Consider the following 140,553-nt stretch of genomic DNA (forward strand, 5'->3'; position numbering starts at 1 on the left):
TCCAAGGAGGACTGGCTCCGCAGGCCCCAGGATTTGTTTGCCAGCCGGCCAGTTCCCTGTCTCCCCAGTTCAGAGTGAGTAATTCTGTCCCTCCCAGGCCCATTTAAGGGAGTGAATAATTAGTTACATTCAATTAGGCCTCTCGCTGCCGCTGTGGCTCCTGCCTGCCTCACTTGGGGGGACAGGCTTACTAATGAGATGGCACATGTCTGACACAGGGGACCGGGTGTTAAACACCCGCGACCCCCCACTCCTCCACAGGGGGCCCCCCAAGGCTTGGAGGGAATGGGGAGGGCAGGAGGCTGGGGATGAAGGCCAGAGAGGAGAGGAAAAATGAAAGAGGAAGTGGAGAGGGGGATGCCATAGAAGCAGGAAGAGATTCAAGAGGGGAAGAGAGAAGCCACCTACATGTCCATTAATATGGAGCCCTTACCTGAATCGGGCTCCAGCCAGACAATGGAATCCTATGCGGCAATTAAAAAGCTTGTTGTCGATCTATATTTATTGGCATGGAGAGATGTCTGCTGTACACAGTTAAGCAAAGAAGGCTGCTTACAAAATACTGCATGCAATAATAGCCCGAGTTGAAAAAATATTTTTGGTACAGAAAACAAGTCTGGAAGGACCTGTAACTTGTGGTTGGCGGGGGTTTGGAAGCGGGGGCGGGAAAGGGGGGGAGCTCTCACAGGTGGGCTGGTTTCCCTGTGCATTGCTTGGACAGGGGTGGGGGTGGTGAGACGCACAGGTCGGAGTTTGGTGATTTGCCAAAACAAGAATACTTGTTCAAAAGAGAACAAGGGTGAGATGGGAGGGTTGGGAGGCGGGGAAGGAGGTGATCGGTCAGGGAGACAGGCAGAAGGTGGGGAGGGGGAGACGCAGAGACTGCAGAGGGTGGGAGGAGATCCTAGAGGGAGGAGCAGGCAGCGAACTAGCTGGGTGCCAGGGCCCAGCGGGAGGCAGGCGAGAGAGGCAGAGAGCCCCCAGGGACTGGAAGAGGGGATTGGAACGGAGAAGCAGGAGGCCCCTCTACCCCCAATCCCTCCACCGCCGCCCACTTTCTGTCTGGGCAAAAGCTGCACACTGATTTTACTGATCATCAACCTCCCCCCACACCGTGGCAATGCTGCACATCCCAGAGGACCCCACCCCCAGTGAGCTTCCCCCACCCCCAGACTCCAGGACCACAGCATGGGTTTTTTTTTTTTTCTTTTTTTTTTTTAAACAAATTAAAACTGTATCTCCCCACCCCTGCAGGTGGGTTGGTAATTTTCTGAGCTAGAATCACTCTCGGGGAGAGAAATCCTTCGGGGCAGACTCTTTAATAACCTTTGCTGCCCAAGGAATCAACTGCGGGGCCCTGAAGCCTTAAGGGGAGAGTGTGTGAGCGCGTGCCTGGGGGCCGAGATGGGGGTGGGGGCTGTCATCAAATTAAGAGGGCATTACAGCCAGCTCAGCCCTGGCCCCCAGTCCTAGAATTTCAGTGTTTTAGATCCAGTTAACCAGGGTCGCAGGGTGGAGCCTAAGGCCCCAGAAACTCTCCAGCCTCCCAGCTGGGGTGCAGAGAAAAGAGACAACTTGCCTGGCACATGTGGCCTGACTTGACCCTGGACCCTCCCAGGGCCTCAGTCTCCCCTCATAGAAAACAAAAGTAGCTCTTCCCTGGAGGTCCAATGCTTAAGACTCCACGCTTCCACGGCATGGGTTCAATCCCTGGGCAGAGAACTGTGCCACGCAAGGTGGCCGAAAATTTTTTTTCATTACAAAAGAAAAGTGCCCGATACAATGAAATTCCCAGTCGCTTTTAATTTCAACCCTCTGTGATATGCTGTCTTGAGCTCTCACAGTTTTGTTTTAATTTGGGGGATTGGTAGCATTTAAACATTGGGAGATTTAATATAGAAATCTGGATGCCCAGCAATATATAACTCTCATTCTTAGAGGGCAACCACTGGATGGAATCTATAGATGCCACCTCCCCCTGCCCCCACAAGATGGACAGAGCCTTGCTGCTGCTTTGCCCAGAGGCTCTGCCACCCTGACTCCCCCAACCTGCCTGTCTCACTCTCCAGCTCCCGTGTAACCCAAGCCCTAAAGGTTACCTGCTGCTGCGGGGCCTTTTCTTCTGCCCTGGGCGGTCACCAGGCCTTTTAACAGCCTAATGACATGTGCCTGGTTTTTCACTCTCCAGAGGTCTTGGATCAATCAGTTAGGCCTAAATCCCAGCTCTAATTCTTCAGACCTTAGCAAGTCATTTAGCCTCTGAGCCTCCATCTATACAATGGGCGTTCGAAGAGACTGTGCCTTATTCGGGGTTGTCCTAGGGACTTTAGACAAGCGTGTGAAGTTCTTGGCCCTGTGCCTAGCACAGAGCGCTCCGGCCCTGCGCATTCTTAGCGCTATCCTGCACAACCCTACAGGACTGAAGTGACTGAGCACGCACGCACAACCCCAGCTGGGGGAGAGGCCACAGGAGGAATGCTTGTTAAATGGAGGAAGCAGTGGACAGAGAGACCCGAGAAATGGATGAAGTTGGAGAGTAGAAGTCGCAGGAGGCTCTGGCGGATGGATGACGGGAGGATGAGGGCGGGCAAAAGCCAGCCGCCAGGGTCTTCGGACATTACTTTGGCGCCACCTTCTGGCTGCTGCGAGCTTCACGCCCACCCATTCATCCACAGGTCAGAGTGGACCCTACAGTGTGGGCTGATCCTCTTTATTTTTAGAATTGGCAAGCTCCTTAGAACTCATAATGGGCTTCCCAGGTGGCTCAGTGGGTAAAGAAACTGCCTACAATGCAGGAGACGCCAGAGATATGGGTTCGATTACTGGATTGGGAAGATCCCCTGGAGGAGGGCATGGCGACCCTCTCCAGTATTCTCGCCTGGGGAATCCCCAAGGACAGAGGAGCCTGGTGGGCTACAGAGTTGGACACGACTGAAGAGACTGAGCACTAGAACTCATCGAACCCCAGTCCTTCATCACATCTGAGCAGGGGAAACCTCAGAACCAGAGAGTAACTTTCCCAAGGTCACCTAAAAAGTTCCTGGCTGAGGTCCATTTAGAACCCAGAACTTGCTACAGCTGCCAAGAATAACAACCCCTTCTCTTTGTCAGGGATGCAAGATATACAAAATTATACCTTCTCATGCTTGGCCAATGCTGACTCTTGGAGAGGACTTCTCCAAAAGCAGAGTCTGCAACGAGGAAAGCATGCAGGTAGTTTTTTGGAGAGTTGAACCCAAGAGGCACCAGTGGGGCTGTGGGACATGAGACAGAAAAGAAAAAGAAGCCCATGCAGAGGGCATCTGTGGATCAAGCCCTCTAGGGAACCCAGGAGACAGCACAGAACACACCTCAGATTTGTCCCTCCCAAGGGCAAGGAGGCTGGGGCATTTATCCTCCAATATTCACTTCTATTTGTTTGAGAGTATTCAGGGCATTATGTAAGACATGCAGGTTAAATCCCTGGGTCGGGTTTTAAAGATCTCCTAGAGGAGGGCCACAGCAACCCACTGTAGTATTCTTGCCTGGAGGGTCCCATGAACAGAGGAGCCTGGCAGGCTACAGTCCACGGGGTCACCAAGAGTCAGACACGACTGGCGTGACTGAGCACGCATGCACACATTCAGGGCATTTGCTCACCCAGCTGCATCTTACCTGCCCTACACCTGCACCAAGCCTGTTTTGAAAACCAGGGAAAGCCCCAAGTGCTTGCAAGAGGAAATCGACTGCTCAGCAAGAAATGTGAATGCCGAGGGTGTTCCTTCTCAAAGTGTGATCCCGGGACCTGCAGCATCACCTGGGAAACCTGTAGAAACGCACAGTCTTGGACCGCATCCCAAAGATACTGAATCAGAAACACGGGCGGCGGAGCCCAGCAATCTGTCTTTTATTAATGACAGGTCTTATAGGTGGTTCTGATACATGCTCAAGACTGAGAACCAGTGACTAGGAGACATGGAAGGAGGCATGCGTAGCATCTGCCCATTGTATTGCCTCCGTTTGCCAGATGAGCAAACTGAGACCCTAAAAAGTGAGCATGACCTACTCGAGGTCACACAGATAATAAGTGGCAGACTTGGGTCTTTAGTCTCTTTCTGCCTTACCGTCCTGTACAGAAGTAGCATTAGCATTTAGACTCTGTTGTTTTAGCCCCAGTTCTTTTGCAACCCCATGGACTGTAACCCTCCAGGGTCCTCTGTCCACAAGATTTCCTGGGCAAGAATACATTTCCTTCTCCAGCAGATCTTCCTGACCCAGGGATCAAACCTTCGTCTCCTGCTTGGCAGGCAGATTCTTTACCACTGAGTCACCAGGGCTTCCCTGGACTCTCGGCAGGGGATAAAGGTGAGGGCCAAGGGCTCCCCTCCCCCCACCCCCACCTCCACCGCTTTGCCCTGCTTTCTGAACCAGACGGCTCCCCCTGGTGCCTCCAAATGGTTCTTTCCTGGGAATGTTGCCAAGCCAGGTGCCCCTCTCCTGGCTCCCAGCTGCCCTCACAGCCTCCAATGGGGACAAGCCCTCTCCACCCCCACCCTCCAGGCAGCAGGACAGGTTGGGAAATCCAAAGCAGCTTCTCCCAGTGGGAGGGGTAGGGGGGTGGATCCCTGGGTTAAACCAGCCCAGCCCCATCTTCAGCAGGAGTCTTTGTGCTGGGGCTTTGCAATCCCCTTCCTTCTCCTTCTTGCCCTACAACCTCCCCCCTCCCCTCCCCTCTGCTCCGACTCCATCTGCTGCTCCTCCTGGCTAGGCTCCCCCTCAGTTGGCACAGCAGGAAAAGAGAACAGGACGGTTTATTTTTATCCCCAGATACTGCTTAGGGGGAAGCGGGCACCATCTGACCGAGAAGCCGTCAGAGGATCCTATGGCATTTGGGATGTCAAAGGAGGTGGGGAGCCCAGGAGCTCCCTGGGAAGGGGCCACAGATGTAGGCTCCAAAGAGCAAGCAGGGCTGGAAAAAGCAGCCCAGGACCAGGAAGGGGCGCTCTGAGGGGGACCACTCTGAACTGCTGTGTGACTATAAATTACCTCTCTGGGCCTCCATTTCCACCTCCGATAAAGATGTAGGGGGATGCTGGCCCTGCCTGCCCCAAAGGCTATTGTCGAGAATGTGAATCACACGGGGAAACCCCTTTGCAAACAGGGTGCCAAATGTGAGGGCACGTAGAACCCACCCTGGAGAGGCCGTGGCCTGGGGACTTTTCTTATTTACGCTCAGAAAACACTCTAATTCTGAGAGCCTGACAGCATGTGAGGCAGCTCATGTCACCCAGCGTGTCCACCCCCGCTTTTCTTTTTACATGTTTGATGACTTTTTAATTACATAAGCAGTGTGTGAATTCACTCTTCTTTGGGGGGTAAAAAAAAATGAAGCATTATGGGAAAGTCAAATCTTTCTTTAACCAACCCTCCCCCGGACCCTTCTTCCCTAACTGTGTGTCCTTCCAGGACCCCCATTTATACCCACATATATAACACTCTGTGTTTATACATGTATCTGTAGGTGATATGTCATATTGTTTTGGGTTGTGTGTGCATGCTCAGTCACGTCCCACTCTTTGCAACCCCATGGACTGTAGCCCACCGAGCTCCTCTGTCCATGGACTTCTCCAGGCAAGAACACTGGAGTGAGCGGGTTGCCATTTCCTCCTTCAGGGGATCTTCCCAGGGATTGAACCCGCATCTCGTGCATCTCCTGCATTGGAAGGCAGATGCTTTAGCACTGAGCCTCCTGATTTGGGTTACATGCTTTAAAAAAAAAGTTTCTGTGCCCACCATTCTGCAAACTACTTTTCCCCCCATGACACTGTTTTTAAGATCTGTTGCATAAATATATTACAGTTTTATTTAACCAGTCCCCTGGTGATGGACAGTTAAGCAGTTTCCAGTTGCTCGCTGTCACAAACAATACTGCACTGCATATCCATGTATATGCCTCCTGGGCTCAGAGCAGCCACCGAATGACATCTGTCAGCAATGAACCGCTCGCTGGGGTGGAAGGTCTGGTGGATATTATTGTATGTCCTCCCCAAAGTTTTGTTACCATCGTTAAAAGCAGGTTGGGAGACTGAGCGGGCTCCAGGGCTGGGGTGAAAGGTGCCCCAAGGTGAACTGTTTCTGGGCTGCAGGGGTGCAGGCAGAGGGCGGCTGTCGCCCTGCCCCCGCAGCAGCAGCCCCAGGTTCGTGTCCATGGGCCCGGGCTGCCACGCCCCTGGGCGCCCGCGGCCTCATTCTCGCTCCTGCACGGAGATGCGGCTCTCTTTGCCGTCCTCCTGGGCGACCGGCTGACACCAGCATAAGGTCTCTTGCACCGGAGGAGGCGGGTGGGGGCCGGGAAAATCCTCCGGATCAATCGTCTCCACGGGATCCTGCCTTTCAGCCATAGGGTGCAGGGCCTGGGGAGACAAGGCTTGGAGTTGCCCCTAGCAACACTTCCGAGCGCTTCCCTGGAAGCCATCCCACCCCTCGCCCCTTTTCCCTTTCCCAAACCAAGGGTCAGTGCTGATTCCATGGGTGCGTCCTGCCCCCTGCTGGCCACAGCGAGGGTGTCACGAAGCTTCCGTAAGGGGAGCCCGCGGGTTAAGGAAATGTTCCTCTATCACCCACTCCTAGACCCCACACCAAGGCTCGGAAGATGCGGCTCTCCCAGGAAAGAAGAGTAAATGTCAGACTTTGCCAGTGGTGCTGGGGAAGCTCTGGGGGAAGGTGAGCTTGGGAGAAAAGGACAAAAGGGGAGAAGCCCCAAGCCCAGAGGAGGGGGAGGGGACTGGCCCTGCCTCAATTTTGTTGCCATATAGGCAACAGGATGAATCAGTCTTTCTTTCCTGTCTTAAACCCTTTCCTTGGGTGACTTACCTTAGCCTGCCGCTTCTTGGTTATGTTCCCTAGAGAGAAAAAAAAAGGATGGGGAGTCAGCAAGGCCAGATCAGGAAACAGGTGACCCATCAACTGTCCCTCCTGCCCCATCACCTCCCCACCTGGGGACTCACTGATACAGGCAGATACCAACAGGACAGCAAACAAGACTCCCATCGTGACGGGGATCACCACCAGGGTCCTCATCCGACTCTGGAAACCTGGAGAGAGCAAGAATTCAGCCATGGCTCCCCAACCTTTTGCCCAAAGCTGCTGTGCTTTGCTGGACTTTCAAATCCTTCTGTGTCAAAGCTCATCTATATCAGAAATTTCAAACACATGTCCCCTAGTAGAAATGTGACCAACAGATGTCTTTAGTGTGACTGGCATGTGTGTGTGTGTGTGTGTGTGTGTTTAATTTATAATATTTGCCAACATTTTAAAATTAGGAGATTGCACATTTAAAATTTAGGTATCTGATTTCTTTTACAAATTTGGAAGATCCAGCCCCAGTGGGCCAGCAACCCACCTGCCACTCATTGGCCAGAACTGAGTGGTGAAAGTTGCCGATACCAGCTCGCCACACTCCCCACCCCTCCCTACCCTTTGTCCAATACCGAGGCCCAGCCTCATTTACATCTTCACCCTTGTCTTTCTTATAGAAGAATGGAGAGGAAGGGAAACTGTTTCTTGTGCCTAAGTCTCTATTCTACATGGGAAACTGGAACAAAAGACCAGAGGTGTGGTAAGGACTAAAGTAAGACCAATGAAGCACTGCCTCAGGACAAGACTGAAGAGGACACCCAAAAGCTCAGTAATCAAGATAAGTCGTATTTTTTTGGCCATGCCACACAGCATATGGGATCTTAGTTCCCTGGCCAGGGATCGAACCCATGTCTGCTGCATAGGAAGTGCAGAGTCTTAACCACTGGGCTGCCAGGGAAGTCCCAAATAAGTCATATTTTAATGTCATGTTTTGAAAAATTATATCAGCAAACTCTGGCCCACCGGCCAGCTACCTGTTTTTAAATAAAGTTTTACTGGAACTGGAGTCGGGACTACAGTGAGGCAAGTGAGGCTGGGTTGTGCAAATACAGGGTTGGAGCCTGTCTTTATTTAAACTGGTGCTATTCCATTTGTTATGGAGTTTTCACAGTAATTTTTTTTTAAGTATTGCCTCAAATATCTATCTTGATGACAGCATTTTTCTGGTGCCCCCTTAAATATTGTGCCCAAGGCAAGTGCCTTCCTCACCTCACCCCAGTCCCAACCCTGCCAAGAGGAAAGCGAATTTTAAGGAAAAGCAGAGTACCTTTTTCTTACCCCTCATCTTTTTCACTCATTAACTGGATCCTGCCTAATCTCTGTAGTTATTTGAGTCTGTGATCTGGGCTGTAAGTCACCTCCTCATTCTAAAATCAAAACTGAGGTCCCTGGTGGCCTAGAGGTTAGGATTCCGGGCTTTCAGTGCTATGGCCGGGATTCAATCCTTGGTCAGGGAACTGAGATTCTGCAAGCCATGTGGCGTGGCCAAAAAAAAAACAAAACTGAGAGCCTGAGAGGAAACAATGTCACACACGCTGGTCCTCAATGTGCAGGGCGGCAGAACAGCACTGACGGGGCGCCTCCAAAATGCCTGCGCCCATGCCAGGGATTCACACTGCCCTAGTAGGGGAGGTGGTATTGTCCCATTTTACAGATGAAGAAACTGAGGCTCAGAGAGAGGGAGTGACTTGCCCAGGCTCCACAGATAAGCAGCAGAGCTAGATTGCCACAGTTCCAAACTGCCTCCCCCTCTTGCTTTAGCCTCCCCTCCCTCTTTCCCTACCTGTGCTTCCAGGTACCCCAGTCTCCCCTCAGCTCTCCACCTTCTTAGCCGGCCGCTGGGGCCCACTCTCCAGGACTTACCGCAGACAACATCTGTCTTGTTCGTCCCCACGTGTTGTTCCACCAGGCCTTTTCTCTCGCAGCTGTGTACAGACATGCGTGCACATGCAGACACACAGAGACAAAGAGACACTAAGTTTCCCCACTTGTGAGATTTCCAACCCCAGAGGGAGACGGCCAACAAGCAACAGCACAGGTTCACGGAGCATGTGTTATGTGCGCTCTCCTTGCTGGTTGTTATGGGAATGACACGGACTGTTCATACAGAACTCGCAAGTGCAGAGGAAAGACAACGGTAAACCGTGAAGGAGTGAGGGTAGGAAAGCCTCTGACGAGTGCCAAGTGCATGTGAACGGGGCATGGTTCAGGGTAAGGAGGCAGAATCCACAGTGACCGGAATGCGAGGACGAGGGGGCTGCTCAAATTTGGCACCACTGATGTCTGGGGGCCACATAATTTTTCTTCTGTGGTGGGGACTGTCCTGAATACTGTAGGATGTTTAGCAGCGTCCCTGGCCTCTAGAGGCCAGTAGCATCCTCCTCCTCAGTTGTGAGAACCAAAATATCTCCAGATATTGTCACATGTCCCCTGGGGGAGAAAACTGCTCAGTTGAGAATCTCTGGTTTGAGAGTCATCCAGAAAGACTTCCCTGGGGAAGTTAGATCTCAGTGGGCCCTTGAGGGATGTAAAATTTAGAACATCAGTATATGTAGGGCGTGCCAGGTGGCTCAGTGGTAAAGAATCCACCTGCAATTCAAGAGACACGGGTTCAGTCCCTGGATGGAGAAGATCCTCTGGAGAAGAAAATGGCAACCCACTCCAATATTCTTGTCTGGGAAATCCCATGGACAGAGGAGCCTGGTGGGCTACAGGCTGTGGGGCTGCAGAGGAGTCGGACACAACTTAGCAACTGAACAACAATAACAACATATTCTCTTTAAGCAGGACAACATGATACGAAGGATTAGGTGGGTGATGAGCCAGATGGTATAAGGAAACTCTGGAAAATTGGGTCTTTAGAACCAGATCACTAATCAGCCATGAAGTTTTCAGCTGGATTCAGCTGGTGGGTCGCGTCAGCATCCAACCACATGACTAAAGCTGCTAGAGGATTTAATGGCCAAAGATCTCCCAGGCGGAGAAATGACAGAAAAATGGCTTTCCAGGAGGCCACTGCCAAAGCAGTGGCCAAACATGAGATGATGAAGACTTGGACCAAGGTGGTTCCCCGGAGGAATGGAAAGGGACGGACAGAGAAGGACATCGCAAAGGACAAAACATCTAACGCAGGAAAAAGAGAAGCTTCAAAGAAAGCACATATATGAGAAGAGTGCTTAAGAGTTTTTGAAACACATTTACATGTCTTTTCCTCGACCCTTGTGAAATGAAGGTCATTCTCATTTTCCAAATGAGGACACCAAGGCTCAGATGAGGGTCACAGTCCCACACGGTCATACACTTTCTAAGCTGAGTGAGTCTGGAACCCAGTGCTCTGGCTCTACCAAACCAAGGTGCCTCCCTTTCTCAGTCAACATTTATCAGTAAAGATTTATTGAGCACCTACTATGCAGCAGATGCTGTTTGGAGCATAAGGGATATATCCATGGAAGAAAAATAGAGCGCCTCTACAGTTCAGGAGTTTGCCACCTACTGGAGACAGGCAGACAGTCAACAGTATATACGGGATGCCACTATCCGTGTGAAAGATCCGTTTGCATGTGTGTGCCTTTGTTTGTTTTCGCAGAGAACCTCCAGAAGGACACGCGTGGTCCAGTGGCTGCAGGATGGCTGAGGGCGGCAAGGGACGTATCACTATTGGCCCTTTTATGCCTTCTGTCCTCACGCCTGTCTTACTCATTTTTTCAAATTAAACGTAAAAAAAAACTTAATCAGGCATGTGCTTACGCGTATTCCAGGCAGAAGACTTTAATGCAAGAGAACAAACAGTGTGTTGAGGGAATTGCAAGCAACATGATGTCACGAAGAGATCACGAGATGGAGCTGGGAGGTTGGAGGCTGTGCAGAGGAGTCAGGGTTTCATCCCAAAGGCGCAGAGAGCCGCGGAGCATTTTAAACAGGGAGTGCCATGCTCCAGAGAGAACGGTGGAAAGCTTACTTTGGCAAAGGGATGGAGAGCCAGCTGAAAGGGAGAGGATTGAGGCAGGGAGGCCAGTGAGGAGGCTACAGCATCGGCCAGACCACTGTGGTGAGGTCCAAACTAAGGTGGTGACAAGGGAGATCAGAGAGAAGGAGGAAGAGTCCCCAAACATTTGGAAGGTTAGACAGACAGGACTTAGTGACTGATTGGGGGAGACGGAGGGGGACCCTGCAACAGGTGCCCAGAGGCACGTTTGCGCCCATCACAGCGGGTAAAGGGAGCAAGCAGGTGCCCGTGGCTCATCTCCGAGGAGGTGTACCCTCGGCAGGTAGATACGACAGTCTGGGACCTAGGAGACAAATCTATACAGATGGTGATGGGGAACGATCCGTAGCCAAAGCCACGGATGTGGAAAAGATGGTCCAGGGGAGGTGGGCAAAGTGAGCAGAGACTAGAGCCTAGAACAAAGGCCTAGAAAACCCGTTTAGGAGGAGGAAGGAGGGGCTGAGAGGGGTACAAGGAAAGGAAGAGCGGTGTCACTGTACCCCCCACGGAGGGAGAATTTCACCAAAGATCAGAGAGCAGCGGTGTCTACTACCACCCAGAGAGAGCAGGCAGAAAATGCCCAAAGTGTCTGGTTGGCCATGGGGGTCCCTCGAGACATTCTAGAGGTGTGTGAGTGTGTGGACATGGGGAGCGGGGACCGAAGGACTGGTGGCCAGAGAGAAGGGAAGCGGGTCCCATGCCCCTCTTGGGGCAGGAAACACAAGGGCTGAGTCCTTATACCTTGTCCAACGGTGACACTTTTCAAAAGCAGATGACACGTTGGAGAAGAAGCCGAGCGGGCAGGGTTCACAGACGGTATCCAAAAGCCCTGTAGCTGAGGGGAGAGGAGGCATTAATCGTTACAGTGGACCCCCTGTCTGGCTGTCAGGGGGACCGGTGGGCAGGGAGGACCAGACGAGCATCCTGCTTCAAAGCACTTCTTCCCGCAGCACACACCTTCCCTTGCTGCAGGCAGCCCCTAGGGAGGCTTCCCCCACGGCCCTCCCGAGCCCAATGCCCACAGTGGGCCGAGGCTGATGCCCACAGTGGGAGGCAGAGGCAAAGGTTCCATTTCCAACCCACTATGGTGGAGATATCAAGGTAGGCCGGTCTCTCAGCCTCTGGGGCGGAGTGCCCGCTGCCCAGCCCCTCTCCTTGGGCCCTTGCCTCCTCTCTCCTGCCTCTAGAACTGATTCCCAGACAGGCCACTTACCGATCTGCTTGACCCCGAAGCCAGGGAGACACAAGCTGTGGGGCGTGCAACTTTCGCAGGTGTGACTGGTACAGTGTTGGCCTTCGACACATACACAAATGGTGTCTGTATTCAAGGTGCCCTCGCTCTGGATCCGGAGCCCTAGGTCTGTGCAGAGACAGGAAAGAAGGATGGGAACCCCTTACCGGCCGTGATCCAGGGGCCCCTGATCTTCATATTTCCTGTTCTTTTCTTTTAGACCCTCTTCCTAGCAGGAACGGCAATCAAATTAGGTAACAACCAAGACAACCCAGACTCTAACCAATCAGAACAGACACTGGCTATTAAAAAAAAAAAAGTCAGGATGGCTGTACTGTCAGGAATGAGCTGGAATATCAGCCTGACTCCCAAGGGCCCCTTCCCCCGCAGCCCACGCACTGGGGTTGCAGTATCTGTGCTCGTGACAGTATTTCTCTCTGTTCCAGGTGGACAAGAATTCGCCTTTACCGCAGGACTGGCATTCTGTTTTGCTGACCTCTGTGCAGTCGTTCACCAGTTTCTGTCCTGGAAAACATCCGGAAATGAGGGCACTCCAGGCAACCCAATGAGTCAGACACTTAATTGAAAAGTGGTAAAGCTGGGCTTTAGGGAGGGGGGTTCAAAGAGGGCAGTCCCAGACCCTTCCAGCCTTCATACTCTGGTATAGGACGCAGAAGAGATAGGAACCCTAGTTCTGGGTCAGCAGAGAGGAAACTCAGAACATCCTGGGGCAGGGACAGGGAATCCCAGGGGTCATTTAAGACACAAGCTTATAGTTGACACATGAGATCTGCATGTGCCAGCAGACCAAGACAGGTCCCACGTGGGGCTAGAGCGTCTCACCCGGCGGGCACAAATCACAGCAAAGACTGTTCACTGGGTATTGCTTCTCTCCACAAGCAGTGGCTGGTTCTGAGTGGACCTAAAAAAGGAATTGGGTGATTTGAAGGGATCTTGAAATCTCAGATGTAGCCTCCTTGGCACACAGGTGCAAATCAGGCAGGACAGAGGGTAGAACCGAAGTTTAAGTACAAAGCAGAAAAACGGGGCCTGTGTGTTATATGTTGCATTTGTTTTTAACTAAACCCCCAACTAGTATGATGACAAAGGTACCCAGAGAATCATTCTGATATTTTACAAAGTAATTGCACTGTTAACTCACAGTATTCATTGAACTAAACAGATCTTCCTTTTGGCTTGAGGGCTGAGTCTTTCCTCTCCCCAGCAACCCAAGAGCACATGAGGACTCCAGCATCTACCCTGGAGTCCTGAAGCTGGCTGACTCCAGCTGGTCCTAGTCCAAATGGGGGCTATATTTAGCATGTGGCCTCTTCCTTCTATTCTTTTGCTCCCCACCCTCTTCCCCTTTCCGAGCCTCATCATGTTTTCTCCCTCCAACCTCTCATCATCTGATCATCCAACCTCTCCCTCACGAAATACAGGATGGAGCAGCTGGAAGCATAAAATCCAATTCTTTCACTTCACACGTGGTGAGACTGGGGACCAGAAAGGCTGATTCACTTGCCCAAGGTCACGCAGTGATAGAATCCGAATGAGAACTCAGGTCTCAATATTTCCTCTCTCCATCAATGTGGGTCTCACCTGCATCATTGTCACCACATCCAGGTACCACCCATGCTATTCATGACTTCTTGTTCATTTAAATACATTTATTTTCAAGGTAAACCTCATAGCATTGCCATGAGAACAAAACTAGTATCACTTCTCATAAATAAAAGGCAACCCTAAAAATAAATTCAGCAGAAACAAAACAATGTCATTAAACCATAGCTGATTGCTTTGCTTACTGACAGCCCTCTACCCCAGGCCTGCTCCTGATTTTTGTTTTAAAAGGAGGATTAGCAAGGCATTTGAGAGGTATTAACTATATTCTAGCTCCAGCAACTTCCTTCTTGAAAAAATGAAAAGGATTTTAACTAGAACTGCAAAGTGAATTTGTGTTGTTAATTCTACATCCGCATGGGGTTGCAGAAGAGTTGACATGACTTAGCAACTGAACAACAGCGACCGCGGCATGCTGTCTAAAATCATCTCACACCCTGGGAACAGCCAGTGAAAAGAACAGTTTTAAGGGTCAAACAGCGTAAAGCTCCAGTCTTGACTTTGTAACACTTAACTAGTTATTTTGCTTCTCTTATCCTCAGTTTCTACAACTCTAAAATGGGAGAAATAATGCCTGCCCCACAGATTAGGACTTCCTAGGTGGCCCTGGTGGTTAAGAACCCGCCTCCCAATACAGGAGACATAAGAGACATGGGTTTGATCCCTGGGTCAGGAAGACCCTCTGGAGGAGGATATGGCAATTCACTCCAGTTTTCTTGCCTGGAGAATCCCATGGACAGAGGAGCCTGGCGGGCTACAATCCATGGTGTCACAAAGAGTCAACTGAAGCAATTTAGAATGCACGCATGCACAGATTAGGTTGTGAAGATGAGAAAGAATGGATGAATATGGCCTGGTACAGTGTCCAGAACATAGGAGGTGCTCATTAAATGGCACTTTTAATTATCATACATACATAAGTATCTGCTGGGTTGCCCAGCACCCTGGCTACCAGGAACCTACCTAATTGGTGCTTCTCATTCAACTCAGGGCCGGTAGGGGTGGGGGGAGGGTGGTGAATTACTTACAGAAGTGTATCTTATCCCAAGCAGGGAAGGAAACAGCAAAGGTCACTGCTCCCGCCATCACATCACAACACACCATCCCGTGAACGTTCTCCCCGCAAGCCCATGGACCTTCCCCCCACACTCCCAGAGCAATAAAAGTCCTCTATGCCATTTTCAAACATATGAGAAATATAGCCCCTCCTCTGAAAATGTGTCGAATCCCCAGTTCCCACGTCATAGTTTCAAGCCTTCTGACATGCGGTAGCTCAGGACCAAGGCTTGGAAACTCTCACCATCTGAGAGGCTGGCTCAGAAATCAGGCAGATGTACATTTATCAGCAGGTTCCATCTAGCTAAGTGGATTGCGGCAAGCCATTTTCTCTCTCTGAGACTCAGTTTGCTCATCTGTATAATGGGGGAGTTGGAAGAAATCAGACCAAGAATGCATGTAAAGTATTTGGCTCAGAGCCTGACACACAGGAAACTCTCAGTAAATAACCTCAGATATTGTTGTCACAGCCTAGTCTCCACCTGGAGCTAAAACTGGGACTTTGCTCTTGAGAAGCTCAGACCACCTTTCACCCTATCCCCACTGGCTTTTCCTCCACTTCTCCTCCAAGAGCCCCCTTCCTGCCTCCTTACTCCCTAAGAGCCATTGCTTACAGTGAAAATGAAAGTGCTGGGGCCAGAGCAGCTTCCCCACAGCATCTCTCCCCTTGCTGCCGACCCCCTACTTCATGGGTCATTCCTGCCCTGCCTTCATGCCAGAAAGTACAGCCCTTGAAATTTAGGGGGAGACCAGAGGGGTGGGGATGACAGTGTCAGGTACTTGGGGGATTCCCAGCCTCCAGAATGAGGAACTACAAAAATACATTTAAACTAGAAGCGAGTCAAGTGTGGAACTCTGAAAATCCCGGAGATATGCTTGGTTGGGCATATCTGAGCCCTTCTGGGGTACCTGGAGAAACCCCTGCTGGTCTCCCAGCCCTTTCATGGTCCCATGAACTGTTCAGTTCCCCCGAGAGTCCCCTATGTCATCTTAAATTCAGGAGGCAGGGACACAGCCTTGGGTATTCCTCCTATGTTGGGGGTTGGGGAGGATCACCAGGATTTGGTTCTGGAGTGGGAACGTTAAAAGCTCCTTGCCTTCTCAGAGAAGCACCTGGGCCACTGCCCTCATCCCTTGCTCCCGCAAGATGTCCTGGAAGAAGGCCACCCCAGCTGGCAAGGAGGTGATAACCACTCACAGAGGCTGGCATCTATCCACATTGGGAAAGAGACAGGAAACCGGCTAGACCCGCCCCTTCCCTTGGCTGGCCTCCCTTCTCACTTCTGAAACCCCTCACCGTCTCTTTGGGGCCAGCCTTCGAGGCAGACCCAGACTCTACAGTTTTTTGACCAGATAAAGGCTTAAGGCTGCCGAAACCCCCAACCTCATCTGCGCTGCCTAGGCGTTTCCTGCGGCGACCCCACTAGGCGCCCTCTGTGGGCCACCTGGACCCCCACCCCTGCCCGGGAGGAGAGAGAAACAGTCCATCTCATTCAGCCATGACCCCGGGTACCCTACCCAGCTTCCCAAAATCAGCTCAGAAGGTTCCCTGCCCGAAGTATCGCTTCTTTTCCCATTCCCTACTCTCTAATCTCAAATTCCCGCCTCTGGTCGGAACGGAATTTCAACTTACGGCGGTCAGAAAGAAGCCCCAGAAGAGACACTGCAGTGGCAAACGAACCATGGCGAGGTGAGAACCCGGCGGCCGGAGGAGAGCGCGCCGGGACTTGGCCGCTTCCAGTTCCCCTGTCCTGGCCCGGGAGCCCGCCCAGGAAAGAAGCGGGGTCTTCGGGGACCAATCGCAGCCAGCCTCGCTAGCGGAGGGGCGGAGCTCCCGGAGACACACCTCCCTGGGATTTCCCCCAGGACATTCCCGGGGAGTCTAATTCCCCAAGGAGTTTAGGGACGCGCTTTGGGGAAGGAAGCGGGGAGAAGAGGGGAAAGCGTGGTTCCAAGGAGAGCTCTTCATGGGACCCCCCCACCCCCCGCGCACCCTAGGACTACAAAGGCCGAGCAGGAGGGAGGCAGCCGCTTTCTGGGGATGGGGATGAGGAGTTGGGAGAGAGGCGAAGGGAGTGGAAAGAGATCCCTATGGGTGTTGAGAAGACTCCCCCACCCTGCCCCGTTCTTCCCCGCCGCCTCCGGCAATCCCGGCGGAACCGAAAGTGTCGAACGCCGCGGATGGAGAGGCCTAAGGAAGTTCCCAGAAAACGGGAAGGCCACGGCTGGGTAGTGGAAGGAGGGTTGGGGGAGGGGGGCCTTTCAAGGAAAAGAGTTTCCCAACGTACAGTTTCGCTCTCTTTCAAAGGAAATTCCCTCGCGTGGGCGCTGCGTCCCAGCGCGCCCCCTCCCCCATCCCATCCATCCATCCATGCGTGCAGTCCCCACCAGACTCTATTCCATTCCAGTTCCTTTCCGCTACGTGAAAACAGGCACTTAGACTAGACCAGTCTTTCGTGGGCTCGCAGGACCCCTTGAGAATCTTAGGAGACTGGAGACCCCCTAGTTCTGCAGAAGCACACGTCCTTGTAGCGATTATTTCCCCAGTTCAGACCCTCCAAGCCTTTCCTGAACCAGTATTAACACTCTGCTCTGCAGCAGGGAACACCTGGGTTCTGGCCTAGGCTCTGCTTCTGATGGGCTGGGTGTCCTTGAGCCTCGGTGTGCTTCAGTGAAACCTAAGGAGCTTGAACTAGAGGGTGTTTGGGGTGATGACTCTCCAAGCTCTGAGTTTCTGGGCAGGGTCAAAAGGCCAAACTGCACAGAGCAGAGAGGACGGGAGAGAGCTGCTAACCCCATTCTCCTGGCTTCTGCTGCAAAGGGCACATTTGCAGACCTGTAGATTCTACCTTCAGGATCCATTCCCTCTCTTCTATCCCCTCTGCCACAACTTTAATTCAGAGGCTCGGCATCTTTCACCTGGACTGTCACAACAGCCTCACTCATACAGTTAAGTATTTGTTGAGTCTCTGCTATGTTCCAGGTAATTCTGAGCCCTATCTCTCTCTCACTGTGCACATTGTTGCAATTCTGTTTGTAGGATCTGGTCTGATGGGGGCACTTCACTGCTTAAAAACCTTTTTGCGCTGCTCTGTACCCTTGGAGAAGACTCTTGAGAGTCCCTTGGACTGCAAGGAGATCCAACCAGTCCATTCTGAAGGAGATCAGCCCTGGGATTTCTTTGGAAGGAATGTTGCTGAAGCTGAAACTCCAGTACTTTGGCCACCTCATGCGAAGAGTTGACTTACTGGAAAAGACTCTGATGCTGGAAGGGATTGGGGGCAGGAGGAGAAGGGGACGACAGAGGATGAGATGGCTGGATGGCATCACTGACTCGATGGACGTGAGTCTGAGTGAACTCCGGGAGTTGGTGATGGACAGGGAGGCCTGGCGTGCTGCGATTCATGGGGTCAAAAAGAGTCGGACACGACTGAGCGACTGAACTGAACTGAGACCCTGTTGTTGTTGTTCAGTCACTGAGTCTTGTCCAACTCTCTGCAACCCCATGGACTGTAGCACACCAGGTTCCTCTGTCCTCCACTATCTTCCAGAGTTTGCTCAAATTCATGTCCATTAAGTCGGTGATACTATCTGATCATCTCATCCTCTGTCACCCCTTCTCCTTTGCCTCCTTTGTCTTTTCCAGCATCGGCTTTTCACATCAAGTGGCCAAAGTATTGGAGCTTCAGCTTCAGCATCAATCCTTCCAATATATGTTCAGGGTTGATTTCATTTAGTATTGACTGGTTTGATCTCCTTCCTGAACAAGGGACTCTCATCTGAGGATGGTCCAAACTCCTTCTCCTGGTGCAGCTGAGTCTCCACTCAGCCCCACCCTCTTTTCCCACGTTCACACCCTGCCGTGTCCTACCATGCATGCTGGCTTCAAGCATCCTCGCCTTTTCCTCACTTTCCAAAGGCACAGTCGTTTTTTTCTTCTGTCTTGCTGTTTTCCTCCTTCCTTCTCCTTCCTCGAATGAGTTTAAATTTTACCTTCTCTTTAGATAAACCTCCTCTTAACTCCCTGAGACAGAAGTAGATACTGCACCCCACCTTCGCCCCTGCTCCCATGTTCCCACAGCATTAATATGCTGAATTCTCAACCCATATGCCTGGCCCCATTTGATGGTGAGCTCTTTGAGGGCAGGACTGAATCTGTCCCAGTCCTGGGCACCAACACATTTGCTGAATGAATAAATAAGTGAGTAGGTTCAATAACTTCTTATTCTAAGCACAGTCTCCGTCAGAAAGGAGGTACTAAGCTGGTAGTTTCAACACAGACCTCAAGTTGATACCCGTAGTCCCAGAACACTTGAAATCAGAGACCAAGGAATTTCATGAAAGTCACACAAGCATGCCTGGGATAGAGACAACATTAAAATATCTTTTCCCTTTTTAACCCACTTTGAAAAACACAAGCACCATTTTCATTCCTAGGGGGGCGGTGGAGGGGGGCGTTACTATAATAACTTAAGCCATTACTTATTCTTTATTTGCTTGATTCTAAAATTGGGCCCTTCACAAAACTGCCTTGGGAAGCAAGTACACAGGATTAAACATTAATTATATTATATAAAACATATCATAGCAGCAATTAAAGCAGCTTAAATTAATGTGTGAAAGAATAAATAGTAGCCTCCGGGTGGCCCCATGGGGCGAAGACCAGATGAGATAAAGAGAAGATATTTTAGTATATGCATATCCCGAGGAGACATGGGCTGGCAGGCATGGGCCCAGAGAAGGCATCGAATCTTCTTGGGCTGAGAAGAGTGTGCTGGCGGAGGAAAGAGAAAAGATGACTTCTGGGGAGGGTGACAATATTTCAGAGTCCCACTGAAGGGTGAAACCGTGAAGCATTCAGTGGAGGGAATAGGGCAAAAGACATTCCAAAGAGCAGGAACCCAGGATTTTGAAATCACAGAAGAAATGGCCTTTGTAGGGAGGTGGGGGCGGTGGGGGAAGTCCCAGGGCCAGATAAATGGATGAGAAGCGGGCCTGAAGGTCAAGTCTGCAGCACTGCTGGAATCTGGCTGCTAGGTGGTTCTAAAATACAAACCCGATTGTGTGCCTCCCAGACGTGAAGCAACCCCACAGATCTCTCACTCCCACAAGCCCACAGGGCCTCAAGGCCTGCATCTCTGTCCTCCCTGCCTTCAACTTTCCGCTCCAGACTGTGCTGTCATCGCTGCAGGGAAAGCCCTTTCCCACTGTCCTTTCATTGAACCAACTCTTTCTGTTTTTAAAAAGTATTTATTTGACTGCGTGGGGTCTTAGTTGTGGCATGCAGGATCTTCGTTGCATCATGCAGATTCTTTCGTTGCAGCACACAGACTCTAGTTGTGACCCTCGGGCCCTGGAGCTTGCAAGTTTCAGCAGTTGTGGCTCCTCTGTCCATGGGATTGTCCAGGGAAGAACACTGGAGTGGGTTGCCATTTCTTCTCCTTGAGTCTCCTTAAAGAACGTAGGATTTTTAAAACTTATATATACATATATATATATATATAATTTTACTTTATTTTTCATATTTTTTGGCCTCGCTGGGTCTTCACTGCAGTGTGCAGGCTTTCTCTAGTTGTAGCATGCAGACTTAGTTGCTTCATGGCACATGGGATCTTAGTTCCCTGAGCAGGGATCAAACTCGCATCCCCTGCATTGCAAGGTGGATTCTTAACCACTGGGCCACCAGGGAAGTCTCCCAACCAGCTCTTTCTTATCCTTCAAGGCTCAACTCAGGTGCCTCTTCTCTGGAAAGCCCTCTCCATCAGCCAACCTGGGATGTGCACCCCTAGCTCCCCATGCCTGCTCAGAACCCTGGAGCTGCTTGCCTAGGTAAGACTCCAGCTCTACCACACCGTATTTCAATTATTCTGTTTACTCACAGAACCAGTGTATTGAGGTGACTCAACTCAGTGGGATATAATAATGAAGCTTTTTTCCCCCTAATCTCTGCCTTCAGTCCTGCTGTGTTGAATCTCCATTTTCCATTCCTTAACGACATCTTGGGCAGATTGCATTACTTTAGGATCACTTTCTGTTGTTAAGCTTCCATCCTTGAAAGCTTTATTCTCAAACTCAATTTAAATCTCATTTGATCTTCTCCCTTACTTATCCAAGGATTGACTTGAGCCAGGACCCCACTTGTTTGGATAAAAACTGGAAGTGGGTGTGTGGCCTGATTGGGAGACATACCCTGCTACCATCCCCTTATTGAAATTGGGAGGAGGGAGCGGGAACAACCTTCTGTAACATGGCCCTCTGTCTGTTGCTTGACCCTGCTTCCCTGGCTAACCCAGGGAGGCAAGTTTTCATCCATGGAGCATATAACCTTCTTAGGGTCTTCCTCACTGCCAGGTTCTCTGACAAGGGGCATCTTGCTCAGACTTGAGCTCTCCTAACTTGTCCCACCACCAGCAGGGCCCCTGCCACTGGTGGGACCCTCTGCTCAGCAGTCAGTCTGCTTGAGCGGGGTACCAGAAAGCCTAACTACTGGAGCATCCACCTGACCCAGAGAAAACTCACACCTCCTGGTCAGCGACTCTACTTCCTCCCCTGTCCACCCTTCTTCTCTCCTGCTCAGATAAGCACAGGAGGACATCAGCAGATCTGTTGCCAAGTAACCCCCGCCACCACCACTTGGGAACAGTATCCCAGCATCCTCTTCTTGAACTCACTCTTCAGTATGCAGGAAGGACTACCAGAGAAAGGTGTGGGGGTGGGAACTATCTTCTGCCATAGATACTACATTCCTCAATAAAACCAGAGAACTCCTCCCTCCCCAGGATTATTATATGGCAAGGAAAAGGAAAGCAAGGGATTGGCTAAGGGATATGGGACCATTTCTGCCCCACTAGTAAACCTTGGAGAGAAAGTACTGCCTCCCGTTTGGAATGCAGGTTACAAAGGGTGGGCCTGTGGCTTTTACCAGCTCCTAAGTAACGGGGAACTCTCACTCAACGACCTTTGGATTGGGCCCTCACCCATACCTGAATTGATTCCTGGAGAAGATGATTTTTCTAGCCCGAGGCCCACAAGGAGCCCAGGCACATGCTGATGCTAAACAACATGAATGTGAATGTGGGGTGGATGTGGGACCATGAAATGAGACTGAAAGGATGCACTGGAATCCACCTGCTCATCCCCACACTGTCCAAAGTTTAACTGCCCGTCTCTTCCAGATGACCGGACTCTCCAGCTGGGATTCCCAGGCCCAGGAGTGGACAAAAATCTTTCCCCCTCAGCTCAGCAGAGCTGGCTGGGAATTTATCAAAGAGAACTAAGAAACTCAGGAAAGAACCCAATCAGAAATTAAGGAAACATAAGAGCTAGCAAGTGAAAGTGAAGTTCTTCAGTCGTGTCGGACGCTTTGCGACCCCGTGGACTGTAGCCTACCAGGCTCCTCCGTCCATGGGATTCTCCAGGAAAGAATGCTGGAGTGGGTTGCCACTTCCTTCCCGACCCAGGGATTGAACCAGGGTCTCCTGCATTGGAGGCAGACACCTTAACCTCTGAGCCACCAGGGAAGCCTGGTAATGGAAAGAAGAAGGAAATGGCAACCCACTCCAGTACCCTTGCCTGGAAAATTCCATGGACTGAGGAGCCTGATAGGCTCCTCAGTCCATGGGGTTGCAAAGAGTCGGACACAACTGAGTGACTTCACTTTCACTTTCAAGAGCTAGCAAAAGTAACAGGTGAGCTGACAAACAAGTTCTTTTTTATTATTATTATTTTTAATTGGAGGATGATTGCTTTACAATGTTGTGTTGCTTTCTGCCAATCAACGACATGAATCAGCCATAAGTATATGTATGTCTCCTCCCTCCCACCCACAGAAAAGCTCTTTATCATGATCTGGTTAAAGCCCCTCACTGGCTTGGCTGCCCTAGACAAAGACGACTTCATGTCTGGCCCACAGCCTTCTCAGACTCTGAGATCTGGAATAAGAGATGGCTTTGGTTGAAGGAAGGGCTTCCCTTGTAGCTCAGTCAGTAAAGAATCTGCCTGCAGTGCAGGAGACCCGGGTTCTATCCCTGGGTTGGGAAGATCCCCTGGAGAAGGAAATGGCAACCCACTCCAGTATCCTTGCCTGGAAAATCTCATGGAGAGAGGAGCCTGATGGGTTGCAGTCCATGGGGTCGCAGAGTCAGGCACGACTGAGCGACTAACACTTACTTACTTACTTAGGTTGGAGGAAGGGATCTGAATTCCGTACTGGGGCCTTGAGATCCTGCATTATCTGGCTTCCGCTGACCTCTCCCTCTTCTGGCCTGCTTGCTTGCTACACTGCAGCCTGTAAGGCCTCTCGGCTCCCCACTCAAGAGCCTTTGTGTTGCTCACTCTACCTCAAACGCTTATCCTTCACTCTTCCTCTGCTATCTCACTATTGGGCTTTCCCGGTAAATGGCATCTCCTCAGAGTGGCCTTCCCTGATTACCTTATCTAAAATGAGTTCCTCCACTACCAAAGGTATTAACTCTTTACTCTGTCATCCATGTTGAAAATCAGCTCAGATGTCTAACTGTACCTCCAGGCTTCCCCTGTGAAAATTTTCTGGCAGACTGTTAATCATTATGGTTTCAGATTTTATGATGTAAAAATACCTAATGCCAAGCTCAGCTATCCATTAGTTTCTTAGAGTAGAGAGAGCATTCAGTCCAATCTCCTACGTAGCATCTTGTTGGCACCTCACTCACATGCCCTCCATGTACATGTTCCTGTTCCCTACTTGAAGCACGTGTGGCCTCTGCCTGGGGGACCTTGGGTGGTTACAAGAGCTTGTTGAGGTGTTGAGGATGTCTGGACAGAAGTGCCAGAGTCAGTGGCCTTAGGAACAGCCATCTACAATGACAAGAATTTGATGGATGAATATCCTAACTCCCTTATCGTTTTCAGTCATTCAGTTATGCCAACTCTTTGCAACTCCATGGACTTGACTGCAGCACACCAAGCTTCCCTGTCCTTCATTATCAATCAGAGTTTGCTCAAACTCATGTTCATTGAGTCAATGATGCCATCCAACCATCTCATTCTCTGTTGCCCACTTCTCCTCCTGCCCTCAATCTTTCCCAGCATCAGGGTCTTTTCCAATGAGTTGGCTCTTCAGATCAGTTGGCCAAAGTATTAGAGCCTCAGCTTCAGTAGTCCTTCCAATGAATATTCAGGGTTGATTTCCTTCAGGCTTTACTGGTTTGATCTCTTTACAGTGCTCATCCTTTAGGTGGGATAACTCAGAAGCATGTGTTCCACACTCTCTCCCCATCAAGATTACGCTCCATTGCCCCTTAACCAACCCTGTAATGGCTTCCTTCCCCTCCCTGTTTCACTTCTCCCACACCCCTATCTGCACTTCCTGGGGCCGACTCCTAAATAAACTAGTTGCACTTAAGTCCTAGTCCCAGTTTCTGTTGTGGGGAGAATCCGACTGAGGCACTTTCATTTGTGTAGGAGGAACCGAGCAGCAGGAAGTGGGGTAGCTAGGTGGGCAGGAATGTGGCCTCTGAAGTCAGAGGCCTGAGTCCGAAGCCAGGTTCTGCTCCTGACCATGTGGCCCTGAGCACTTTCTTAACTTCTGGTTTCTCCTCTGTTAACATAGGCCTAACGTAAGAAGAAGGGGCTATATATATATGTATACACATATAGCTGATTCACTCCATTGTACAGCAGAAACTAACATGATATTATAAAGCACCTGTATCCCAATTAAAAAAAAAAACTGGCCTAACAGCTCATATGATTATCATAAGAATTAATTATGTGATTTTCCTCTAATATCCACTAAAATATTTATATTAATCATTAAATTAGAAAACTGAGTCCTAGAGAGTGTATGTGCTAGGTCACACAGAAGCCTGGCACTCTCATATCCCACTTCAGAAGATTGTGCTCTCGTCTTCCCTGGGCTGAGGACGATACAGTCACAGGGTTCCACTTGTCCTAGACTTTGAATTTTCCTAGGTGGAACTGGATGTTTATCTGTGCTGTCCAATAGCGCTTTCCAGAGAAACATTCTGTATCTACACCATCCAATAATGTAGCCACAAAGTACATGTGCCTGTTAAACCCTTGGGACATGGTAAGTGCAACCAAGGAAGCAGATTTTTTATTTACTCCTAATAAACATAAAGTGCTTGCCAAGTCACTTCAGTCGTGTCCAACTCCTTGCAACTCTCTGGACTGTAGCCTGCCAAGCTCTTCTGTCCATGGGATTCTCGTGTAGGAATACTGGAGTGGGTTGCCATTTCCTTCTCCAGGGGATCTTCGGGATCCAGGCATCAAACCCAGGTCTCCTGTATCTCCTGCATTGGCAGAAGGGTTCTTTACCACTAGCGCCACCTGGAAAGCCCATGTATTGCTAGTGGCTATGGTTAAATTAGACAGCTTGGGTCTAGAGGATAGGGGTTGGGTGATGGTGGGAAGAATCACTTCATTTTTTTCTTCTTTCCTTATTTCCTCTTCCCTCCTGTCACCTTTCCTAGCCGCAGTGATCCAGCCCCCTATTCACAGCACTCTCTGCCTTTCTCTCCTTTATGCTGTGTTCTTCGGAAGGAAGGGACTGTGACAGCCGTTGTATTTTCATACACCCTGCAAGGTGAAACAGACTCCTTTGTGATCCCCGTGTTGAAAGACAACACGAATACCTGCTATAAATATAGCTGAATAAAGATCCTTTTCTAGATGGCTTCCATTGTTCCCTGTTCGCTTACAGTATTCATGCTGAGATAATTTCCAGCTTCTGAGAAACTCAATAGTTATAAAACATACCATTACCTCATTTTCATTTTATTAGATTTACAGGTCACAAGACTACTTTGATCTTTACCAAGTTCATCATTAATGGTTTCAAAATAATGTTCTTTCTGTTTCAGCATGAGCCCAATACAGAACTTCCTACTTGTGTATTCTTTTATCTCCTGCTTCCTACTTTTACTGTCTAGACAATAGCAGCTAATGGAGTCTTTCAGATGCCAGTGTGTATTTCACACTCACGAAGAGGTTCCCCACAGAACTCTGTGACCCCATAGCAAAAGCAGGAAAAGTGATTTCTTTCCAAACCATCTAATCCCAATGCATGGCCTGAAAAGGTCTGCCTGAGTCATATATCTGATAAACCATCAGCTCTTCAAGGCTACACTTCCATGGTACCTTTCAGTAATTCTGCTGGACACAGTGGGACACACACGGGCTTGGGTGCCTGACAGATATGGGTTTGAATCCTGACTCTGTTGTTTAGCTGTGAGAAAAAATAACTTGTCTGCTTTGAGTCTCAGTTTCCTCATTGTAAAATGAAGGAATAGGATACTTATTAATACTTTACAGGGTACTAGAAAGACTAACGGAGAAGGCAATGGCACCCCACTCCAGTACTCTTGCCTGGAAAATCCCATGGACGGAGGAGCCTGGAAGGCTGCAGTCCATGGGGGTAGCTGAGGGTCGGACACTACTGAGCGACTTTACTTTTGCTTTTTACTTTCATGCATTGGAGAAGGAAATGGCAACCCACTCCAGTGTTCTTGCCTGGAGAATCCCAGGGACGGGGGAGGCTGGTGGGCTGCTGTCTATGGGGTCATATAGAGTCGGAGACGACTGAAGTGACTTAGCAGCAGCAGCAGCAGCAGCAGCAGCAAGACTAAGAGGATTTACATAGGAAGCAGGATATTGAAGTCACTAAAAGCACAGATTTCCTTTCTAGTATACTGTCCTATGACCTTGAGTAATTAACCTACCTCTTTGAGCCTCAATTTTCTCATCTATAAAATGGGACTAGTAATACCAGTGTTGCAAGGATTAAATAACAATATGTATAAAGTCCTCAGACATGACTGACTCACCTCTTAGTATACCCAGAGGGGAGCTTCTCATCTCATTCTTCCCAACCCAGGGATTGAACCCAGGTCTCTTGCATTGCAGGCACATTCTTCACCCTGAGCCACAAGGGAAGCTCAAGTCAGCGACCACATTTTTTTTAATGGAAATAAAGTTGATGTATATGTGACGGGTGTACAGCATAATGATTCACAATTTTAAAGGTTATACTTCATTTATACTTATAAAATATTGGCTGTATTCCCTGTGAAGTACAGTATGTCCTTGTAGTTTATTTTATGCGTTAATAGTTTATTAACCCCTTAACCTTATCTTGCCCCTTCCCATTGGTAACTACTTGTTTGTTCTCTATATCTGTGAATCTGCTTCTTTTGTTATATTCACTTGTTTGTTGTATCTTTTAGAGTCCACATATAAGTGATATCATAACATTTGTCTTTCTCTGACTTATTTCACCATGTTGTTGCAAATGGCAAAATTTCCTTCTTTTTAATGGTTGAGTACTATTCCATTGTATATATAAGCCGCATCTTCTTTATCCATTCATCTGATGAGCAATTAGGTTGCTTCCATATCTTGGCTGTTGTAAATAATGCTGCTATGAATACTGAGGTGTGTGTATCTTTTTAAATTAGTGGTGGGCTTTTTGCGGGGAGATATATATCCAGGAGTGGAAATGCTGAAACACACGGTAGTTCTATTTTTAGGGTTTTTGGTTTTTTTAATGCTGTACCCCTTGGTTTGTGTTCCCCAACCAGGGGTTAAACCCAGGCCCTCAGCAGTGAGAGGATGGAATCCTAACCACTGGACTGCCATGGAATTTCCAATTTTTAGTTTTTTGGGAAACCTGCCTACTCTTTTCTACAGTGGATGCGCCAATTTACATTCCCATCAACAGCATATGAGAGTTCTCTTTTCTCCATAGCCTTGCCAACATTTGTTGCTTGTGTTCTGATGACAGGCATTCGACAGGTGTGAGGTGATAGCTTCTGGTTCTGATTTGCATTTGCCTGGTGATTAGCGATGTTAAGCATCTTCTCATGTGTCTGTTGGCTATCGGCATTTCCTCTCTGGAAAAATGTCTATTCAGGTCTTCCACCCATTTTTTAATCAGGTTGTTTGGTCTTTTAATGCTGAGTTGTATGAGCTGTTTATATATATTGGATATTAACCCCTTATTGGTCATATGATTTGCAAATATTTTCTCACATTCAGTAGGTTGTCTTTTCATTTTGTTGATGATTTCCTTTGCTGTGCAAAAGCTTTCTAGTTTAATTAGGCCTCATTTATTTTTGCTTTTATTCCCTTTGCTTTAGGAGATATATCAAATATTACTACTATTTATGTCATAGAGTGATTGAATACTGTTTTTAGAACAGGATTCTTAAGTTTTTTTTTGTGTGTGACGTTATGGACTTCTCTGACCATCTGGAGAAGACTATGGACCCTTCTCAGGAAATGTTTTTAAATGCATAAAATATGATAGATAAGGTTACAAAGAAAACTAATTATATTGAAATACAGTCATCAAAATATTAGAAATACAAAGGTGTGATATAGCACTGAATATGCTTCTTAATTAATGGTTTAAATAATAAGATCTTGTGGCAAGCCTAAAATTTACATTAATTTCAAAATAATGATGAGCATAAACAATAATTCAAGACCTCCCTCACAACTGTAATGTGATTTGAAATATCTGTGCTCTCTGTTGGAGACAACATAGCAAGCTCTGCTAACATTATTGTTTGTTGACTACATTCCTAATTGAAAGAAAAGTTTAATTTCAGTAAGAGGTAAATGAAAATAAGGAAGTAGGTTTTTCCCAGTTTGTGAAAAACCTCACGTCAAGTGCCCCTGCTTTATATTTAGTACCCCTTTATCCTCAGCTGTGAGATTAGGCGGTAACTCCCAAATTTTCCTCATATTCCATTGCACAGCCTCTGATTGGAAAGGTAATTTTAAGAGAGAAAAGCACAGTTCTCTAAGAGTGCAGGGACCTCCCTGGTGGTACAGCGGCTAAGACTCCACGCTCCCAAAGCAGGAGCCCAGGTTCCATCCCTGGTCAGGGAGCCAGATTCCACAAGCCACAACGAAAAGATCCTGTGTGCCACAACTAAGACCCACTGTAGTCAAATAAGTAAATTAAAAAAAAAAATTTTTTTTAAAGAGTGTGCCTTAGGCTGGCAAGCTACTACCAGCTAATTAATGCTTATTGGCAGGCACTGTTCTAGAAGTTTTAGACATGCTAACTCAGCAACATTCACAATAATCTTTTGAGACAGGTCTTTTTACTATCTCTGTTTTACAAAGGAGGAAACTGAGGCACAGAGAGGTTAGGTATCATGCCCAGGGTCACACAGCTGGTAAATGGCAGAGCCAGGATTTGGAGCCAAGTAGTCAATGGCAGAAGGAAATGGCAACCCACTCCAGTGTTCTTGCCTGGAGAATCCCAGGGCGGGGGAGCCTGGTGGGCTGTCGTCTCAGGGGTCGCACAGAGTCGGACACAACTGAAGCGACTTAGCAGTAGCAGCAGTCAATGGCAACCCACTCTAGTATTCTTGCCTGGCAAATCCCAGGAACGGTGGAGCCTGGTGGGCTGCTGTCTATGGGGTCGCACTGAGTCGGACACGACTGAAATGACTTAGCAGCAGCAGTCTGAATCCATAGTCTGTTCTCCTATCAGTTCAGTTCAGGAGCTCAGTCATGTCTGGCTCTTTGCGACCCCATGGACTGCAGCACGCCAGGCTTCCCTGTCCATCACCAACTCCTGGACCTTACTCAAACTCATGTCCATTGAGTCGGTGATGCCATCCAACCATCTCATCCTCCATCGTTCCCTTCTCCTCCCGCCTTCAATCTTTCCCAGCATTAGGGTCTTTTCCAATGAGTCAGTTCTTCACATCAGGTGGCCAAAGTATTAGAGTTTCAGCTTCAGCATCAGTTCTTCCAATGAATATTCAGGACTTATTTCCTTTAGGGTTGACTGGTTGGATCTCCAAGCAGTACAAGGGACTCTAAAGAGTCTTCTCCAACACCACAGTTCAAAAGCATCAATTCTTCGGTGCTCAGCTTTCTTTATAGTCCAGCTCTCACAACCATACATGACGACTGGAAAAACCATAGCTTGATGAGATGGACCCTTGTTGGCAAAGTAATGTCTCTGCCTTTTAATATGCTGTCTCAGTTGGTCATAGCTTTACTTCCAAGGAGCAAGCGTCTTTTAATTTCATGGTTGCAGTCACCATCTGCAGTGATTTTGGAGCCCTCCAAAATAAAGTCTCTATTCTAAATGGGGAAGGGGAGTGAGATTTAAATTAAAGCCCTTAGGATGAGTAGCAGTTAAAGAGGTGGCAGAGAAGGGAGTGGGGCGGGGGGCAGGGGGATGAAGGTGTAGGAAATGGCCTGGGAGAGGGCATGGCCCAACTGTAAATGCCTCCCTCCCTGCCTCCCTCAGAGCATCTTATTGAGCAAGGATTCCCACCAAGACCAGCACAGAGGAATGAAGAACTTCTGGGCCTTTATTACATCATGTGGATTCTTTGAGATCTGGACATAAGAGATATTAATTCTTTTGCCCGGAAAAATGCATTTATTCACATAATATTGTAGAGGGTTCTAATCAAAAGAAAATTACTGGCTGAGAAGGACACAGCGTCACTTCTGCGTATTCCTGCCAAAAATGTTTGACCTGAGTCGAACAATGAAGAAACATCAGAAAGCCTGGATGAGGGATGGTCCTTAAAATAAACGGCCTGAACTCTTAAAAAATGTCAAGGTCAGGAAAGACAAAGGAAGACTGAAGAAATGTTGCAGATTAAAGCAGATGGAAGAGATTTGAAAACTAAAAGGCAACATAAAACCCTAGACTGGTTTCTAGACCAGAAAAAAAATCTTTTTTGTTTCTTTTGCTCTAACTGACATTAGTGGGACAGCTGGTGAAATTCAAATAATAGGTTTGATAACGCAAAGATAACATAGAGATACTAATAATTTAATCTAGCATAGTAGATTCAATAATACAGAGAAACAGTTACAAATTGAACAAGGTAAAATGCTCAACATTTGGGGAATCTGGGTGAAGAACATTCAGGAATTCTTTGTACTACTTTTGCAACTCTAATGTATAGCCAAAGTTATTTGAAGATTTTCAAAATATTTCTAAGTATTGTGAAGTCTAGAGCCAGAGGGGTTCATGATGCAGTAAATGACTGCACTTAATCTGCAGCTTGTCTGAGCTCTGCACATCCTCTTCATCTACAGGAAAAGGCTGAGAAGTGCTCTCATGAGATAATTAGCAGAACAGGGTGGCGAGAGATTCATCAGTTGTGGAGTACAGTGCAACCTGGGAGTCAAAAACCCAAGTCACTCACCTCCAATGCTCTATGACCTTAGGCAAGTCATATAAGCTCTTGCCCCAAATGATTTACCTGTAAAATTGACGTAATAATAGTATTTACCAAGGAGAATATCTACATGACATCATGAGAGGGAAGGAATCCTTAAACAAGACACCAAACACTACAAACCGTGAAGGGAAAGATCGAAACATATGACTACATTAAAAATTAAAACTTCTCAGTGATGGGATACCATCAACAAAGTAAATCAACAAACCACAGAAAGAAGACCTAACTAACACAAGATCAGTATCGAGCATATGTAAATAACTCCTATGGATCAATACGAAAAACATAAATAAACCCAGTGGAAAAATGGTCCAGAAATATCAACAGACAGAAACCTGGAGAGCCTGTAAGAAAAGATGCTCAATATCACTAAATTCAGGAAAATTAAAACTGAAAAAAACATATCATTTCACACATATAAGTGAAAATAAATGAATAAAGTCAGAAAATATCAAAAGTTGGCAAGTATATCTAAAAGTGGTGTTATATATTGCTTGCACAAGTATATACTAGTACTTCTTTGGAGAGCAATCTGGCTATTAACCTCCTAAAGTTCAAGATGTGGTATACTACAAAGTCATCAATTCCACTCCTAAGGTGTGTGTTCTAGAAAACTCTGACATGTATGGGCTTCCCTGACTACCATTGGCTCAGAGGTAAAGAATGCCAATGCAGGAGTCTCAGGTTCGATTCCTGGGTCGGAAAGATGCCCTGGAGAAGGGCATGGCAACCCACTCCAGTATTCTTGCCTGGAGAATCCCATGACAGAGGAGCCTGGCAGGCTACAGTCCATGGGGTCACAGTCAGACACAACTGAAGCAACTTAGTACAAAATATACCTGAAAATGTATGGAGAGTGAGTATTTATAGGAGAGAGGAAGAAAATGGAAGGAGAATCTTAGTTGTGAGTGAAAGGTATGCATTATATTATTTTATGTAGTTTAATGTATGTTTGAGATATTAAGGAATTTTTAAAGTTTAAATTATATAGCATCAGAACAGAGAGCCAGAAACAAAAATAAAAATTTTAAAGCATATAGTATCACATAGAGTTGTTGTGAAGAGTACGAGATAATGTAAAACTTCTCGGTGGGTAAAGTAACAAGACAAAGTTGAGTCACAGTATCTCTGTTCCTGTATATCTAACTAAAAAGTAATAATAAAAAGTTGAAGCATATCAGCCTAAATTAAGAGTATTCAACCAAACAATGAAAAGAGTACCACTATATGTCATAAGCACCAAAAAGCAGCAACTGAGTCAAGTGTCGTTTTTCACCTGACACAGAAAAGGATATCAGGAAAGCAGGTGAATCCACAAAACCCTGAGACTCCTCACCAAGAGTGGGTGAACAGCCTGGGATAAAGTAAAGGGGAAATTCCTGGGAGTAGAAGTCCCTATCTGCCTTCAGAACCTCTCGGCCAAGGCAGGAAAAAACCATACAGCTTCCATTTTCCCAGGTGCCATGATGAATTACGGGAAGGATCTGAAGGCCAAGCATACCTGCTGATAGGCATCAGACACACTCTGTACTATTCATAAGGAGAATAACTAGACAATAGAGTGCATCCCTATTTCTTTCCTTCAGTTATTTTTGTTTGTGCACAAGTGTGATTGTTTGCCTAATTTTATCTCTCCACTGCACTGAATCTCCAAGACAGCAGGGATGGGTCTGCATTTGCTCATGATAGCAAGTAGGTGTATAATAAACCATAAGGCCACCCTGTAGGTGTATAATAAACATTCAGTGAATAAATTAGTGGAGGGACCTTATGAACTGGTGTCAAAGAAATCTGATTTCTCATAGTATTCAAATCCCACTGCCACCATTTTTATTTTGCATGCACTATTCACAAGAATTTCCCTGGTGGTTCAGATGGTAAAGAATCTGCCTGCAATGCGGGAGATCCGGGTTCGATCCCTGGATTTGGAAGATCCCCTGGAGAAGAGAATGGCTACCCAACTCCAGTATTCTTGCCTGGAGAATTCCATGGACAGAGGAGCCTGGCAGGCTACAGTCTACGCAGTCGCAAATAGTTGGAAACGACTGAGCAACTAACACACACATTCACAAGGACAAAAACTTGACCCATGGGGTTTGCAGCACTTCCTAACTCACAAAAAGCCTACCTGATTCACATAGCCATCACTGTGATTAACAGAGTGCATTTACAACTGTGTGAGCAAATTCCATTTACTGTGACAAATATATTCTGCAGATTAAATGAGCAATACAATATTTTACATGCTTCATGATCAACAATTACTTTCTGGGAAATTTATTTTTGACACTGAGTGAATATTCCAGAAAAAAAGAAAGAAAGAACTCAAGATGAATCTGTGACTGTATCACCAGAATCCTTTGGCCTCTTGTCAGTAAAACTAAACAAGATACACAGCCGCTTTGCTGGTGCTCCTAAGTTGCTTCAGTCCTGTCCTACTCTGTGCGACCCCAACGGTAGCCCACCAGGCTCCTGTGTCCACAGGATTCTCTAGGCAAGAATACTGGAGTGGGTTGCCGTTTCCTCCTCCACACAGCCTCTTTAAACGTAAACAAAACACTTTCTCTACCTCTCTGCTTTGTTCCTTGTGATCCGGAGGTTACATGAATATATGTATTAGTCTCCAATACACACATCTATAGGTGTTGAGTCTTATACAGGGCGAAATCAAAGTATTCCAGGATTTAAATGATCTCTTTCCACAGTTACAGAGGAAAGAAGGCACTCTGAAAATCTGAAGAAAGGCGAAGCCCTTTAGGATGGTGGCGACCAGGCCTGGGACCCATCCTCACCCGAAGACGCCGTTGCTAGGCAACCCCTTGAGGTCTCAACCGCCAAGCGAGCCACTTCCCCGCCCTCATCGCTAAGGAGATCGACGCTCCAACTCAGTCCTGCCGCAAACACGCGCGCTGTTGCGACATTGCCGCGCCTGCCGCTGCGTGCGCGCCCTCTGCCCCTACTCCCCGCCCCGGCCGCCATTGCCTCGTGCCCGCGCCGGTCGGTTGGTGGCGCCTTTGTCCTACGGCGGGCAGGTGGGCTGAGGCGGAGGCGGCAGCGGCGGGCCTGAGGCGGAGAAGCGGCCAGCAGCCCGCTGCGCTGGTAGCGGTGAGTGCCGGGAGGCGGTGGCCGTTCGCCGAGGCGTGGGGCTGACGGTTGAGGGGGCCCAGGGCCGGATGGGAAGGCTGAGGCAGGAGGGCCCGCTCGACGCGCGGCCGCGACCGCGGCCCCCCTGCGTGTGCGCGCGGGGTTGCGCATGCCCGGTGCGGGGCGCGGCCTTCTCTTGACTACCGTCGAGCGCAGGCCCGGTCAGCCGGGGCGGCAGGAGGTGGGCTCGGGGCCGACGGCTCCGCACCGCCGCCTGCGGTCTGAGCACGACCCGCCGATAATAGCCCTTGTGGGGCTCCTCTGTAGGCTCGGGCCTCACATTCCACGTCTCCTTCTCGAAACGTGAAGTCGCTCGCCTTCGGGTCCTCAGCTAATCGGTGGCGCAGTCAGGATTCGAACCCGGGCCGAGGCGGCCTGCCTCACCGGGCTCTCTGCGCGGCGCGCGGCGCTGGGTGGCGAACCGAACGCGCTGTCCCGCGTCGCCGCCGCCTCGCGGCCTCTTGACAGCATCCTCGAGGAGTCTCGTTGTTATTTGACATTCCCCCTACACACACCCGTTTTAATAGCGCGGATCCGGGCCTAGGAAACGGGGAAAGCGACCGAGCCCGCGGTTACCCTGGCAACTAGCGACCGAGCCAGCGTCCCAACCGGCTGGTTCTCCGTCTATGGAACCTGGGCACCTTCTGCACCCCGACGGCTCGCCGGGAGGGTTTTTTTTAATGACGGCGTTTCCCCAGTTTCAGCCTTTCGCGTTGCACTTTTACATCCATGTACCCATCTGAACAGCTATTTATTTACCAAATGTTACTTTTTCTTCTTTAAACTGACTTTTCCCCCCTCTTTTAAAAATACATTTGTTTAAGGTGGAAGCGTAAATCACCGTTTAATGGAAAGCCAATTCTTTAATGCTCATAAAGAAATAAATACTTACGTATTAAAGTAAACAGTGCGTCCTGATTCCTCCTGAAATTATTCTGCGTTCCACGCTTTGGGAAACGCTGCCCTAGGAATGTGGGGTTAATTGTGGTCCTTCTTCCTTTTAGCGCTGTGCACAGAATTTCCCCCTGAGACTTAGCGGACTCCATGAAACACCCTAGGGTCTTCGGGGGTAATAACGTTAAAAGCTTTCTCGTTGTAAACCGTTCTCATCATTAACTTACGCGGGATAGTCTCAGAGAAACTTTGCGCTCAAGAGCACCCGGTGTGTCTCCTCGGTTTTCTTGTGGCATTGTGGTGTGGTACCTACCAGATAGTTCGACAAAAATGTTTTGCAAACGCCGGTGGATCTGCTTTGTGACAGCTCTAGATTTCATGTTTTGCGTATGAGTCAGTCTGGGTATGAAAACTAACTGGTGTTGACTTTTCCAAAACAGTAAAGCCCAAACTTTGCTTTGTGAATATTGGAAATCACTGCAGTATGTCGACATCAGTTTCTTCCTCCATTCTGGTTTCTTTGCCTTTGCTTTAACTTGTCTATCACCCTCCAGATACGTTTTTGAAACCTCCGACAGTCTTAACGTAAAACATAGAAACAGTGATTTTCCTTGTAGACTGTGCTGGAGAAGGCCCACAGGAAGAATTTTTCTAGGTGCAGGTTGTTGAATGGCCCAGGCCTCTGAACACCACGGGTTGAAGGAGGCATTGACAAATTAACTTACGCCTTAGTTAACATTGTGTTCTATTTGTAGTCTGTTCATAAGCTCTGTTTTTGTGTATGAGAGAGCAGATTTACTTTAACTCACTGAGAGAGAACTCAGAAAAGTCAGCATAGGCCTTTCAAGGGCTTTTTCCTCAAAAGGCTGTGTAAAAAATCCTTATTCCCTGGGAGTACTTTGTGCAGGGACAATGTAGAATTTTTGAAAGGCTAAGGTAATTTTTTCACATTTCAAAGCAGCAGTCCTGTGTGGAGAAGAAATGAGAATTTTATTTTATTCCAGTCAATTTCAGAACTTCAGTAAATGGAACCTCATCTACCAGTGTTCAAAAGCTAAGAATAAACATTTTTTGGAAAGGCTTTAGAAGTCTGATGAGAAAGAGCACCTGACAGTTTGAAACTTCCTTTTAAGTATCCATTGCAAGCATTCGTTCTCCATCGCCTGCAGATGGCAGTGCCTTTGTACAGCTTATTGCTGTTGAGCAAATTATTGGAATTCAGTTGTGCTTTTAAGAATGGAAAACCTTAGGGTGGGATGATTTGAGAGACTAGCATTGAAACATGTATATTATCATATGTGAAATAGATTGCCAGTCCAGGTTCGATGCGTAAGACAGGGTGCTCAAGGCTGGTGCACTGGGATGACCCTGAGGGATGGGATGGGGAGGGAGGTGGGAGGGGGGTTCAGGATGGGGACACATGTACACCCATGGCTAATTGATGCCAATGTATGGCAAAAACCACTACAATATTGTAAAGTAATTAGCCTCCAATTAAAATAAATTTATTTAAAAAAATAATGGAAAACCTTTGGAGGAACTATATTTAACATTCTGTTGGGTTCCATTTACATTGTTTCTTTGTTTTTGACGCTCCACAGGAGAAATTAACCATCTCTTCCTACACTCTCTGTTACTCTTGGTGGTGATGATAAAGTACAACAGGCAGTGCTTATGGTTCACAAAGCAGGTTTACAAATACCAACTCATTTTCTCCCTTCTGTCCTCTTGTGAGATAGGTAGACCAGTCTTATATCTTAAAGATTTTGTGGTCAAGTAAAATTGGGAAATGTTAAGGTAAAAAAGCAGCGTCCTTACTCCAGAACTTCTCAGAGGCTTTAACATACTAAACATATGCAGTGTGGATGTTCAAGAGAGGAAGGTATCCTGATGCCTTTCTCTTGCTCTCCTCCCACGAACAGCTTACGGTTGTAGTGTTCCCCCAAACCGACTACTCTTTGTGCTACTCTAGATTTGCTCTCTGTACCTTGCTGTTAACTAATACTGACCATATGTCTTTAAGACAAACACTTTAAAAGCTCCATCAGCCTTTTTGTGCCTAAAGGTTTGTCCTGTGAACAGCATAAACATTTGCCTAGACTATTCAGTAACTTGAAGTAAACTACTGAGAAGTTAAAAGGGCAGTAAGCAACAGAAAATTACCCTCTGTGATTCTCATTAGTGAGAGGCATTAAGGAAAGGATCAGTGTTAGGGCGCTGTCTGAGGCAGCAGCACATGAGGGAAATATGAACTATACTGACAGCTAAATATGTGATGCCAGCATGCCTGCTGCTTTTTAAATGGTGGTTTTATTACTGCCAAATATGAATATTTATAGGGATGGTCATTTTCATTCTTTATCTTATCACTAAAAAATGAAAGATAATAGGTCAACTGGACTAATTGCATTAATGTTAAGAAAATAATTCCACTCAAAAAATCAGAACTTTTCCAAACCATAAGACTCTTTTTCCTTTTATTTCATGTTCAAAACATTATTGTTGACCTATGCAAAGACCAACAACTTTAGGCAAAGAGCAGGAGAACTTAAGTTGCATTAATGAACAGTTATAAAGCAGAATGGCTTACAACTTTAGCTCTAAAAAATATTTTGAGTGGTCTCCTGGTTTGGATCTGGAATGATAGAATTACTGAAAGTTAGGTTGATTCTGCAGCTAGTGAGCAAGCTGTGAAGAACTTTGAATTACAAGTCATTTGGCTTTTAGGTTGCATACTTAATTATGCAGTTGGAGACTGAGATAGAGATGATACAAGAAGTTTGTTTTTAATCTCTCTTCAGAAATGACTTTTGATATCCAAAAGAAAAAATAGGAAAAAGATGATTTTCATTCAGTTTTAAAACTTAGAGTTTTAAATATATAGTTGAACTTTTTTTCAGCCTTTGGGAAGATTACATTAGGACAGCATCAGAGTCACTAGAAACAGCTCGTTGGAAATACATGTTCTTGGGTGCAGCTTCCCATCCCCACTCCCAGTTGACCAGTCTGCAGATTTTAGCCATTGTTGTGACATGTTCTTTGTAACAGTTTATGAACTATTCCCCCTTGAACACAGGAGTTTAGAGAGGTTTTTAAATGGAGGACTTAAGTATACGTTCTGTATAAACTACAGGAATAAATAGATAATAGAGTAGCACTGTAGTTCCCAAATACCTACCAATAAACTTGCTTAAGTGTGGATTGGATTCCTAGGCTCTATCCTCAGATACTGAAAGTTTGAGAAGGGGTCTGGAAATCCCATTTTTAAACATCTTCTCAGGTGGCACTTACGTATCTTCATTAAAGAAATGTGATGTTGAGAATGAAAAGAAAAAATATATATGGGCGGGGAGAAGATGGGTAGTTGTTTAATGGGTGTAAGAGAGTTAATTTTGTAAGATGAAAAAGTTTTGGAAACCTATTGCCCAGCTGTTTATATTTGTGAATATACATAACACTACTGAACTGTACACTTAAAGATGATAAATGTAAGATTTTAGAAAAAATAAGGTTTGTTGTCTATTTGTTCCTGATCAGTGGATGGTTAGCTAATTAAATAATGAGTCCTCTAGCCATCAGTTCATTTTATATCCCTTTTTTGAAGGTAAAAATCATAACTTTTAGATATTTTTCTCCCCTCTAGTCCCTTCAGTGTCAAACCAATGATCTTCAAGGAACATTATTTTAATGGGCAATATTTTGAATGTCATAGATTTAAATAATCCCCTATTATTTTGAATAATAAACATAGAGTAAACCTTCATTAATTTGACTTCACTGAAACTCTTGTTTATGGTAGTTCAGTTCATAGCCTCCTAACATGCCCTCCTGCCACCAGTTTCTTCCTTTCCCATAGCAGAGATTTTTTTGTTATTTAGTCTGCTCTGGCTTGCATCTGTAATTCCTCTCTTTTCCTGCTCCTATCATCCCATTTCCTACAGTAGACTTCCTACAGTATTACTTACTGTGCCCTTCAGACCATTCCTTTCCCTTTGCATGTGCTGCAGTGACTTCTCTATTTTCTGGTAAACTCATTCTTCAAGACTCAGTTTAAATGTTATTTTTAGGCCTTCCAACCTCTTCCACCCATCCCTCGTCCCCTATTCCTCCCAGTGTTCTCTCTGCCCTGACACACACATACGCATAGGTAGGCCTTCTTTATCTCTGCTGTAAGCCCATTTTAAATTATGTTGTGATTATCTGTATACATGTGCCTCTTTTCTTTATTAAACAGTGAACTCCTTTAAGGCAGAGACTTAAGCCTTGTTATTTCCATATGTCTTAAGACCTAGTACAGAGTGTGATGCGTGGTTATGTATAGAAGCATTTGATGTCCTAATTACAAACAGTACTTTTTAAGTTCATTAATTTAGTTTTCTAAGGATCTCTGGGCTTCCCTGGTGGTTCAGAAGGTCAAGAATCCACCTGCAGTGTGGGAGACCTGGGTTCAATCCCTGGGTTGGGAAGATCCTTTGGAGGAGGGCATGGCAACCCACTCTGGTGTTTCTTGCCTGGAGAATCCCCATGGACTGAGGAGCCTGGCAGGCTACAGTCCATGGGGTCGCAAAGAGTTGGACACGACTGAGTGGCTAAGGGACACGACTGAGAGACTAAGTGCAGCACAAGGATCTCTACTTGTACAGTTCAGTTGAAATTTTACTTTTTTAAATGAACCTATATTTTGAAATTTTGTTGCTCCAACTTTTTTAGTAGTTTAGATTAGCTCAACCTTTGTTGGTCCAAATTAGGGAGCTTTTTCTCTTAGTTAATATTCTTCTTGAATCAGTATAACAAATAAGGTAGAATATCCATTTTATCAGGTTTAGAGAAATCAAGTGACTTGACTAAATCCCTTCCCCCACATCCCAGAAAAGTAGGACTAGAACTCAGATTTGCTGATTCCAACCAAGGTTCTTTCCTCAAAAGAAGTAAAAAGGGCCAGAAATTAAATATTGATAGAGAATTTTTGTCTGAGGTGTTACAGTGAATAGAATGTCAGTAGTAAAAGCCACGAACATTGTTGTTTCAGGTGATAGAAATCAAAGTTGTAGTTGAATAAGCAGATCCTACCCTGTTGAGTGTCTGGGGCACTTAAACACCAGTGTGCCCAGCATAGACCGCCTTTTCCAGGCCCCATCAGCATCTGATCAGGGAGCTCTCACCAGTGTTCAGAATGGAAGTCAGGTCTTTCTACTCCCTGTTGGAGGCAGCATAACGTGTTTAAGCATGTTAGTGTCAGGCACACCTGGTTTTGAGTTCTAGCTCTGCCTTTTGATCATCTTGTGACCTCAGATAAGTCACCTAATTTCTCTAAACTTCAAATTTCCTCATTCTCAAAATAGAGATCATAATACAACTCCAAGAGTTGTAGAAAGGTTTGCTTGAGATAATGTACATAACGTTCTTAGTACAGGCTCTGGGGCAGAGTAAGTATTTTGTAAGTATAAGTTATATTGTTTCCACCATTTCTGTTCCTTGGAATAACATCCTAATACCATTAAGGATACAATAATTATTTCAATTAGAAATTGAAGGAGATAACCAAATATGAGGGATTGTGTAGTTTTCAGAGTGAGCTTAAAGCATCAATTTAGAAGCAGCAAGCCAAGCATTCTCTTATCCCTAACTTTACAGTATAACTCATAATATCCCTAATGGTACAATATATCATCAAAGTCATCTTCATAAATATGGTGTAAGTGAGAAGTCCTATCCTTTCCCCAATTTTGGGAGTTACTGTCTCATAGTCACTGTCTTGTCAGTATGGTTTCTCAAGTAGCATTATCTTTGTCATCATGTATTTCCAATTTAATAATTCCTAGTTGTTGGTTGCTTTTCAGCTAGACCTATTGGCAAGCTTTATTTCATTTGTAATCATTTCTTGAAATTGTAGGGAATCCCCTGGCAGTCCAGTGGTTAGGACTTATTTCAACAACCAGAGTTGGCACTGTCAGATGTTACAGTTCACACTGCACTTGTTGAGAATAGTCCTGTTTTCCATTGTGACCGTCTTTGAAGTATAAAAATTGGTTTTACGGTGAAAAGAATTGTTTTGTGGTGGTACAGTTGAAAAATAGAGCAAACCAGTTCGTGAAACTATGAATGAAACATGCATTTTTATTTATAGCATATCTGAGTACCATTGTGTGAACTCTGTCTGGCATATTAGTCTAAAATAAAATTGTAGATTAAGCATTGTGCCTTCCTTTGGGAGTTCTTTACCCCTGTTCTTTTGTGATTTAAAACAGCTCTGCTGCTTCCTGTATAACATTTTCCAGATTATTTTCCATTTTTTTTTCCCCTTTTATGTGAATTCCTTCGGTTGGTGCTGTTTTTCTTGTCTAAAAATTCTTACTAGAGAAGTGCTTTTAACTATTTTTACCCCATAGAAGTTATAGATATTCAGGTGAAGGTTAAGCACCTTGTGGTAATGGTGACTTTGAATGGTATTCACATTGCTAATAAATTGACAAAAGTGTAGAACTACCAACCAAGCTGAGGTGGAAGAGACACTGAGATTGAGCTGCCCCAGATAAAATAAAGCAGGAAGAAAAAGAAGCACTATTTCTTCCCTTTTTTAGGCAGAAGAGGCATTCCACCTCTCCTTGGAGATTCTTTTAAGTTACCACTGCCCTCCTGTTGATTAAATTCCCTCCAATTTTGATTCCCCTCTAACATCCAGAAAGATTCCCGAATTGTCTTTCTGTTTTCCCTTATCCTTTACATTCATATCATTTCTATTTGTTTGGTGTAAATTTTGTATCTCAGTAAGGGTTTAGAAAGAAAATAATCTGATTCAATTAATTAATACCAAAAAACCCTTTACTACTCCCAGTATTTGCATTTTCAAATTGAAACTTGTTCAAATGAACCTCTAGTTGATGGGTTTTCAAATTATGTGACAGAAAATTGGGATGGTACAAGGTTTTGGTTTGTTGGTTTGTTTTTTCTGCTGCTTCAAATCTTTGTTGTACCGTGATCAGCTCTCTGAAGTTATTTGTACTTTTGGTAGCTTCTCTGTTCTTTCTGTATTTCTGAATTCTTAGGTTTTCCAAAAGTTCTGTGTGCACATATGTTAGAACTGTTTGTGTATGTGAATTGGTGGTGATGATAGTTTTTCGTAACTCTTACTGAAAACGCCTCCACCTCTAGTGTAACCTGAGCAGTCCTCTTACATGGCAGTGAGACTAGCAAAATGTTTCAAGTTTCATTTTGTCCGTATCTTACTCAAGGTGGAGATTTAAGGATCTCTTTAATAGGAATGAATAAACAAACAGTTGCTATACCATACCAAAAGTTTGCTAACCCCTAAAATTAAGAAAATGGTCTAAGAGTTCTCTTTTCTGCAAAAGAAACTTAAGCCACACCATCCAAAAACAATTACTTTGGACTCCTCCATGAAAATGGATACTAGGAGGCAAATTACAGTCAGAATGGTTTAAAGATACAATCTTGAATTTTTAAAATAATCTTTCAAGTGATTGCAAAGAATTTCACGAACTTCAAAGGAAAATATTTACCTCCTTCATTCTAACTGCAACCAGTTTTGCCCCAAAGTTATATGGTACCATGAGTATTTTGATCTCCCCAGTCCTATATTTAGTGGCCCTCGCAGGGGGGCCACTAAATATACAGTGCAGTAGTCCTTTTCATATGATGAGGGCAAAATTATATAGTATTTATAGACACCAGTTATAGTAGTACCTTGTGTTCCATATTCTCACCTAAATGTTTGCTGAGTCAAGTCAGTGTTTAGATGAGTTTTATTTACATGACTCTTTAATAATACATGGAATCCTGCTGGGAAATATGGTCCTTATCTAAAAGAAATGTGCATGCCACTAACACCACTCCCCATGTATTCCAGAGATACTTTGAAAACTGCTTAAATAATCAAAGACTTTACATTTCTCTCTGAATCATAGTCACCCTGTGTTAGAAAGCAGTACAAAGTAAGTGGGCGGACTAGGTCAGTAGGCCCTTCTAAGCCTGAACCTGATACTCTTCACAATTACAAATAGAACTCCCTGTATGATCTGCCATTATATAACATGTGTTAATATTTTAGGACTTGAGACTTCCTTGGTGGTCCAGTGGCTAAGATTCTGCACTCCCAATGCAGGGGGCCTAGGTTCGATCCCAGTCAGGGAACTAGATCCTGCATGCTGCAACTAGACCCCAGTGCAGCCAAATAAATAAATATTAAAAAAAAAAAAAAGTCAGGCCTTAGTGAATTTTAAGGGTTGTAACTTGTAACATGCAATACCAAACCCATGGTCAGGTATTACTGGCCAATTTCTGTGTAGAACATGTTTTCTGATTCTTTATAAAGGTAGAGGGGTTGTGTCTGCTCAGTTAGAAACTTAAGAAGCAGTTTACATAGAATGTACTTCTGTGACTGTTTAGATGTGTAACCTTCAGTTTGGTCAAAAGCCATTCTCCTAAAGATAAGGGGCTTCTGACCTAAAATGGAACTGAAGATCATTCTTACTTGAACAGGAACACAATAGTTGACAACATAGCAGGGGAAAGACATATAAGACCTCTTTAAGTTTTGTCATTACTCTGGTCTTTCATGTGATAAGACACTGGTTAGAATTTTTCATACACATAATTACTATTTTCAAAGCTACTTAAAATCACTGTTTTAAATCCTAATTATATGATTGTTTAATACCATTTAATGTCATTATTAGATACACTGTTAATTGCTTAATATGGAACAAGGGGAATAAAATTACACTGCAGCAGAAAGCAGTTTTATTTCTCCATATACTAAAGTATGAAATTTTTAATATGCTTATTTTTTAAGGCATATAAAAATTATCAGGTGTTATCTTTGAGCATAGATTGGTACATTTCTTGAGATATTTCTTTTATTTCTTACTTACATATGGTGTTTTTATTACTTGCTTCAGTTTTTGCAAAGTAGGGTTTGTTTTGTTTTTAACCGAGAGGCTTTAACTGCACAGGTTGGCTTCTGTGAGTTTATGTTTTCACTGTTCTTTATCTAGTTGTATATGCCAGGCTTCTGTAGTGAAAACTTACAATGAGTGTTTTATTACTTAACCTTACTATACCAAATGCCAGTTCTTATTCTTAGGTACTTAGCTATGAGGGTTATAAATATTAACAGGTCATATGCCTTGTTTAGAAAAAAATTAATTTATTTCCTACATCTCATTCTGGAAGATTCTACCCATAGAATGCCACAAGGCAAACTAAAAGGAGCCCCTGCTTCATGGATTATTAGATGTTTTAAGACTGAATTCCAGCCATTACTTCCTTGTAATATAAAATGGAACTACTTGCCCTTGCTCTCTCTCTCTTTTTAAAATTCTCTTTCTTTCTTTCTCCTCCCCTCAAAAAAGAATCACACATCTGGCTCTCCAAGAGTTCAGAAGACAACCTTTTCCCCTTTTGGAGGGGGAAGTTTTTAGGTTTAGGCTTGGCAGTGTTAAAGCCTTGACATAATCAGTTTTACACAAATTATGTGTTAGCTAGAAAACTGAGGGACATTCTCTACCAAGCCATGACAACGTACTGCTGTAACTTAATAAAAATTGCCCAAGTGACTATGCGTCTGCTGAATGGATTTTCTTACACCATCTGGTTGTCATTGTAGTTTTTTTGTTGTTGCTTTCATTTGAAATGTGCTGATGATCTTGTTTTTATTCCGTAGCATTGAACAGATGGGTTGATTATTCTTTTCAGATATTAATAAGGCAGCGGAAAGAAGAAATATGAATACGGCTCCATCAAGACCCAGCCCCACACGAAGGTAAAGTACCCTGAAGCAGTGAGTTACCTTGGGAGAGTTGGGCTCTGGGGAGTTAAGCCCAACTTCGTACATCAAGGGTCTTTTCTTCCCCCCAAGAAATCAGAAACGCACAAGCAAACAATAAGAACGTGAACCTGTGTGAAGGGCCTTGCTGCTTTTTTAGAACATACATCAGGAGATGCAGAGGAAGCTTTGTTTTCCGTGGCAAACCCAGCAAGTTCAGCTTGCACCGTGAGTTGCAGGCGATTGGAAGAGGATAAACCTCTGTGTGTCCCCCGCTCACGTGTCAGTGGGAGCCTCCACAGCAGGAGTGCCCGAGGGTCGTTGGTGTGTGCTGCGCTGCCCTGCAGCAGGCTCGACTCTTCATTCCACATGGCTGCCGGTCCAGATGTTCACCCAGGTTTACAGAAAGTGCTGCTTGAGAGATTGCTACTGTGCCTGTGCTGCAGATCCCCTGTGCGCTCGCATGCTTGGGTTACCCATTGAGGGGAAATAAAAAGGGCAAAAACACCCTACCTCTAGAAGTCTCCCTTTTTCTTAGTTTTCCTGGAAATAAAAGGCATTTCCCCAAATAGTCTTCCACTATTTACAAGAGATAGTCCTGATGTGTACCCTCAAGATACGCATTAAATTCATCCCAAAGAAGAGCCTCATTAATGTTGCCATTACACCAAAGATGAGTATATTGTATTCAAACTGTCTGGCCTCATAAATAGCACACAAGTGGATGCAGTGTGTGCAGTTTTGTGTGGAATGCAGACATACATATCTCATATCTGGTGTCTCCTCATGGCCCAAGTGGATATTCAGTATGGATTTTGCCTTTGCCCCTAAGTAAAATGCCAGTTTCCCACAGTAAATTGTGTACCTAAACTATATACCACAGGAAACTACATTTCATATGATGACTGAACATGCTGAGTACAACAAATCCTAGTCTGTACTGGTAGCTCCACAGGTCACTTGGGGGTATACCCAACTACCTGGGCACTTACACGTAACATACAGCCGTCCTGCTTTGAAACAAAAACGCCTATAGTTTGTTACCTACTTATAGGAAGGATTGGTTGCTCTGTGTTTGTATATGTGCCCACTTGGACCTGATGGTATTTTCTAAGCTACCAGGATTAAATTACACGGGTATGTTCTGCAGAGTTCAAGCAGACCTTAGGGACAAAGTAATGCTGCTGATTTCAGTTAGGTTCTTTGAACACTCTGCCTGGAAGTTGAATCTAACACCACAGTTATAGCTGCACCACAGCTGTTAGCTGGATGCCCTGGTCATCCATTGGTTTCACTGCAGAAGTGAGCATACACATTGGTATTCTGTTTGTTTTCTCTGACACCATAAGGAATGCCTGCAGCTTGCAGGTAAATAGTATATTGATTGATTTTGTGTGTATGTGTGAGTGCCCTAAAGAACATAAATGAATGCTCTGGAACTTCAGCAGATCCATATAAGTCTGTTTCCGTTGTGCTGCATCTAACCACGCTGCAGATGTTGGGCAGTCCCTTCAGTGTTGCTCCTCGTTGCCCCAGTAAACATGAAATACAAGTGACTGAGAGTTTGCATCTAATGGTCAGACATATGGGCTCCACTGGAAGCTGTGGTTGCTAAATGACTTGAAAGGAGATGTGTATATCCAGTTTCCAAGGAGCTCAAATGTGTATGTTTCTGAAGTAGGTAGCTTACAGGAGTGTAGAACTGGTCACTATAAAGACACTCCCCTAGTGAAATCCTCCTGCTCTCTGTATCCTCATGATGTCTGTGATGTCTGGGTAATGTTTCCGCAGGCAAAAAGGAGGTGGGACTGCACATCACAGAATAAAAAGTAGTTCTCATTTGTGCTATGATAAGAATGTTTTATGTCATTCCACTAAAAGTATACCTAACCAGATGCTTTTAACATTTCCCATTATTGTAGGTATTCACTAAGCATTGGCAGTGTTGGGGAAATAGCTTACTCCCCTGCTTAAAATCCAATATTGCCATTGCCAGAGCATTAACTAATTTCATCCCAGCCTAAAATGCAACTCTATAATTTCATCTGTAATGGAAGAATGCTTTCTTTCTTTCTTTTTTATATCCCCACTCCCAAAGATAAACATACAAACAACATTGGAGGGGGCCTTTTAAAGTGTTCTCCTTACCAGATTTATAAACATACGTCACTTATATTTTCATTTTAATATATCGTCTTCCTCAAAAATAAATTCTAAGATGAGGTCATTTGGGACGTGGATTGGGCTGTGGCTTCCCGCTTTATTTATAGTCAATAGGAGGGACAGCTAGGCTAATTAAAGGTCCATTGAAGATCAGTCTTCTTGGTGATCCGTCCCTAACTGGGTTCCTCAAAGTGTTGTTTAGCATGATTAAGTTTCATATAGTCATACTCAGTAAGGTTTGGGGAAGAGGAATATTCACATTTAGTTTTAAAAAAAAAATCTATTCTGAGCCCCATCTAAAAGTCTAAGCAGAGTCCCAGTTTTGTTCCATTTAAAAATTAAAATTTTCAAACCCTAAAGTCAAATTGAATGTTGTATTCAAAATAGAACACTAACGTTTTGATCATTGTGCTTATCGTATGTTCTTCTTAAGACACTAGTCTGGAAGGGGCTAATCATTTCTCTGAGGGTGAACACTGGCTAGCGTGTGCTCTCCTCAGGTGCGTGCTTCCAGTCAAAACCTTGAGATAATTCCAGTGTATCAGTATGTTGACAGCAATCCACCTGACTTCATTCAGCAACCCTAAACATTTTATGTGCCCCCAGCCATGGAGGAATGCCTTGTTCACAGAAAGGAAAAAAAAAAAAAAAGCTACCTATAGCAAGCATTTCCCTTAAGTTGTAACTCTGTGTCTTCAGTGTTGCTACTTTTTAAGAAAATTGTTTCTAAGCATGCTGGCAAGACCTTTGTAACACCTTATTTTGCTGGACTTTAACCTTGAGTGTCAAAACACCTCAGTATCTTTGGGAATTTTCACAGGATTATCACCTCTTCAAATGTCTCTGTAAGCCACAGTTCTGCTGGTATTGCTCACCGTTCAGTAATATGCCTCACTAATGACTCCGGCTGTTGGGATGTGGTTCTGACGGTTCTGGCCCAGCCAAGCACAGAATTCTGCATCAGGGATCCCTGCTCTGGATCACATTTCAGCCTGAATTCTCGTCATTTAACCCTTGGAGCACTTCATTGAACTCCACTGTGCACATTGAGAGCATTGCATAGTTACCGTGCAAGTGGTCTAGCATTGGTGCTAGGCGTCAGTCCTTAACCACGCTCGGAGACTGGATCATGATTCTGGTCGTACCTCAGCTCTCAGTTTCCATCTTCAGCTCAGCACTTGAGCAGTCCAGGTTTTGGAACATAACCTTCTGCAGACATGGCCTCTAAGTGATACTCTACTTCCTAAACCTTCCTGCGTGACCTGAGGAAAAGCAAATAGAGTTAACTTGTCTACATCGAGACCTCTGCAGAGAATTTCTCTAGGTATTCGTGAAGAATGTTAGGCCTGGTGCCTCATTGGTGAAAGTCGTCAAGGATTGGTTCATCAGAAATAACCTGGCCATTGTCAGCTATGTTTCAGTTTTTTAAAAAAGAAAAGAAAAAGCCTAACTGCAGACAAGTTTCTTACGTGGCCTGAGGTGATTTTTGTGTATCCACAGTGTTAATTCCTTTAATAACTGCTTGCTTCTTGGGTGTGAGACTGCCCTAGCTCTAGGTGGGCTTCACAATTAAAGACTCCAGGCTGTGATTACCTGCGCACTAACACTTAAAGAAGATCCGTCAGTTCTCAGCAAGTGCCACCTCTCTACCAACAGAAGAGTCACATTTGTGTTTGAGAAAATTATCAGTGCGCTTTCTAGGGAGAAGCATGGGCACTTACAAAATTTGGATCTGTAAGGTGTGATTGCTTGTTGTACCCCGTTATCCTTCCTGCACCCAATGGCAAAATTCTGTACAAGTCTGTTGTCCCTGTTTCTGATGGCAGCATGGAGCTCCTGGTGGGGGATCAACATCACACAGCAGCCAGCCATTTAGAGAATGGTATTTGTGGACAGTATCTGTGACAGAACAGAAATACAAAGAGCTGATGGATTTTTTTTTTCAGGAGAAAAAAGGCTGGCTTTAGAAGGAAAATATTCCAGTGAACAGAAAGGAAAAAGGAGATGCTGACAAAGACAAGGACAGAGGCCTTCCTCCCTGACCTTCTGAACAGCCAAGGCCAAAGAACACCATCCTGGGCTTGAGGCTGTCTCTAGCCAAAGAGAAGCTCAGAGTCCATCAGTTGTCCAAGAGCTCTCAAATGCCTGGTGCTCCTCAGGACGAGAAGCACTTCTACCAGGAGCATATCACTTGCCATCTGAGCCATGGTCTTTTCCTTCATCCATCCCTCCTTACCTCTCAGATGTTTGCAAATGGTGTGACTACCGTGTCTCTCAAGGCAAGAGAGCATTTGGCTTTGCCCCCTCCTGCTGAATAGATGAGGAATTTGCAACAGGATTTTAGTGATGTTTATCAACTGCTTTCAGTTTGTGGACTCTGGTTCTGAAGTTCTAACTGTTGTTCAGTTTCTTTTTAGCTTCTGGTGACCTAGTACCTGAGGGTACAGTGCATTGGTCTCCAGTTAAACAACTTTGGTACCATGGGATGATCTAGTGAACTTCATTCTCCAGAAACTTGCCTCTAACCCACTTGTTATTTGAGGCCAAGCATCTTGTTCAGCAGGCTTCATCCTTGCGGCACTCTGAATCCTGCACACTGTACCACCTTTTTGTCATCTGGTTCTTATTTTGAGAAAGATGCTGGGGCCAACACCAGGATCCGTTTTTTCTGGGGAGGTCTTTGTTTGGCTCCTAAAGGGTTGTTTTGTTTTTGTCTCCAGAAGAAAAGCAGTCTGCCATGCTGCTTGTCTTTTGGAGAAAAGAAAGCTTTCCCTTTTCATTTTAGAGCCTTGCTATCCTCTCTGTCCCTGCTTCTGCTACTCCTTTGGTTCTTCTTTCCCTTGTGAATATCATCTCTTCTACATTTTTACCCCCAAGGTAATTAAGGGGGAATTTATAGTTTTGTTGCACATAGACTGCTTACCTTCTCAAACTAGAAGCATGAACCTGGACTTTGGGAATCTAGGGTATTGTGGTCAACCTCCAGGAATAAACTCTCGGCAGGTGAGTAAGGTATTTCAGTGGATTCAAAAGAATGAGAACCAGATGTGGCATTTGTAATCGTCCTAGGACTGTGAAAAGTGCCTGATGTGGTGGTATCCCTGTCCCCACCCCCCACCCCGTTTTCTCCAGCCTACGGCTTTGTGTGTGGTCTGTGGTCTGTCAGGTTCATGATCTCTTTCAGCCTTGATTGCCAAAGAGCACTTGAAATCTGATTCCACCTCTAATGACTTATTTCTGACTGCTCCCCAAGGCAGGTTTATCTGCTGATCATTAATCCAGAAATACTTGACAGTTGTCCCTTCCCATTGGATCCTAGATGTTTGCCCACAATATACAGTATATCAGATGTTACATATGTTAGAGGGATTATATGACATAATAAAAGTTGAAGTAAGAATCTCGGTTACTCTGCACTTTATTCTAGTAGGAAAAATCTTTAGCCATCCTCGTTTAAATCCTCTGTTCTCCCATATGTTTGCTCCCACCAATCAAGAGTACTTATGAGCCTTAAAACATATGACAAGGACTTTTCATAGAAACAAAGTTGGCATTTAAATTGTTTTTGTTGTGACCATGTGGATGAAGTGAAAATGAGGTTTTCTTCCAAGCTGAGGGCATCATGATGAATGTCTATATGTGTAATCATGGTAGGTGACAAAAATATGAGGAAGACATGATGCCTGCTCTTGAGAGGCTTACAGTTTAGTTGAATAATTCATTTTATTAAACATTTACTGAACTCTGTGCTGTGTCCTGTGGATACAAAGCATTCAAGTGAGCTTACTACTGTTTGGTAGGGAAGCCATTGCAAACAAATAACTACAGAACAGTGTGATAAGTGCAGCAATAGAAATATGTATGCAGAGCAAGACTTGTTTAACAGGTTCATGGAGCATCTGCTCTATGCCAGACAATATAAGCCTATGTAGTGGCTTTATCATGAAGTCAAGCTGACAGTCCTTGTCTTCATGGACTTGCAGTCTAGTAGGGCAGACAGGCATTAAGTAAATTGATATGTGACATCAAATTGTGATAAATAACATGAGTGAAAACAGTGCTATGAGAGAAGGTGGCCAGAATTTAGGGACCAAAGATAAAGTTTTAAACTAACAGAATCATGGAGTAAGGGATGCTTAAGCCTGAGACCTGGAAAAATGACTGTGGAGTAGTTCCTGCTGCACAATGAGAGGCATTGGGGAAAACCTTGACTAGTTACAGCTGAAAATTCAATATGGTAAGAAAGACGCAGACTAGGGAGGGGGCGGAATAAGGTTGGCGAAGACAAGAGCTGAGGCAGGGCAGAATCTTATTAGCCTCAGTAGAGACATTGGACTGAATTCTAAATACTGTGGGAAACCAGTGAAGGGTTTTACATATTTAAAAGATGGTTCTAGAGTAATCTAGAAGAAGATTAGGAAACAGGCAAGAGCAGAAATGGGGAGACTATAGAAGGCTCTGCTGTGGTTTTGGGGAAAGGTGGTTTGGGGTTGGGCTTCAGTGGTACCTATGGAGATAAAGAAACATGGGCAGAATGGATGTCAATTTCAGAGAGAGAACACATTTTGGAAATGTCATTGGAAGAGTGGATAGGGCTTTAAAGAAAGGATGACATCCAGTTTCCTGGCTTGAGCTACTGAGTAGGTAGATGTGCCATTTATTGAGATGGAAATGACTGGAGGAGGGGCCTATTTGCTGGAAAAGATCAAGAGTTCAGGGCTGGCTTTATGGAGGAGGTAATCCTTAAAACGGGTCTTAAAAGGAGACATTGTAAAAAGGTAAATCAGATCTAGATGAGTAATAGTAAGTGCTCTAAGAGTTTAGCAGGAGAGATCAGTAGTTACTCAAGAGATTAGAGAATATTTTGGGGAAGACATGGGACATGAACTTGCCTTTGAGCATTGGATGATACTTGAGTTAGTACAGGAAAATCATTCCACGTTGAAAAGCCATATGAACAGAAATACTGAAATAAGTCATGTGAGTTAAATCATAAGACCAGCTTAAGTAGAACTAAGGAAGTTGGATCAGGAAATGAGGGAGAAATAATAAATGGAAAGGGGCCAAATTTGTTAGGGAAGAGTGCCCAGAAGCGTGATAGCCAAGCTGCAGTTGGTAACAGGTGGAAATCGATGGTTTATCTGCTATTTGCTGAAAGAATTGAAATCTGAAAGATTGGATTTTGTTTTTATATCTTAAAAATTCTTGGTGATGGAGCATAGAATAAGGGTTTGGATTGAACTTAAAAGTCCAATGGGAATGAACAAGAAAAGCAAAGAGTATTCAAGTAACTTGATAGGGAAGAAAAGTCAAAGTTAACTCTCAAGAACTTAAACCTTGGTAATTGGGAAGATGATTTTTGGCATAAGTGAAAAGGTCTGACTGTGCCTGAGTGGGTTGAATAAGAAGTTTAATTTTAAACATGTTGAGAATGAGTTCCTAGTAGGGTAGTCTCATGAAGAGTATTGAATCAGATCAGGCTGAACACCTGTGACTTCAAACACTGTTTTGGTTTTAAACAAAGAACACCTTGACCAGAAGGAGCCAGGTTCTACTTAAACTTTAGACTAAGAGAGACCACTACTCGTATGTTAAGAAGATAGAGTGTTCCTCCTATACTTGACTGTGTGTCTCATATTGCACTTCCCTTTTTCCCCCTTTATTTGATTGATCCTGCTCGATGTTTTTTAAAGTAACGTTTTCTGTACTTTTAAGGATAACTCCTTGGATCACCGTTACTTTGTATGAAATTGTGCCAACCTTGTATGAAATTGTGTCATTTGCTCATTTTTTCTTCATGAGTCTTGCCCCTTATTATGACACACACACCCCCCGACCCCTGCAACTATTCTCCCCTTTTAAAATCTCTTTCAAATAAGTTTGGTGGGAGGAGATGAATGAGGGAAGACCCTTTCACTTTGAAAACCTGTTGAGATAGAGATGATAGTTTGACATGTATACAGAATATTGACTTACCTCACAAAGTCTCATAAACACTATGACCCCAGTCAAAACCCTTGGCTCTGGATCATACATTCTTCCTTGAATATCCTAATCTTTGGAGATTCTAAAACATGCTAGTCTTTATTTGCTGACCAGATGGGTGACTGTCTTTAAAATTTTAATCTTATTTCTCACTGACTGCTGTGTTTTAGAGAAAAATGCTTGGAGGGTGGGGGCTTTCTCCAGTAAAGAGCTCAAGGGTAGACTCCTTCAGTTCCTTTGTCTTAGCATCTTCTTGCCCCCTCCCACAGAGATCCATATGGCTTTGGAGATAGTCGAGATACAAGACGTGATCGATCGCCCATTCGAGGAAGTCCAAGAAGAGAGCCCAGGGACGGCAGGAATGGCCGGGATGCTCGAGATGGCAGAGACATGCGAGACCCCCGAGATTTGCGGGACCACAGAGATAGCAGAGACATTCGGGATCACCGAGACAGCAGAAGTATGCGTGATGCTCGGGACATGAGGGATCTTAGAGACTTTCGTGACCTAAGAGAAACTAGGAATTTTCGAGATCACCGAGATCCCATGTACGACAGATACAGAGAGATGAGAGACTCCCGAGATCCCATTCTCAGGTAACCTCTACAGTCGTTCTGCTTGCTGGGTTTTTGTTTGTTTGTTTATTTTTGGTAGCAGTCTTTTTATGTTTGTTCTGCTGAACTAATTGAAAACTCTGTACAGCAGTGCCTTTCTCAGGCCTATGTTTCCGGTGTTTATCACCATGAGAGATGTGCCGCTTAATAAATATTTGCTGAATGTGTGATTGAAGACGGATTTTGCTTAATGAATGAATCTGGGTCTCTTCCTGTGGGCTGTGAAAGGCACCATTGTGCAAATGGAAAAAAAGATGGGAGTGCAAATTGTTTTGGCCATGCAGGACCACAGGGTAGATGTACAAATGGCCAATAAATACGTGAAAAGATACTTGACATCCTTAGTTAGCAGAGAAATGCAAATCAAAACCACAATGAGCTAGCACTTCATACCTACTAGGATGGCTTTTAAGTGTTGGTGAAGTATAATGGAATTAGAATCCTCATACATTGCTGGTAGGAATGCAAAGTAGTATGACTGCTGTGAAAAAGTTTGGCGGTCCCTCAGAAAGTTAAATGTAGTAGAATTAATAATCCACCAGCTCCACTCTTGAATATATATCCAAAAGAATTGAAAAGAAGAACTTACATAGATGGGTGTGACTATACATAGCAACACTATTCACAGTAGCCGAAAGGTAGACACCACTCAAATGTCCATCAATAGATGGATTAAAAAGTATGGTATATCCATACAGTATATTATCCAGCCATTAAAAAGGTCATTTTTATACCTGCTAAGCCTTGATAGACCTTAAAAAATATGCTACATGAAATAAGTATTATGCTACATTGTCACAAAAGACAAATATGCTTTCACTTACATGAAATATTTAGAAAAGGCAAATTCATAGAGAGAAAATAGATTAGAAGTTACAGAGATAGGGGTTGAGTTTCTGTTCAGACTGTTCAGGATGATGAAAATTATTTTATATATGTATTTTTTTTTATTCTGTTTTTTAACCACAATTTTTAAAAAGCACAAGGAAGGAGGCTTGGGGTAGGGCCTAGAATGGTTCCTCAAAACTAGTATCAATAATTACTACCAGTTTTTTGTGTTTACTTTGGGCCAGGGAGCTTCCATTATGCTGAGAGCGTTCTGTACATCCTCCCAGTCCTTTTGGAAGGTAGGTTAACTCAGTCCCAGCCACAGAGCTGATAAGCAGTGAGTCCCAGATAATAATTTTGTTTGCCTAATCCCAAAGTTCTGTGCTATACTACGTCTTCCTCACAGATAGCTGGGTCTTGAAGAGTTCTCTGTATTTGATTTTTGCAGGATAAAACCTTTAACTTTGTGCACATTTCTTTACATTTTCAGGAGAGAAGGCTCTTATGACCGATACCTGCGAATGGATGACTACTGCAGGAGGAAAGATGATGCTTACTTTGACCGTTACAGAGATAGCTTTGATGGACGTGGCCCTCCAGGCCCAGAAAGTCAGTCTCGTGTGAAAGGTAAAGTAGAAAAAACAGTTTATTCTTATCACAAATAGAACACTTTATAGAAGAAAGAGGAAACTAATAACCAGATGGAAAGGAGCTAATGACTTGGCTAAGCAGTTCACAAAAAGAAGAAATACAAATGGCCTGTTCATTTGTAGAGAGCATTCAGCTTGAAAATCATTTTTAAAATGTAAAGTAGTACTGTCATCTGGTTTAGTCACCCAACAAGAAGAAATAAATATGAAATAACTATCAATAAGAAAAGAAATGAACTAAAAATTGGAGTTGAAGAGGTTAAATGTTTGTTTTTTGCTCATTGACAAAATAAATATAACTCTCTCTATTACCTATGTAGTATGTGGGGAGAGTTGTTTTATTTATAATTTTTACCTAAGAGCATCTATTTTTTAGGTAAAGACATGTTTTTTAAAGCCTTGATTGTCTCAATATATTTAATACATCTTTAAGATTTTTTAATTGTTTTATTCCTAGTCAAATTAAGAACCTCATTTTTAGTTTGTTACAGAACTTTACTGCCTGGTTTTGTTTAGGATTTTTTTGTTGGTTTTTTTTTTAATTGCCTGGTGTTTTGTTTTTTTTGTTTTTTTTTAGCAAATTGCAATTACCTGTCAACAAGAGTCTTAAATGGTTGTCCCAAAAATGAAAATTAGGATAATAATGATATACTATCTTTTGCCTATCAATTGGCAGGAGGGTTTTTTTTTCCTTTTAATGACAAAACTCAGTGTTGATTAAGATATGGAGAAATAGCACTAGGTGATCCACCCCAAAGAAAGGATGAATTAGCAACAGCTTTCCTAGAGGACATTCTGGTAGCATGTATCAGATTAAAGCAGCCATGCCTTGTAATCCATTCATTCCATTTTAATGAATTTATAATAGTAAAAAAATAATCTTTTTTCAGAGGTAGTCTAGATTACAGCCTTTGCCTACAAGTAGTTCAAGATTGAAAATAAGGCCTGTGACTTATTTTTATAGAAAGGCACAGTCCATGTTTCAATTTTCCCTGTGTCATCCTGCAGAGCGTCTGAAACGTGAGGAGCGTCGTAGAGAAGAGCTCTATCGTCAGTATTTTGAGGAAATCCAGAGACGCTTTGATGCCGAGAGGCCTGTTGATTGTTCTGTGATTGTGGTCAACAAGCAAACTAAGTAAGAAGCCTTTGGATTTTTCCTGAGTGAGGAGAAGAAGCAGAAGAGAAATTAGAAATTTAGTCTTCTTCTTGGCAGCTGTACACACTGCCAGGCTGTGTACTCTGGCATTGCTGTACTGTGTTAACCAGAGTTCTTTCAGTTGTAGATGACAGAAAACCCACTGCAAACTGGCTTGGGCCCAAAGGGAAATTTTTAGTTTGCTTGACTGGGACGTTCAGGCACGGCTGCATTCAGGGTCAGCCTCTCATAAAGGCTTGGTCTTTTGTGTTGTCTTCGCTCTCAGACAAGCTTTCTACTTGAAAAGACAGCACAGCGCTAGCTCTTGACATGTATCTCCTTAGCTTAGCAAACCCGTGGAAACAGAGCTGCTTTTTCCTGTTGCTTCCACCTGAAATCCTGGAATTGTTTCCCAACCCTGGACTATCACTTTGGCCAGCAGTGCTGGATGCCCTGATTGGCCAGGGCTAGGTCATGTGCCCACTCATAGTGCTAAAAGTGGGATTAATCCTGTGGAGCCGGAGTAGACTGAGTGGAAAAGGGGTGCCTTCCCAAAGGAAAATCCGAGGGAGTATATGTTGGTCAGGCAAAGCAGTAGATGTCCCCTTCGTGAGAGAACCCCGAGTCCCTAATACTTCGGAAGGCATGTCTGCATTCGTCAGCCAAGAAACCGGCTTTCTTTGTGAAGTGCCATGGCCTTGCAGAGCTGTTAGGTGACCGTGCTAGCCAAGTCAGAGCTCACAGCACTGTTTTATTCTACCTCTGTTTCACATTCTTTCCTTGAAGAAGCAGCTCAGAGGTGCAGAAGGGAGTGTAGCAGCTTGCAAGTTTGGCAGTAGCTGTGTTCCCTTTCCCCAAGTGGTTAGTAAATAAATTCATGTATTTTCTAGCAGTTTGGGGTTAAAGAGCTAATTTTCAAGGCAGAAGCTAGGGAGATAGGTGTTGAGACACCAAACAGCAGGCAGAGTTCACAGGCTCTTGGCTGCCTTGTTTAGAAATAGATGCTGCTTTAACTTGCAGATAACTTTTTTGCCTTTTTATTTTTAAATGCATGATAATAGCTGTCATTTTCTGAGCACCTACTCTGTACTACTCCATGCTAAGCGCTTTTAATTTTTTTTGTAATCTTCATAGTAATCATGTTTCACATGTATTCATTCATCAAATTTTTTCTGTGTGCGGCAGGTGCTAGGTCCTGAAGCTGTAATCCTAATGAGCAAAACACACATGGCCCCTTCCTCTTGTGGAGCTTATACCCTAGTAGGACAGATGACAAAAATAAATGCATTGGTGATGAGTCTTATAAGAAGAAGTACATCAAGGATCTGATTTAGATTGGAGAGAAAGTTAAGGAAATGACATATGAGCTGAGTCCTATTATTCTTGTCTGATTGGTAAAGAAACTGAGGTTTGTAAGAGGTAAAGGGATTTGCTTAAAGCTCCAACTTTGCAAGTAAATGTTAGGGCTAAGATCCAAACCTGACTCTAGCATTTAAAACCCATGTTTTTTTCACTGTGGTGTACAGCCTCTGCCAAGACAGAAATGTGCTACAAATCTTAGGCAACAGGATGGTGTTTAGGAATGACCATCAGACTAGAGAATCAGGAGAAGGGCCTGGGACACCAAGTACTATTCCACTGGGAACTTCTCAGCCAATATAAAGAGAAGGAATCGGTTTAGATTCTTGGAGCCTGAAGAGGGTGCTAGGGAGACAGTGGTAGAGCTAGCATTTGAAATCTTCTGGCTGAGGTGCCACTGTACAGATTGGGACTTGATCAGGGAGTTACTCAACTGGATCCTGTTTGTTTCTGCAGAGATTATGCTGAATCTGTGGGGCGGAAGGTCCGAGACCTAGGCATGGTAGTAGATTTAATCTTCCTCAACACGGAAGTATCACTGTCACAAGCCCTGGAGGATGTTAGCAGGGGAGGGTCTCCCTTTGCTATTGTCATCACCCAGCAACACCAGATTCACCGCTCCTGTACAGTCAACATCATGTTTGGAACCCCTCAAGGTATGGAGGCCCCAGTGGGTTAGAATTCCAGAAACTTCCAGATACTAGTCCATTAATTTTTTTATGGCTTACTCAGAAGCAGCAGGTTTTAGGTAAAGGTATTTCAGCTCAAATGTGGTAGGGCCCTTTTATGAGTGCATGGCAGAGACTTGCATAGTCATTTATTGGTTTGATCTTCTTTCATTGGATGCAGTTCTGGACCTGCTGTGTATGACATTACATGCAGCCCTTAGGTATGTGCAGTGATGTGTTAGTAAATGTTTAACAGCCAGTTCTGGGGTGGGGATGGTGTGGTTTATAGAATTTCCTGATTTCCATGGTGTAAATACTCCCACCGTGTTCTATTTCAAGCCACCAACATGAAGTCACTTCAGGGCAAGTTGGGGAGAGAGGCGCACAGTCTGCTCGCACCAGTGAGAGCCAGCACAGCTCTGGCACACACTGCACTGAGTGTGCTGGAGTCCCTGCTTTCACCAGACTTTGGAATGAGGGACAAAGCACGTGACAGGCAGTTAGGAGACTTTTTGTTAGTGTGCTGGAGAAGTCAGTGGAGGGACTTTGAGAAGAGGGAGGCAGCCTTGACCTCCTGGAGGCCCAGGGTAGGTTCCCTGAAGTCCTTCCCTGAAGTAACTTTTAGTCCTTTGATCCCAGATCGTTGCGACTCAGTCAACTGATGCCTTGCTGATTGCTCTTACAGCACAGACTTTTCCCTTCTCCCACCACCCTGGGCCCTCTATTTGCCTGACCAGTTTTACCCATAAGCATAGAGTGTAGAAGCCTCTCCAGCAGGTCATTTACCTCTCTGAGGAACAGCCCTCAAGATGTGTGAAGACATTTATTTATATCAAGTGCCAAGAAGTCTTCTCACCACTTTATAAATCTTGTTTCCCAAGAGGGAGGGGAGAAGGTTATTTAGGGTCATCATTTGATCTTAATCCATAACCTTTGAACTGATACAGTAAAAAACAGTTCTACCCTGAGGAGTGTGGTGGAAAGCCAGGCTTTACAGAGGGCTGTTCGGACCCCCATGGCCTACCTCCTGTGGTTATTCTCCACATGGTCTTTTTGAATCTGTGAGACTATCATGTTTCTCTGGCTTTTACTACATGTCTGTGATCTAAGAATTCCCCACAGAACTAGCTCTCTACAAGGGTGTCTCTTTCCCACTGAAGAAACCCATTCTCTGTCTTCCGAGCTGCATCCCCTCCCTCCCCACCTCTCCCCATCCCCATCCCAAGGGTTTTTGTCAGTGAAATGGTTTTCTTGCTTGTTTGACATCAGGAAAGGCTTGGTAGAGTTCAGCAGGTGGGCACTCAGATCTGTCATGGGAGAAAATAACTCAGGTCATTCCCTCCTACAGAGCATCGCAACATGCCCCAGGCAGATGCCATGGTGCTGGTGGCCAGAAATTATGAGCGCTATAAGAATGAGTGCCGGGAGAAGGAGCGCGAGGAGATTGCCAGACAGGCGGCCAAGATGGCTGATGAAGCCATCCTCCAGGAAAGAGAGCGAGGAGGCCCCGAGGAGGGAATGCGTGGGGGGCACCCCCCAGCCATCCAGAGCCTCCTCAACCTGCTGGCTGACAACAGGTACCTCACTGCTGAAGAGACTGACAAGATCATCAACTACCTGCGAGAGAGGAAGGAGCGGCTTATGAGGAGCAGCACCGACTCTCTGCCTGGTGAGCTACGTGGCAGGGCCGAGGTGAAGTTCTGACTCTGCATTTCTCTAACCCCCAGGCTCTGTTGGGAGGGTGGCAGGCCCAGGGTCTTTGGGGTGGGTAAGGGAGATGAGCCCACCTCACGGGTTTTCCCGCATGGGCCGTCCGTGCTGGTGTAATAATGGTAACTTAAGATTTGGATACTGAATTCTGATCCCTGTAGTTAATGTGGTGGTGGGGGGCTAGTATGGCTGGCTCCCTGGGGACCAAGATAGATGCCCGTGTTTTTTTTTAAAGTAGTTCTCTGGGGGAACTAAGCTGTTTACTGAAAACAGCACATACTATGAAGTGGCCCCTTTGGGAAATCGATGTTATAGTCTGTGTACTGTGTGATTGATGTAACCAGTGATTGTTGTTCTTCCCTGGGCTGCTAAGCCTCCTGCCCACGGAGGGTATTTTTCAACCAGATACCTCTTCTTTCTGTCTTCTAGGCCCGATTTCCCGTCAACCACTCGGGGCGACCTCGGGTGCCTCACTGAAGACACAGCCAAGCTCTCAACCGCTCCAGAGTGGCCAAGTGCTCCCGTCTGCTACACCCACTCCAGCTGCACCCCCCACCTCCCAGCAAGAGCTTCAGGCCAAAATCCTCAGCCTCTTCAATAGTGGCACGGTTGCGGCCAATAGCGGCTCTGCATCCCCCTCAGTTGCTGCCGGAAACACCCAGAACCAGAATTTTTCCACAGCAGCGAACAGCCAGCCTCAGCAAAGATCACAGGCCTCTGGCAATCAGCCTCCAAGCATTTTGGGACAGGCAGGATCTGCTCGGAACATGGGCCCCAGGCCTGGGGCTCCTTCCCAAGGGCTCTTTGGCCAGCCTTCCACCCTCCTGGCACCTGCCAGCAACTTGGCTAGCCAGAGGCCCGTGTCTTCCACAAGTATCAACTTTGACAATCCAAGTGTACAGAAAGCTCTGGACACCCTGATCCAGAGTGGCCCTGCTCTCTCCCACCTGGTTAGCCAGACCACAGCACAGGTGAGGCAGCCCCAGGCCCCCTTAGGGTCGTTCCAGAGGCATTACTGAGGCTAAATCTCAACTTCCCCCAGGCCCCTCTTCCCCTGGCCTCCTACCTGTTGCGTTCTAAGTAGAGTTACTTGGAGGATGTTCTCTGCGCGTATCCAGGTCCACATCGAATGGCATAAGTTTCTACCATCTGCTCTCTTCTGCCCAAGGCTGTTGTTACTTATTCCTTCCAGAGTCAGAGTTTGTACTGCCTTGGAGGTGTATTTTTTGTTGTTGGGGTTATTTTTATTTTTGTTTATTTTTATTTTTTTGATAGAAAATAAATATCTCTGGGGTCATGGGCAGTATAGGTGTCTGGGCTCCGTTTGTATTTCATTTGTCTCTGTCAGCTTGATGTCGGGGCGGGGAAGGAAAGAGCAGCCAAGTCCGAACTGGCTGCGTTTGGGGTAGTCCTTTCATGGCGAGAGCCACTGGCTTTGTTCCTTTTGAACCTCCCCAAGGCTTTCTGGCCTCACACAGGCCCACCAGTGCATGAGCTGCTGCCTGCGGCCCTGTGCAGGGTGGTAGAGCCACAGGCTGGGCTTGGTGGGCACGGTCCCAATGCGCCCTGTCCCACGAGTGTGGGGGCTGCCTGAGGGGTGGTAAGCAGGCTGCTTCGGAGTTGTTGAAGAGGGGCCATGGCAGTCACTTTTCTGCCTGACCCAGAGTAGTTGGTTCTTGGTTTTTCTTTTTTTTTTTTTTGTTTGTGGCTTTCATTGCAATGGAAGATTTTCCATGAACTGAGCAGCACCGGTCACCAGCAGTTTAACCCAAACTGTGAATCTGGGCCCCAACCACTCTGAACCGTTTAACATTTGTCAGCCTCTTCCTCACCAGTGGTAGTTTCATGGAGTTGGCTCTCAGAAGACCACCCTAGACTCTGGCGGTGAACACCCATTTTTCAGTGATTGCTCTGAGCGTTTGGCCCAGAAATCAGGCTCTTGTTCTGTTTTCTGAGCAGCAGGAGGTAGGGACCATTTTGATGTCAGCCTTGGTAGCTGGACATGTTCTTGATGCAGGCGGCTGTTTGTAACTTCTGAGCCTCTGCCTGCTGCTCTAAGTGGAGCCAAAGGAAGCTGCCCTCTCCCTAGGGATGGTGCTGCTTAGCGCCCTGTGGCTCAGTCTCAAGGGACCCCTGGCGGAGACACGGGAGAGCAGTGACTTCAGCTGAGTCCTTGCCAGTAGCTGAGTAAACATTGGTTTCCAAAACTCAAGGTCCCCAGATGGCAGTGTTTTATGTTCTGACCTGTTTGTGTTATATAGTGTTTGTTTTTTTTCTTTCCTCTTTGGAACTCCTGTGTTGTTAATAAGATGAAATGATTACTTTTTAATTAAAATGTAAAAGTGAAAGCCTTGTTTTTTTTGGGTGTGACTGTGCGAAGGGCCTCTGTGGGCACTCCTTCCCGGAGCGCGTGGGTGAGGGTCCCTGACAGAGCTGACGGCTTCAGTCTGTCATGAGGTCTGTCCCCCTTTGTCCTCAGCCTGCAGTCGGGCCTCAGAACCTCTTTGAACCCTAGCTCCTCTCATACAGCTCACCTATTTAGAAGCTTTAACAACAGTTCGGAGTAAAAGCCTGCTGGGTAATTACAGTGGTGTGTAAACATCCTTGTTTGTGGCAGACTCTGTGTGTCAGAGGCTTGTCCGCTTGTTCTTACGAAAACAGAATGGTGAGGAGGCCATTTCTGACCAAAAGGCAGTGGAGAGAGGGGTGCTCTCCTGTTTTGATTTTGTCTGTTGCCAGCCCATCATGCAAGGGGTTGGCAGAACCAGTGTCCCAGGTGGGCGCACTGGAGAGCATTTCATAGAGCTCCCCACCAGGAAACTTGGGGTGGGTGTGGTAAAGTGACTGGCACAAGGCCGCCAGTAGATCAGGGATGAGGATGCCATCAGCGCCCAGCCTGACCAGGAGGTGCTGTCTCAGATGTTTGACGGGGCTCCAGAACTATCAGTACACAAACTAGGCAGCCAGACCTGGAAGGTCAACCAACCGACTCTTCGGTCAGGGGTGGTCAGTGTTTCTCATTAAGAGCCTGGGATCCTCACAGGGGGGCCCACTTTGAATACCCCTCTTCCCACCTACTAGTTCTTCCCCCTGGAGTGTCCAAACAGCACACCTCAGGCTGTGAAGGGTATAATAAAATTATTTTTATTGCATTTTGTGCAGACGGGAGTCTAAAAAATTAATACAGTAAAAGCTATAAAGCATTAAATGGGAGCATTCAACAGTAAAGGAAAGAACCAACCCTCTCCTTTTCATCTTGGCACAAAGAACACAAGATCAATACTGAGGCAGAATGCGAAATACTGAAACACACTGAAAATTAAAGGCAGGCCTAATAATAGTAATAAATACTCTTGATTTGGTTTGCAACCTCTCCTATTTACAAGGGTTTTCAACTTCATTGCATTGCCCTGCACATAGATCGTCTAAAACAAAAGCAACACTAGTTATCACTACAAGGCTATTGAAATATTGCACTCAGAATAAAAGTCACTTGAATGGACATGAAACATCTAGCTACATGATTATAAAGATAAGTTGATGAGTGACGGGTGATAACATTCATAACAAATATTGCACATGTAGCACAGAAAACTTGGGGGTTTGTTGTGGGATGTCTGTTTTCATCAATGGAAACTGCTCTTGCCAACCAGACAGCCTGGGCCCAGATAGTGCAACTTTGGTTCCCTAAGTGATGTTAATACAGCCCCCTTTCGGTTCTGCCTAGCCCACCACTTCAGCCTGAGAGTGCTAGGCCCCCAGAAGGCTAGACCCAGCTGTGGTTCTCAGAGGGAGGTCTTGGAGGATGGGGGTGGGAAGTGCTGGTGTCTAATACCTCCACCTTCTGATTACTACCCGGAAAAATCTATCCAGCCCCCTGATCAAATTTCAGAGAGGCCTTGGTCTAACCGCAGGCGTCCAAACCTCCTCCAGCCACACCTGACCCAGTCTAGATGGCACCAGCGCCAGCTCTGCCTTGGGCTCAAAGGAAAGGAGGTGGTGAGGTCAGGAGTCCCCAGAAGCCTCAGCTCTGGGAGATGGACGGGATGTCTAACTAGGTGCAGTCAGGGCCCTAGGGCTGGAGTTACTGTACCCAGCCCCAGAGGGCGCTGGAACGAGCATGCAGTGCATGTCCCCCCTTAGTAACGTGCCCTGGGGGAAGGGAACCCGGCCAACGGGGTTTCTCTAAGGGAAGAGGGCACCTCCGGCCGGGCTGGCGGAGCAGAAGCGCCAAGGACTGGTGTTGGAGAAGCCAAAGGCCTTGGGCCCTAGTTGAAGGAGGGCAGAGAGGCGCTTAAGAACTAAGCCAAGTGGCGACTCCAGCCCTCCCCCAGGCCCAGGTGCCTGGGAGACGCAGCTAGAGGCCGCTGCTAGGCAGCGAGGCCCGGGCCCCAGACGCGGAGAAGGCGGCCGGGTCCCCGAGGCCGGAGTTGCCGGATGCGAACAGGGTAGGAAACGTCAGGGGCAGAGCTGGGGCCACCCCAGCGGGTCCGGCCCCTAACCCAGAACCGCCCCCTCCTCCCTCACCTGTGCCAGGGAGGAAACTCCGGGGGAGGGGACGCCCTCCAACCCCCCCGATTTCAGTCTTTGGCGAAGAGCCACGGGATAGGGGGAGCAGGCGACAAGCCGGTGGAGGAGAGACGCCTGCTCCCCCAGCGAAGGCACCGGGACGGGGCTTCCTGGGGGCGGGGGCGAGGGCCTCTCTCGGTTCCTCTGGCTTAAGGAACGCCCCTCCCCTCTCCTGGCCCCAGCTTGCATAAAGAGCCGATGAGAAGAGGCTGCGCGCGTCTCTGCAGCCACAGTGGAAGCTCACATTCGCTGGGAGGCGAATCCAGGAAAAGTTGGGACACTTGTCTCACTTCGTCTCCGAAAAGATCTAGAGGGAAGAAGGGTTGGAAGCCAAGGGCGCGCGGAAAAGGTGAGGAGGCGTCGAGGGGGTGGGTGGTCGAGGGACCACGAGTCCCGCCTGGGCCTAAAAGCACGTTTGCTCTCAAACGCTCGGACGTCAAGGAAAACCCAGCCTCCGAGGCCTCCGCCTTCCCTGGGCGCGCCCCCAGCGGGAGAGCGCGACTGCGGCGAGAAGTCCGTTGCGCTTCTAAGTCACAGAAATATGGGGACGTTAAAAATACACGCGATGTCTCCTGTACACTATGTATACGCTCGGCCGGCTCGCGCCCGCAACCGCGCAAGGAAGTAGAACGCAGACGGCGGGGCGCATCCCCGCCACCCCGCGCGCTCCGGGCCGCCGGGGGAGGGGCGCAGAGTGCGGGCGGGGCGGGGCGCGGGAAGAGAGGGAAGGGGCCGGCGGACGACCGGGGGTCCTCGAAGCCCCAGGTCCGCTCCTCTCCGCAGCCTCCTCCGATCTTTATTGCAGCGTCTCCTCCGGCGGGGCGAGGCCGGGCTTAGAAAAAGGGCGGCCGGGGGCCGACGCGCCAACGGGACTCTGGTCTCCAGGAGGGGAGGTCTTCTCCGGGTCCGCCCCAGCCGACGTGGCCTCCGGGCTTCAGGCAGCGGGGAAAGGGGGCCAGGGCGCGGGCACAGGGTCTGTATGTAAACGGTGACAGCGGCGGGGGGCGCGGTGAGGGCTCCGGGGCCGCGGGCCGGACGCGCTCGGGCCCAGGTGTTTGATCCTGGCTCTCAGGAGTAGATGGTGATGACCTCGCGGCCGCCGCCGCGGACCAGCATCACCCGGTCCAGGCGCTCGGTGAGAACCTCGAGGAATTCCATGTCTGAGCGCCCGTCAAGGAGAAAGACCGTCCCCTTTCCTCCCCCCATGGAATCAGGCTCCCGTTAGGCGCCAGCGGAACGCCGGGCTCGCGTCCCTGTCCGAGGTGCTGATTCTGAAGCCGACCTGGCTCAGCCCTTCCTCCCCAGGGCTAGGAACTAAGACCCCTGACGTCCGCCTCCCTCCTTCCTCCCAATTTTAAGCCCAGGATACAGTTTTCGTCACCGTTGCGGTTGCGGGGAGGCCCAGGCATGTTGAGCAAAACAAGCTTGGCATCCTGGGATTTCTTGACAATGACCTCGTTCAGCCGCACGGCGGTGTGCATGCGCCGCACGTTGGACTGGTTCCTGCGGGAGGAAGCCAGGGAGGAGGAGGGCAGTAAGGCTAGGAGAGAGGGGGGACTTGGATCCAGTCGCCCCTTCCAGCACCTCCCCCGCCCCCAGCACCGGGCTGCTGGGATCTGCTCCTTACAAGCCAGGGACCACCAACCCTAGACCACTCCAAGCTGGGCTACCCCAGAGGTCAGGGGCGCGAGTTGAGGGTTCATAGCAGAGTGAGAAAAGTAGGGAACCTGGCCAACCTAGGAGAGAGTTTAAAAATTCTGAAGCACTTACAAGTTCTCCCACTCCCTTCAGGAAACATAAGAGAAGCAAGGAGAGGAAGAAAAAGGAGAAGGGTCAGAAAAAGCAGGAGAAGCTGAGGACTTGAGCCACCATCAACACCTTGCGTGCAGACGACTCCTGTTCTCCCAGCCCCCCAGCCTTCACCTTTCCACTGCCTGCACCTGCGCGTTCTGACCCTTAGCAATCAAGCCCAACCTGAGTCCTCAGACAGAGCAACCAAGGAGAGGTCTGGGCTGGGCCTTCTGACTACCAGGCCAGGACCCCTTCCACTCATTTGCTCTCCACGGGGAGCAAAGACCCTGTAGGCTCACCCCAGACCTTAGCCCTTAGCCCCCAGACCCGTACGGCTTCATGCTGAAGAAGTCCTTGATGCCCTCAGAGGAGACAGGACTGGGGCCCTTGTTCTTCTCTGCCACCGACTTGTCCTTGGTCCAGGTGAGATGCACTTTTTCTGGATCTGCCTCGCCCTCCACCTCGGGCTCCTCCCCCGGAGACGGTGAGCTGCTAGGGCAGCTGGGAGCACTCTGGTCATGGATCAGCTGCACCTAAGGGATGAAAGAAGGGATGGCACGTGATTCATTTGGAGGCCAAAGGTTCTGCTCCCACCGGTTGCAGCCAAACTACCCAAGCTGCATACCTCCTCTTCCGGCTTCTCCTCACTGTCACCAGCCGTCTCTTCTGGGACGTTGAGACGGAGCCGGGTGTTGGCTGGATTCTTTCTCCGGATTGAGCCACGAGACTCATCTGTGATACTCTGGATCTAGGGAGGGACACAAGTTGGTGCCATGGAAATCACTACCCATGTCCTGCAAAGAGCTACCCCCAAAGCCAGGATGTGCACTTTCGGGACCTGTACCAGTTGTTAAAATACTGCGATGCTTCCACACCAAATAGCTATTGCCCCACTGATATGGCCACTCCAACTCCTCTCCAGTACCCCTGGCCTTCCCACTCTCCAGCGACCAAAGGGTTGACACCTGGCCCAGCTGAGCTCTACCTCAGGGCCAGTTCTGACTGGTCAGTGCACATGCCACTTCTTACAATTGTACTGTCACCCACTTCTGAGAGCTCTTCTGTCCCCAGCCCTAAGGACCCCACTCACTGGGGTGGGGCTTTCATCCAAATACCAGAGGGCTGGTGGGCCCACGTTACCCACACGGGAGAGACCTTACAGCCAGCCTTACCCCACGAGAACTCAGCACCATTACCCCTGAGAACCCACCATCCACACCCTAGGAGGTTTGCCCCAGCTCTCATCATCAGCTGTATCCTGAAATATCCACTCATTACTCACTCTCTAAGGGTCTATCACATGATACCTTGTCCCCCACACTGGCAGCCCACACCCCTGAGGAATCATCATCCATACACATTTAACTTCCACTCTTCTCCCTTGGGCCCCAGAAGTCACGTCGAGAGTAGATCTGTCACCCTCGCCAAAGCCCCTCTGCATCTCAGCTGGGAGGCTGGAGACAGGCAGCTGCAGCATGCACCCTTGCTGCTGGGGAACCAGTGCCAGGAGGCAGCAATGCCAGTGACCAGGAGTGGGCCATCCCAAATCTGTGCAGCCCCAGAGCTGGCAGCAGCTTGAGACACTCCGAGCCCAGCTAGGGCAACCTCACCTCCCGCTCCCGCTCATTCTTGGTTAAATGCATTTGTTTGAGGATCTGGGAACGCTGCTCCATCACCAAGGTCTTCTCGTAGGTGTAAGCGGAGATGTCGCTCTCATGCTGTGGGCAGGCAGGGGTGGAATGGGGGAGAGGGGCAAGGGAGGAAAGTATGAGCTCCGAGCTCAGGTGCAAGGCCAAGAAAAGAGAGGCAGGCCCTCTTCCTGCTGCCAGCCTAGGGCTTCCCTGTCCAATGACCTAGTTTAATCAACAGTTGTGGGAGGAAGGACAAAGCAGAGGGTGATGCTCTTTGAAGGTGAGGCAACTCATTCCCTCCTCAAGCCCGGGACTGGGTGAATGAATGGGTGAATTAATGAATAAGTTGATTAATTAATTACCTGGGTGAATAGAGAGGGGGAAGAAGTTAAAAAAGGAACATAGAGATGAATGAATACATGCACATAGGCATGAATGAGTGAGTGAATAAATACATTAATGAATATATGGGTGGATTAATGAATATACCATTAGAGGGACGGGTAAATGGTGCTGAGTGGAATGGATGACAAGAGGCTTTAGAGTGTAACTACTAGAAACCTGGACTCTAGAGCCAGTCTGCCTGAGTTTGAATCCTGACTCTGCCACTTGGTATACGTTTGGGGCAAATTAAGGTTTCTGTGCCTCAACTTCGTAATCTGTACAATGGAAATACTGATAATTGGATAACTGTATCTATTTCATTGATTGCTGTGAGAAGTAATGTATACATAAAGCACATAGAACAGGCCTCCCATGGAGTCAACATTCGTATAAAGTCTATTCGTATAAAGGAGACAAGGCAGGGTGGGTGAGTGGGTGGATGGATGGATGGATGGAAGAGCTCTTGGGTGAACATGTGAGAGGCTTAAAAGTGGATGGGTATGCCCAGGTTCCATCCCTCATGCCACAACCAAGAGTTCACAGGCTGTAACTGAAGATGCCACCCACCACAAAAATCGACCTCAGTACCACAACTGGGACCCAGCGCAGCCAAAAGTGGATTGGAGGGCGGGGGGAGGACCTTAGCATCACAAGCTGATGGGTACTGGGGTTCCCCTGTTCGGTTCTGGGCCCAAGGGCAAAGAGGCCAGCAGGACTCTAAAATGTCAGAGGCAGCTCCTGGGGGCTCACCATCTCCACCACCTCGACCTCTGCGGTGATACGTAAGTGGTACAGAAATGTGGTCAAGTCCTTCTTCATCTGGATGCTGTTGTCGTCCATCTGGGCCACGGTGAAGATTCGCATCTTGCACTTCCGCCAAACCTGGAGAGATGAAGGGGCCCCAGAAAGGTCCAGTCCAGATGCCGTGCGGAGACCCAGGGCCAGACCTCGTCCCTCACCCTTCCCACCCACCTTCCCACACATCCAGGTAGCCCACCAATCCTCTATCTCGGCGGCCACTCCATACAAAAACGCCCCTGCTTAGGTGAGGGCCCCCACCATTGAAGCATCACTCGCTTGAGTTAAACACGGCTCTCTATAATTCAAGGACATCTGCCAGGGGAGACACAGTTCCCAACACCTCAGAATAAAGGAGGTGACTGGAGCCCTCTCCCAGGAGCTCACACGGAGGTGGACCAGGCGGGAGCCCGGGAGCCCCCCGCGCGCGTGGCCATGAGCACGTGCACGTGGGAGCGCGCGCACACATGTACACGCACCTTGTGGTGCCGCAGCAGGAAGGGCAGCAGCATGAGCATGCCGCCGTCGTGCACAATCCACCAGACGTCGATGCTGCCTTCAGAGAAGCGCTCAGGGTTCCCGGGAAACATGGAGACATTCTTGGTGACCAGCAGGGCCAGGTGGCCAGCCGTGGTTTCCCGGACCAGCTCTGGGGGAGGCCAAGGAGATGGCAGACAGTAAAACAGTGACCCTGGTCCCCTCCTTGGCACCCAGCACCCCTCCCCATCCCGCCTCCCGCCTCAGCCTTGGACTGAGGAGTCAGAAAAGCCCCATCTGCCTGGGCCTCATTTGAAATTGGGGGGGGGGGTGGAAACCTCTCTGGGCCTCAGTTTCCCCACTGGTCAAGTGGTAATAAGGATACCTGCCCTTTCTGATTAAGAAGGCGACCCTGCAGCGCTCACTTAATCCTCCCAACTACCTTCTAACTGGGATCTACTGATAAAGCAGCCTCAGGGTTTACCAGCTGCCGTGACCTTCATCTCTCCATGCATCAGTTTCACGCCACTAAAATAGAGACAGCCATGCCTAGCCCTCACAGGCCTCCTGAGAGAATTCAAGACCTAGAGAAAGCCACCACTTGTCTGGCGCACAGAACGCAGTCCGTAAGTGTTAGTTACTGTATGACTTATTATCTGCTACTACCAAGGAATCTGATGCTCAGAGAGGGTGAGGCACTTGTGAACAATCACACAGCAAGGAAGGGCCAGAGGTTAGATTTAGACCCGGGCCTCAGTGGTGACTTCAAAACTGTAGGTCTTCCCACTGGCCTGCACTGTCTTCCCTGCAGGGTTGTGAGCCCGGCAAGAGCCAAGTCTGTCTCCTTCACACCTGAGTCCCTGGCCTCCCAGCACAGTGTCTGGCACCTGGCCAGCTTTGAACGCCATCACCTGTATATGCTGGATCCATACTTGTTATGCCTGGGAAGCCATCCCCAGGCCCAAAGGAGAACCCACCTCCACACAGCCCTCCACCACTCGCAGCCCAGCCAGCTTTACCAATGAAGTTCCTCCACGTCTGATGATCTTCCTTCTGTCGCCAGTTGCGGGGCCAGCCAACGAGCACAGTGTTGTGCTGCAGCCCCCCGAGGCCCCCGGACTGGATCAGGTGGGACACGCCATCTCGCAGGTTGGAAGAAATCACTACCTGGCAGAAGCCTTTCACTTTCTCTGCCTCCATCAGGCGCCGGATGGACTGGGGTGGCAGGGATCAGAAAAGGGCCAGCTTCAGGCCCAGGTCTCCCTGGCCCTGCTCAGCCCCTTGCAGCCTCCCTACCTCCCATCTCTCCTCTCCATCATCCTGATCTTCCTGAAGCTCAGCTCTGACCATGTCAGCCTCTGGCACCCCATCACCTATGGCCCCTGTTCCCCACTACTCAAGCAAAGCTCTTCATGATCAGACCCCATGTTTCCCATCAACCTGCCATGGCTCACAGATTCCCCAGGGAAGTTCTCCCCCACCACCCAGACTCCCCCTCCCCCATGTTGTCCATGACACCCTGCCTGGGCCAATTCAACCATCACCTTCTTCAGACACCACCCCTCCACCCAGACCAGAATGAAACTGGGCTCCTCTGCTTAGCTGGACAATTTGGTTTCAACGATTTTTAAAAGTTAGCATAATAGAAGGCATTTAAAACATACGTTCAATCTGCGCGATGAAGGAAGTGTTTTTATGACTCTCAGTTTATAGCTAAGGAAATTGAGGCTCAGAGAAATTAAGACTTGCTTCAGGCCATATGGATAATGGATATTATTGTAGAGGTTCAAATCCAGGGGTCTGACTCCATCCTTCACACTCTTAACCAATCTCCTAATGTCAAACAGAAAGGGCTCCAATTTCTGCCTCTGCCCCAGTCTGTTAATTCAGCATGCAGTGGCTGAAAATAAGAGCAGAGTAACCTTGGGCAAATCACTTCCCTCTGTGAACCTCAGTTTTTTCATCTGTCAAATGGGCATTGTGACAGCTACCTCATTTAGGAAGAGGGAGAATGACATAACATGATGTGGGTAGAGCTTAGTATACAGCCTGAGAGATCATAAACACTCAATATGTTCTATTACTTTGTGGTTACTAACTCTAAGGTAGCCCCTGTCAACCTCAGATGGGTTGGAGAGCCTTCTGTGTATGTTCTGTCTCCCCCACCAGTCTGGGACCACCTTGAGGGGTGGGGTTTGGTCTTCCACCTCTCCGTGTCCCCCAGGGCCCACCCCAGTGTCTGGTACCCAGGACATGTGCAGCCACTGCATGTTGAATTAAAGTGACCAGTGGAGGCCTCCAGCCCTGGGCCCTGACAGATCGGTGTGAACAGCCCAGTGAGGCAGAAACAGCGGCTGTCACAAGCCATTACGGGTGCCCCACCCCATCTCATCGCACCTCCCTGAGGCCCCCTTTCCCCTCTCCACTTCTAATCATGGCCCCGAGGGGAGAGAGGCCTGAATCACAGACAGAACCCTCTTCCTCTGCCACCCACCAGACACCTGTTAGTGCCGCTTACTGCAGACCCCTGCTGCCCCAGCTCACGCTGGCTCTGCCCACTGCTCCGTGAGCAATGACCAGTAGATAGGAACGAGAGCAAGTAATCCAGCCCCCGGCACCTGGGTTCAAATCCTGCTATGCTTCCAGCCAGCTTTGTGACTTTCAGCAAGCTGCTTTCCCTCTCTGGGCCTCAGTCTCTTCCTGTGCTAAATTGGATACTTATCCTGTCAACCCCATGCATTGTGGGAACTGGAAGAATCCACCAATGTGAAAACGCTTTAAAAGATTTATGCTTTGGCAGAAGAAAGTTGGAATAGGAGTCTAGGTTTTGAGTCTCTGCTTTCTGTCCTTAAACAAATGACCTGACTTCTCTAAGCCTCAGTTTCCTTATCCATAAAATGGGCCCTTCTGGCCCTGATCATCTTGAGTTCTGCAGCTTGGATTCTAAGGAACTTAGTCACTGAGCCCTTGGACTCCACTTCTGAGAAGGAGGACAGAGAATCCTGAGCCCCAGCTGATGGGAGAGGTGGTAGGAAGAAACTGAAAAGGAGCAAGGGGCTGTCTTCCCAACTGCCACGTGCCCCCCACCAAGCCCTATACTCACCTCCTCTGCCCGCTGGGCCTGGGGATGGTTATCCAGAAAGGTGCCCTCAAGGACAGAGCCCACAATGGTCAGGCCCTTCCCTGCCTTGAGCTGGGAGGTCAACGAGAGCAGCTGTGGATGGACTACGTTCTGGTCTTGGTCCACACGTACCAGCACCAGCAGCTGTGGCCTGAAGCAGGTGCAAGATCACGTGATCCATCCACCACCTCCCCAAGCACCAAAACTCATATACCCATAGTCCATACACTAACTACCTGTCCCCCATACTCCCATCCACCTAAACATCCATCCACCCATGTCCTTGGGTTATCAACCCATCCAGTCATCTCCCACACATCTCTCCATCCACCTACCCATCCATCTCTGCATCTATCTCACTCACCCAGGCATTCATCCATCCACCCACCCACCCATCTACCTCACTCACTCACCCATCCATCCATCTATCCACCTACCCATCCATCGATTTTATCCTTCAGTTATCCATTCACGTCCATGTTAATTTACCAACACATGCATTATTCACTCAATTGCCCTCACATCCACCTACCACCATCCATCCACACATTCATCTATTCACTAAACCACACTCCCATACATATATACACTCAGCTATCTACCCGTCTATTTATCTGTTCATTTCCTTATTCATTTACCCTCCCCAGCCAGCCATCAGTTTGATACCATCCTCTAAGCACCTACTCTGGGCTAGATCCTGTGCTAAGCATTTGAGGATTCACAGACTGTTTATGCAAAGCTCCAGTCTCTAAAAGGCCAGTTTAGTAGGCATGAGTGAGGACAAGTCCACGATGTCCTCGTTCCAGAGTTCCAGACCTTACTCTTAGCAAAATGAACCTGAAGGAGAAGGAGGGCTTGCAGAGCAAGCAGTTAGGAAGCACCTGGGCTGAGAGGCGGGAGGGGAAGATTCTGGCTCCAGTTTTGCCTTCCACGACCCCTGAGACCTTCCCTAAGCCCTGATTTTTCACGTGAATCAAATAGTAGTGGTAGTAGTGAAGTCGCTCAGTTTGTGTCCGACTCTTTGCGACCCCATGGACTGTAGCCTACCAGGCTCCTCTGTCCATAGGATTGTCCAGGCAAGAGTCCTGGAGTGGGTTGCCATTTCCTTCTCCAGGGGATCTTCCCGACCCAGGGATTGAACCTGGTTCTCCCACATTGTAGGCAGAAGCTTTACCGTCTGAGCCACCAAGGGAGCCAATAGAGAGATTGTTAGGAATCTAGAGAATTCTAAGAGGCCCTGTAACTCTCAAAGTGGATGATCCCACCTCTCTTCAGGGCGAATTCTCTGTGATACTCCACTTACCTTTCTGGGCACGTGCCTTCTCCAGGGAACTGTGAGCTCACTACATCCCCAAAGACCAGAAGGGGTCGGCACATAGATCATGAGTTCATATGTGTTTTTTTAAACAAGTGATGGGATGAATGGAGGGATGGATAGATGGTTAGAAACTGGCATGGCAGGTAGGGTTTTGGAGAACAAATGTGTGGAACCTCAGCTCAGCCTCAGCGTTACAGGAGGGAAGAATTCAGATGAGGCCAAACACCACTCAGCAAGAGCAGAACAAAGCAAGGCGGGGTGGGTTGGGCCCTGCTCCCTTCCTCTTCAGTCGCCATCACTCACCTCCAGTTCTTGGTGTGCGGGGGCCCTTCTTCCAGGCGCAGCAGGGCATAGCGAGCAGCGCTAAGAGACAGGCCTCGGATCCCATCACCCCATTCCTTCTCTGCCCTGGGGGCCGGAAAGGAGGGATCACAAGAGGCAGAAAGCCAGGGAGTACCAGGGAGAAGCACCCACCCCCCCAGTGCAGAGCCAGAGCCGTCCATCTCGGGCTCAGAAGGGCGGTCGCTCCAGGCCACCTCCATTTCTCAAAGCCTCAGTGCCTGCCTCTGCTCCTGTCCCACCCCCTCAGGCTTTCCTCTCCACTCTCCCCAGCGTCTCGGCCTCAACCCCACCCCTCCCCGCCAAGTACCCAGCACCGCTCTCCCCTCCTCGCCCCGCCCATTCCCCCCAGCCTCGCCCCGCCTTACCCGCGGTACTCGATATACTTGTAGATGAGCCCAGCAATGAGCATGGCCACCAGGGCGTAGTACCAGGAGCAGATGAACATGAGGGCCAGGCAGAGGCTCATGCCCAGGAAGGAGAGTGTCCTGGACAGTGCAAGGGAGACCCGGCCTCTGAGCCCCTGGCGGGGTTCTCACTGGTGCCCGGGGCTCAGAAGGCAAGAGTTAGATGGGGCAGGGAGGGCCTAGGCCAGACCTGGGAGGCTACAGCCAGGGCTAGGGGAGCCCACACCATCATCTCCAGGAGCATCACTGGAACCTGGGGCCTCTGGGTGGAGGAGCAGCCGCAGACAGGGCCCCGCCCAGCTCCTCGGTCACCACACTGCCCTGGCCCAGGGCCTCAGGCCCTGGCAGACCACCCTGCCAGAGGGGTTCTGAGGGCAGGGGTCTCTGGGGAGAGTTGGAGGCAAGATCTCCCAGGATGAATATGGGACGAGGCGACTGGTGCAGCAGGAGGGCCGAGGTGGGACAGAGGCAGGCAGCCTAGGTTCTGGTCAAGGTGTGCCACAGCCTTGTGGGGGGTGACCTTAGGCCCATCCCTTTCCCCGCCAGAGCCTCCATTTCCTTCAGGTAGAATAAGCATGATCGTGCCCACCCTGTCTGTCCCACCAGCCTGTTGTGAGGATCAAGAACCATCAAGCAGAACAATCAGAAGTCCGGCCCCACACGAGGAGCACCCTTCTGTGCCCCAAGCACTGTAAGGCTCAGAGGGGCCTATGAGGTAGGTATGGTTATTGTCCCATTTCACAGCTGGGGAAACTGAGGCTTCCTCATCAAGGCTGGCAGGTGTTGAGCACTATGGACATGAGAGGGATTCTAGCTGGGACTGCTTATACTGTCTTCTGTTATTACTTGTCATTATAAGGAAACCTTTACCAGGACTTTTCTCATGCTACTTGGGCTACGAAAGCTGGAGTTGAGGATCCTGAGACCTGGAGGGGATGGGCTGGGGTGAGGGGCCGGGGACAGGATGGTCCTGTGGGATGGGGGGTTGGGGGGGGGGCGGGACAGGCACCCACCAGTGGTAATATCGAAAGCGTGGCCGCCAGTTGGGCGTCCTCAGCAGCGTCTGTACCGCGCAGGCCAGGTTCACAAACATGTAGCACATGAGGAAGAACCTAGAACATAGAAAGGGCCCGGAGAGACAGAGATGCAGGAGAGGCAGAGACAGACACACAGGGAGAGAGAGGGGGAAAGGGAGGATGAAACCGGGGAGGCGGCCGAGTCATGTTCTGATGCATAGGAAGGGGTTCAAAGGCCAGATCCCCTTACAGCACACCCTGGTGCATGTGGGGATGACTCTCTGTACAACAGAGGACAGGTTTCTACGACAGTGGGCTTGTTAAAGTGGTTCAGGTGGGCCGTCCAGGGTCACAGCTGGAGCATCCAGGTAGAGAGACCCCCAGAGCTGATGGGGAGGGCAGGAGGCCAGCACGCACATAGAGAGGATGGGGGCAACCTCGTCCAGGGATGCGATGAGGATGCCAATCTCGCAGATGCAGGCGGTGAGGAGCAGGGCCCACGTTGGCTCTCCGTTGGCTTTGCCATGGCCAAAAACCTGAGGACACAGCAACCGTCACAGGGGCCTGAGACTCTAAGGACTTCTTGTCTCCCTCCTCCTGTCCTGGGGACCAGTACAGGAGAGGCAGAGAGAGAGGGATACTACGTTTCTCATCCTTTAAAGGTACCCAAGGGGATACCAGGCTTTTGCTGTATCTTGCCCACCCTGACATTGATACCCGAGTGCAGGGAAGTTCAGATGATCCCTGAAGGGGAACAGGAGGGGACAGATGGAAGAGGAGCTCCAGGCGGCCAGCAAGCAGCCGTGACGGAGTTCATCGTATATATATATTTTTAAAGCACCACAGAGAGCACCTCCTCTCACAGCCCTTTGGCTGTCTCCCTGAGTCCCTGCCCAGTCACAAGGCCCAAGGAGGACCATTTATTTTTCTCCCTAAGAGCAGACAACCCTGCCCAAAGAGATGACCCTGAGCATGGGCCAAGTCCCAACTAAAGAACACCCATTTTTCATAGTGGCATCACAGAGAGGCAGAGACCAGAAGGCAGTTCGAGGCTTGCTGTAGCCTCTCCTCACCAGGTGGCCTCGCTGGGCAGGGGCCTGGCTGGCTGGTATAGGGGGTCAACTATCGGCCCACGCCTCACCCACCACTGACCTGGAGGAAGGGCACTATGCCATCGCGGGAGATGGCCTGCAGCAGGCGAGGGGCCCCCGTGAGGCTCTGCAGCCCAGCCCCGCAGGTAGAGAAGAAGGATCCGATGACGATAACCCAGGGGGACGGCCAGGCCAGGGTGCCCACCACCAGATTGCCGTTCACAGCTTCACCAAACCTGGAAGGAAGCAGTAGAAGATACGAGATGCTGGGTAAGCAATGCCAACTGGATTTCCAAAGGGTTCCCATGCCAACTGCGGGGCCAGTCGTACATCCACCATGGGGCTTGGCTGTGTAGGGATGAAGAGACAGACAAAGCCCCTGATGACGTGGGCTGTGTGGCCTTGGGCAAGACATTCAACCTCTCTGTGCCTCAGTTTCTTCAGCTGTAAAGTGAAGATCATTATAAGCCTATCTCATACGTTTGGTGGGAGGAGTAAGGAGTTAACATATGTAAAATGCTCAGCACAGTGCCTGGAACTTAATGGCAACTCAACTATTTTTTTAAATTGAGGTATAGTTGATGTACATAAGATTATATAAGTTTCAGGTTAACAGCATAGTGATCCACAATTTTTAAAAGTCATACCTCATTTATAGTTATTATAAAACATTGGCTGTATCCCCTGTGCTGAATGATATATCCTTGCAGCTTATTTCTTTTACAGAGTAGTTTGTACCTTTTAACACCCTACCCTTATCTTGCCCCTCCCCACTAATAATGATTCTAGTACATGGTCAATTGTATAAGACTGTGTCATCCTGGGCAGATATCTTAAACTGTGTCTCCATCTGAAAAATGGGGATTCTGGCCTCATCACGTGGTGACGTGATGTGGTGTGAGAATCAAGAAGAGCATTTTCTAAGCATTTTCTGATTTTTAAGACAGGGCCATTTGGCCTCCTCCTAGACCCCCTGAATCAGTTCCCTCCCTGCTATGAACCCATCCACACTAGCAGCCGGAGTGAACCTTCAGAAACCACAAACTGGCCATTCGGCACTGTCTTAAAACAGAAGATTCTGCCTCAGTAGGTGGAGGGAGTCCTGGCCCTGGAGTGTGCACACAGAGGTGTGCCTGATGCCCACCCCACCCTCCCCAGAACAGGCTCCTCCCTGAGCCCCTTACTTACTTGTCCCGAAGGACGACCCCCTCGATGCAGGCCCCAAACAGGACAACGGAGCTGATGTCTGCAGCAGAGGATGAAGGAAAATCCCCAGGGCGACATTTCCCATCCTCCCAACCCCTCCTGAGCCAGCCAGACGAGGCAGCAGCTTCAGAGACCCTCCGTCTAGCCCTCCCCAGCCACAGTGGTCCCCGCCAGCCATGCAGGATACAGACAGCGGAGGTGGTGGCAATGGCCAGGATAGTGCCAGTGGGAATCGACTTCTGGGCATCCCGCAGGTCCCCAGAGCGGTTAGAACCAGCCATGATCCCTGTGAACAGAGGAGCAGTTAGGACAGGAGCCATGGGAGAGCAGACGGAGATAGGACACCAGCCTCAGAGTCATGAACCCAGGAGTCTAGTCCTGGCCCACTGACTCGTGTGAGAGCTTGGGCGTGTTACTTGGCTACTCCGGGATTTAATTCCCTCACCTGTCCAGTGGGAGGTGAACTGGATCCTGCTTATGTAATGGGGCTATTGGACTAAGAAATTCCCCACATCATGATTGACTTTCTCCCTACCCATCCACTCCCAGGCAGAGTCTTCCCTCTCTGAGCTCCCCTTTACCTGTGACTGAGGGGAAGTAGATGCCAACCAGCAGGGTGAAGTAGGAGGTCATATCGCTGAAGACATAGGGATGGTCCATGTCGATGGGGGTACCATCTGCCAGGCCCGCCGAGGGCATCCCACGCCTTTCCACAATCACCCCCTTGGTCAGGTAGGAGCTCCATAGATTCTCTGTGGGGGAAACATGACTCTCAGATATCAGGGTGCCAGAGCTCTGGGGCCAGGAGGCAGGGTGGACAAAAAGAAGGGTCAAAATCAACCAGCTCTTATTTCCACCAACATTTCCTAAGCTCCTGCTTTGGACCAGGGACTTTGCACATGAATCAGATCGAGTCCTTGCCCTAAAATGGTCCAATCTACTGAAGGACATATACAACAAAGACCTATCTCAGACTGATTCAATATGTCCCAAACTGGTCTCGCCACCCACTCACGGCAAACGGCTCCTTTCCTTTACCCCTTATCTTGGTAAAAGGCACCACCATCAATACAGATCAGCTTGACATTGCTCACAACCATTCCCTTTCCCCGTCTCTGTTTCAAAACCATCTCCAACTCCTATCCATTATTCCTCCTAAATATTTCTCAAATACACCCCTTCTCATCTTTCTAGTGTTTCTCCACTCTGGCGCTATTAACTTGTAGTTATAACTATGATAAGAACAGGCAATTCTTTGTATGTATGTGGGGGAGGGGGAGCTGTCCCCTCACATTGTAGGGTATTTAGCCACATCCCAGCCTCTACACACCAGAAACCAGTAATAATCCTTCAGTTTTGACAACCAAAAATGTCTCTAGATGTTGCCACCTGTCTCCTGGGAGGGGGGCGGGGGCAGCGCAAAACAGGCCTGATGGAGAACGAGTTTGCTGGCATCCACCACTCTCAGTAAGAAAACCATCATATCTCACCAGGACTCAGCATCAGCCGCCCCCTAAACTCCCTGACTCAGTCCTCTCCCTGCTATGAGCCCATCCACATTAGCAGCCGGAGTGAACCTTCAGAAACAACAAACTGACCATGTCCGCCTCTTACTCAGAACCCTTTGGCAGCTCCTCATCACCCTCAGAGCACTGTCCAAACTCTTCAGCATGGCTTCCAGGGCTGACCACAGTCTGGCTCATGTCAGTCTCTCCATCATTTCTTGCCCCTCCTTCCCTTGCACTTTATGCCCTAGTCATACCAAATTACTCGTGGTTGGAAGGGCACAATATGCTCTTCTGTGTCTGCCTGCTTTTAGGCAAGCTGTTCTTCTGCCTGTGATTCCCTTATTCCCCTTGTATAGCTGAAAGTCTCTTATTTGCTCTTCAAAACCCTTCTCAGATGAAGCCAGGAAGCCTAGTCTTACCACCTTATACACATGACCACTCCCTCCCTTGAGAGAACACTGTTCATTGAAGGCACGTCTACACATGTCATAATTTATTTGCTATTACATCTGCCTCTGCTATTAGACTCCTTGAGGCCAAGAACTGTGACTTATTTATGCTGTGTTCCTGGTGCTCAGCACAGTGCCAGGCATTTAGCAGTGCTTAGTGAATACTTGCCAAACTGATGGCTTTCTTTCCCACTAGATAGAAAGACATGCAAAGGTTCCCTTTCATCTCTACCCCTCTGTGATCCCAAGGACAGAACGTGGCCCAGAGTAGGTGCTCAATTAAAATGGATCGAATTTAACTGAATCCCAAAGAGAGTCCCTTAATCCTAACTGATTAGTCCACAATCCCTGCAGTGTTCCCTGGACACCAGACCTCTTCCCTCCTTCAGACCTTTGATGAGGCCACTGGCAGCTCCAGGAATGCCCTGGATCTCTGTAACATTGTTTCGCATGAAGTACTCATCACAGGTGGCGTTGAGGAATCGGGAGGAGCAGAACAGGCCCCAGAGCCGTGTGGTCACTGTCTCATTTCCTTCCCACGCCAGCTTGGCACAGACATCAAAGCCATGGCGAGACAGTGTGCGGTTCCCCAGGAGGCAGATCCTAGGGAGAGAAACAAGGGAGGAAGGTGGGAAGGGACGTAACCTTGCCCTGGTTTCATGGTAGAACCACCGGGGGAGCACGAAGAAACACAGATGCCAGGGCCCCATATCCAGAGATTTTGATTTAATTGGGATGGAGCCCAGGATCAGCGTTTTTTCAAAGCTCCTAACCACTGGCCCTCTGGGGAATCTCCTCCCTCCCAAGTAACTCTAGTATGAGCCAGGGCAGAGAACTACTGCTTTCCTGCGATGCTGTTTCAGCACCATGGACAGCAGTCCCAATATGCCATCCTTCTGAGCCCTGTTATGTATGTAGGGGAATGTGTCCTAGGGAGAGAGGCTGAACCAAGAGGGACCTGAACCCCTAGACCCTCTCTTCTGTGTCCTGTCCTACGATAGAGAAGGTGTTTAACACTAAGAGGTTGTCTCATTCCAGAAGGTTGTTCCCCACCCAAGAAAGCTTTCCCTCACACAGACTGGTCATCCCTTCAGAAATCTTTCCACTTGACTCTTCCTAACTCCACCTGAGTGAGCGTGCTCAGTCATGTCCAACTCGGTGACCCCATGGACTGTAGCCTACCAGGCTACTCAGTCCATGGGATTTCCCAGGCAAGAATACTGGAGTGGGTTGCCATTTCATACTCCAGGAGATCTTCCCAACCTAGGGGTTGAACCCATGTCTTCTGCTTGGCTGGTGAATTCTTTACCTCTGAGCTAGCTGGGAAGCCCAGTTCACCAGCAAGCAGTTGACCCTCACAAGGGACACTGTGCCCACCTCCAAAAAAACTTACCCCACCCTAAAGAGATTTACCTGAAACCAGGAGAGGTTTTCGCTCCCAAGAGAGTTTACTCTGAATCCACAACCACTCCAATTCTGAGAGATAGGGGCAGGTGGGGGGTTGCGGAGACTAGTGTGAAGACCCTGAAACCAGCCAGGGAGGAGGGCGAGGGTGCCCGAGGCGCAGGGCAGCAGCACTTACGGGAAGTTGGGTGGGTCGAAGGCAGACTTGATGACCCCAGCATAGATGGCCAGGATGGAGAGGATGACACAACCCAGGAAGACAAGGGCAAACTTGTTGACGTACTTGACACCCACAAACACCACAGTGGCCATGCAGGTGAGCACACAGGTGCCATACACACGCATATTGTTCAGCATGGCTGCCGCCTCCCCGCTGGCATCTTCTGCCTTAAAAATGGCCATGGCTGGGAAGAGATAAGCCTGTGGGAAAGGGGTGAGGCAGTCAAGCAGGTAACCCAGTGGGGGCCAACGAAGAACCACCCCAAGGAAATAACCTGAGGTGCAGGCAGGGCTTTGGAGAAAAAGGTAACTCTTCACAGCATATTTACGGTAATCCGAGACTGGGAAGGACATCCAATGAGAGGGTCTGTCCTACAAAGACTAGTTATTATTCAGTCATTAAAAAATGATACTACAAAAATGTTAGGAGCAATTATTAATTTCTATCATTTTTGTTATCAAGTATAAGTATTAATGATTATTTATTGTCTTTATTATTTAATTAGAAAGGCAGATACAAATTAGACATTCATCCCTAGAGGATTAGGTAAATTAATCACGGTATTTCCAAATAGATTATGTAGCTACTAAAAAGAACAACAAAGATTTATATGAACCAACTTAAAAAAGCTATCCCTGTTAGACTGGGTAAAAACAATCTATTTTTAAAGAGAATGTGTCTTATCTCATTTTTGTAAATATATATATGTGTACTTACATGTGAATATATACACACATATGTGTGTATATATGTCTGTCTGTGTGTAGATACATCAAAATGTTAACAGTCGTTTCCCCTGAATGGTAAAAATGTGAATAATCTTTATTCTTTTTGCACATCTGTATTTTCCATAATTTCTATATGAAATATTAATATATTTATATTGTTACAAAAGTTATTTTCAGTTGTAAGTGATATTTGCAAAGAGAGTTTTGAACTATTAGAGAAATCTATAGAGTTTTATAAAGACAAATGCAATATCATAAAGAAAAACAAAAACTAGAAGGATACACCAAAATGTTAATGATGACTTTCTTCAGGAGACTGTTATTTCCCTTTTTACATTCTTTGATTTTTTCCAATTTATTTTTTTAATCTTCCAATTCAATAGGTAGAATTGCTTTTATAATACTTTTTAAATTTTGTAAAAGCCATAGAGGTCAATTATTATTCTCTCAAAATTTGGCTTCTTGGGTCATTTATTCCCCATCTATCCTTCCTGACCCTGGACTTCTCCAATCTGTCCCCAGGCCAGAAGCTGAAACATCTGTTAGTTCTAGTTCTCTAAAGCAGTGCAGTTGGGGGGACATGCACAGGCTTCAGAGTCAGAAAGACACAGTTTCATATCCCTTCCACATGTCCCTTTAACTCTCTGAGCCTTGCCTTCCTCATCTGTAAAATGAAGATATCTAACTCATGCAAGAGTCGTGAGAATAAAAATGATACATGGCCAGCCACGGGACCTAGGTAGAATAAGTGTTTGGGAAATGTCAGCCCGGCTCTCTGTATACTAAGGAACCTTCAGCTCCCACTTCCTCCTGCAGGGGCAGGAAGAACTGAGACCCAGGTCAGCAGCTGCCCACTTCAGACACTGCCCAGGGCCCCGACTGCTCATCAGTCACTGCTTCTGACAGATCTCTTTCTCAGCTCCTTCTTCTCTGCAACCTGCCAGCCATCTGCCCTCTACCATTAACATCCACAGAGTGCCCAGCACACCACACCCTGGCACATAGTAGGCAATCACTGAGGGAAATGACTGTTATCATTTCTACCATGACTGCACTCTTCCCAACCCACCTCTGACAGCTGGTCGCCGAGTGACCTTGAGCAAGTCGGTTCACCTCTCTGAGCTTCTCATTTGTAGAATGGGCATAATAATACTTAAACCTCGTGAGGACTCAAGCTAATGACTGTAAAGCACTTGGAACTCTACTGAGAGCACAGTGGGTGCCTGATGAACGACAGCTGTTCATGTTACATAATTAGTGTATCCTGTCTCCCCAACTAGACTGTGAACTCTTTAAAGAGAGAACCACATCTGATATCCCTCCGGCTTTACTGAGTGACCCAGCCTACAAGAGCATCTGTTAACTGACTGACAGCCCGGGACCCACACCTCCTCCCCAGCCCTTCTTACCAGCAGGATTTCGATGGTGCCCAGGATGTACATGGCCCCAGCAAAAGTAGTGCCCAGGTAGAAGCAGAGGCCCACGGCGCCCCCAAACTCTGGACCCAGAGACCTGGAAATCATGTAGTAGGAGCCGCCAGCTGCAGAAAGAATCCAGTATTGGCAAGAGGTTCGAGGGACCCTGGGCTGCTTTAGGCGTGAGGAGGGGATCAGAGACAGTGGTGGGAAGGGGGTTGCACTGGGCCTCACAAGCCTTACAGGCTGTAGTGGGAGACCCAGCCAAACACTCTGAGTGGCTTTTACAGCACTAATTACCATGTTGCTAATTACCCCTCTAAGGAGGTCATGGCTCAGAAAATAGGATGATGGCAAAGAGGGTCTCAGGCAAAGGGAAGAGATCTTTCATTGCCCCGTTCAACACCATCAACAGCCTCCTTCCCCTCCCCTTAAGAGGGCTGCCCCCACCGACTCCACAAACATCACAGCCCAGTCTCAGACCTGCAATATTGCCTTTCGGGGTTCCTGAGGGCGCCCAAAGCTCTGGGCACTGCCCCTCCTTCCTCCCAACCGTCCAGGTCTCCCTCCCACCTGGCCAGGCCCCCTTCCCCTCCAAGCAGCCCCAGTCACGTACCAGGCACAACACCATTGGTTGCGATTGCACTCATGGAAATGGCCGTGAGCATCGTCTGTGAGAACAGAGATCACCATCAGGGTGGCGGCTACCCCATAAACACCCGCCAAACCCACAAGTCCTCTTCCGCTGAGCTTCTCCTTGGTACGGTTCCAGCTCCTACTCCTGCCAAGTCCTTCTTGTCCAGAAAAACCTCTTCTTCACCCAGCACAGGGAAGGAACTCGAGCTCTCCCATCAGAGAGCTCTGGAAACCCCAGCTTGGCCTCTGACCAGCTGTCTGGCTGGAGGAGACACGTCACTTCAGTTCTCTAAGCCTCCATTTCTTCGTTTATTCAATAGGCAGGTGTACCAGCTTCGGCACTGGCTACCATACGTGTCGAGGGGGGAATCACAGGTCACATGTGAGGAAGCGTAAATGTCACGGGAAGTAGGTGTTAGTGAACATGTGGGTTTTTTGAGAGGATGGGAAGAATTCAGCCAGACCTGTTTGGGACCCATCATCCCGTTTTCTTGTGAGTCAAGACCTACCAAAATGTTAACTGTGGCAGGGCTATAGGTGGATCTGATTTATTAGCAAACACCTATCTTTTTATCAATGAGTCTGCAGCACCCGCACCCACACACGGGTCCAGGTGACACCTGGTTGATGGCCATCAGGGATGAGCCTGGGAGAGGCTGGAAGGCCCAGTCAGACCTAATTTCCTCTCCAAGATTATACGCAGTGCTTCCTATAAAAAGCTCAGGTCTCATGCCGCCCCTCTTCTCTTCCCCTCCCACCCGCAGGTCCCTGCTCAAGCCCCAGCTGTCAGGGAATGGGCGAGGGGAGGGAGTCACTCACACAGGAGCAGCAGATGAAGACCATGCAGAAGGCCTCTATGATGCCCGCGATGCCCACCACCCACGTGAGCCGCAGGAAGAGGATCACCCCAAAGATGTTCTGCAGGCACGGCAGGTACACGCCCATGAAGGTGCCCATGCGGGGGGCCTGCCAGGGAGGCTGGCGTCAGTTTCTGCAGCCCTCCCCATCCCTACCAGCACCCCAGGCCCTCTCCTCTTCCCCATACTTTCATCCCCCCCCACCCCCATCTCTACCCCTCATCTCCCATCCCTTCCCCTCCCTCTGCCTCCATCTCCTATCCTTCCGTCTACATCATCCATCCCTTCACCTGAATCCTTTTTCCTCCCCACCTTCTCTCCCCTCCAGCCCTTCTTCCCCAAGGCCCTCACCTGCACCGGCTTCTTTTTTCCACCCTCATTGTTTTCTGCCTCCTCGTGCTCCCTGCTTCCCTGGGGCAGGTTGGTGTAGTTGGCCAGACCACTAAGCAGGGAGGACACCATGGGGCTAGTGTCCATCTCCTCCTGTGGAGGGAAGTTGTCAGTGCTGGGGTGCCAGGGTCTAGAGGAGGGTGAGCTAGGTGGTAGGAGGCAGAGAGAGATGGGGACCAGGAGGCAAGCCATTGAGACTAGGATGAGATGGGCAGGGAGAGAGGGAGTTAGGATAAGAAGTGGAGGAGCAGGCGGAAAGGGCAAGGAAGAAGGCGGACCTGAGGGAGCAATGGAGAGGAGGGGACAGTGCCCCAGGGAAGGAGGGAGGGAACGGCTGATGAAGGCAGAGATGAATCGTGGGGGGAGTCCCAGGACCCCAAGCAGCCCACCTCAAACAGGGCCATGTTCTTGCCATCGTACTCCTTCCCCTTCTCTGTGTCGGTGCTGTTGATGAAAGGGCTGCTCTCCTTGGGGTTGCCATCCCCTGAGAAGGCAGAGGAGTGAGAAACTCGGCATCAGTTGTTTGCCACCCGTCTGCCCGGGCACCCAGCTGGGTGGCCACTTTAACTCGCTGAACCTTGGTCCACACATTGAAAAAATGAGCTAATGCTACCTCCCCTGCAGAATTTTAGTTCTGTATAATAAACCTAGCGCACTCCCTGACATGTGCAGGGTATTTAATGAATGTGGAAGTGCTTCCTTGCTCTGGTTGGGGGGTGGGGTGGTCCTACTTCATTCATCAGGGCACCCTAGACTCTCCAGAGTTCCCTCCTTGACCATAACTGGCCCATCCTGGTGTTTGGGAGGTGGAAGCACGGTCTTTCCTAGAGGGGAGGCAGAGACCACTTCAGCTGGAGGCCCCCAGGATACTCCCCCTCTTGGAAAAGTGACCCCCTTTGGCATATCCTGTGTCCCTGGTTCATCTGCAGTCGTTGTGTATTCACTGGATGTCTCTTGCATGCTGATGTGGGGGTGGGGGTGGGGGAATAAAACACAGCCTAAGACCATTGCTGCCCTCGGGGAACACAAAGGCAGGGGAGATAAACCCATAGCCAGCCGTTTCCAACCCAGAGTGGTAAGTTGTGTGGCAGAATATGAACGAAGGACTGTGGGAACACGGGAGAAGCACTCAGCCCAGCCTGGGAGGTCACGGAAGGCTTCCCAGAGGAAGTGACGTGTTGGCTGAGAACTGAAGGATGAGTAACAGCTACACTGGGAGGGAGCCGGGAGGGTGTTCCAGGCAGATAGAACAGCAGAACAGCGCGTTCGATGGCCCAGAGGTAAGAGTGAGCTGGACTGGGTCAGAGGGCCTGAAAGAAGTTTGATCTGGAGGAGTCTAAGGAAAGGGAATGAGGGGAGGGGCGCTGGAGGATGGAGGAGAAGCATATGAAGAAAATGAGGCTAGGACGGTAGGTGTGGGCTGGGTCCTTACATGACTAGCCAACCACGTTAAGGACTTTGGACTTCATCCAGAGGACAATGGGAAGTCACTGAAGAGTTTCAGGCAAAAAAGTACCAAGGACAAATTTGTGTTTTAGAGCAATCACTCTGGCCTTTTGACGAAGAATAAAGAAGTTAGTTAGGGGGTACTTTCTTGATGGTCCAGTTGTTAAGACACCATGCTTCCACTGCAAGGGGGGATGGGTTCAATCCCTGGTTGGGGAACTAAGATCCCAAATGCCACATGTGGCCAAAAAAACAGAGAAAGAAAAAATGCAGAAGCTAAGGACTTTCAGAAATCTGGGCAAGGACTGGTGATATCCCAGACCAGAGCAGTGTGGAAAAGTGAGCAGACTCCAGAATTATTGGCACATATTTCTATGCCAGATGTGTGTGGATGTGGGAAGGAGGGATCTAGGATAATGCCTGGATTTCTAGCAGAGGTAAATGGGTGGATGATGGTGCTATTTAATAAACGGAGGAAAAGAGGGAGACTGGGGGTGGGGAAGAGGCTGAATTTGACTGACAGTGAGGCACTGTAGGACACTCAGGAGAACTTGTCCAGAAGCACTTGGATCAGCCAGGGACCCAGGAGAGACACTGGGCATGAGAATCAGGGGTAACCCATGAAAAGTTGTGTAGCAAGTGTGTGAAACCATGTGCCTGGATGAGATCATGCAAGGAGGAAGTCTCCAGGGCATTAAGGAGAGGGTCCTTTCAAAGAGACATAAGCAATCCCCCCCTACACACACAGAGGCACACTCCCTTGGTTCCAGCCATCACACTTTCTCAGTTTTCAGGGCTGAATCCCAGTAGTAGATATCTCTGTGGACTCTGGGGAAACTCTCCAATGACCAAGACAGAAGTGAAGTGGAGGCCCTACATATTCTGAATTTCCTATCCCTTCATCTCCTGACCTCTCTGTCTCTCCATCTCCATTCTGCCCAAATCCTTCCCATCCTCTCCTCCTGGAAACCTCCCTTAGTCTCTCAGCCAGGGTCCATCCCCAAAGCATGACCTGCTATAAATCCAGTCTCATCCTGACTCAAAACTGTGGAAGTGATGCTCACTTCCTCAAGGTAAACCCACCACCCGCTGTCTCCTGCCACCACCTCCACTTCACTCATCAAGCCAAGAACTCCTGACCCCCAGATAGGACTTCCACCAGCTCACTCTTCTCCTCACGTCCATGAGTTCCTGGGACTAGCAGACCGGTCCTGCCAGTGGGAGCCTGGCACATACTAGGTGCTCAGCAAAAAGTCTGTTGAGGGGAATTCCCCCGGGCTCCCTTCCTGACCCTCAGGGTCTCGGAAGAGCTCTTTGGGGCTAGAGAACAGGAGAAGTAAAAGTGAGGTGGGTCCCTCTTCATTTTTAAGATGCTGACAAGAGGCCTCGTGTTCTCACCACATTATAGTGGGAACTAGGGGGTTGGGGATGAGATGAGAAGAAATTTCTTAATGGTTAGGAAAACAGGCTGGAGTCAAGAAGATTTAGGTTCCAGTCCCAACTTCGTTGGCTGTGTCCACCCCTTGGGCAAGTCACTTAAACTATGCCTCGGTTTCCTACTTTGCAAAGGGATAATAATCGTGTTTGATTCAGGGCTGTGGTGGGAATTAAGTAAAATAATGCCTGTTGGGCGTGTGTGTACTGGGCACATAAGTGTACTTACTGCTGTTACTATTACAATCACGATTATTACTAATATACGTGGTACCCCACCCACCCTGGGCGCCCTATCCCACACCCTTTCCCCAGCGGCAAGATTTAGGGGCCCCGTCTCCTGTGGGTTCTCCTCCCCGCGGCTCTTCGGGGTTAGGACCGTCAGGCACGAGAGCACCCCATTCCTTTCACACCCCTCCCCTCCTCCTTCGTGGGGGCGCGGGGAGCGTGCAGGGCGGGAAAGAGGGCGTCCTGGCCGGAGACCCAGCATCGAAGCAGCTCCGCGCCGGTTTCCATGGCGACCGCGCGGGCAGAGAGCGCAGCGCGGAGCAGAGCCGGCCACGCGCCCGCAGCGGCTTATGTAACGCGGCGCGCAGCGCGGAGCCAGACTCCGGGCCGGAGCCCAGCCAGGAGATGAGGGCAGAGGAGGGGGCAGCTCGTAGGCTTGTCCTGAGTCGCGCTTTTCCACCCGCCGTCTGGACGGGACGCCAGGCCCCCAGCCTGGTCTGCCAGGACTGATTTCGACCCCTCCCTGGAACCCCGGTTGAGGGGGAGGGTTGAGCTTCACGAGCCCTCAGAGGGGCAGGACCGCGAGGGAGGATCTCGCCCCCTTTCCCTTAGCCGGGAGTCAGAAGGCTGGGAGATCGCCGTGCGGCGCGCGCGCAAGAGGCCGGGCCAGACGGAGGCTGAGCCCTCTCCGCCCCCGCCCTCGCCCCCGCCCCCTGGGAGCTCTCAGCCCGAATCGGCTTTCAATTAAGCTGCGGCCGCCAGAGCTCCCATGGAGGAAACAGGCTAGCGGCGCGGGCTAAGGAGCCTCCCCTGGGGGCCTGGGGCAAGGCCTCGGGGAATCCCCAAGCCAGATGAGGGGAGTAGGGGACGGCGTCAGACCCCAAGAGGAAAGGAGACCTGGGGGACAGAGACAATATCCTTGTGTTCTTTAGTCCAGAGGAGCCTTCTTTCTCTGGTCATTCCCACCTCTCCGAGGTCAGGACCCAGGTCTCCTACATTTCCAAGAACCTAAGTTCAGAGATGCCGGATTTTTTCGGTTTGATGGTCTTCCCTAAAGCCCCAGAGGTCCTTGGACCACCCCCGCCCCCGCCCCCCCAGCCCCCATCACCGTCTCCAGGCACCACTGGGAGGCCTTCTTTCTCTGGGGCCAAAAAGCCTGACCCAGGTCCTGGCCACTCAGAGAGAGAGAGAGACAGAGAGAGAGAGACAGAGAGAAAGTCTGCAGACGAGTCTGCTACACCCAGAGTCTGGAAAACTTGTGGGGAGGGGGTAGAACTGAAGGGAGTTCCTAGTTGGAGTCCTGCTGCACACTCTTTTCTAGGCCACTTGAGACCCTGCAGAAATCCCGTGGCCCAGGAAGGCGCCGTCGTCAGGGGTAGGGCAAGCAGGACGTGGGGGACTGGACCAAACCCTGTGTCTGGGGGAGCAGAGCCCCCTCCTCAGAGTGGAGACATCTGAAGGGGTTCCCATGTGGGATGACGGCCCCCACCTCCGTTCCCTAGGAGCAGCGACGGGATGCCCGGCTCTGCTGCAGACTAGACTTTGCCAAACCACCCGCTTCCCGAAGCCTGAACCTGCTATGGAGGAGGGCGCCTGCGGATTGACCCCAGGGTCACTGGGGAGATGGATGAGTTAGCCAGTCAGTAGTTCCTGCCCCTACTCAGCTTCAGGGAGGAAGAAGGGGTGTCAGAGGATGAGGGACCCTGGTGTCCACAGCCTTCCAAGCGGCCACTTGGCTCTGACTTGGACCCAGGATCCGGAGGACTTCAAGTCCAGGCTGCCTGTCCCTGAAAGACCCTGCGCTTTGAGCCTTTAGGACCCTTGGGCCTTCCCCGGGGGGAGCTCTGCAGGAGTCTTGGACCAGAGGGTCAAGCAATGCCCAGGGGAGCGTTTGAAGGCGCTGAGCGCAGACAGCCAGAGCATGAGGCGCGCTAGTGCGCAAGGGACGCAGCGCCGCTGGAGGGTGGGGGGTGGGGGCGGCTGACAGCCGTGATGGATGGCTGAGACCGCTGGGGGGCGGCGGGGGGCCTGGGAGCCCGAGGGGGTGGCTGGCCTCGAAGACCTCAGAGCAGGGAAACCGCGGAGGAGGGCGGGGGAGAGCGGGAGCCGCCAACGGACTCGCTCCAAGCCCCTCTGGTCCTAGCGAGTCTCCGCACCCACCGCAGCGCGTCCGCAGTGTCCGCGCCACGGAGCCGGGGATTCGGCCGCTGGGACCCCATTCCTGAGGCCTCACTGGGGAAGCTAGCAGAGCTGAGTAGAGAGACTCCCCTCTGCCCCACCCTGGAAACCTCACAGCTATCCCAGAGTACCCAGAGGAAAGGGAAAGGGGAAAGAAAAGAGGGTGATCTTGCTTCCCGTCCTGAAAAGGAACCCATGGGAACGCGAGAGGGAGAAGGAGATTCCGCAAAGTAGAGCTGAAAATCCCCGGAGGAGGTTCGCTTCAGTCGGAGGTTGGATCTCGGGCAGCTTTGGGGGAGGGGGCCCGGACTGCATCAAGTGACCCCTTAAGGAGACACCGCAGCCGGACGGGGGCTGTCATATGCCTCCAACCCCCCCCCCCCATAGGCACCTTCCCCCCACCTTTCAGCTGGAAGTCTCAAAGCGAGGGACTGCAGCAGACTGCGCCCCCCCAACACCCGCGCTCTGCGCCAGGACTCCAGGGTCCCTTCTCGGGAAAAGGAGCCCTCCTCCCGCCCGTCGAGCTCCACGTCAGCCCATTCTAGCTCTTCCAACCCGTTCCCACTGACTCCCCCGCTTAGCTAGCCCACGTCTGCCCCCGGGCCGTGGGCAGTGGCAAGCCCTCGGCCCCCCGTCCTGGCCCCGGGTGCGGCACATTCCAGCACCTCGCACGGCGCCTGGCGCATTCCAATGGAGCTGGGCTCCAGGCCGACTTGGGCGCCCACCGCCCGGGTCAATCCCAGCCTCGCCTCCGAAGGAGGCGGCCCCCGGCTCTGCCTCTAACCCCAGAGCTGCTTCCTCTCCTCGCCGCCCCCGATCGCTTACCAGGGTTGGCTCCCCCATCGCCGTCCTCGCAGTCCGTCAGGTTGTTTAGCATGGTGGCGGCGCGGCGCCGGGCCCGGGGATGGCTGCGCCGCCTCGCCCGCGCCCCTCTGCCTGCCTTCGCCGCTCTCTCGCTCGCTCTAGCTCTCTCGCTCTCCGCTCCACGGAGGAAGAAGCTGCAGTGCCCGCCCGCCTGGCGCACACACACTCGCACACGGACACACGCTCACACCCGCGCGCGCCCCCTCTCAGCGGCGGCGCGGCTCACCTCATCCCGTATGCAGGAGGCGTGAGCCACTGGCTGGGTTTTGGGGGGGGGGGAGCGAGGGAGGGAGGAAGAAGAGGGGATGAGGGGCGGGCAGTGCGCTCCCGGAGGCCCCCTCGCACGGAACCTGGGGGCTTGCACCGGTGGGATGTAGAGGGTGCTGCGGGAGACGGGGGCCTCGCCTCCCGGGAGCAGACGCAGCTCTGCCCGCCCCCCACTCTCCGGCGCAGGCGGGGCCGGCACGTGGGCAGGTGCCATCCCGCGCCCTAAAAATAACGGCAGGGAACTAGGTCGCGGCCGCGGGGAGGCGGCCCCGCAGCGGCTGCCTGGCCGGGGGTCTGGGCTGACCCCTAGAGGGAATATGCGGGGATCTGAGGCGGCAGGGGGAGCGCGCCGTGGAATATGGGTCCCTGGAGAGCTTGTCTGCAAAGCTGGGGAGGCCGGCCCTGAAGAACGCTGTGGAATCCTGCCCTCGCCCACAATCGCTGCTCAGGAGGCTGGAGCTAGGGATGTGCGAAGGCCAGAGCCTTTAACTCAAGTACCATGCTGGCCCCCGGGGGGTCAGGGTCAGGGGCTGAACTGTCTGGTTCATCCTGGCTTAAAATGGGAGGCATGAGTCTGAGGAGTAGCAGTGAACCCTTTCTTTCTGTTTAGACCGATAGAGGTCTCAGCGTCTCACCTCAAAGGCAAATTACTGGAGTCCCAAAACAAGGGACCCCACCCCAAGCCCCACGCAAGGAACCTGGGAAGGAGAGGTGGTGAGGAGGAGAGAAGGCGGCAATGAGGTTCTGGAGCGCTGATTCCCCACTGGGGATGGTGCAGCCTCTGGGGAGGGCAGGCCGGTCGCATGCTGGCCAGGAATGGAGTGGGGGAGGGGAGAATGAGGCCGCCTGTCGGTTTGGGACCAGATTTTTCTCCTGGGGCGGGAGTGTCTAATCCCCTAATCCAGGATTGCTTTCTGAGGATTCCAGAGCTGACATGCTTTCTGCGTTCCTCCCCCTCCCCTGACACCAGTCCCCTAGAAGCTTGATTGTCCTGGGACCCCCTCAGCACCCAAGACTCCAGACTTAGCCTATGGGGAAAGACCTCAGGAAGTGGCATCAGCAGTGCGGACCCTTTGAGCCCCAGCAAGATGGAAACATCCAATGAGGAGAGCAGATTTAGGGCAAATGATTTTGAGACTCACCCAAGCTCCCAACAGTAGCCCTCTAAGTTTCAGGGGAGTTCCAGGCCTGGAGAGGATGGCTTCAATCATCTTAGCTAATGCATAGCTTTCATTTTACAGGTGAAAAAGCTAAGGCTCACTGTTGATGGGGATGGGGGGAAATGACTGCCTATGAACACAGTACCAGTGAATGGCAGAACTTGGTCTAGAATCCAGTTTCCTTTATTCCAGTTTAGGACTCTTTTCCTCAACATAACCTCTTTTGAAATGGGTCCTGCCTCCAAAAGAAGAGGCAAAAATGCAATCATATCCAAACTGCTCAGTGCCTCTCATCCTTGGCTACTAACAAAGGAACAGGGACTGGGTTGGAGATGAACTCTCTCCCTTTTCTTGTGCTCAGGCTTTATAGGTGCAGGGCCAGAGTGGCCTCTCAGCTTGCAACTGGAGGTGGGCCCAGAAGATCTTCAAGGGTCCTAGAAAAAATAAATCTGCACCTCTAGCGATCCAGTTCTAGGACATGAGTTTTTCAGGACCATGGACAGGGCCTGCGGCTCAGATTCTGTTGTCACCCATGTGTCGCTGGCTTCAGATTGGATCAACCACCGAGTCTTCAGCAGCTAACTGAAGTGGGACTCTGAGGCATCCTCCAGTAAAATAACCCCTTCACTGGATTTTATGGACACTGGAAGGACTCTTTAGGGTGGAGAGCTAGCTATTCAGACAAAGTGTGAGAATTGGCCTTCTTGGCTTTCCCAGAGAGAAAACCACCCACCCACACACAAAAATTGAAATGAGTTTAAATTGGTGACAGGGGTTAAAGGGATTGCAGGTGGGTAGGCTAGTGTTCAAGAAATTTTTAAGCACTGCATTTCACAAACCACCACCACCACCAATATGCTTTTCTACTACTCTGTAGAGACAAGTCATACAGTAACATGTGTAGTGTGTTTGAGAAGTGCTGAGAAATAAGTGCTGAGGTTTTTCAGCAATCCTGGGTCTGGGATGTTCCCCTGGGAGTATTTCCCATTTGTGGTCCAGAGCCCTGGCCACTCAGAGAGGGACTGAGCCCACCCACAGAGAAAATCTAGATCCCAAGGGAGAAGATGAAGGCAGGCATGGTCCTCTTCCCCTGGGTGTCCCACCTGGGCACCCTCACCAGACCTCCTATCTGACAAGGCATCCAGGATTCAGGGGATAGTGGTGCTGTCCTGTCCTCTGCCCCAAAACTCTGCATTTCCTTGGGCAAAGCTGGGTTCCTCTCAGGCCCTGAGTATCTCCGTCTATAGAATGAAAGAGTGAGGCTGCATAATCCCTGGGCCTTCTTCCCACCCTGAAAATTCTCCATTTATCTCAGACCAAATCCATGGAGCTCTTCAAGAGGAGCCAAGACCAACAGAGGAGACAGCCACAAGGGGAGACCCCAGTCCTTTGGTTCACAGCCCCCACCTCTCAAGAAGACTGATCCCCATTCTGGCCTCAGGCCAAGCCTCTGCAGTGAGGCTTTCAGAAAACACATCGCAGGCACCTCCTCCACTGGCAGCCTGGCCTTGGCCAGTAAGGGTGACCATCAGCTCTGAGCCCCAGGAACATGGCTGCAAGCTCAGCACCCCATACCCACCAAGAGCCCTCGGAGGATCTAGGGCCAGGGGCATCCTCTCATTAAATCATCACGAGGTGCAGAGCCTGGCACGGGTCTTATTTCTCAACTCTGAGTCTCTAAAATTCATCTCCCCTTCCACTTATGCTTCTCAGAAAGAGAGAGAGAGAAAAAAAAAAGTCAGGGGAACTGCCTCCTAATATCAGGATTTGGACACTGGAAGGAATTTTGTAAATTATTTTTTAACCAGTCCTCCTATCTGGGGAAATTGGAAGAAACTGAAAGAAAATAGAAATGGAAAGCTATGAATTCGCTCCATGGGATGAACCTGTGGCAGCCTAGGGCCTAGAATCTGGCTCCCTGAACTTCAGCCCAGGGTCCCAGCCACTGAATCAGGACAAGGAGCTGTTTGAAAGAAACTGGAGCCACTTGACGGGGTCCTCTTTCTATGGAAGGTAGGCATAGTGTTCCTCTTTCTGGCTCAGTCCCTATCCACCCTTGTCTCTATATCATTATCCCCACGGCCTAACCCACCCACCCCCAGCTCTGGCCTCATGGAGCTAAGGCCCTGAACTCCGTTCTTCACCCTTCTCTCCCCCACTGGGAGGGCCCCTCCTCTGGAACCCAAGCTCTTGCCATGAATTGATGAGTCTGGGGCAGAGCACACACCCCCACACACACACATAGGGCCCGCTGCAGACACGTCAACCACCATCATCTCCGTGGTAACCGGGGGCTTAATTAACAGGCTGCAGCCCGGTCACCATGGCAATGGCACCCCGACAGCCCCCCATTCCTCTATAGATTCAGTCCATCTTCCCTCTTTCTCAATCAGGACCCCCTTCTCACTGTACCCACCCCCATCCCCACCCCACCTGGAGAAGCTGGTGCCCGCAGATCACTCTGGTTCATTGAGAAGAGGGGAGGGGAGGTGAGGGGGATGAGAGAGAGAGAGAGAGAGAGAGAGCAGCCCATCACCATGGCAACTACAGCCCTGTTCATAACCAGTTTGTTGCCATGGTGATTCCCAAGGCTCACCTTGGGCTGAGGTAGTGGGCAGTGAGGTTCAGAGTCCTGACTTGAGGAGTGAGTGACCAGAGAACTCCTTGGATAGGCTGGAGATCTCCAGATCAGATATTTATACCAATAATTCAGTGTTGTTCTTCCCAATTTACAGATAGAGACTGAAACATGAGGTTTGGGTATGGGGGAGGTAGAGAACATCATCTTTCTAGATCATCAAAGAATCTAAGCATTTTAATGGCTAGAAGGACCCTCAGATAGCTTCCTGTTCAACTTCTTTATATACAGCTGGGGAAATTGAGGCCCAGAGAGGGGAAGCAATGTGCCCAAGGCCACACCACAGAGCCTGGGCTAGAGTGTGAATGGGCTACACTGTGGTCTTGCTCCATCCCCCTGGCACAAGTTGGCTCCCTCTCACTCCATGCGGACACATCTCAACTCCTGTTAGTCTTAACCAGGCCCAGCACTCTTCCCAAGGCTCTGTCTTCCTCCATAAGAAACGGACATAGCAAGGAGCAATACAAAGGATGGAGGAGTAGCTCAGAGTTGTAACAATTGATCCCAGGTCCAGCCAAGTAATCATCAATCTTCCCCTGGTATAGATGAGGCAACTGAGGCGTGTGGACTGCAGCCCAGGATTAGTGGTAGATTCAAGGACCAGCTTCTGAATTGCTTCATTCCTCCCCCATAAGTCATATCCCCTCCTCTCCTCTGGCAGCAGGAAGCACCCCCAGGGACAACAAACTCCACTCCCTGGGTCCAGAATGAAAGACAACGCTTGTATGTAAATGAGCTACAAAACCTCCCCCAACCTTCCCCCACCTTCCACATACTGCCATCTCTCCCCTAGGACCTGGGTGAGGACAGCTGGTGGGGAGAGCGTTCCCCTGGGGCCAGAGTACTGGCTCAAGAACAGCTAGGGGAAAGATACCACCAAATTTTAAGTTCTCCTAGGGAGCTCTTATCTACTTCCCCACACACTGGCCTACCAAGGAGAGATGCTGGAGGCTGTCTCAGGGCCTAAGAGGTTAAAAATCCACAAAGTAGGGGAAGGAATAGTTAGGGATTTTGGGAAGGTCATGTACACGGTTATGTTTAAAATGGATAACCATTTTAGAATTAAAGGACCTTAACTCTGCTCAATGTTATGTGCCAGCCTCGATGGGAGGGAGGTTTGGGGGAGTTTTGTGTATGCATGGCTGAGTTCCTTCCCTGTTCACCTGAAACTACCACAACATTATTAATCGGCTATACCTCAATACAAAATAACAAGTTTAAAGTTAGGGGAAAAAAAATCCCCAAATTACTCTCAAGATGGAAGCATGTGCATGTGTAAGCTCATGCACACAGGTACCCACCCCACAGACAGACACAGAAATACACACATCAACATGCCAATCAGCACACTGGCATACAGTAACACACATAAGCACTGACTCACTGACTGTCCCACGGGTCAACAGAGCTCACGTGGGATGCTTCTCCCTCAAGACATACAAAGATACACACACACCGCCTCTGCCATAAGCCCACGGCATTCCAGATTCACATCCAATTTGCACACACACCTGCACACCCAACACTGGGAGCTGTATTTTACTTCAGTATGCAGGAGCTTGGAAATAGGAACAGGAAGACTGAACAGTCACCTTGAGATAAGAGACAGAGCCATCTTATTTTCAGGCCAGTGGATGGGGAATGGCAGGAGAGAAGGCAAAGGTAGGGGAATTAGGAGCCTACAGCTCCTCACCCCTCACCTGACGAGTGAGCAGTAAGCCGTACTAAGTGCCCAGCTGAGCACTTGGCAGTCAAATCACGAAGGTAAAAGGATGAGGTCCCTGCCCTGGAGACGTAAGAGACACACAAGTAAATAACTTCCATCCACTGGGACATGTGCTATAATGGTGCACTGGGTGGGCAGAAGAGGAATGTCTGCCTCTGCCTGGAAGTGAGAGAAAGTGAAAGAGTTTCAGAAAAGGTTAAATGAGCTATAACTTACAGAGTGAGTAGGAGTTTCCCTGGCTAATGGAGGTGGGGAAAACAGGGACAGGTATACCAGAAGCAGATGAGGGGAGATTTTGAATGACCAACTAAAGGGTTTGCCATTTATCTTACAAATGATGGGGGTGCTTATGAACAGGAAGCAGGCAGACTAGTGAGGAGGTTGGGGTCATGGTCACATGAGAGATGATGGATGTTTGGAGCAGGGTGATGATGTCAGAAGGAGAGATGTGGCCAGATTCAGGATAAGTTTTGAAGGAAGTGACCAAGACATGAGGACCACTCAGATCTGGTGGGAAGAGAAAAGGAGGCATTGATGGCTCCTAGAGTTCTGACTTTTAAATCTGTAAGAATGGTAAGAACATCACTGAAAATGAGAAAAGGGATGGACATTATGGGAAAGATGAAGAAAGGAAAGAGCCCCCCATAATCCGAGTGACCACGTTCAGTATGCGGTTGGTTCACGGGACTGGAGCCCTGAGGAAATTTAGGCCTCAGTTTGGTCATGTATTCAATGTAGAGGTTCGCCAGATAAAACCTCTAAAAGGGTTTTTGGTGCTTAAGTTTGCTGGGGTCAGGGTGAGCTCACCTGCGGCTCAGCAGCGACCCCTGGTGGCCCGAGGAGGCTCCTCCTCCCCACGTTGGGGCCACTTCAAGCGAATTCTCCACCTTCCTCCCAGACCCGAGGGGCATAAAGGGGCCCCTGCGGAGACGAGTGCATGTGCATCCAGGATGCTAATTCTTCACCGAAGCCTAGAAGGATCCCTTTCCTCCTCTCTCGTCTGTACCCTGCATGTAACTTCCATTATAAGACCACCGCGATGGGTCCTCCAGGAAGATGCCCCTGCTCCCGCCAGAGCTGGCTCCACCCACCGCTTGGGGAGCTGGAGCAGAGGGAGCTAAGTGAATCCCGCAGGGACAGGACTAGTGTCCCCACGGATTGCGCCCAGGATCTTAGCTGCCAGGGGTCCCAAACTTCTCTCTCCTGTCTTCTTCCCGGGATCCCCAAGGCGCTGTCCGCGACGCCTCTTGAGGCACTAAGGATTGGAGACCTAGCGACCCAGGTCCATGTTTCTTCCCTCCGTCGACTCGGTACACTACTGGCCCGAACCCTTTCGTCTTTGGTCCCGCCCTTTTCTGTCCGCAAACTAGGATGGTCTTACCTCCTCCCATTGGCTCTGGACCCACACGGCCCGCCCTCTCCCTCCCTCTAGCCCCGCCTTCTCCCTCGCTACTGCCCCGCCCCCTACCCGAGATGGCCCAGCCCCCGAGGTCCTAGCCTTGGTATCATAAGACACGCCCCTCGCCTCTAGCTCCGCCCTCTACCCGAGATGACCCCTCCCCCTGACTGCGCCCCGGCCCAGCTCCCGAGGCCCTAGCCTTCGTAGCATAAGACCCGCCCCCTCGCCTCTAGCTCCACCCTCTTCCGTGTGTCCCCGCCCACCTCAAATCTGGCCCCTCCCCTCATCATTGCTCCTGCAGCCCTCTCCGGTTCCCCAGCGCCCAGCTCCTCTCCCTTCTTCGGCCTTCCGAGGGTACTGACCCTCTCCCCACCGGTCCCGGTCCCTCCCCTCCCAACCAAAGGCCCGCTCGCCGTGGCCCCGCCCCTGACTCGCCCCGCCCACCCTACAAGCCCCGCCCCCCGAGGCCTCTACCTTTGGCGTCTCCCCCTGAGAGGCGGCGGCGGCGGTCTGCGGCTGAAGGCCCGTGGGGCCCCGGGTCAGAGGCCCCGGCGGGCCCCGCCGGGGGCAGCGACGTGACGGTGAACCTGCGGCTCATGGTGCGGAGAGGGGCCGGGCGGCTGCGGAACCGGCCCGGATCGCACAAGTGGCCGCAACCCGGCTCCGGGAGGCAGAAGGAGCGGATTCCCCCTCCCCGCCGGCCGCCCCCCGCCGGCCGCGGCGCCGCGCAGGGTCCTAGTGCCCGCCGGGCTTTGTGCCTCCGTGTTTGGCCACGTGGCTCTGGGGCCTTGGGCTCTCAATTCCGCTGGAAGCGCCTGAGGGTCCAACCCGCTCCTGAGAGCCACCCCGGCACCAGGTGTCCCCGTGTGCGGCTCCTGGAGCTCGGGTTCTCCTCGCCTAGGTCAGGGCTTCCCTGCTGGCTCAGACAGTAAAGCATTTACGTGCGATGCAGGAGACTCGGGTTCGATTCCTGGGTCAGAAAGATCCCCTAGAGAAGGGAATAGCTACCCACTTCAGTACTCTTGTTGGAAAATCCCATGGACGGAGGAGCCTGGTAGGCTACAGTCCATGGGGTTGCAAAGAGTCCGACAGGACTGAGCGACTTCACTTTCAGGTCTCCTAAACTGGATTTCATTCACTCAACACATCTTGATAGCGCCCCTGCGTTTGCGGCACTGGTTGGGACACTGGGATATAGCATCGGATGAGATGGACTGGCTTCCTGTCCTCATGGGGCTTACATTCTAATGAGTGAGAGGAGAAAGATTACAAGTGAGCAAATGCATAGACAGGACAATTTGAGATTGTGGTATATGTTAAGAAGAAAAGGTGGGGTCAAGGGATAATGACTAAGGGGAAGGACTACTTTAAGGGATGGAGTAAGAAGACCTCTCAGAAGATGTGGTATTTGACTTGAGCCCTCACAGATGAGAAGGAGCCAGCTAAGCAAAGATCTGAGGGAAGAGCCCTCTAGCTGAGAAAATAGCAAGTGCAAGGGCTCTAAGACAGTTCAGGGAGCAACAAAATGGCCAGGGTGTCTGGAGCAGAATGAGTGGAGAGGTGAGTGATGGGGCGGAGATGAGGTGGGGGAGAGGAGAGCAGATCATACTGTGACTTGAAGTCTTTGTCAAGGAGTCTGGAGTCTTATCTACAGGAGAAGCCATGGGAAGTTTCTGAGTAGGGGAGCGATGTGCTGTGACTTACATGTTAACAGGATCACTCTGGCTGCTGGGTGAGGACTCAGCTAAGGGCAGGAGTGGAAGCTGGGAGTCTAATTAGGAGGCTCCTGCAACCAGCAGGTAAGAGGCGATGATCGCCAGGCTGGGGTGGTGGCAGTCCCATTTCGGATACATTTTGGAAGTGGAAACCTACACCTACACCTGCTGCTGGATTGTACATTGCATGTAAAGGAAAGAGGAGTCAAGGAGGGCTCCTGGACTCTCATGCACTGCTGGTAGGAGTATAGTTGGGCAAAATCACTTTGGATAATTGTTCAGTCAGCTAAAGCTGAGCCTAATTAGACATGCCTGTCTACTCAGCAATTCCACTCCAAGGTTTGTGCCCCAAAGAAGCGACAGCTCCTGTTGACCAAAAGACATTGACAGGATTGTTCCTAGCAGTATTATTCATGATAGCCTCAAACTGAAAGTTACCCAAGTAGCCATCAACAGTAAAATGGACAAATAAGTGGTGTTACATTCATAGAGTGAGTGCCATAGTGGGAATGAACGTACATTCATAGAGTGAGTGCCATAGTGGGAATGAACGTACATTCATAGAGTGAGTGCCATAGGGGGAATGAACGATCTTATAATTCACAATCAATGTGGATAAACCTGACAAATATCATGGAACAAAAGCCAGACACAGAAGAGTGTATTTTGTTCTTTCACTAAGTCGTATTCAACTCTTTGCGACCCCATGGACTGCAGCACGCCAGGCTTCCCTGTCCTTCACCATCTCCCAGAATTTTCTCTCAAGAGTCTTCTCCAACACCACAGTTCAAAAGGGGTGAGGGGGTAGTGATTAAAAGGAGGCATAAGGAAGCTTTTAGGGTGCTCAGAATATTTTATTTCTTGATTTGGATGTTCATGAGACAGTCATGTTCAGTTTATGAAAATGTATTGAAATGTACACTCATGAAGCGTCTACCTGTCTGTATATTTGTTATGTTAGAGCAATATTTCTCAACTTGGAGCATTGTTGCCCACCAAGGAACAGTTGGCAATATCCAGAGACATTTTTGGTTATCACAACTGGAGGAGGGTGGTACTGGCATCCAGTGGGTAGAGACTGCATGACCTTGAGCCACAGATTCATCATCATGTCCCTTCACTCACATGTATGTTAGGGCCTAAGACAGAGGGAGGAAGACTGACCCTGAATGGGCCTAGCATTTGTCCATGGATCCCACTGCCTCCTGGAGGAAGACATCAAGCCTCCCGGAATGTATGGACCATCCCCCACAACAAAGAATAATTCAGTTCAAATTGTCAATAGTGCCAAGGGTGAGAAACTGTGTGCCAGGATAAGGAGCTTTTACAGGTCCCTAGATTTTAGGACTGATCAGGTGTTACATTTGATTGAGGGCAGATGATGTTGTCTTTTATTAACGTGGTGACTACCCATGGATAAGTGTGTTTGGAAGGTGGAGCCCAAGAGCTCAGTTGAAACAGGTAGGTTGAGATGCCTCTTTGGCTCCCAAGAATCATCTGAGTCGAGTTCAGGGGAGAGGATAATGCTGGGGGTGTGCGTTACAGAGTCTTTAGCAGAGAGATGCTATTTAAAGCTGCGGGACTAGACAAGATCCCAAGGAATGAGTATACACAGAGAAGGCATCAAGGGATTGAACACAAGGGCATGCCATCATTTAGAGGTTGGAAAGCAGGAGATCTAGCCAGTGAGAGAAGAAGAGAACCCAGAAAAAGGGCTGACCCAGAGACCAAGTGAAGAAAAATTTCAGGAAGAAAAGGCATTATCCACTGAGTCCAACAAGTCAAGAGGAGGTATGAAATGAGCCCAGAGAAGTACCCACTGGATCTGGCTAAGGAAGCTCACAGGTGTTAAAGAGAGTGATTTCAGTGGAAGAGTGGAGTGGGAACTAGGCTGCAAACAACTGAGGCGAGAGTGGGAGACAGTGAGTCTAGACTGTACTTTGGGAGGTTTTCCTGTAGTTGGGGTTGGGGAATAGAGAAATGGAACAGAACTGAGACAGAGAGGTCCAGAGAGATTTTAAACAAGTGATATTAAGGAACGTTTGTATTCCAGTGGGAGTGGATCATTCCTGAGTGAGAAATGGGTGAGTTAGGAGAGAGGGCCCCACCCACAGGAATCTTAGGAGAAAGTTCTCTAAAGCCCTCCTTAAACTCCCACTTGACCCAGGATGTGAACAATGATCAAAGCTGACCAAGGCCATCACCTCCACTCACCTGCAACAACCCTTCGGTCAAGTTCCTCTGCTTTCCTGGAAGATCAAATCCATCCTCCTCAGCCTGCCACTTAGACCTTCTCTCATCTAGCCCAGACCACCCATCCCTATTTCAACCATTCCAGAACCCCATTCCAGAACCCTCTCTGCTCAAACCACACGTTAGAGTTCTGAGCCATTTCTAGTTGCCCCAAATGCTCCCTTCATTGGAAGGACTGATGCTGAAGCTGAAACTCTAATACTTTAGCCACCTGATGCGAGGAACTGACTCATTGGAAAAGACCCTGATGCTGGGAAAGCTTGAAGGCAGGGGGAGAAGGTGACAACAGAGAGTGAGATGGTTGGATGGCATCACCGACTCAATGGACATGAGTTTGAGCAAGCTCCAGGAGTTGGTGATGGACAGGGAAGCCTGGCGTGCTGCAGTCCATGGGGTTGCAAAGAGTCAGACACAACTGAGCGACTGAACTGAACTGAAATGCCCTCTTGCTTTTTCTCTCCTCCCAGCTTTTGCCCCTAGAGCTCATTCCAATCCCAGGGTCATCACTTACCAGCTCAGAGAGTACAGGTGAGCTGTGTAGTACTGTGCCAGCAGTTATCTCATTTATAAAGCAGGGGAGGCAGTGATGGCAATGGTAATGGCACCTCTAAGGTTACAGGCAGAACCTGTCTCATAGAGTTGTGGGTTTTTTTTAAACTTTTTATTTTATATTGGAGTATAGCTGATTAACAATGTTGTGATAGTTTCAGGTGAACAGCAAAGAGACTCAGGCATACATACATATGTATCCATTCTCTCATAGGGTTGTTTTAAGGACTGGCCTTGTTAACACACTAAAGCATGTGAAACAGTGCCCGGCATATAGTCAGTGCTGTCCTAGGAATAATTCCTATCATCATGTATGTCCCCCGGATTTTCTTTATCCACTGCCTTACGTCTGCTTACTTAGGTTGTTGCCAGTTTCTCAGTCTCTGAACAGTGCTGCAGTTTACATTCATCTAGGTGTTCTTTTGTGTACACATGGGTGAGGGTTAGAGAGTAGGAACATATTTAGGCTTAATGGTTAAGACAGTCCTCCTTGCACAGGAAGGAACTCTTGCTCACCCTTCCAGATTCAGTTCAAGCTCCGATGTCCTCTTGGCTGATAAATGTTTTCTGACTTCAACCACAATATGCAGAATCACACACACACCGTTATTCTAGAATAAAGGGTCACACCTGCAAGTGTGATGCCACCCCCACCAGCCACAGGATCATCACCCTTGTAGCTAAGGTGGACTTTCTGAGAATGGAGATGGAGTTTGGAGCCTGCGTTTTAAGCAAGTTTTGAGGGCTCTCATGCACCCGAGAATCTGAGGGCCACTGAGAGGTCCTGGAGGAAAGAAACGTCGTTCAGCTCACTTCTCTATCCCCAGGGCCCAGCACAAGGCCCAGCTCCATGTCAGAGCTCAATAAATGTTTGATGAATGAATATTAGGCTGGCCATTTCCTCAGCTATAAAATAGGAATAATTACATTATACCTTTCTAATAGGAAGGATTGAACGTTAATATTTATGAAGTGTTTTAGAACACCGCCTGGTGCATAGTAAGCTCTCTGCTGGTTACATACATACATGCAGGCATGCATACCATACATAAATCTGCTCCTCAAGGTTAAAGAATCCACATTTATTAAATACATTCTAATAAGAAAGGAAGGTGGGAAGAGAGGGCCCAGCCCACCTCCCCTCCTCCTCGTCCTTCAGAACAGATCCACTAGTTGGGATCCGGCAGACTGGCTCATTCCCTATTGGCAGGGTCCCCCAGGGGGCCCCCGCTGCAGTGCTGAAGCAGGCTTGGGAGCCCTAGTCCTCAGGGCACTTCAGGAGGTCGAAGGTCACGTAGCCCACATAGTCCACCTGATTCACCTCATTCTGGGAACTCACGCGCCAGTAGAAGTGATCCTGGCAGAAGTAAGCTTTCTCTGCAAGGGAGAAAGTGGCCCAAGAGGGGTGATTCCAGCTCTCCCACACACACGGACCCAAACAGGAGTATGGTCTTCACAATCACGCTTCCTACCCTTTCGAAATCTTTCCAAGGTTTCCACTGGACATGTCTGTTCCCCACCCCACCCTGGAGATGCTGGAGGGCACAGACCTCCATGTCCAAAGCACTGGCACAGGGCCTGGCACACAGTCGATACTCAGAACAATTCATTCAACAAATCCCATTCATCCATCCAACATTCATCATGCCATGCACTGTTAGAGACACTGGGGATACAGCAGAGGGAAAATGCAGGCATGATCTCAGTCGTTTGGGTGCTTACATGTTAGTGGGGTAAGACATATGATTAACAAGCAAATGCATAAGTAAAGGAGGTTGGTTCTGACAATAGGGAAAGCAATGAAGGAAATGTAAGTGAGCAGTCGAGTGAATAGATAATGAGGGCCAGAGACAGCCTCTCTGTAGAGGTGGCCTGAGTGCTGAGACCTGAAGGCTGAGAGGGAGGCATCCCAGTGACAATCTGGGGGAAAAAACCCTCCAGGCAGAGGGAACAACTGGCACAAAGGCCCTAAGCTGGGAATGACCTTGATGTGTTCAAAGAACAGCCAGAGGCTGGTGTGAGTGGAGCAGAGCAAAGGGAACGACAGGAGTAGTGGGAGGGGGTGGGGAAGGGGGAGGAGAGGGGTCAGATCAGGCTTCATTAGTGCCTTAGACCTTGCATGCCCTTCCCCTCCTAGCTCCTCCCTACTCTCAGAAAACATATTTGAAGGTATTGGACAACCAGCGTGGCTTGGACTAGGGTGTCTGCAAAGGAGGTTGTAAATATTTTGGTGGCTGAGCCAACAGCAGTTGTCCGCTGATTGGGGGTGAGCAGTGGGAAAGAGAAAGAAAGGGTTAACTCCAGCTACTATCCCCATTTTACATATGGGGAAACTGAGGCTCTGTGAATAGCAGTGACTTGCCCAAAGTCACACACACACATCTATGTAATGTCTTATTTATCACTGTATCCCCAGTGGCAGCGTGATGCCTAGCATATTACAGGCACTTGATAAATATGGTCTAATAAAGCCTTCATACAAACCAGGTGTCCTGTGCCATGGGGGAAAGAGCTTCCAGCTGGGAGGCAGGAAATCTGGGTTCTAGTTCTGTTGTGGCCCTGGTCCTCAAATGGTCTGGGAAAATCCCTGACTCTGCGGGGAACTCATCAATGAGGGACATTTGCCTCAGTCTCCACCGGCTTTTTCTTTCTGGCTTGAAATTTGACCAATCACTAAGGCAGGGGCTTCCCTGGTGGCTCAGATGGTAAAGAATCTGCCTGCAATGTGGGAGACCTGGGTTCGATCCCTGGATGGGGAACATCCCCTGGAGAAGAGAATGGCTACCCACTCCAGTTTTCTTGCCTGGAGAATTCCATGGACAGAGGAGCCTGGCGGGCTACAATCCATGGAGTCACAAAGAGTCAGACACGACTGAGCGACTAACAACACAGGGTAGGGGAACCTACTGTGGGAGGTATCTCTGGGAGGGATCCTCCCCCTGACCCTGGCTCTCAGCCCTCACCTTGGTACTGAAAGATGTCGTGCGTGCTAATGGGCACCCCGGGGAACATCTGGTCCACGGGGGTGACGCTCTGGGGATCCACCTTCTGTGTCTTCACGTCGAACCTGCAGGACGGCACCGAGGAGACAGGCGCTGAGCCGGCGGGCAGGCGGGTGGCGCCCGGGCTCCCCCTGCTGGCGGTCCCCGGGAATCTCACCTCCAGAAGCTCTGCCCGCTGAACAGCAGCACCTTACCCTCAGGGCGCGGGAGGGCCCCGGTGACCTGGGCCACTTCCGGGCCCAGGCCCAACTTGTCCAGACGCCTCGGGCCTAGCAACGACGCGCCGGTGTACACCCATACTTGGCGCCCTGCCGAAGAGAGGCTCACATCGGTCTGGGGGCAGGGAGTGGGGTACACACCCCCCTTGAATGTCAAGAGGGAAAACGCAGGCACGGTCCAGGAGTGCCCGCAGTCTCTGTGCCCAAGGAGCAGAGCCCCTCGGTAGGACTGTGCCAGGGTGCTGTGAGGAGGGCTGAAATTCAGCCCTGCTAAATTTGTTCAGGGCTCCCCTGGTGGCTCAGACGGTAAATAATCTGCCTGCAATGCGGGATACCCAGTTCGATCCCTGGGTGGGGAAGATCCCCAGGAGAAAGAAGAAATGGCAACCCACTCCAGTCTTCTTGCCTGGAGAATCCCCATGGACAGAGGAACCTGGTGGGCTACAGTCCACAGGGTCGCAAAGAGTCGGACACGACTGAGCGACCAAGCACAGCACAGGGGAGGGAGAAAGACGAAAACTAACCAGAGAAGAAGAAAATCTTCTTGGTGAGCGGATCCTCGAAGGCGGAGTCCAGCTTGCGGGGCAGCGCAGGCCACTTGCTCTTGACAAGGAAGGGACCCTGCACCCGGCGGCCCCCTCCCTCAGAAAGTCTCCAGTACTTCCTAGGGATGCGAAAAGTGGGGGTGGGGGCACTGAGCCTGGAACCGACGGCCAGTGGGCGGGGAGACACAGGCAGGTCCCTCCTCCAAGCCCCCGCCCCCGACCGCGCAGCCCCGCCCCTCACCCAGCCTTGAAGAAATGCAAGCGGTTCCTAATCTCCGCGATGGCGTCGAAGATGTCCACGTTGCAGACGTCCTCCGCTGGATCCGGGGACTCCGTCGGGGCCGCAGAAGGGCCAGCCGTGGGAGGACCCGTAGGGCCAGCTGCCGGGGGCCCTGTGGGGCCAGTAGTGGGACCCTCTGAGGGGCGGGCGGTGGGAGGCCCCGTGACGCAGACCGTGGGGGGAGCGGTGGGCTGGGGTTCGGTGGTGGTAGTGGTGGTAGTGGTCGGAGGCCGTGGTTCAGGCTCAGGGCGAGGACCTGAAAAGAGATACCGCGTAAGGCAATCGCTGTTCTTGCATCTCTGTGCCTTTGGAGTATCTGCTCCCTGGTGCCTACCTGGAGGTCCCTGGCGCTCTCCCCACTTCAAATGTTGGATCCTGCCTTCCCCCAACCCCGGGCTGGCAGCTTCCTTTCACACACTCACCCCCACCCCCAGGCTGGTGGGAGAGAAGCCTCTTTTGAGCTCTCAAACTGGGTGCCAAACAGTGCTGGGAGCTTTATAAACGCACATTAGCTCCTTTGATCTTCAGAAGGGGGAAAAAGAAAAAACTAGGGAGCAGATTCTTTAATATTTTCATTTTTTTGATGCGGAAACATACTAATGATAATAAGTGGTGATAATAATAAAACTATCAAACATTTATATGGTGCTTGCTATATTCCAGGCATTATTCTAACTCACTTAAGCCTCCTAACAACCCCATGAGGCAGGTGTTAGCCCCACTTTACAGATAAGGAAGTTGAGGGGTGAAGTAACCTATCCAACGTCATCTAGCCGGATAGTGGCTGGACCGGCTTTTGAACCTATGTCCGTCTCACTCTAGAGTCGGGGCTCTTTATCGCCATCTCCAAGTCCTGACCTGGCAGCAGTTGTACCCACCAGCCTCAAGGGCTCTCAAAGATAGATATCAGAGTCCTAACTCTCCCCTCCTCCCTATTCTCGGGGTGTTCTGAGCCGGGAGAACCTAGCCCTTCCCTCTCCTCCCTCTATCCCTGCCCCACGCCCTCACCATACAGATGCTGGATGCCCTGAACATCGTCCCTATGCAGGGGGTGCTCCTCTGTGAATCTGTACATGGGGTACATGAGCGCCTCTGGCACGGAGGTGTGATCTAAGCCCAGCGCGTGGCCAAACTCGTGTGCGGCCACAAGGAACAGGCTGTATCCTGGACGAAAGAAGGGAGCCTGAGCTCGGAGCCCTGGACCGAGCTCCCAGCCCGGGCATCCCTCCTGGTCACCACTGCCCTGGCTGAGGCCCCAGCCACGGAACCTCGGCGCCCCGCCCACCTTGATCCGGGCAGAAGCCCCACTTCTTGTCTTTGTCGAAGTTGGAGGTGGTGGCGCACCAGAGGTGCCCATCATTGCGACCCTCTCTGGTGCAGGCCGAGTATTCCTTGCCCAGGAAGGTGAAGGGGAAGACGCACAGCTCCCCCGCCGCGTTGCCCCCGGTCACCGTTGCATCGACTGGAGAGACCAGAGCCTCGGGTGAGCCAAGTGGAGGCGGGGTGTGGGGGGCAATGAAGAGCCAGGGGCGGGCCAATCGAGGAGCTAGAGAAACTGGGAGGCTTATTTTAAAAGCCCAGGGGGAGTTGTGGGGCACCGCCGACATCTGGCTAGAATAATGGGCGGGGCCTGGGGACCGCAGACCTAGGAGGAGGCTGCAAGCCTGGCTGAAAGGCCAAGCCTCCGCGGATGCGGCGGCGGCATCTGGAAGGCTGGGGGAGGAGCTGCGGTGACGGCAGGCCGAGTCAAGGCTGTCCTGAGCACCGACAGGAGCGGGAAGACAAACGGACGGGTGGAAGGGCCAGGCTCGGGAACCAACGCGGAATGAGGGCGCGAGGCTGAATCAGGTAGGTGGGTCAGAGATACCTCGGGTCGGGCAGAAGCCGTAGAGCTTGTCCTGGTCGTAGTTGGCGGTGGTGGCGCACCAGCGGTAGCCGTCGGAGCGACCATCGGAGGTACAGGCGGAGTAGGTGCGGCCCTGGAAGGTGAACGGGAAGACGCAGGGCTTGCCGTCCGCATTGCCGTCCTGGGTGTAGAGTCCTGGGAGGCCCACACGATTAACTGAAGGTGCCGCGAGTTAACTGACCCACGAGCCACCTGTGTCCTCCTCCCCTTTCTCGCCTCGTCTCACAGATGAGGGAACTGGGCCCAGAGAACAGGAGAGGGGTTCGCAGGCCACCCTCGGCATCAGTGGCAGAGCTGGGATTAAGAGCCAGCGCTCTGGACCCTCGGGAGGGTGGGCACTCACTCTCGCTGGGGCAGAAGCCGAACTGGCGGTCGGCGTCGTAGTCGGCGGTGGTGCTGCACCAGAGCATGTCGTCGGAACGGCCGTCCGTGGTGCAGGCGGAGTAGGAGCGACCCTCAAAGGTGAAGGGGAAGTGGCAGGCGGCGCCCTTCGCGTTTCCGAAGTAGGTCGGGATCACTGCGGGAAAGGGGGACTGGGGTCAGGGGGACTGGTGATGCGCGTGAGAGGAGAAGGGAGTGGGGGCCGGGGCAGCTCGGGATCTCACCAACGCCTTTGCCCAGAGACCACAACTCTTCATCGTCGAAGTGGGCATCTCCCTGAATGCCTTTGCCAGGCGGAAAGGCGTGTGCCAGGAGCCCGTTCTTCCCATCGAAGGGATACCCATCTCCGTGCTCTGAAGAAGCGGATGGAGAAGAGAGTGAGACGCGTACGGTTGCGCATGTTGTGCACTGCCCAAGGGCTCTGGCCTAACTGCAGGCTAAAATTCGGCCTAAGAGCCGCAGTTCAACATTTGCTGTCCCAGTGCAGTGAGGTGTCGGTCAGGAGGGGGCGCCATAAGGGCGATCGGCCGCCAGGGCTTCAGAGACAGGCAAGAGAAATCCAGGTGCTGGGCCCCCCGCGTCTCTCTTTGATCCTCCCACCTCTGTCCCCATCTCAGATTCTCCCGATTTCCCCCTTATTCGCGTTCTCACCTCTAACACCAAACTGGATGACAATGTCAGCTTCGGGGCCGTACACTCGAGTGAAGGTGAGCGGCGTCACAGCGCTCCAGAGCGCGAAAGCGCGGGCAAAGGCGTCGTCGATCACGGCGCGCGGCAGGTCTTCCGAGTAATTTTGGATCCTGGAAGGAAAAGGCAGGAGGATAAAGGGCAGAAGTGAGAGGTGGGAGCCGGGCCAGCAGTGCCACCCGGTGTCTCCGCGACTTCAAATACATAGCCCTGCCTGCGCTCCACGCTTTCATCTCGAAAGCACTTTCAGACGCACTTTTCTCTTTGGAGTCAGTTGGCGAGGTCCATTTCCCCCGATGGGGGAGACGGAGGCTCTGAGGGGGAGCCACTTGCCTCAAGGCGGGCACATTCAGTGAAAGCCATGGATTGGCCTGAGACGGGATGTGTTCTCCAAGGGGCGGCGCTTGGGAACCCGCCTCTCGCCACCCTCTGCACCCCGCTCGCCCCCGCGGGGCCCAGCCGCGCACCAGTAGGTGATGTTGTGGTGGTGCCACTTGAGTTCGCCCTCAAAGGTCTGGAATCTGCCCACGTCTGGGACGCCGCAGCGCGGGGCTCGCATGGCGTTCAGGGTGGTGCTGTCCAGCTCGCCAGTCTCGGGCAGGGACAGGCGCCGCTGGAAGCGCAGCAGAGCTCGCTGCAGGGACTGACCGTCCTCGCTCAGCTCTGCCCCAGGAGTGTAGCCATAGCGGTACAGGTATTCCTGTGGAAGGAAGGGCAGGGACGTGGCAGAGCCCCGACGCCCTTTCTCTGTCCTACTGGGCAAGGACTCCATCCCTCCCTGCTCTTGGAGACTAGCAACGAGACACTGTATCCAGTACTCGGTACCCTGGATACCAGGGCTTGTGCCCGCCCCAAGAATCTCCCCTCCGTGTGGACATCCTCAGCTCCGTTCCACTCCAGGATGCCCCCATGCAGTGCCTACTTCAGGGCCCCCTAGGGTTTACCCCTGTTCGCCCTCAGCCCATCACCACTCCAGAACCCCCCAGTGCCCCTTATCCATTTCCCAGTGCCCATCTAGGAAACCCTCACTAGCCTGTTTCCAGCAGTCCCTGTCCAGAATCTCCCAGGGCCCGTTCTCACTGCTCTGTCCTCCAGAGGTGCCCATCACCACTCCCCCCACAACAAGCCCCAGAGTATCTCGTTTGAGACCCCGCACCCTTCCTGGGACTCCCGGCCAGCCCTTCCCAACTCTAGATGGGGGAGTGTGCCTACCTCTGCCAGCTGCCTGTTGGTGAGGTTGGTTCGTGGTTCTCCTGGAAAGACCACAACGGTGGGCTGGCGTCGTCTGGGGACAGCAGAGCAGCAAGCCAGCACCAGGAGCGCCAGGACCAAGGGCTGCAGGGGGCTCATGGTGAGGATAGCACTTGGTCTGGCTGCAGCTGCCCTCCTGGGGCTTTAAAGAGGCTGTCAACTGAATCAGTGACCCCGCCCCTCTCTGACTGGCCACTTGCAAGAGCTGACTCAGGCCATGGCGTGTGTGTGTGTGTGTGTGTGTGTGTGTGTGTGTGTGTGTGTCGGGCAGTCCCAGCATGAGAAGGCAAGGAAAGGGCTTACACCACCTCTCCCCTCTCCCTCCTGCCCACAGCCCCCATTGCCAAGTCAGGCAGGACCCCAGACCCAACAGGAAACCACAGGCCCACAAGGGAAGGATTGGGTTTTGCAAACTGCAGAGCTTGTGAGAACTGCATGAGAGGGAGGGAGGGAGGCAGGGCTGGCTGGAGGACTCCCTGAGCCCTCCATCGGAAGACCCCCTAGAGATCAGCCTAAGGAAAAAGGATGGAAAGTTCCCGAGACTTCTGTCTGAGCCAGACGATCCCGCTTCCTGATCAGACGCCCTCCGTGGACCCTCCTCACGCTCCCAGGCTCTGCCCTCTTCTCCCTGGAAGTCTGCCTTGACTCAGCTTCCTCTCCCTGCTCCACCTGGGGGCAGAAGGAGTGGGCCCCGCTTGGTGGAAATCGGGGAATTCCATGGAGACAATTCCTGGTCTTCAACAGGCTGGATCCTTGAGAATTGCACAATGGTGGTTGGGCGGTGGGGGGAGGGCAGGTGGGGACAGTGGGAGTGTTGTGGCGTCTGGAAGCCAGCAGACATAGCCTCATTCCTTCAGTGCCTTGGGCAAATGTCTTCACCACTGTGAGTCTGTTTCTTCAGCTGTAAAAAGGGGCCCTTTTTAACTTTACCCCTTTCCCATAGCCGGCTGGGTCCTATCATTCAGGGCTGGCAGCACTCTCAGTGGTCTGCTATGTCCCAGGCCCCGGGATACTTACTGTAGCTAAAGGCAATGATGTTGGGATGGGAGAGGAGGGTTTGGGCAGAGCCTGGAGAGGTGGGATGGGGTGGGCCAAGCCTGGCACATCCAATGGCAGGGGTCCTGTTGTTTAGTCACTCAGTTGTGTCCAACTCTTTTGCAGCCCCATGGACTGCAGCCCACCAGGCTCCTCTGTCCATGAGATTTGCCAGGCAAGAATACTGGAGTGGGTTGCCATTTCCTTCTCCAGGGGATCTTCCCTGCCCAGGGATTGAACCTGCATCTCCTGCATTAGCAGGCAGGTTCTTTACCACTAAGCCACCAAGGAAGCCCAGGGGCCCTGTAATTATGTGTAAATATCTGTACAGCAGGCTGCTGACTACATTCTCTGTCCACTGGGTATGCACTGATATAGACTTCTCCACTTGGGGAGACGGCATGAAATTGTCTGATGGTTTGTGTGGAAGAAAAGAAAAATCTGTATCCCCCACACTGCCCAACAGTGTCAACTGAATAAATGAATGCGAAGTTCGAAAAATAAATAAATAAAAATACATTTAAAAGGGTTCTTTGTCCCTACATTGATGTGAGGATGAGATCAAACACAAAATACCTTGGACTGTGTATGTTGCAAATATTCAAGAAATGGCTGTGATCACTTTTCATGATTTGAGCCAAAACCAGGAACCTGGGAATCGGAAGAAGGGGGGTCCTGGACTCTAATCTGCTGTGACCTTGAAACAGAGCAGGACCCGATGATCCTTGCCACCGGCCCTCCCCCACCCCCATATCCTCAGCCTGCCTTTTGTCTGTGGAAAAACTTTAGCCAAAAAATAAGTTTAACCAGAAAAGAAAGAATATGCAGAAACAAAGGAAAGCAGCCCAAGGAGACCAAATGATTGTAGTTTAGTCATTAAACATGTCAAGGACTTTTAGTTTCTTCTCAAGGGCTATAGATAATATTCTGAGCCATATCCTGTGAGCTGTCTTATAGATACTGAAACCTCCACCAGGTGAAAAGTTAACTACATGATGACCAGACGTAGCCATGACATCAGCTGCCACAGTTCCGAAAACTGGCCTCAAGAAATGGAAACAAATCGACCCTGGAACTGAAGATTAACTCTACCTCAAAACAATCAAGGTGATGCCGGTCAGACCACCGATGACCAATGTCAAGATGACTGTCAGAGTTGACTATGCTGTTTCTGCATGTAGCCCCCTCCCTCAGCCTGTAAAAGTTCTTGATTGTCAGTAGAGGGAAGTTGGTAAACTCCAGCTCCAGTTACCACCCCTTTTGCCAATAACCAGCAAACTCCTTCCCTCCCTTCTTCCCACCAGCCAGTGTGCGGCAAGATCTATATTTGCCTTCTTCAAAGCATTATTTGGGAAGGACGACAGCAATAATCTGACACACTGTATTTAAAGGACTTACTATGTGCTAGGCACTTTACATGCTTATCTCAAAAATCAGCCTCTGAGATGGAGACAGTTAACTTCCTTTATAGGAAAACTGAAGCCCTGGTGTTCACAGTGAATGAGCAGCTCCTTTGGAGTCACCCTGTTCTGGTTTTCAGTCCCAGCTCTGCCATCGCCAGGCTGTGTGACCCTGGGCAAGTCATTTCACTTCCAAACCATAATAATAGTGCAGTTTTTAGAGATTTACTGTGTCGAATACTCTGTTAAGTTCCCCATAAGCATCTTGTTTCATCCCCACCACTCTATGAGGTAGGTTTAATGAGTACCCCTCCCATTTTTAGAGGAGGACACTGAGGTTCAGGGTAGTTAAGGAACTTGGCTATGGCCACACAGTGAGTTAATACACAAAATTGGGACTCAAGCCTAGGGCTATTTGGTTCTGAAGCTTTTCATCTTTATTACCATTTACAGGAACTGAGATGACTAGGGGTTAGAGGGGAATTGTGGGAGATGGGAGACAAAACCAGGACCCTTCTTCCCTAATCCTTGGCGCCCACTGAAGATCAGAGAGGAGGCTCAGGTCTTTGGGGATCAGAGGTTGCAACAGGGGCCTCAGGGAAACTATATTCCAGACTTGAGAGTATGGAATCGTCCAGCAATATAGGTTGATTTTATTTTTATTAATTATTTTATTTTTGGTTGTGCTAGGTCTTTGTCTAGTTACGATGAGCAGGCTTCCCATTGCAGTGGCTTCTCTTGTTATGCAGCACAGTCTCTAGAGACACGGGCTTCAGTAGTCGCAGCACGTGGGCTCAGTAGTTACGACAAATGGGTTTAGTGGCTCCACAGCATGTGGGATCTTCCCAGACCAGGGATCAAAGCTGTGTCCCCTGCATTGGCAGGCAGAGTCTTAACCATTGGTCACCAGGGAAGTTCAGCAGAATGACTCTATGACTTTAGAGACGGGAAACATCGAGACCCTCCAATCCAGGGGATCTTCAGCTGGTAGCAGAGATAGACTTTAAGAGAATCCATGAGCCACTCCCAACTTGCCATCAGTTGTACAAAATGCCAGGTCTATGTATATATGTCACATACTCAGATTTATATATGAGAATATAGGTTATATTCTCAGATTTAATGGTATTGATGTTTGAGGTTAGATCATTCTTTGTTTGGAGAATCTCTGCTATGCAGTGTAAGATGTTGAGTAGCACCCCCTGCTTCTACGCCATGCTGGTAGCACCTCCCCCTGCCAGTTGTGGCAACCAGAAATGTTGTCAAACATTACCAAATGCCCTCTGGGTGGCTGGGAGGGGCACAGACACCCCCAGCTGAGAACTATTGATATATGTTGATTTTTTGTAATGTAAAGGGTCCAGAACTTTTATCACATACTCAAGCCATTGATGATGATCCTCAAACCTTTAAGGACCATTTACTCAAGAAATATTTATTGAGTCTTTATGGGCCAGGCATCGTGCTAAGGTTGGGGAATATAGCAGTGGCCAAAATAGGCTTTGTCCCCAAGATCATGGAGCTGAAAGTCCAGGAGGGGAAAAACTGAATGAGTAATTAGTACTGGAGAGACATATATCACAAGGAGGAGGCATATTTATCTATTCCCATATCATACAGATGAGGAAACTGAGGCCCAGGGTGGGGACTTTACCTCCCTCAGGTCACAGAGCAAGCCAGGGACAGAGTGCTGCTGCTGCTGCTAAGTCGCTTCAGTCGTGTCCGACTGTGTGACCCCATAGACAGAGTAGGGAGGGGGCAAAAAGGAGTGGTAGCTAAGAGGCTTGTTCTGGAAATCAGCTGAGAAGTTCAAGTCTCTGCTCTAGCACCGATTACTGTAAGTCATTGACATAACCTGCCGGTGCCTCGGTTTTCCAATCTGTAAAATGAGGGCAATAACAGCGCTTACCTCATGCTGCTGTGAGAATCAAATGAGTTCACAGAGATAAAGTGCCTGACCCATGGTAACATGTGCTTACTGCTGTTCTAATTATGATTCCCTCCGGGCTAGCTGGCTGTTTTTACCAGCTGGGGCACAGAGAGAGGGAACCCCGCCAGGAACCCCAGAACTTGATTCCTGGAGTCAATCCAACTGTCCTTTCCTCACTCCTCCCAACTTCCTCCTTTACCTCTGGGCTCCCCACCCCCACCAAGGGGAACTTGGGGGAGCTTGGTCTTCAACACAGCAATGGCAGGAAGTGGTTCTGTCACCACATCCCTTCTCCACTTCCCCCAGCCCCTCCTTCCCCAACACCACAACAGAATTTAGCCAAGGCCCTGGGAGAGCAGGATCCACCCCTAGGTGAGCAGCCCCCCAACCCTGTCTGGAGTCAGAACTTGGACTCAAAGCCCCTCACCCAGGAGGAGGCCCCATCAGGCTGGGGAGGGGGCTGATCCTGGAGCCCTGAGTCACCAGCTAGATGACACAGCCCTGCAGGCTGCTATTAATAACTCCAGGCCCCCAGACAGCCTCACGAGATGAGGCTTCGCTCCCCACTTCCAGGCAGGGGGAACTCCAAGCCTGTTTCTCCCAAACATGCCCAAGAGGGGAGGGGCAGCCCTGAGAGGCCCTGGCAGGATGTGAGGAAGACATTGGTGTCTGGGACCAAGCGGGAAGGTGTGTGGACTGCAAGACGCCACTTGCCCGAGGGGAGAGCATCATTCCAGTGCCCACCCCGCCCCCACAACAAACACACTTACCATTCTAGCTCCAGGGTGTTGGCAATTCCCATGCTGACTCGCACAGACACTAATAATAATTACAATACCATTGTGCCTATCACCTATCTGTATTGAGCTCCTTCTATAGGAAGTCAAACCTAAACAGCATATTAAAAAAGCAGAGACATCCCTTTGCTGACAAAAGTCCATCTAGTCAAGGCTATGGTTTTTCCAGTAGTCATGTATGGATGTGAGAGTTGAACCATAAAGAAGGCTGAGTGCCGAAGAATAGATGCTTTCAAACTGTGGTGCTAGAGAAGACTCTGAGAGTCCCTTGTACTTCGAGGAGATCAAACCAGTCAATTCTAAAGGAAATCAACCCTGAATATTCATTGGAAAGACTAGATGCTAGTCCTGATGCTAGTCCTGGATGCTAGAGCTGAAGCTCCAATACTTTGGCCACCTGATGTGAAGAGCCAACTCATTGGAAAAGATCCTGATTCTAGGAAAGATTGAGGGCAGGAGGAGAAGGGGGCAATAGAGTATGGTATGGGATGGTTGGATGGCGTCACCGACTCGGTGGACATGAGTTTGAGCAAGGTCAGGGAGATAGTGAAGGACAGGGAAGCCTGGTGTGCTGCAGTTCATGGGATCGAAACGAATTGGACACGACTGAGCAACTGAGCAACAACAACATAGGAAGTCAGAGTACAGACTTTGCGATCAGCCCTCCTGGACTCAAGTTCCAGCTTCTATTCCTCAGGCTGTGCAGCCTTAAGCAAGTTACTTTGTCTCTCTCTGCTTCCATTTCCTCATCTATAAAATGGGAAAGAGAATAGTCCTTACTTCAGAGTGTTGTGGAGGGATTAAGCGAGATTAGACGCTGCAAGTTTTCAGCACACAGTGGGTATGGAGGTGGGAAGAATATTAGCTCTTAGGATTCTGTCACTCCAGTGCTCTCCCCTGTACAATGAGGACTCACGATCCCAGTTAACTTCACAAATTAGGACTCAGGAGCCCATTTTACAGGTGAAGAATCTACAGGTGAAGAATCTGTGAGACTCAAGGAGTTGCCTGCACAGTTAGCAAGGAGCTGGCCTGGGACTCAACCCACATCTGACACCAGCACCCTGTTCTTTCCACCTGGCTGTGCATGCACCCCCCAGCCACCTCAGTTCCATGGTTCTGTCAATGCTGAAGTGGGGACACTTGACAGCTCATCCAAGTGCCTCATGGCTGATCTTCTTAACATCCTATTTGAGTTTGGGCTTGCAGAACCCCTTGGCATTCGTGAGAGGCACAGACTGGAAGCCATTTTTAAGGTGATGGACCCACGGCCCAGAGAAGCGCTTCATGTTGCTCACCGTCACACAGCTGATGAGTGACGGAGATCCTGCCTAGGCCTTCTGACTCCACATCTCGTGCTAAGAACCGGTCACTGGATCTGGCAAGAAGGAAGTCAATGGGGGAAGCAACCTGGGGGGTGGAAGATGCCCAGGAGTCAGGCTGAAGGGGGTTAAAGCCTAGGAACCAACAGAGAGGACAAGTGTGGGTTATTTGGGCTCTGTAGGAAAAAAGAAAATGGAGTGGGGGGGCGGTGAATAAAAGAGGGTAAAGAAAAGATCAAGGTAGCTAGAGGAGGCAGAGGAAGAGTCAAGTGGAGTTTCCTTTAAGGTGAGTTCATGACCTTGAGAAGTGATGATACTGTGGAGAGAGCGCTGTGTGAATTGAGGGGGAAATAGGATGCGCTGGGACCAGTTCCTCTGGCAAGGGATTACCCACTGGCAAGTAACACTTTGCTTGGGGTCCCAGCAGAGCAGGTGCAGCCCCTAAACACACATTTAAAAGGTTGCTTGTGTTGTTTTTTTTTTAATTTTTTTGTATTTGTTTAATTAAGACTAATTTTTTTAGAGCAGACTGGGGTTCAATCCCTGGGTCGAGAAGATTCCCCTGGAGGAGGACATGGCAACCCATTCCAGTATTCTTGCCTGGAGAATCCCATAGACTGAGGAGCCTGGCGGGCTATAGTCCATAGAGTCACGAAGAGTGGACACGACTGAGTGACCGAGCACAAGCAACTTCAGGTTCACAGGAAACTTGAAGGGGAAGCACAGACATTTTACTGTATACCCCTACCCTCACATTCACAGCCTCCCCTGTTGTCAGCATCTGCTACTGGAGGAGTATCTTTGTTACAGTCAATGAAACTTCATTGACACATCACTATCATCCAAAGTCCATAGCTTCCGGCTCATTCTTGGTGGTGCTCATTCTATGGGTCTGGTCAAAGATGCAATGACATGCATCTATCATTATGTTATCATACAGAGTAGTTTCACTACTCTAAAAATCTTCTGTGCTCCACTTATTCATCCCTTCCTGCCACAAAGATTGTTTTTGATATTTGAAGAAAAAAAAAAATCTTAAAGTAGCCAGCTTGGGAAAAGTCAGATCTTTGGTGGACTACCTTATATAGTCATTTTAGGCTTTAGTGATGTTTTTCTTTGGATGACATGGGGGAAGGGAGCCATATTCTCAGTGTTCAAAGCCTCCAAAGGTCTAAATCTGATGCTGTTCACAATGTGTGTGTTGGGGGGGGGGGGGGGCGGGGGGGGGGGCTAGCTCTCAGGAAACCCCAGGTTAAACATTCAATGGTCACTCAGCTGTCCTGGCCAGATACATGCAGAACCCTGGGGAACAGAGCAGGAGAGAAAAACCCAGACAGCACACAGGGCAACTGGCAGCCTCTGTGGCCCTTTTACACACCTGGGTTACGCCTCTACTCTTGGCCGGGTACATTTTCTCAAGCGTCTTTTAGTTCCCCGGTTCTCAAAGTAGTCATGGGACCAGCAGCATCAGCACCATCTGGGAACTGGTTAGAAATTCAGACCCTCACCTGCCACCCCCTACCCTCAGTACTATTGAATCAGCACCTCTGGGTGGGGCCCAGCAATTTCTGTTTTAAAAAATCTGCCAAGCAATTCCAAGGTGTGCTCAAGTTTGAGACCTTGGCTTTACTTGAGCTTCACCCAAAGTGGGAAGGGGACAGGCTTCCCTGGTGGCTCAGTGGTAAAGAATCTGTCTGCCAACACAGGAGACGTGAGTTCGATCCTTGATCTGGGAAGATCCCACACACTTTGGAGCAACTAAGCCCGTGATCCACAATTATTGAGCCTATGCTCTAGAGCCCAGGAACTGCAACTACTTAAGCCTGAGTGCTCAGCAACAAGAGAAGCCTCCTCGATGAGAAGAGCTTGCACCCCAACTAGAGAGGAGACCTGTTGACCACAGCTAGAGAAAAGCCCACACAGCAGTGAAGACCCAGCACAGCCAAATATATTAAGGGTGAGAGGGATTGTTTTTGACCCTATTTGCAGATGAGGAAACTGAGGCTCAGAGAGATGAAGCTGCTTGCCCAAGGTCACACCCAAATTAGGTGGGAATCTAGCCCTTTATGACTGCAAAACTGATAATCCTCACCCCAGTATGATAACTAGGATCAATGTTCAAATGTTTAACAACCACCACCACTACCACCCCACACCAGTCAGAAGTGACTCCAGCCAAGGAACTCCAGGAGGCCCCACAGAAAGTGGGCATGCGTGTGTGACCACTCTAAACCTTTTCATTCCTGGATCTGTAGGCCTTGGGGTCTGGAGGAGAGGGCTAAGGGCTCTGGGGCACTTAAAGGATTCCATGTAACATCTGTTACCAACGGGTAGGGAAATATTTCAATATTTTAACAACAGGTGCTTACCTGCTGAACCTCAGCCCTAACTACAATCCCCTTCCTAGAAGGAGAGGCTCCTTCTTTACCACCAGGGCAGAGGGCCTGGAGCTAAATTTAGCCCTGAAGAGAACACAGGTATAACAAATGTCTCCTGAGAATATCCATTCAGCAGTGCTTCTTAAATTTGGCTGCACACTGGAGTCTCTTGGGATTTTCTTTTGAACAGCGATGCTTGGGTTTCACCTCCAGAGATTCTGACTTAATTGGTCTGCGGTGCGGCCTGGGCACTGGATTTTTTTTTTTTTTAAGCCCCCCACGATTCTCATATGCAGCTAGGAATTAGAGCAACCCCTACAGAGCCCCCGAAACCTGTAAGAGACTCCAGATTAAGAGCCTGTAATTTGCATCAGTATTTCCCAAGGCTGAGGACTTAAAAAAAAACAAAAACGAAAAACAGATTCTCAAGAGACTCTGATTCAGTAATCAGTAGGGCCCGGAATTAGATGTTAGCAAGCTCCCCAGGTTTCTAAATCAGTGAATCCCGCAGGCTGTGGTAACTAAGAGAGGCTCAGAGATTCCACCCCTCCCCACCCCCGGCCCACCCCCAACATCGTTGAAGCAATGGAGAACATTTTGCCAGGAAGTATCCAGAACCGATTTCCGCAGCTCTTCCTTCCCCTGTGCTGCGGAGACATTGCTTCAAAGCACACGCTCTGAAACGGAGCCCGAGACGCCCTCCCGGGAGAGCCGTTTTCTGGCTGCTCCGCTGCAGTGCCCTGGGCCGGCTGAGTGCCTTCCAATCCCATTAATCCCGGGATTTAGAAACACCCTCATTTAGATGCTATCTGCATATATTTGCATATCGAACTCCAGTGCTGCACCGCCCTTCCCCCTGCCCCACCCTCCCGTGGCCCGTTAGGGTAAAATAAAACTAATGTATTCACAAAGCCCGCTGAGATGTGTTCGAGCCTCACGCAGCAATGGGACTTGGATACGCCTGAAACCCTGGCGCTGGGATGGCCCCGGCTCGGCGCGGATGCAGCATGAAGGCCGTCGGAGAGCAAGCGTTGGAAGCCTCCTGAGATCTGGAACCACAGCCTAGCCCCTGAGGAGAGGCGATGCGGGATATCTCCAGCGGAAAAGACGGGGAGCCCAGTAGACAGGGCGAGAGAGCTCCGCTTTTCAGAGGGTTGGTGAGACTCCTTCCTGGCCTCAGAAGGGACCTGGCTTGGAGACCACCACCAAGGGCCTTCCAGCTCTAACCACACGCTCCATGAAAAGCCTGCCATGTGACAACAGGTGCAGTGGAAGGGGCTGGAATCTGACAGCCCTGGACTTGAATTGGGTGTAAATGACCTTTCCCTCCCTGAGCTTCAGTTTCCTCATCTTTAGAATGGGAGTAGTAAGCTCACTGAGGGCTTCCCTGGTGGCTCAGTAGTCAAGAATCTGCCTTCCAGCAAACCTGATCCAGTATCCTTCTCTAGCATTCCTCTATGGAGACAGGAGACTTAGGGATTAGAAAAAAAGAAATCTGCCTTCCAATGCAGGAGAAGCCAGTTGAATCATTAGGTCGGGAAGATCCCCTGGAGAAGGGAATGGCTACTCACTCCAGTGTTCTTGCCTGGAGAATCCCATGGACAGAAGAGCCTGGTGGGCTATAGTCCGTGGGGTCTCAAAGAGTCAGACATGACTTAGTGACTAAACAATAACAACAAGCTTATTACGTGGTGATGGGAGTCATGTCTTTATTCGATTGCCCAGTAATGGACAGTCTTTCTTAGGCCCGATCTGAGGCTGAGAAGGAATCTGCTGAGTGCAAGTGCCATTCCCGGCCCAGCGGCCCTGAGGGTTCTCCACGGCTATCCCGGCCCACAGTGGACCAGCTCCCCTTACCTCCAGCTCACTTTCCTAGTCTGGCCTCCCATTACCGCTGGGAGGCTCCAGAAACCTTTTCGATGCCTTTCCTTTTTGCTTACGTTAGCCTGAACCAGTTTTGATTGTTCACAACCAAGGGCCCCAATTGACACAAGGCCCGTTGTCTTCCTTCGCTTCAGCCTCCCGAGCGTCTTTGACTGCAAGCACTGCTCGCCTCATTTCCAGGAGCCTTTTCTAGTGCATCGTGGTGCAAATCCACTTCTCTACAGCCCTGCTCCTCCCTGTGGGCTCCCCTTCCTGCTTCTGTCCGCAGCACTCTCTCCTCCCTGAGCCTCCCAATTTCTAAACCATCTGCGTGTAATCCTAGGGTACTCACCCACGCCAGTGCCATCCAAACAGTTGACAACCTGTGTAATCCTCTTAAATCCATTCCCTCTGTATCAGTCTGCAGGGGCTGCCAAAACAAAGTATCACAGACTGGGGGGCTTAAACAACAGAGATTTATTTTCTCACAGTCCCGGAGGCTGGAAGTTCAAGATCAAGGTGTCGACAGGGTTGTTTCTTCTCTGAGGCCTCTGGCTTGCAGATGGCTGTCTTCTCCTTAGGTCTTCATATGGTCTTCCCTCTGTGCAACCGTGTGTCCTAATTTCTTCTTCTTACAAGGGCACCGATTATATTGGATTCATATCTGCCCTAATGACCTCGTTTTAACTTAATCACCTCTTTAAAGACCCTCTCTCCAAACACAGTCACAATTGAGGTGCTGTGGGTTAGAACTTGAAGATGTGAATGGGGGTGGGGTGCACAGTTCAGCTGGTGCCAGCCTTCTCACTGCGGCTGCTCCAGCTGCAGCCCTGCCATGCCCCACCTGGTAGCACAGTAGCTCAGCCTCCCTTGTACCAGCGCCAACGCTCCAGATTCTTCTGGTGGATCAGCTCTCCCTGACCTCCATCAGAAAGCTTCCATAGCTCCCTAGGGTCTCAGGAATAAAGACTGAACTCCTTAGCCTGGCAGCTAGTCCCCTTCAGAACCTGGCTCCAGTCTGCTCTTACAGTCATCATTGCAGTTAAGGCCAGGAAAATAAGGCAGTTGTTGTCTTGTCATTTAGTCTCTAAGTCACGTCCAACTCCATGACCACGTGGACAGTGGCCCGCCAGACTCCTCTGTCCATGGGATTTCCCAGGCAAGAATACTGGAGTGGGTTGCATTTCTTTCTTCAAGAGATCTTCCCGATCCAGGGATCGAACCCACCTCTTCTGCTGGGCAGGTGGATTCTTTACCACTGAGCCTCCTGGGAAGCCCCAGTTGTTGTCTAGGATCATGATATTCAAAGTATAATTCATGGACCTACAGCATCTGCATCCCCTGGGAGCTTGTCAGAAATGTAGACTCTCAGGCTGGGTCCCGGACCTGCTGGGTCAGAATCTGCATCACCTGCGTGGACCCCAGGCCATCTGCATTCACATTGAAGCTTGATAGCTTACAGACACCAAAGGTGGAGGGAGAGGGCCTCATAGGAGTGGGGGCTGTGGTCACCTTGTTGGGTCAGAAACTTGACTTTGTCCTGACAGAACCATCCTACTCACAGGAGTCTGGGGTGCACAGCAGATGACAATTCAGAACACACACATGAACTTGACTCTGCAAGGCTATTAAGAATGCCTAACTCACAAGTATAAACAAAGGAAAAGGTTGCCGGAGATGGCTCCCTGATGGGAAAGGCAAGGTTCTCATCTCTCATTTCCATTTGGCAAACATTTATGGAGGCCCTGCTGAGTGCCAGGCTGGGTGCTGGGAGTTGGGCAGATGGAATGAAAGAGGACGTGAGCTTTGTTCTGAAGGAGCTCACGAACAAGGACGGAGATGGGCCCCAAAGACCTGCATTCAATAATTCAGTAACCAGAGTGCACGCCAAGGGCACCCGCCCACCCACTGCATTGCTCTATCCCTCCAAACTCATCCTCTGGCTTCTGGGCGTTTGCACTTTCCACTCGCCCCCCCGACCTCAAACCCTTCCCACGTCTCCTGTCTCTACCCTCCCCCTATGCTGGCCAACTCTTATTCATCCTTTAGATTTCAGCTGAGATGTCATTTCTTCCAGAAAAAAATGCTGCTGACCACCCAGACCTGGGAAGGGGGGTTCTTCCGTGCTCGCATGATTCCTCTCAACTCACCACTTCCCTTATTGTGGCATTTTTCATAATTCAGAGTGAATTTCCTGTTTATTCATCTATTTCTCCCCCACAGGCTGAAATCATTATGAGGGCAGGGCCCTTATCTGCTGTGTTCACTATATTCACAGATACTTCTTAAACATAAAAACAATAGTAATAATGGTCGGCTTTTTATTGAGCTCAGGTACTGTCCTAAATATTTCTATGAATGAATTCATTTAATCATATGACTGTGCAATATGGTGAGTACTATTATTTTTCCCATTTCACAGAGAAGGAAATAGAGACACAGAAAAGTTAAGTAACTTTTCTAAGATATCACAGCTATTAGGTGGTAGAGTAGGGATTCAAAGCCAGGCAGTCTGGGTCCAGAGTGTGCACATTGGAAAACGGTGGGATTAACTGTATGGGAGAGAGGACAGAGGTCAGGGAAGTCTTCAGAGGGAACAACACCCAAGCTGGGTTTTGAGGAGTGAATAGGAGTTTGCCATGTGAAAATGGAGCAGGGTTTTGCAGCTTTGACAACCTCCAGTTTGGGCCCACCTGTCAGAGTGGCAGTATTAGTGAAGGCAATTAAGAACTCTCTAGATACTGTCCAAGGAGCTTAGACAGTGTGTGTGCCTTACACAGCATCCAGTTTCAGCCTGAGTCACCCATGGGTGGGCGAGGCAAGTTGCACACACCCTGAGGCTCCAGTTCTTCAGTCCCTGTGTGGGTGAGATGTACACACCCCTCCCCTTTTACCCCCACATTCAAGGCTCACTTCCCAAACCGCACCCCCATGCTTTGCAGACTGTATTGTCATCTCAGAGGAAAGGTCCTGGCAAGCACACCTTCCGGCAGGTGCAGCCGCAGAGCAGAGAGCCAAGGAGTTTCCCCAAAACCCCGCTCAAGCTGTCCTGAGTCTGACCTTACAAACTCTGGGAGCCTCTTCTGGCTCAGGGGTTCCCCAACTTTTGAAGCCCCTGAACCCTTTCAAGGAACTGATTTCAAGGGTACCGCAGCCTAACCAAAGGTTAAGAGGAAATGCTCGGCAGTTCCCCACCTCTGCTGACCCTGACCTTGACCCCAAGAGGAGTCCTGAACTCTCATCTTAGCCCAACCACCTCTTTTTTACTGCTGAGAAAACTGAGGCCTGGAGGAGGGAAGAGATTTGCCAAGAATACAGAGCAAGTCAGGGCCAGCACCTGAACAGGAAGTATGGTCTCCTGAGCTGAGCCAGCCCTTTCTCAGTAAACAGCATTCTCTCTCCTGTCCATCCTGTACTGGCCTCTCAGATGAAATCTGGAAGCCTCTACCACCCCAAACTCTACCCCCCACTTGCATTCATCCCATTCATTCATTCATTCCAAAAACTATTTAACTAGTAACTGAGCCAAGCCAGGCACCTGACTTCAGGAAGAGGCAAATGGGTGTGTGAGACAAACATGTCCCCAGACATTTATCATCCATTCTGACAAAACCAATTCTTCCCTGGTGGCTCAGTTGGTAAAGAGTCTGCCTGCCATGAGGGAGACCCAGTTTCAATCCCTGGGTTGGGAAGATCCCCTGGAGAAGGAAATGGCAACCCACTCCAGTATTCTTGCCCGGAGAATTCCAGGGACAGAGGAGCCTGGTGGGTTACAGTCCCTGGGGTCACAAAGAATTGGACACGACTCAGTGACTAACACTTTCACTTTCTGACAAAACTACATCAGAGACTGTTCAAACCTTATTCTCAGGCCTAGCACATAGTAGGTCCTCAATAAATATGCATGGAGCACTGAGGAAGGAATGACATGAAGCTGCTGGGCCAGCAAGATGGGAAAGCCACCTTAGACCTCAGGCCCCCCCGCCTCCCCTCCTCCCACCATTCAGCACCTCTGTGGGGGTGGACAAGAGAACTCAGACCCACACTCTGCCTGAGCCTGTGCTCTAGCTGGTCTAGACCCAAGCCATCTGAACTGATGGCCACAGGGCTCGTGTGGCTGTTTTAATTAAAATTAAATGAAATTTGAAAATCCATTCCCTGGTTTCATTAGCCACATTTCTAATGCTCAAAAGCCACATGTGGCTGTTTGCAATCATATTGAACAGCACAAACCATAGATCATCACCACAAATGTCCTTTGGACTGCGCTGCTGGCCAAGAGCAGGGACTCCCAGGACCAGTACTTTTCCCAAAGTGTTTGGGAATTGACATAAGATTGCCAACTCTCCATCTTGCCAGAAAATTACAAAAGCAATAACAATGATTTTAAAAACAGAACATGAACGCTAAGAGTGATATGAAATTCTCGATTGGATTCTCATTTTTTAAAAAGCCCACATTAAATGGACTTCCCTGGCGGTCTAGTGGTTGGGACTCTGTGCTCCCAATGCAGAGGGCCCAGATTCGATTCTGGCTGGAGGAACTAGATCCTGCATGCTGCGACCAAGAGTTTGCAGGCCACAACCGAAGATCCTGTGTACTGCAATGAAGATCGAAGACCCAGTGCAGCCAAAAAAAAAAAAAATCCACATTAAACGATATGTGTGGGACAACTGGAAAAATTTGAAAATAGATTACATATTGGACAGTTGTATGTAGGAGACTGGGCTTCCCTGGTGTCTCAGACGGTAAAGAATCTGCCTGCAATGCAGGAGACAAGTTTGATCCCTGGGTCAGAGAGAACCTCTGGAAAAGGAGATGGCAACCCACTCCAGTATTCTTGCCTGGAGAATTCCATGGACAGAGGAGCTTGGTGGGCTGCAGTCCATGGGGTCCCAAAGAGTCCGATATGACTGAGCAACTAACACTTCACTTCACTTTGGGTAGGAGACTGCCCTTGTTTTTTGGAGATTACGGAGTGGAGGATTTAAGGATAAACTATGATGACATCTGCAACTAACTTCCTTGTGGCTCAGAAAAAATGTTATTATATAAATATGTATATATATATAGAGAGAGAGACAAAGGGAAAGCAAGTGTGTTGATGTGTTAACAGTTGAATGTGTGAATCTAGCTGAAGCTTAGAGGATTGTTCGATGTACTATTCCTGTAACTTTTCTGAAAGTTTGAGAATTTTTCAAAATAAAAAGTTGAGGGGAAAATAAGTCATGATGGCAGTTTACCCCCCTGCCAGGCAGAGATGATGGGTGTTGGGGGCTGTGCTGATGTTCTGGTTCTTCATATGGGATGTTGGTTACATGATGGTAGAGTGGGTTGCCTTGTTCCTCATCCCCCTCCATCACCCCCACCCCCTGCCAAAGAGATGCATCTTCCTGGCACCTGTGGGGTTTCCCTGATAGCCCAGAGGGTAAAGAATCCTCCTGCAATGCAGGAGACTCCAGTTCGATTCCTGGGTTTCGAAGATCCCCTGGAGAACGGATAGGCTACCCACTCCAGTATTCTGGCATCTGTAAATGCAACCTTACTTGGAAAGGTCTTTCCAGGTTAACTAAGTGAGGGAGTTAGAAATGAGATCATTCTGCATCAGCTGCTAAGTCACTTCAGTCGTGTCCGACTCTGTGTGACCCCATAGACGGCAGCCACCAGGCTCCCCCATCCTTGGGATTCTCCAGGCAAGTGGGCACTAAATCCAATGACTGCTGTCCTTGTGAGAGAAAAGCAGAGGGAAATTTGGGAACCAGAGACCCGGGTAAGAAGGCCGCGTGAAGCTAGAGGCGGAAGGATCAGAGCAATGCTGCCACAGCTGATAACTCTCGGAACCACCAGAAGCTGGAAGAGGCAAAAGGAAGGATTCTCCCCTGGAGCCCTTAGAGCTAAGCCCGTCTGGGAACACCTTGATCTCAGACTTCCAGCCTCCAGAACTGAGAAAATAAATTTCTGTTATTTTAAGCCACTAGGTCTGTGGTCATTTGTTACAGCAGCCCTAAGACACACACAGAGGTGTGTTTTACTTAAAGAGAATTCATCAAGCTGCACACTTAAGATTTGTGTGTGTTTCTCTATGTACATTAAACTCCTTTAAAATGTACTTTAAAATAAAGAAACCAGGATGACTCTCTACTGTGCCCCCTGCAGTGGAAGTGCAGAGACCAAACCACTGGACCGCCAGGGAATTTCCTTGGCATTCGTTTGTTTGAAAAATGTTAAAGAAACAGTTTCATAAAGACATAATCTCAAAATAGAAGATGGGCCCATCAAATAACATTTAACTTAATGACCCTTCATTTCACTGAGAATCTGAAAACATATCTCATGGTAGATAAGCCCCAACTGCAGATGGGTTGTACCCGAATCACCTAGGGAGCTTTGAAAGACAGCATCCCAGACAGAGAGGTCACCGGGACGGGAGAGGGAAGCCAGAAATAGAGCTGAAGACATGTGGGAATGTAGTATCTGCTAAAGGTGGCATTTCAAATTAGTGGAGGAAGACAGACTATTCAGTATGGTGTTGGTTCAACTGGCTAGCCATTTGGAAAAAAAATAAAGCTGTATCTCTACCTCCTTCCAATCACCAAAATAAATTCCAGATGGATAAAAATTTTAATTAAGAAAAAAACACTCTAAAAGGACTACAAGAGAATGTGAGACATTTTCTCTTTATAATCTTGAGGTAGGAATTGCCTTTAACAAAAACATTTGCTGAATACTTATTCTCTAACTTTGTGCTTGGTGCTAGAGATGGGGACCAGGGGAGACCCTTGCTCTCAGGGAACTCACACTAAAGAGGGTGGTTCAGAACAGTGGTTTCCAGGTCTTCAGATTTCACTAACCATTCACAGTAATTTTTAAATTATTTGCTGTTTAATAATCTTCTAGTGAGGAAAGCATTTACTTCTATGCATGAGAGAAAATCACAAAGCTATTACAGAAAAAACTAATAAATTTTGGGAATTCCCTGGTGGTCCAGTGGTTAGGACTCTACCCTTCCACTGCAGGGGGCAAGGATTTGATCCCTGTTTGGGGAACTAAGGTTCTGCAAGCCCATATGGTATGGTCACACACACACAAAACTAATGGATTTTAATACAGAAAAATAAATAGCCAAAACTCAAAATGGCCCTAATGGGCGGGGAGAATGGAGCCAGATTGTTCAACGAATACGAGGTTTTCTTTTGAGGTGATAAAAAATGTTTTGAAACTAGATAGATGTGGTGGTTGCACAATGTTATGAATGTATGAAATGCTACTGAATTGTAAATTTTAAAATAATTCATTTTATGTGAATTTTACTTCCATAAAGATAAATAAGAATATAATTTTTAAAGTCAACTAAAAAAAAAACCAAATGCTTGAATGGGAAAAATTTGCAACACAAAGGGGAGACAAATAATTCATATACAAAGAGTACCTCCAAATCAATAGGGGCATGGAGCAACAGACAACATCTTATATCAATGCTGCTGCTGCTGCTGCTGCAAAGTTGCTTCAGTCCTGTCCGACTCTGTGCAACCCCACAGACGGCAGCCTACCAGGCTCCTCTGTCCACGGGATTCTCTAGGCAAGAATACTGGAGTGGGTTGCCATTTCCTTCTCCTATATCAATGCTAAGAATGTAAATAGAATGGGAACTTTTGAGAATGTACTTTGGAAATAATTTAAATGCACATAACTTTTGACTCAGCAATTTTACTGCTAAGATTTTTTTCTTACAAGTATACTTACACATGTATTCATTGTACTTTACACATGTATACATTGTATTTTGCAACTCAAGCAAATATAAGTCAAAGGTGTTTATTGCCAAACTGTTTATAATAGCAAACAAGGAACAGAAGCACCCATTAATAGGGAACTGATTATATATGGTATTTTGATAAAGTGGAATCCTACCCAGTCATTGAAAAAGAATGAGATATGCCTAGATGTGCTTACGGAAAACTATCCAAGAATTATTGTGTGTGTGTATGTGTGTGTGGGGAGCAATGTCTACAATGAGTATTATATATACAGTGTGTGTAGAGCCTTTTTTTCTGAATTTTTTTATTTCTGCACCACGCAGTATGCAAGATGTTAGTTCCCCGACCGAGCATCAAACCCGTGCCCCCTGCAGTGGAAGTCTGGAGTCTTAACCACTGGACCAACAGGGAAGCTCCCGTGCAGATTCTTAAAACATTTCTGGAGAATGCAAAAGGACCCGACGACAGCAGTTACCGCTAGGAAGTCACACTGAGATGGGTTGACATGGAGAGAGAGTTCTACCTCAACTTCGTGTCTTTTTGTATTTCTCAAATTTTTTTAACAATAAACATAGATTAATTATTGTATATATTACTTTTTAAGGTTAATTTTTAAATTATGAAATCATTGAGGCATCGGCAGATTATAGAAAATAATGAAACAAACTCAGGTGCCCACCACCTAGATTAAGTAATTTAACATGATGGATGCAATTTGAAGACCTCTGTGTACCTTTCTCGGAGAAGGCAATGGCACCCCCCTCCAGTACTCTTGCCTGGAAAATCCCATGGACGGAGGAGCCTGGTGGGCTGCAGTCCACGGGGTCGCTAAGAGTCGGACACGACTGAGCGACTTCACTTTGACTTTTCACTTTCATGCATTGGAGAAGGAAATGGCAACCCACTCCAGTGTTCTCGCCTGGAGAATCCCAGGGACGGGGGAGCCTGGTGGGCTGCCGTCTCTGGGGTCGCACAGAGTCGGACACGACTGAAGCGACTTAGCAGCAGCAGCAGCAGTGTACCTTTCTATGATCCACTCCCCTCCTCCCTCCCTTAGAGATAACACCATTCTACATGTGATGATATCAGACACACATGTTTTTATTCCATTAAAAAAATCTTTTATAACTTCCATATCTACCAATAAGAAACATCTCGTTTTGGATGTTTTCCTTTATATAAAAATAGTGTTAATTTATATAGTATGACTCTTAGACCCAGCAAGTCCAGTCTTGGTCCCCAAACTTTAGAGGAGGGGTCTCCTTCTGACCCTTCTCTGTGCTTCTTTCCATGGGGTAAGGAGTTCAAGGGAATATGCACACTTGGGGCCTGTGAGCCTCTTCGAGGTCGCACTCAGGGTACTGGGGACCCCAGAACTTTCAGCCCCACAGCAATGAGCCTGGGATTGCTCATCCCGTACGGGACTCCAAGGTCCAGCCTCCTGAGGGTGGGCCATCTACCTAGGCGGGTACCCCCAGGCCAGCGTGACCAAGAACCCGCTGTTGGTGAGGGATGGGGTAGGGAGTAAATGGACCTGAACCGGAGCCAGCGTGCCCACACACGAAAGAGGAGGAGAGGTGGGATGCAAATGGGGGTTAGTATTCTTGCCTTGGACTCTCCCATCTCCCTCATGAAACTCTGTGCCTTTGGCAACTTGCTTTGCCATTCAACATTATGTTTTTGAGTGTTATCTGTGTTAATATCTATAGCTCCAGTTTATTGATTTTCACTCTCACACAGTATTTCTTTGAAGTTTTAAAAGTTTCAGACCCCTGGCTCTTAACGGAGAAGGTTCTGACGGAGGAGAGCTGCTTCACGGGCTAAAGCATCTTTCAGAAGCTCTGGGCGTTGCCGCTTGGCAGTCCGGTTTGGGGACCTAGGGGAGGCAAGCCACTCTTGGCATGTCCCTGGCTTTGCACAGGCTAACGCTGTCGTTGCTGCTGCCCTTTCTCGTGATCCCCAAGGTCGGCCTGGACCGGCTGCTGCACAAGCCACCAGCCCAAGGGCCCGGTTTTGGTCTGGGAGCCGTGAGGGAGGCAGCGGGCGCCCCCTGCTGGAAATAAACGAAAACTGAGACAATCTGTTCCCCATCCCTCCACGCCCCTCGCCCCTGCCCCAGCCTTTCCCCTCAACCTCTAGCGCTCATTTTAAGGCCAGCGCCGCTGGGATACAAATAACAGCCATCTCTTTGCTTTCCAAAAACGTTCACACATAAAACAGACATTCTAATAGTTCCCTTTCGTGGAGCCTTTATGAGCGATAAAGCAGTGCCTTTGAGAATCTGTGGGGCTCAAATCCTAGTTTATCCTCTGATCTCTGTGTGACCTCTGTCAAGTCATTGGACCTCTGTAAAACTCTGAGATTCCTCATGAATAAAATGGGACAGGAATGTCACCTACCTCATAGGATTGCTTTGAGGATTAAAGTGGTGCCTGACATGCAGCAAGGACTCCTTACTATTAGATGCCAGACCCAAGGCTGATGGTTTCTCACGGAGACACAGAGCTTGCTTGTATCAGCAGCTGTTATGTGTTCTTTCCGTTGATTATATCCCTTAATCATCACAACTCCATGCAGTGAGTGCACTTATATTCACCTCCACTTTACAGAGGAGGAAACTGAGGCATGGAGAAATCAAGCGACTTGCCTGAAGGCTCACAGCTTGCCGTTGATGGAGTGTTATTTGAACACAGGCAGCTCTAGTCTACAGCACAGTACCTTACTGGTACATCCTCATGGCAACCGGGGGCGGGGCGAGCTTCCCAGGTGGTGCTAGTGGTAAAGAACCCACCTGTGATGCAGGAGACATAAGAGGTGCAGGTTCTATCCCTGGGTTGGGAATATTCCCCTGGAGGAAGACATGGCAACCCCACTCCAGTATTCTTTCCTGGAGAATCCCATGGACAAAGGAGCCCGAAGGGTTACAGTCCAATGGGGTTGCAAAGAGTCAGACACGACTGAAGCGACTTAGCTCTCACGCCTGGCAATCTGCGGAGGCATGTACTATGCCCATTATACAGCTGGGGACACTGAGGCTCAGGGAGTGGAGCGACTTGCCGCACATCATACAACTGGCCTGGACTTCCCCAGTTCTGTCTCTTTGCATTGCCTTGTGTAGTTCCGTGGCACCCCAGCAGGTGTGGTGACCCTCTGTGACAAATGAGGATGCTGAACTAAGACAGCTAAGTGCCTTGCTCAAGGTCACAGAGTCAGTTAGTAGGGAGCTTTTTCTGTTGGGGGGTGGGACCCAAGGGTATTCTATTCAGGGGCCCAGCACCTCTGTGGCTCCCTGCTGCAGCCCTTGGACAGCTCTTGTCTTTATAATCACAGTTCTTCTTCCCAGGCACCCGAGTTTAGCACCACTTGCTTCCAGGCCAGCCTCGGCACAGCTGTCAAAGTTGTGCTCTTAAGCCGTCACTCAGCCTGAGCCTGGCCTCAGTGTTGGCTCCTGGGGGTTTCTGTAGGGCTGGGAGGTCAGTTTCCATCCCCTTGCCCTCTGGGAAGCAGCTAGTACTGTAGAAGGAACAGGAGTTTGGAGCCAGATAGTCCAGAGTTCTATCCCGCTGTGCCCCTTCCTTTCTGCATGACCTTGGGTGAGTTTCATCACCTCCCTACATTCCTATTTCATCACCTCTAAAATGGGGTAACGATCAGTGCTTTGCAGACTCCTGTGAGGATGAAATGCCATAATGTGTGTACAGCATCTGGTACACAGTAGGTGCTCAAGAAATATTAGATTCCTTTGCTCCAGACCTTTGTCCCCACCTTCTCTTCCAAGATGTCTCTGAGCCAGGGTTGGGCTGGTGTAGAAGCCGCATCCTTTGTGTTTCCTGGGGTGCTGGCTCACAGACAGAATAACATCACCGTATGTAACTCAGCCACTGTTCAGTGGTCCATCAGAGATGGATCGAGCACATATGCGGTGCGCTAGTGGTGAAGAACCCGCCTGCCAATGCAGGAGTCATAAGAGACTTGGGTTCGGGGTTCGATCCCTGGGTCAGGAAGATCCCCTGGAGAATACTGGCAGCCCACTCCAGTATTCTTGCCTGGAGAATCCCATGGACAGAGGAGTCTCCAGTCACAAAGAGTTGGACATAAGTGAAGCAACTCAACACACACATGTGCCAGGAACTGTTCTTTAAAAAAAAAAAAAAAAACTTTATTGGTTTATTTGGTTGTATTGGGTCTTAGTTGAGGAACATGGGATCTTCATTGCCTCATGCAAGGATCTTCCGTTGTGGTGCAAGGGCTTGCCCCACAGCAGATGGGTTCTTAGTTCCCTGACCAGGGATTGAACCTGTGTACCCTGCATTGCAAGACAGAGTCTTTTTTTTTTTTTTAAGACAGAGTCTTAACCACTGGACCGCCAGGGAAGGTTCCCAGAAACCGTTCTTGGGAATGGGGCAGCAGTGGTTCACAGACAACAGCCCTGTTTGAAGTGCATCACTGAGAACTTACCTAGTCAGTGTTCAGGCCCTGGGGCTATGGACTAACGCTGATGCTACTATGCCCACTTCCCGAGCACTTGTACTCTTTCCCATTCACGGCTTCATGTAATCCTCAAAGATTCCACCTGAAGTATGAATATCATCTCTAACTTAAACGTGAGGGAACAGAGATGTGGGAAGTTAAGTAACATAAAGAGGAGCAGGGGATATATATTGCCGTATGTGAAATAGATACGCCGTGGGAATTGGCTGTATGATACAGGGAGCCCAACCCGGTGCTCTGTGACAACCTAGAGGGTTGCGATGGGCTGGGAAGTGGGAGGGGGGTTCAAGAGGGAGAGGACATATGTATACCTATGGCTGATTCATCTTGATGTATGGCAGAAACCAACACAATATTGTAAAGCAATTATCCCCCAATTAAAAATAAATTAATTTAAAAAAAAAGAGGAGAAGGGGGCTGACTGTAGACAGTCTGATCCCAGAGCCTGAGCTTCACTGGGCTGCCATAGAGTCTATCTTTTACTCCTTCCTCCAAGTTTCTAATGTTGTTCCCATTTTACAGATGAGGAAACTGAGACTCAGAGGGAATGAATGCTGTCCAAGGTCACAGAACATATAAATGTAGGTTCTAGGATATTTGGAGCCTAGGTTTGGCCTGACTCCAGATCCCACTTCACACCTACAGAGAGCTGACTCATTTAATAACCATTTTCTTCCCAACAGAGAAAGAAATCAGACTCAGGTCGGCCTTGAGAGGCTCAATCTACTGAGGAGGCCAGTGGGTAACTGACCACTTCGAACTGCAGTATATGTTGACAGTGACACTTGGAGTGTGCTAGGGGAACTGACACTAGGGTGATAGTAACTACAGAGAAGGAGTCCTGGAAGGCTTCCTGGAGGCAGTGATACCCAAGCTGGAAGTGGAAAGATGAAAAACGGAGGAGAATCATTTGGAGTTGTTGGGAGGGAGGGAGGTTGTCTGACAACACATACATCATGGCCTCGTCCTAGGTATGGGACTACGGAGTCCAATTTTTCTGTTTATTTCAAATTTATTCTCTGCCCTTCTCCTGTTCCACTTCATATGGCAAACCATGTTTCCTGGGCTCCCTTGCTAATTAGCTTCTGGCTCCGTTTAGCCAATGGGAAACTTTGGTGAGAGATCAGAGAATAAAGTGAAAATTAAAGTGAAATCGTGTCCGACTTTTTGCGACCCCATGGACCGTAACCTACTAGGCTCTTCTGTCCATGGGATTTTCCAGGCAAGAGTACTGGAGTGGGTTGCCATTTCCTTCTCCAAGGGATTTTCCCGACCCAGCAATCGAACCTGGGTCTCTCGCACTGCAGGCAGACGTTTACCATCTGAGCCACAAGATGAGGGAAAAGCTAGAGTTTCTAATCCCATCTCTCTCAGCCTCGAGGGAAGGGAGGGGATGACTTCAGCAGCCAGAGTCTTTCCTCCACGTTTGCAGAACCTGCTAGAAAGGCCTGCGGTCCCAGCTCTTCTCTGGGTGGCCCTCAGTTCCTGGGCTAGGTGGTGCCAGCTCCTGTCTATAATGCTGGCCCTCGAGGAGGGCATGGCCTTCCTGTGTTGCTCATCTCAGGTTTTCAATTTCCCTTAGTCACTCCTTCAGCCCTTCTAACAATTTTGTTTCTAATCCTCCAAATTAGAGTCCCTCTTTTTAAAAATATTTATTTTTAAAAATGTATTTGACTGCACCAGGTCTCTTTTTAAAAATTGTATTATTTCTGGCTGTGCTGGTTCTTTGTTGCTGTGCAGGCTTTTCTCTAGATGCAGCAAGCAAAGGCTCCTCTCTAGTTGCAGTGCTCGGGCTTCTCATTGTGGTGGCTTCTCTTGCTGCAGAACACGGGCTCTAGGGCACGGAAGCTCCAGTAGTCGTGCTATGTGGGCTCAGTAGATTCGGCTCCCGGGTTCTAGAGCACAGGCTCAATAGTGGCTCACAGGTTTAGTTGCTCTCAAGTACGTAGGTGGAGAAGACAATGGCAACCCACTCCAGTACTCTTGCCTGGCAAATCCCATGGACAGAGGAGCCTGGTAGGCTGCAGTCCATGGGGTCGCTGGGAGTCAGACATGACTGTGCGACTTCACTTTTCACTTTTATGCATTGGAGAAGGAAATGGCAACCCACTCCGGTGTTCTTGCCTGGAGAATCCTGGGGATGGGGGAGCCTGGTGGGCTGCTGTCTCTGAGGTGGCACAGAGTTGGACACGACTGAAGCGACTTAGTAGCAGCAGCAGCAGCAAGTATGTAGGACCTTCCCAGATCAGAGATCGAATCCATGTCTCCTGCATTGGCAGGCGGATTCTTTACCACTGAGCCACCAGGGAAGGCCTGCACCGGGTCTTAACTGGGTTCTTTTTGATTGTCGTATGTGAACTCTTAGTTGTGGCATGTGGGATCTAGTTTAGTTGCCCAATCATGGATTGAACCTAGGCTTTCTGCATTGGGTTCGTGGAGTCCCAGCCACTGGATCACCAAGTAGTCCCCAATTCCCTCTTTAGAATTGTCTGGCTCCCGTCTTGTTTTCCTAGCCAGACTTCTGATATTCTGTCTCCTTGTCCATAAAATGGAGGTTCATTCCATCATTTCACAAATAAGTATCTAGTAGATTCCTTGTAACTACAAAACTGTGCTAAGTGTTGGGAAGCTCACAGGAAACAAGGCAGATTAAAAGACATGAAAATCCAGGCACTGCCTACCCCTCATGTCTCTGTACTGATCAGATGAGCTGTGTGCATAAATGTCACCCGCTGCCTGGGTCTCAGGAATTGCCAGCATCAGGTAAACACTATTTGGACTAGAGCCCGTTTTCTGAGTGTTCTGGGCCTGGGGCCTTTTCTCACTTCCTCCTCCCCCTCCACCAATCCTGACAGAGAAAGACTTAGGACAAATAAAATGAATTCTTAATCTATACCACGGGGAGTCAATTTAAGGGACTTATTATCCCAAGTGGTGGTATGGTTTTAAGCTATAAATAGATCTTTCAAGAACAGGTTTCACTAAACCCATAGAGAGAGAAGACAGAGAAGGCAGAGAGGTGCCCCAGAGCACTCCCCTGCGGACCACCTGCCCCTACCTGTGCTGCCCTCCTGGGGCACCCAGCACAGTGGCAGGAACCCTGGACTGGGCTGGGAGTCAGGATACCAGGCTTTGAGCCCCAGCTCTACTGACCATCAAGTGCATGACCTTGAGCAGTCATTTGACTGCTCCCAAGCCTCAGTGTCCTCCTCTGCAACCTGGCAAAGCTGAGAGTACTAAGGATCTCTGGTTGTGATGATTACAGGTTTAAAATGCGATTGAAGCACTTGGTATTTGGTAAGTGCTCAGTAAACATTTGCTAATATGATTGTTATTTGCTACAGGAGGTCTGGCCTAGAATCCCAGCTCTTTCCATTAGACCAGGAAACTTACTGTGTGATTGATCCTGAGCAAGGTATTTGCTCTCTAGGCTTCAGTTTTTTCCTCTGTAAAACAGGAAAATAGTAACTACACTGCCTGGCTCAAGAAAAGAGAGTTCAAGGATCTCTAAGAACCAGGTAGGGAATTCCCTGGTGGTCCACTGGTTAGGACTGCATGCTTCCACTGCAGGATGCCTGGGTTAGACCCCAAAAGCTGTGCAGCTCTGTAAAGTACAGAGGTTAGAGCCAGACGGCCTGATTCTCAATCCCAGTTCCACCCTTACTTCTATTCCTTTATTGTCCTGTGCCTGTTTTCTCATATCTAAAATGGAAATAATGATGGCAACTACTTCACAGAGTAGTTGTGACGATAAATAAATATAGGTAAAGTGCTTAATACAATCACTGGCACTGAGTTTCTTAAGCCGTACGTTTATCAGTTCAGTTCAGTTGCTCAGTCGTGTCCGACTCTTTCACACTCCATGAACTGCAGCATGCCAGGCCTCCCTGTCCTTCACCATCTCCTGGAGCTTGCTCAAACTCATGCTCATCCAGTCAGTGATGCCATCCAACCATCTCGTGTCCTCTGTCGTCCCCTTCTCCTCCTGCCTTCAATCGTTCCCAGCGTCAGGGCTTTTCCCATGAGTCAGTTCTCATCAGGTGACCAAAGTATTGGAGTTTCAGCTTCAGCATCCAGTCCTTCCAATGAATATTCAGGGTTGATTTCCTTTAGGATTGACTGGTTTGATCTCCTTGCAGTCCAAGGGACTCTCAAGAGTCTTCTCCAACATCACAGTTCAAAAGCATTAGTTCTTCGGTGCTCACCATTCTTTACGGTCCAACTCTCACATCCATACATGACTACTGGAAAAACCATCACTTTGCCTATACAGACCTTTGTTGGCAAAGTAATGTCTCTGCTTTTTAATACGCTGTCTAGGTTTGTCGTAGCTTTGTCATACCTCATATGGTACCTAAATTGCTTGGGGCTTTGGAATCAGAGAGACCTGCACCCATACGCCAGTTCTATCCTCTAGGCTGTATGACCTTGGACAAGTCACTTTCCCTCTCTGAGCTTCAGCTTCCTCTCTACCATGGACGACTAGAACAACCCCAGCTTCTTTAAGGTACTGTGATGCAGCAAAGCACACACGCACTGCCTGGCTTGAGTCAGATGCACAAGGAGAGTGCTTTCCCTCTTGGCTCCTCTCCTCAGTATTTTTCTCAATGGTCTACTTGAATGTCCTGACCCAGAGCCCCATCACTGCTTCTAGAAATCGTCCCATCAAAGCTGAGGCCGTAACTACACACTGCATGTTCTGGTGAGAAGAGCTCTCGATTGGTAGTCAGAAAACCAGATTGGCTTGTCTTTGCAATGGAAGAATTCTGATATGTTGTTTCAAGGAGTCTGTTAGGAAAATTAAAATGAAGGAAGTCTTGTTCAGGCTTCAGAAGTTAGAGAGCAGGCCTCTGACCTGCTTCTGACCTGCCTGGACCCTGCTCAGATTCCATGCCCGCCTGCAAGCACAGCAGGTCAGGCAGGACTTTAGATAAGAAAAGGAGTGAGTCTGTCAATTGAGCCCCTGGAGGTCTGGCCAATCACCCTGGGGTCTAACAAAACCCTATGACTCACAAGGTGAAACAAACAGCATTGTAAAAAAGGTTAAAATAAAACCAGAGTTGCATTTTTCTACGCAAATGGAGGATGCTATCAGTTTGCAGCCTGGGATTATAAAGGGGAACCCCGGAAACTTCAGTTTGAAGTCTCTCCTGGGGGTGGACGCACCACCCAAGACCTTTTTCCAACTGGGACTCCAGATTGCTATTAATGAGGGACTTGCCAGCACTAAGTCTGGATGTTGGTCGGCCCAATTTGGTGATGAACGTGCTGTTGCTCTATTGTTTCTGTTTCTTTTCATGACTGGATACTGAAATTAAGTCAAATAGTCTTTTATAAAATATTGATATTACTTATTGTGTGTGACAAGTAGTTTCTTTTGTTAATGAATACTTTGAACCTAAAACGATAGTAAACCTTTTGGCAAAACAGAGTCATACTCCGGGCCATGAGCTTTCCCTCTCTGGTCTTGAGCTCCATGACAAAGCTATTACTTTCTGTATCATGACATTCTGCAATCTTGTGATTTGGTGGCAAAGGCCAAGGTTAGGAATGAAGACTTAGTCCAGCTGGGGATGAGAATGGACAGCGTCCTCCTGAGTCCTCCAACATCCTTGAGGGAGGTGACTTGTTCGGAGGCAAGATATATCCTACTCACATGGGATGGGGTGGGGGTGGGGGGTTGGAGGCAGCTCTGCAGGGCTGAGGAATCAGGTTGGAAAACTGCCTAGTGGGTACAAAACCA

The 140,553-nt window shown here is 49.1% G+C and overlaps 4 protein-coding genes and 1 long non-coding RNA gene across 9 annotated transcripts; 1 reads left to right on the forward strand and 4 right to left on the reverse strand.

Moving 5' to 3' along the window:
• Positions 1–5,815: 5,815 nt before the first annotated feature.
• Positions 5,816–16,559, reverse strand: CD40 (CD40 molecule). 2 transcript variants are annotated; one of them, XM_027558390.1, is made up of 9 exons: positions 16,426–16,559; positions 12,957–13,035; positions 12,513–12,638; positions 12,096–12,242; positions 11,624–11,717; positions 8,761–8,822; positions 6,975–7,073; positions 6,853–6,881; positions 5,816–6,392 (listed from the first exon to the last, which is right to left on the reverse strand). In XM_027558390.1, exons 1-9 carry the CDS (start codon positions 16,474–16,476, stop codon positions 6,225–6,227), a joined length of 855 nt encoding a protein of 284 aa, XP_027414191.1. In that variant the 5' UTR covers positions 16,477–16,559; the 3' UTR covers positions 5,816–6,224. The 2 variants fall into 2 exon arrangements, with proteins under 2 accessions (XP_027414191.1, XP_027414192.1); XM_027558391.1 differs by having other exon boundaries at positions 5,820–6,392; positions 6,987–7,073; positions 16,426–16,557.
• Positions 16,560–24,837: 8,278 nt separating this feature from the next.
• Positions 24,838–33,860, reverse strand: LOC113902953. The gene is made up of 3 exons (XR_003513969.1): positions 33,591–33,860; positions 26,618–26,710; positions 24,838–25,370 (listed from the first exon to the last, which is right to left on the reverse strand). It is a non-coding gene; the product is annotated as an uncharacterized LOC113902953 (long non-coding RNA).
• Positions 33,861–33,963: 103 nt separating this feature from the next.
• NCOA5 (nuclear receptor coactivator 5) lies at positions 33,964–62,303 on the forward strand. 3 transcript variants are annotated; one of them, XM_027558388.1, is made up of 8 exons: positions 33,964–34,126; positions 44,774–44,840; positions 53,261–53,587; positions 54,924–55,060; positions 56,092–56,218; positions 58,034–58,233; positions 59,594–59,914; positions 60,385–62,303. In XM_027558388.1, the coding sequence occupies exons 2-8, from the start codon at positions 44,803–44,805 to the stop codon at positions 60,972–60,974; spliced, it is 1,740 nt and encodes a 579-aa protein (XP_027414189.1). In that variant the 5' UTR covers positions 33,964–34,126; positions 44,774–44,802; the 3' UTR covers positions 60,975–62,303. The 3 variants fall into 3 exon arrangements, with proteins under 3 accessions (XP_027414189.1, XP_027414190.1, XP_027414188.1); XM_027558389.1 differs by having other exon boundaries at positions 33,996–34,126; positions 59,594–59,937; positions 60,385–61,289; XM_027558387.1 differs by lacking the exon at positions 44,774–44,840 and having other exon boundaries at positions 34,014–34,126.
• Positions 61,657–99,705, reverse strand: SLC12A5 (solute carrier family 12 member 5). 2 transcript variants are annotated; one of them, XM_027558384.1, is made up of 26 exons: positions 99,525–99,705; positions 86,100–86,194; positions 85,672–85,803; positions 85,283–85,429; positions 84,444–84,498; positions 83,822–83,952; positions 81,643–81,884; positions 80,452–80,663; positions 78,685–78,855; positions 78,291–78,389; positions 78,086–78,143; positions 76,959–77,133; positions 76,224–76,342; positions 75,804–75,902; positions 74,752–74,871; positions 74,348–74,452; positions 72,709–72,877; positions 70,625–70,820; positions 69,608–69,777; positions 69,081–69,212; positions 67,926–68,033; positions 66,941–67,063; positions 66,649–66,848; positions 66,295–66,309; positions 65,894–66,027; positions 61,657–65,684 (listed from the first exon to the last, which is right to left on the reverse strand). In XM_027558384.1, the coding sequence occupies exons 1-26, from the start codon at positions 99,646–99,648 to the stop codon at positions 65,593–65,595; spliced, it is 3,423 nt and encodes a 1,140-aa protein (XP_027414185.1). In that variant the 5' UTR covers positions 99,649–99,705; the 3' UTR covers positions 61,657–65,592. The 2 variants fall into 2 exon arrangements, with proteins under 2 accessions (XP_027414185.1, XP_027414187.1); XM_027558386.1 differs by lacking the exon at positions 99,525–99,705 and adding an exon at positions 91,822–92,254.
• A 4,929-nt stretch (positions 99,706–104,634) lies between these two features.
• On the reverse strand, positions 104,635–111,973 carry MMP9 (matrix metallopeptidase 9). The gene is made up of 13 exons (XM_027558392.1): positions 111,799–111,973; positions 111,054–111,286; positions 110,551–110,699; positions 110,124–110,252; positions 109,862–110,035; positions 109,480–109,653; positions 108,898–109,074; positions 108,621–108,776; positions 107,574–107,868; positions 107,312–107,451; positions 106,727–106,877; positions 106,531–106,634; positions 104,635–104,944 (listed from the first exon to the last, which is right to left on the reverse strand). The coding sequence occupies exons 1-13, from the start codon at positions 111,934–111,936 to the stop codon at positions 104,826–104,828; spliced, it is 2,139 nt and encodes a 712-aa protein (XP_027414193.1). The 5' UTR covers positions 111,937–111,973; the 3' UTR covers positions 104,635–104,825.
• Positions 111,974–140,553: the final 28,580 nt, after the last annotated feature.

This window comes from Bos indicus x Bos taurus, chromosome 13 (assembly GCF_003369695.1).
Source record: "Bos indicus x Bos taurus breed Angus x Brahman F1 hybrid chromosome 13, Bos_hybrid_MaternalHap_v2.0, whole genome shotgun sequence".
NCBI classification, from domain to species: Eukaryota; Metazoa; Chordata; class Mammalia; order Artiodactyla; family Bovidae; genus Bos; species Bos indicus x Bos taurus.

Bases quoted from the DNA above. Each gene is read 5' to 3' on its own strand.
- CD40 (XM_027558390.1), bottom strand. From the start codon at position 16,476: ATGGTTCGTTTGCCACTGCAGTGTCTCTTCTGGGGCTTCTTTCTGACC. The intron at 13,036-16,425 runs GTAAGTTGAAAT...TTCCTTTTTTAG, and splicing joins GGGGCTTCTTTCTGACCGCC to GTCCACTCAGAACCAGCCAC. The intron at 7,074-8,760 runs GTAAGTCCTGGA...TGCTCTCTCCAG, and splicing joins CAAGACAGATGTTGTCTGCG to GTTTCCAGAGTCGGATGAGG.
- SLC12A5 (XM_027558384.1), bottom strand. From the start codon at position 99,648: ATGAGCCGCAGGTTCACCGTCACGTCGCTGCCCCCGGCGGGGCCCGCC. The intron at 69,213-69,607 runs GTGCGTGTACAT...TCATCTCTCCAG, and splicing joins TCCTGCTGCGGCACCACAAG to GTTTGGCGGAAGTGCAAGAT. The intron at 67,064-67,925 runs GTGAGGTTGCCC...GTCCCTCCCTAG, and splicing joins AGAATGAGCGGGAGCGGGAG to ATCCAGAGTATCACAGATGA.
- MMP9 (XM_027558392.1), bottom strand. From the start codon at position 111,936: ATGAGCCCCCTGCAGCCCTTGGTCCTGGCGCTCCTGGTGCTGGCTTGC. The intron at 108,777-108,897 runs GTGGGCGGGGCG...TCTTTCGTCCAG, and splicing joins GGGCTTCTGCCCGGATCAAG to GATACAGCCTGTTCCTTGTG. The intron at 107,869-108,620 runs GTGAGGGCGTGG...ATCTCTTTTCAG, and splicing joins GGGCATCCAGCATCTGTATG to GTCCTCGCCCTGAGCCTGAA.
- NCOA5 (XM_027558388.1), top strand. From the start codon at position 44,803: ATGAATACGGCTCCATCAAGACCCAGCCCCACACGAAG. The intron at 44,841-53,260 runs GTAAAGTACCCT...CCCCTCCCACAG, and splicing joins AGACCCAGCCCCACACGAAG to AGATCCATATGGCTTTGGAG. The intron at 58,234-59,593 runs GTATGGAGGCCC...TCCCTCCTACAG, and splicing joins CATGTTTGGAACCCCTCAAG to AGCATCGCAACATGCCCCAG.